This window comes from Suncus etruscus, chromosome 6 (assembly GCF_024139225.1).
Source record: "Suncus etruscus isolate mSunEtr1 chromosome 6, mSunEtr1.pri.cur, whole genome shotgun sequence".
Taxonomy (NCBI): Eukaryota; Metazoa; Chordata; class Mammalia; order Eulipotyphla; family Soricidae; genus Suncus; species Suncus etruscus.
The window spans coordinates 14,633,205-14,746,215 of record NC_064853.1 but is presented as its reverse complement, the minus strand read 5'-3'; the positions used below and the strand labels follow the sequence as shown (position 1 = coordinate 14,746,215).

Genomic DNA, 113,011 nt, shown 5'->3' with positions numbered 1-113,011 from the left:
AATACATTTGATAAGAGATAAGGCACTTGGCTTGCATAGGACCAACATGGTTTGATCCCTACTATCTGGCCAGTTGTGATTCCTACATACAGAAGCAGGAGTAAACCCTGAGCACCACTGGATGTGGCTCAACCCTCTTCCTCCGATAACTAAAAATGAAATAGAAATTCAAAATTTCACTGATTAGCCTGCAGTTTTAAATGAAAAAATGTGATGTCCCTTCTTTCCTACTCTTAAGATTTCTTCATTCTAAAAAATATATTTCTTCATTCTGATATTTGCAAGGCCAATTAGTATTTTGCAAATGAAGTGATAGACATAACCATAAGCAATTCTTGTATTTAATAATTGAGCTTGTTTCTCATTAGGAATTAGTTGACTTGTTTTCTTTTTTTTGGGGGGGGTCACACCCATTTGATGCTCAGGGGCTACTCCTGGCTAAGCGCTCAGAAATCGCCCCTGGCTTGAGGGGACCATATGGGACACCGGGGGATCGAATCTCGGTCGCGATCTTTCCTTGGCTAGTGCTTGCAAGGCAGACACCTTACATCTAGCGCCACATTCCCGGCCCCAGTTGACTTGTTTTCTAACACAAAAAGTCAGTGGCCTCTGTTAGATCTATTTTGGTGCAGAGACCTGAAACTTGATATTGCCACACAATGTATTTTGGATATGATCCAGGAAAATGGAATTGTATTTCTAATTTTGGCCACCAGAGGGTGAAGCTAGCTCTCTCTCTCTCTCTCTCTCTCTCTCTCTCTCTCTCTCTCTCTCTCTCTCTCTCTCTCTCTCTCTCTCTCTCTCTCTCTCTCTCTCTCTCTCTCTCTCTCTCTTTCTCTCTCTCTCTTTCATGAAGATATCTCTCTCAGAACTTCACCAAAGGGTTAAGATCTCTCAAGAGAAGGAGAGAGAATAGACCAATTGATCATATATCTCAGCCCTAGGTTAGACTTTTATGTTTTCTAAGAGGATTTTAGTAAAATATACTGTATATATGATTATATCCACACATGAGCACATGCACATATTCTTTATGGTGGGGAGGGCTCACATTTGATACTGCTCAGGGGTTACTACTGGCTCTTTGCTCAGGGATCACTTCTGGTGGTGCTCAGGAGGACTGTAGGTGATGCTGAAAATAAAATTTGGGTCAGCTGCATACAAGGCAAGTGCTCTACTCACTGTATTATCTCTCTGGCCCCTATCTATGCATTTTTATTAGAGAAGAAATGATTTCTTCTTGGATGAGGGAGGTTGGGCTACACTGGTGGCATTCAGGTGTTACTGTTGGCTCTGTGCTCAGAAATCACTTCTAGCAGGCTCAGAAAACTATATGGGATGCTGGGGATTGAACCCAGGTTGGTTGAGTGCAAGGCAAATGTCCTACTCATTGTGTTATCACTGCAGCCCCTAGAAATGATTTTCAACTTGTAAAGTAGACATCAGGTCTTCCATTCTTATATAGGTCTCACTATAAGGCCCCCAAAACACTCTGAGAGTGACCATTAAGCACAGAGCTAGAGGAAACTCTGAGCACAACCAGTTGTGCTCCCTTAAAAAAGGAAAAGTACATTGATAAAATGAAGTAATGAAATACAATGATTGTTTTATTTATTTATTTTTGCTTACTGAATAATTTTTTGAATAATATCTTTAAGCACCATGATTATAAGCATGATTATAGTTGGGTTTCAGTCATAAAAAGAGCACTCCCCCCTTCACCAGTGCAACCTTCCCACCACCAATGCACCCCATCTCCCTTCTCTCCCACCCCGTCTTTATTAAAACAAGCATTTTACTTCTCTCACTAACATTGAAAGACAATGATTCTATTTAAACTGTCCATAATTATATTTTAAAACATTTTTGTGCCATTTAACAAATTAATTTGAATGGGTTTACTTTATAGAAGTTTCCAAATAACATGTAAGAAATAAAACTTAGAGGGGAAAAATAGCCTGTCTCATCCATCAAACTCCAAAAGAAAAGAATGACCACCAGTAGCCCAGGTGGCCTTGTCCCAGGCTCAACCTCTGTGGTATTCTCAGGGTCGGTGACAGGATCCCCTTTCTGTATGAGCTATAGTAGTCTAACATCACACCTTATGCCCTCCATTGGAAACAGCCCACTCTGTAACATAACATTATCAAACTTCCAAGCCACCGAACGTATTTCAGATCTATAAATCCTGGACACCTTACTATGTTATAGTAGTGTCAACTCAGTATTATCACAGGTAACCTGATGGGGGAAGTTACATAGTAATTTATCAACTTCAGTGAGCCAAAAGAATAACACAGAAGGTTTAGCTAGCACCAACCAAAGCCCAGTAAATCCTTAGACATTGACTTTACTAATACCATAAAGAGATAAAATAATCACTTCAAACTGACCCACGTTGAATCTAAGTCTTTTTTTTTTGGGGGGGGGGCACACCCAACAGTGCTCCTGGCTCTGCACTATTGCTCCTGGCAGGCTCAGGGGACTATATGGGATGCTGGGAGTCAAACCTGGTTTGGTCCCGGGTTGGTCACTTACAAGGTAAATGTCTACCCACTGTGCTCTCACTTTGCTCTTGCTCTGGCCCCTGACCTAAGCTTTGATAATTTCATTTGCCTTTGCGTTGCACCAAGCAATATGAAGTTAAAAAATAATTTAACACATGTCAATCTTTTTCACATACTTTATATTTATCACATGCTTTATATTTAATCAACTTTTATTATTATTTTGGCACACAGGTACAGACTTGATTTCAGCATCACAGACTCCAGATATTCATGAACTTTTTTTTAAAGGACCATTTTATTTACTTATTTATGTATTTTTGCCACACCCAGAAGTGCTCAGGGGTGACTCCTGGCCCTGCACACAGGAATCATTTCTGGCAAGCTCGGGAGATCATAGGGGATGCCAGGAATCTCACTCAGGCTGGCTGCATGCAAGGCAAATGACCTACCTTCTGTGCTATCGATCCAGCCTCACTCATGAATTTTCACTTAAATAGAAGCTTTAATCATCTGAGTAATTTATGAGTACAAGATAAACATTAAACAGTCACATATTGCTTCCATGTGTAGGAGCCACTCATTTCAGCAAATTATGAATAGATCAAAATGGACCATGGTGAACCACATCTGCAGTCAGGAAGATTCTATGTTTTAGATTTTGCAAATGAAATAAAGTGACATTTACATGTATTGTTCACATTCATTCATATGGGTTCATATGAGATCATCATTTGCTAGCTACATAATTAATTGACATGTCTTGTAACTCTGTAGTTTACCTATTTCATCAGAATCCATAAGAGATATGACTTGAACTGGGCCCGGAGAGATAGCACAGCGGTTTGCCTTGCAAGCAACCGATCCAGGACCAAAGGTGGTTGGTTCAAATCCCGGTGTCCCATATGGTCCCCTGTGCCTGCCAGGAGCTATTTCTGAGCAGACAGCCAGGAGTAACCCCTGAGCACCACCGGGTGTGGCCCAAAAACCAAAAAAAAAAAAAAAATAGAGAGAGAGAGAGAGATGAACTATTGGGAGAAGAGATAATTGAATGCCTGAACTGACTACTAGGACAGGACTCTTCAATAGACAATTCCATCACTACCTGATGCTACCAATAAGAAGTCAAGTGTGCACACAATTGACTAATTTCGCTTAGAACAATGTAATATGTGTAATACCAGCTCCTATTAAGTGTTGTCTAGTGTTTATAGACTATAAGTTAATGACTTACTTTAAATTATTAAAAATTTTCCAGGCCGGAGCAGTTTGCACTAGCAGTAAGGCATCTGCCTTAGCAAGCGCTAACCTAGGATGAACCACGGTTTGATCCCCCAGCATCCATATGGTCCCCCAAGTCAGGAGCAATTTCTGAGCACATAGCCACCGGGTGTGGCCCAAAATCCAAAAAAAAAAAATTATTTAAATTTTTCATTATAATCCTCTATTATAATATACATATAACATAGCATTAATGACATTCAAAAGTGTTTTTGTTTGTTTGTTTGTTTGTTTTTTGTGGGGAGGTGAGGTGACACCCAGAGCTGCTCAGGGCTTTCCAAGCATATTTCGGTGCCAGAGATTGAACTCAGGACAGCTACATATAAGGCAAGTGTCTTTTCTGTTTGCTGTACTATCTACCTCTCGGGCCCTGAAGTTAACTAAATTTGGATGTATTTTTATACTTTTATCACCATATTCTTTGCGTGTGGCGATGGGGAATGAACCCAGGTCTTTCACATAAAACGCAGGCACTCTAGTCAACTCTTCAATCCTAGTTTAGACTTAAAATTTGTTTCTTGGTTCATTAAAACTATTTTCTCCCCTGTGTCTGTTTTTATTTTCCCCAGAAATCTATTTTACATAGATTATCCTACAAAATTAACCTGGCGTTACTTCTTTTTCTATTCTGAACATTTATATAAGGCATTTACTTCAGTTGGTGGGATCTAAATTCCTGCCATTTAGCCAGGAGTCTTTTCTAAGCCCCAAATACTATGTCTAGCAAATCTCTGAACTTCTTTAGGCAGCCTGATAGCTATTTCAGACCTCATATACATGTCCAAAATAGAATCCATGACCACCCTTATCACTCCCACAGAGCTATCTCTCAGAACAGAAGTTCTTTCAACACAAATGACAGACCTACAGCACACAAACGCAGGCTAACCTTATCTTTGCGCCTTCACTTGAGCAAAGATTCAATATATCTTTACCACCCTTGCTTTCCAGCCAGATCCTCCTCCTAGGGTTTGTCTCCATGACCTTGACAAAATATTTGATTCTTTGACCTCAGTTTTGCAACCAACAGAACAAACCCTGCCCTTTAGCAAGCTTTGGAGGCCTTATATAAATATTAGATCATGCCAGTGATTAGAAAGCCTGTCCAACCAATGGAAGCCAGATCTGCTGTCCATCCCAAATACTCGGTAAGGAGGTCAAAGCAGACTTTTGGAGTGGACTCCAATTTCTCTTTTTTTTCCCTTTCTTTCTTTGTCATTCTTTTTCTTTCTCCCTTTCTTCTGTCTTTCGTCCTTTCTTTTTCCTTCTCCCTTTCTCTCTTTCTCTCTTTCTCTCTTTCTTTCTTTCTTTCTTTCATTCTGTTCTTTCCTTCCTTTTCTTCCTTCCTTCCTTCCTTCCTTTCTTCTTTCTTTCTTTCTTTCTTTCTTTCTTTCTTTCTTTCTTTCTTTCTTTCTTTCTTTCTTTCTTTCTTTCTTTCTTTCTTTCTTTCTTTCTTTTCTTTCTTTTCTTTCTTTTCTTTCTTTTTCTTCACTATGACTACAAACATGTTTGTAGTTGGGTTTCAGTTATAAAAAAGAACACCCCCAGACCCGGAGAGATAGCACAGTGGCGTTTGCCTTGCAAGCAGCTGATCCAGGACCCAAGGTGGTTGGTGGTTGGTTCAAATCCCAGCGTCCCATATGGTCCCCCGTGCCTGCCAGGAGCTATTTCTGAGCAGACAGCCAGGAGTAATCCCTGAGCACCTCCGGGTGTGGCCCAAAAACCAAAAAAAAAAAAAAAAAAAGAACACCCTCATTTACCAGTGCAACCTTCCCACCACCAATTCCCCCCCCCCCATCTCCCTCCTCTCCAACCCCCTGCCTCTATTCCAGACTTGCATTCTACTTCTCTCACTCACTACCATTGTCATGCTAGTTGTCAGTGTAGTTATTTCTCATATACCGCACACACCACTCTCGTGGTAACCTTCATATCCTGGGCCTGTCCTTCCAGTCCTCATCTCTATTGTCTGTGGCCTCCAGTTTCTAACACACAAACCCTCCAGTTTGGAGAGAGAGACACTGGGAGAAATAGTGAGTTAGTGCAAGCTAAAGCTGACCCGTCAACACACAAACAGATCATTATACTTTGCATTTTCTCTTTCTCTGCAGTTAAGTCCTAGCCCTCAAGCCTAACTTCCTCCAGCCCTGCTCTACACTAAGGTGCAGCCGGGCGGGCGGTTTTCACTTAGGGTGTCCACTTCCTACGGGGCGGGCCAGGGGAGAGACTCCGCCCGCCGGCCCGCCTTCCCCATCGGCCCTGCCTGCAGAGGGTGGGCCGGGCCAGCGTCTCCGGCCGTTTAAGGAGACGCTGGACCGAGTAGTTCCCTGTGCGGGGTCGGGCCTGGAGGTGAGCAGCGGCCACTCCTGGCACTGCGGCGGGTGGCCACCATGGTGCAGATCGTGACGGTGAAGACGCAGGCCTACCCGGACCAGAAGCCGGGCACCAGCGGGCTGCGGAAGCGCGTCCGGGTGTTCCAGGGCAATGCCAACTACGCGGAGAATTTCATCCAGAGCATCGTGGCCACCGTGGAGCCGGCGCAAAGGCAGGAGGCCACGCTGGTGGTGGGCGGGGACGGCCGCTTCTACATGCGGGAAGCCATCCAGCTCATCGTGCGCATCGCCGCTGCCAACGGGGTGAGCGAGGAAGGGACGTGCGGGCCGCCTCCGGGCCTAGCCGGGCCTGGCCTAGCTGCAGGTCTCCAGGGGGTGGCGAGCTGGTGGTGAGGTTGGGGAGTCGGCCTTGACCTTGGGAGGCCACCCCCACTCCGCCCTGGCTCCCCCTTTCCAAGCCTACCCGCTCCACCTCCTTTCCCAGGCCTCTGACCTTTGCATTTAACCTTTGCAGCTATGATGACAGTGGCCTGGTCCGAGAGAGGCTGGACAATGGCTACCCCCCCTGGCACTGACCCCCCTCGATTTGCACCTATGCTGGGGCCCCAGGCTATGTAGAAGGGGCTGTGGATCCTGGGGCCAGGTTGATGAGGTGAGGGGGCCTGCTGTTCGTCTCTCCAATTTGGAGCTCACGTAGGATCCAAGAGACCTGGGGTGCAGGCTTTGGAAAAGGCTGGTGGTCTTTGCCTTAAGGGTGCATCTGGGCCTCCCTCATCCCTGTCCCCTATCCCCTTAGTTCCGTGCTCTTGGAGGAACTCATCCACCAAGAGCTGTGTTCACTTGACTCAGTTGGGCAAATCTTCCAGGATCCAGGAAACTTTGACAGACTTCAGAGCAAAGCTGACAGAGGAAATTGGGCATGGATTAGTCACCCTGTCTTTGGTTTGGTTTGGTTTATTGGCTGTGCTCAGGACTTAGTCCTGGCTCAGGGATCACTCCTGGTGTGTTCAGGGATGTGGTGCCTGGGATGGAACCAGGTGGGCTTCGTGCAAGGCTGCGTGCAAGTGCTTTCCCAGCTGTGCTTTTATTGCTCTGGCCCTACAGAATGCTCTGACCCTCACTTAAGATTTGACTTTTCCAGAACTCATTCCCTAATATTTGTATTTCTATTAAAAGTACTTTTATCAGGGGCCATGCATTGGTGCAAGAGGTAGGGTATTTGCCTTGCTCGCACTAACCTAGAACGGACGGCAGTTCGATCCCCTGTTGTCCCATATGGTCCCCCAAGCCAGGAGTGATTTATGAACGCATAGCCAGGAGTAACCCCTGAGCGTCACCAGTGTGTCCCAAAAACAAAAAACAAAACAAACAAAAAGTACTGTTATCTTATTAAGGCCAAAGGTGCCATTTCCCCCAAGCACCTTGGAAACATTTTATTTGCGAACCTCTCTCCATCTTGCTTGGAATGAGATCAGAGCTATTATGGGCATCTGCTAGGTGCCAACAAGAAAGAACTCCAGAGTTGGGCAAGTTAAACAGGACGGCTGATGGCCTGGCCGAGACCCACCAGTTCCAGATTTATGTAACTTCCAGGAAGGAGAGAACCTAGAACTAAGGGTCTGACTTTCCATCTTCTCCCAAATCCTCCTACAGTGGGCCCTGGTCAGCCTTGGACAGACTTCTGTAAGAGCAGACGAGGTTTGTTTTCCCCATGTTCCTGGATCTGCACAGATAGCCTAGGATTGGCTCAATGGTAGGTAGGGCACTTTTCTTGCCTGTGTGACCCCTTGAGTCCAAACTTGGGCAAAAACAATAATGACAACCACAAACCAAGCCCAGATTCCCTTGAACGATGAACAGACAAACAAAACCAGTCAGTCTCAGCACAACCTTTGGTTTTTGCAGCCTCTGGTGCTGAATTTGTGTTTTGTTCACTTACTTAACAACTGTCCATTTACCGTGCATAGTTTTAGCTGGGTGGAATGAAAACATGATGTGGACACAGGCATTTCCTTCAGGAGCTGACAGCAGTGGAATTTGCAGGATCTAAATGAAAACAGCCATTTGGGAGTTGGGCTGGGGAAGAAAGAACTAGGTAAGCTGAAAGTGTGCACTGTAGGAGTTACTTTCCGACAGCCCATGTCACCCTGTGGAAGTGCCAGTTTCAAGGAGACCTTTCATCCATTTATTTTTGGGTCACACCTGGCTCTGTGCTCAGAAATTGCTCCAGACAGGCTCGGGGGACCATATGGGATGCCGGGATTCAAACCACTGTCTATCCTGGATTGGTTGCGTGCAAGGCAAACTCCCTACCGCTGTGTTAAATCTCCGGCCCAGGGACCTTTCATCCTGCCCTTACAGATGCCCCTTCCCATTTCTATACTCTCCCACCTCTTCCACTGCTCCTCTGGCATTGCTCTTCCCCCATGTCAAGTCTCCAAAGTTCTAATGTGAGATCTGACCACTATATATAAGGGGGTGCTACTTTGCTGGTTTCTTAAAGTGCCTCATGGGCCAATTCATCATAAAGTCCCCAAGTAAGTCTCATGGGTTGATGAGGGCTGGAGTCTGACCCAAGGGTCCCTAGTACGGGTAGGAGGAGTTCTGCGGTCTTTCTTAAGTCAGGCATTTTTTCTTCTGAGGAGGTTAAGTTTCAGTGAGTTCCCTGAGTTGATCTCAGCTTTCCAGTCCTGCTTCCTAACAGTTGGCCTTTCATTTGCTTTTGTCTCATCCCGTTGTTGGTTGTTGTTCTTTCCCCCTTCTTCCTTCACCTTGGCTGCTTCTCTGGGTTAGTCTGTTCCTCCTTGGATCTCCTGACTTGCTTACATTAGCTGGTATTTCCTTCTCTCCTCACCAGGGACTTAAATCTGCTGCTTCTTGTCTTCTGTTGGGATTCACTTCCGAGGGCATTTTCAGGGCGTCTTTCCCAACATCTGTCTGTCTGTCTGCTACTCCCTGAAACCCTCTGAATGTCATCCCGCTTACCCTTGGGGAAATGGATCATTTTCATTTCAGACAACTGTATACAGGGCACAGGACAGTGGAGTTCTTAAGGACACTTCCATGAGTGCTTATTTTGTGGGGTACAGCCTCCAAAATTGGCATACAGGGGGCCCTCTTCTTCCACTCTTCTCATGAGACACTTATATAAGCTCATTCTGCCTGGGAAAACATTATCCTGCAGGGGAACTAGGCCAGAGTTCCTAGCTGGGCATGGGAACTTGGAATAGGAGTGCTGGGGAGGAAGGTGAGGGGGATTTCCCCCAGGTTGGGGGCTCAGGTGAAGCACTGAAGATGACCTCAGATTACTAAAGTGAATTGTCAGAAGTGGAATGAATGAAAATCAGAGAAGTTAGGGATTGTTCTCTTGGGCAGGATACTTGATTCTGACCCTGACCCCCCACCCCCCAATTTGGGGCTATTAGTTACTGGTCCAGACCCAAGGCTGGAGCACTTGGCTCATAAGCAAGAAGCTCTGAGTTAAGTCCTGAGGACTGCAGGCCCCGAGCACCCCACAACCCCTGGCCCCTACCGTCATGGCCCCGAGCTCTACAAATCTTGTAGACCCTGTAGTCCTACAGCCCCCTCCCCAGCAGTGCCTGGCCTCAGCCCTGAATTCAGCCAGGACTACAGGGACTGGCCCCATGTGTCTTCCACCCTGCTTGAGTGCCTCTGGCCACCCCCTACCAGCATCTCAACACCCCCTTGATCTGTGGGATCCTTTTACTGGACACTGGGAGAACTTCAGACTGAGCTGGGGCAAGACTTGATAACGTTGTGATGTTTGGTCACATCATGTCTGTCCAGGGATGGTAATGCCCCCACTTCTCCCCATCACTGACTTTAGCATTGCCCCCTCTCTCTCCCTCTCTCTCTCCCTCCTTCACTCTCTCTCTCTCTCTCCCCCTTTCTCTCCCTCTCTCTCTCCCTCCCTCTCTTTCTCTTTCTCTCTCTCTCTCTGTCTCTCTCTTTCTCTCTTTCTCTCTCTCCCCAAACTTGCAAGTACCTTGGCAAGAATTCATAATTTAGTTTTAGGCATAATTTTTTTTGTTTGTTTTTTGTTTTGGGGGTCATGCTCCCGGAAGCACTCAGGGGTTACTCCTGGCTTTGTACTCAGAAATTACTCCTGGCAGGCTCAGGGACCATATGGGATGCTGGGAATTGAACCCTGGTCAGCCACTGGCAAGGCAAATGTCCTATCCATTGTGCTATCATTCTGGCCCCACAAGCATACAGTGTTTTATAACCAATCCCTTCACCAGTATCCACTTTCCTTCCCAATCCCCACCTCCCAATGCCCACTTTTTACCTCCTTTCAGCATCCCGTCCTTCCTCACAGTGACCACTTCCTCCACTCTTGTCATAGTGGTCCCTTCCCTGGCCTGTCCACCCCACTCCACCACCACCAGTCACAAGCTTCCTACTAAGGACCAGCCCTTCTGTCTTCATTTCTCTTGCCTTCAGGTTTTTGTTATCCCTCATCTATGTTTCTTTATATTCTGCATATGAGAGCGATCATTCTGGTCTGTTCCTCTCTGGCTGCATCACCCCAACCACCTAAGGCCTTCTGTGCCAGTCACAGCCCAACTTGACTGTGGTTGACAAAACTAGCCCAGGAGGTGGTGACACTGAGCTGGTGAAAGCTGACACCCAGGCCGAGGGTGTGGTACTGGAAATGTTTTCTGCTCAGAATCCTGCTGTTAACTTTGGAAATCACAGTGCCTAAAATTAAAAAAAAAAAAAATAGAGCATTTGATTATTTTTTTTCCTTTAAGAACCCTGTTTTGGGACCAGAAAAAAACAGTATCCCCATTTTTGTTCAATTTTGTAATGTTTAGTTTTTTGTTTGTGTGTGTGAGGGCACACCCAGAGATGCTCAGGGGTTACTCCTGGCTCCACATTCAGAAATCACTCCTGGCTATGTTCAGGGGACGATTTATTACCTGGGATTGAACCGAGTTCAGCCTTGTGTAAGGCAAGCACCTTTCCCTTTGGACGATCTCTCTGGCCCCTGTACTTTCTTTTCTTATGTTTATTATATTGAGGCAAAAATACCAGCCCACAATAAGCAAGAGTTTAAGGACTCACATTCCCAAGATGTCCCAAGGCAGCCCAGCACCAAAATACAAATATTGTTCCTGTTTTGGCCCAAATTCGACAGTGACAAGGGCGGAATCAGACTTGCATACAAATATACACCAGAACAAATGTCTTCTTTTCAGGGAGTCAGAACTTCTGAGCACCAGATGGTCTTCCATCAGTTCACAGGGATTCTCGTTTTGCAGATTCCATCTTAGAATCATTTTTAAGGTATACATATAGAGTAGATATAAAAGAAATATTTGTTGCATTAATTATTAAATCCTAGTGGTACATGGATGGATGGTGAGGTCTTTCTCGGCCCGGCCCAGTGCCTGCAGCCCCTTTGGCCTTAGGTCTATAGGTGTCAGGGTGACAGCAAAGAAATGATCCACAGGCAGTCAGATGAAGTTTCAGAAGACATCAGCTTTATTACAAGGCCCTAACCACCATGTGCATATTTTTCACATGGACTCTAAGCTAAGCTTTTTAAGCAGCCTTCATCAGCTGCTCCCCATCCATTTTGCTGTCACTGCCTCTCACCCTTTGCTGCATCTCTCTTCCCCCTCCCCCAGGCCACTCTTAATTACCAACCATTGAACCCTCCCAGTTATGGAAGAGTCTCACCATCAAGGTAAGTTAGGCAGGAAGTTGGAGGAGTAACAATATTCATGATCAAAATTGGAAGCAAGCTCAGACACTGTTTTATTGACAAGGGACCCCATGCAGAAAGCCTGATCCTCCCCTTCTCTATAGTGAAAATGATCTCCCGAGATAGCTGCAATTTCAATATTTTGGGCAACAGTCATGTAAGAAATGATCCGATATTTTGGGATAAAGTTCCATGAAGAAATTATAAGTTTTGTTTGGTTTTTTGAGTTTTGAGTTACTCCTGGTGATGCTCAGGGGTTACTCCTGACTCTGCTCTCAGAAATTGCTCCTGACAGGTTCAGGGGACCATATGGGATGCTGGGGATCAAACCTGGGTCCATTCCAGGTAGTCCATGTGCAAGGCAGATGCCCTACCTCTGTGCTATCACTCCAGCCCCTAAGTATTCCAATTCTGAAGTTGGTTGCTGATTCTCATGACAAAAGGAAATACTAAATTTACTTTCAGGTTAGTGTATATGAAACTTTACCTCTTTTCTGTTCTTTACACCCAGGGATCCCATCAAAGTCATCTAGTGTGCCTCTGCAAAGAGCAGATCTTAGAATTTGGAGCTAAGAACCTTTGCACTGAACAACCCCTCCTTTTCATGTCAGGTCTGTCTGCTTCCAAAATGGGCCACAGGTACATGCTCCAAAGATTGAGAGTCTCAGTTTTCAAAGGTTGAGTGGTTGTACAGTGGATAAGGCACTTGCCTCGAATGTACTCAACCAGAGTTAGATTCCCAGAATCCCATGTAGTCCCCGGGGCTCTGCCAGGAATGATCTCAGAACACAGAACCAAGAATAAGCCTGAGAACAGCCAGGTGTAATCCCCCTGCAAAAAATGGATATCTGGGGCCAGGCGGTGGCGCTAAAGGTAAGGTGCCTGCCTTGCCTGCGCTAGCCTTGGATGGACCGATCCCCCGGTGTCCCATATGGTCCCCTGAGCCAGGAGCAACTTCTGAGCACATAGCCAGGAGTAACCCCTGAGCGTTACCGGGTGTGGCCCAAAAACCAAAAAAAACAAAACTGGATATCTAGCTTTCAAACAAGAGACACTTAGGAGACTCCATCAGATTTGTGGAGATCTCCACTGTGTCTATTTAGGATGGATTTATTCTTTCTTGAATGTTCTAAAGTCCACGCTGCAGACACTGATAAGGGCACATCTCTGGGTCCAGTTCTGAGAAAGCAGAGGTGGTGTTTGGAGACTGCGGGGTGACAGGTGTTTGGAAGCATATGTTGCCCTTATCTACAACCTGATACTCTTGGGGCAGGCATGAGCTGGCAGAGAAGCATCCTCTTGATCTGCAATTCCTGCCTGATTTGAAACTCCTGCTTGAAAACAATCCTTTCTGGAAGATGGGCTTCGCAGTATTTACCTAATGCTTCTTGGTCTTGAGTGAGCATTTCAAAGTCATGATGAGCAAAATCCTTTTTTATCTGTGTGTGTGTGTGTGTGTGTGTGTGTGTGTGTGTGTGTGTGTGTGTGTTGTGGAGGGGGAGATAGGACACAAGAAATATAGAGAAGGAAGAGCCGGAGAGATAGCACAGTGTAGGGTGTTTGCCTTGCATGTAGAAGGATGGTGATTCCAATCCCAGCATCCCATATGGTCCCCCGAGCCTGCCGGGGCTGATTTCTGAGCGTAGGGCCAGGAGTAATCCCTGAGTGCTGTTGGGTGTGACCCAAAAACCAAAAAGAAAAAAAATGAAATATAGAGAAGTGTCAGAATGATAGCACAGTGGTAGGGCATCAGCCTTGCACTCAGCTAAACCAGGATAGACCTTGGTTTGATTACTGGCATCCCATATAGTCACCTGAGCCTGCCAGGGGTGATTTCTGAGAACAGAGCCAGGAATAACCTCTGTGTGCTGCTGGGTATAACCCAAAAACAAACAAACAAAAGAAATATAAAGAAAAGAACAGATAGAAAAAGTCATGAGTTCAGAAAAGGCAGAGAACAGATGGAATTGGGGAAACAAGGGAAGGAACTGAAATCTTGTCTTGCAGATTGACTGGTATTTAAACAGTAGATTGTGTTTGGGGGCCAGAATGGCACAGTCTGTTTTTTTCAGAGCCCACCATTAGCCAGTTTATTATATGAACTGTGTAGACCAAATGGTTCCAGAGCCTCTTGTTCTCAGCTTTACTAGCGCTCTTGCCAAACCAATCACCACAAACTCTTCCCTCACTTTTGCACCCAAATCTAATGCCCACAGAATGTTAAGAGGCCAAGAAGAAAAGCATTCTCCCTTTCCACAAGAAAGGGCCTTTGACTAAATGAGTTTGGACAGGGAAGTGTGAATTCAAATAAGCCTCTCTTTGGAGAGTGTGTTTGTTTAGCAAGAAATTTGGTTAATTCAGTGAGTATTTTCCCCTCCCCCAGTGAGTATTTTTTGAGCACCTACTATGTGTGGTGCTCATGGCAGTAGTAGTACCACCTTCAGGTACAGTGAGACAGTAGTGAGCTGAATAAATTTCTGCCATCATTGAACTTGAGGGTCTAATGGGGAGGGAGACAAGTGCTACATAAATGTGAGTGCCCCAAAGTGAGGGAAAAGCAGCCATGAAAAAGGGAAAGGAATGGCCATGGAAGCTGATGTTGGTTATGGCAAGCCAGACCCCTGTGTGAGCAGAGACCTCACTGAAGGGAAGGAAGGGAGATTAGGGGTGCACTGAGGAAAAGAGTTGCAAGCAAAGAGTGAACTCGGATGTAGGTATGCATCCTCTTCTGTGACAGGGGCAACTCTTACAAAAAGAGGTTTAATCAGTGTGGGTCACAAAAATATTTTCTTATAGACTTAGACTGGGGGGGTGTCTCTGAGTCAAACCAACAAAAGACAGATAAAAAAGAAGAGAGATGGGGCTGGAGAGTTAGCACAGTGCGAGGGCCTTTGTCCTGCATGCAGCCAACCCAGGACAGACAGTGGTTCGAATCCCAGCATCCCATCTGGTCCCTCGAGCTTGTGTGTGTGTGTGTGTGTGGGGGGGGGCGATTTCTGAGTGAAGAGCCAGGAGTAACCCTTGAGTGCCACCAAGTGTGACCCACAAAACAAACAAAAAAAGACAGAAAGGGGAGACAAGACTGTGAGCGCAGCCAAGTCTGTATAATTACAGCTACACAGTGCCTCACTGTGCCAAGCCAGCCCTGGTGTCCCAGGCGTCCCAGCACCACCATCAGCCGCTCCATTTTGGGAGCCTTTTCTTTGCTCGTCTGCCCTCCTGAGCACCCCTGGAGTGTTTCTGGCTACAGGCGGATTTGGTCAACCTGTCCAGCGTGCTGAGGGGTAGAGTTGCAATCAGCACTCTGCACTTCTGATATTTCATCCACTTGATCTTTGCCATAAATAAGTGCAGTACGATCTAGGGGTTCTGGGGTTGTCACTTTATCCTGGTTAAAGTATGAGAAGACTGGACTGGGCACTGTGAAGTGGGGCTTTCAGAGCTTTTACTATGCAATCAAGCCCTGTGAGTTTGCACAAAGGCTCTCCCGGCTGGTTGAAGAATTCCCTTCCAGAGATTTTTGTTTTTGTTTATTTGCGGGGGCACATTCAACTGTGCTCAAGACTTAATCTTGCCTCTGCATGCAGAGATTACTTCTGGTGGATTTAGAGAATCCTATGAGGTGTTGGGTATCAAACCCAAGTCAACTGCCTGCAAGGCAATTGCCCTACCCACTATATGAACTCTCAGGCCCCCTGGGATGACATCTAAGCAGTACAGTGATTTTGGGTGTGGAGAAGTGTAAAGACTTCAGAGTTCAAGCCCTGCACATTCCTTTAGGAGGGCATTGAAGCCCACTTAGAGAATCAAGAAGTAAAACCAAATGTAAAAGAGTGGCCAAGAGATAGCACAGCCGTGGGGCGTTTGTCTTGCACACAGTGGATCCAGGACGGATGGTGGTTTGAATCCTGACATCCCAAATGGTCCCCAGTGCCTGCTAGGAGCAATTTCTGAGCTGAGCCAGGAGTAACCCCTGAGCGCCACCAGGTATAAACCAAAAAGAAAATGTAAAAGAAGCAACTCTACAACAGGACAGAATCATTTGTTTGTTTGGTTAGTTGGTTTTGTCCTTTGGTAATTTGCATGGATTTACCATGAAGACTCAGCCAATAAGATTGATCTTTAGGATCTGTTCACCTCCTGGGTTCCATATGGGCAAATTATTATGATCCACTGGAATAGAGTGTCCTTTTACTAGGGCTGGTTCTGGGTGGAGCTTGGAAGGGGAAACTTGAGTAGAGGCAAAATTATACCTGACATCCCTTGGGCAAATACCAACTGGAAAACCAACTGTGTAATGAAATATGTATGTCTTTGGAGACCAGAGTAGTAGTAGCACAAGAACTCATCCTTGGGGAAGCAGGTGAGGCTAAGACAGACCAAGGACATATATGGTCCTTGAATGAGAAGAGCAGGTATGTGTTTATTTTCTGGGGAAAACAGTCTTCCCTGTGACTTTTCATCTGTCTTCTTAGATGGAGTGGATGAGGGGGCCACTCCTGACAGTGCTTCGGGCCTAACTCCTAGCTCTGTGCCTCGGGTCTCTCCTGGTGGTATTCATGGAACTTTATGCAGTGCTGGGATTCAAACCAGGATTGGTCATGTATAAGACCAATGCCTCAACCCCAGTCCTTCTGGCCCCTAGACCTGCATCTTTTGCAAATCTCTTTTGTTCAAGGCCTGCCCCCTTGGGAATTGTGTCTTTTCTGAAGATAGCATGTGATGCCATCTGGAAGATGGCACTGTCCATACAGTCACACCTCTTGGTATAGTCACAGCATACTTGGTATTTCCAGCCACAGAATCTATACAGTGTCATAGGTTCATCTGCTGTAGCAGAGATTCCAAATAGCTGTGGGCTGAGCAATCCGGGGAGGAGGGGCTGTCTTCCCTCTCTTGGGGTTAATCTAGGTGTTGGCAGATCAAAGCAGTCAGGCAGGTCCCAGGGTTTGGAGGTCCCTTCCTTCCACCTGTGACTTTACTGTCTTGAAGGTGTGACCTTGCCCACTGAGTAGCAGGTGCTATCCCATCACCATGCCCACCTTTTAGCCAGCGGGCACAGGGAATAGATGGAACAGAAAGATAGTCCACTCCTGCTCACAGTTCGTTGATCAGATCTTTCATGAAGGCCTGAAAGAAAGACTCTGGGAGGGGCCAGAGAAACAGCATGGAAGTAGGGCATTTGCCTTGCATGCAGAAGGACAGTGATTCGAATCCCAGCATCCCATATGGTCCCCCGAGCCTGCCACGAGTGATTTCTGAGTGTAGAGCCAGGAGTAACCCCTGAGTGCTGTTGGGTGTGACCCAAAAACCAAAAAAAGAAAAAAAAAAGACTGGGCAGTGTAGTTTATATGGGGAGGCATGTAGACAGCCAAAACAAAAACACAGTGACTGGGCTCCTTTAAGAAAGGGACAAGGGGCTGGAGCAATAGCACAGTGGTAGGGCATTTGCCTTGCATACAGCCAACCTGAAACAGACCCAAGTTTGATCCCTATCATCCCATATGGTCCACTACGCCTGCCAGGAGGCAGGCAATGAGCCACATTCCCATCTTGTCCCCTTTCTTTTTTTTTTGGGGGGGGGGGCACACCTGGCAGTGCTCAGGGATTACTCTTGACTCTGTGCTCAGAAATCACTCCTGGCCAGCTTGAGGGACAAAATGGGATGCCAGGGATCAAACTCGGGTCTTTCCAGGGTTGGTAGCATGCAAGGCAAAAGCCCTACTGCTATGCTATCACTCAGGCCCCTGGATAACGTCTTTTTTTTTTTTTTTTTTGGGAGAGATGGTGGGGACCACACCCAGCAGTGCTCATGGGACAGTGCAGAGCTGAGGCCTGCACTGTGAGGGCCCCCCCCCCCACAAAGTATGTACTGCTGCCTTGGTGATATTTCCCTAGACCCCACCAGGGGGACTCAGTGGTCCTCAGGTTCCTTGTCCTGTGCAGCCAAGATGGTCAGAGGAGGAGTCATTTCTCTTGAGAGCAGGTTCTTTATTTTCACAAGTATCTGTGATGATCGGATTTTTTTTTATTTCCCCCACTAACTCATTTGAATCTGCAGATCCATATGAGCATCAGGTCCTGCCAAATTTGTACCCTGGGAACTGTTCTTGCTCCAGCCAGGCATTCAGCAGATCCAAGCATTTGGAAGCTCATTTCCAATGAGTGATTGTCCATACAGTCAGTTAATGGGTCACTTAGGAAAAGCGGGCCACATTATTTTATGGTCATGCCTCATTTTTCTCTAAAACTATGGAACAAGGAAGATCGCCCACTTCACTCATTAGATATGGCTCCCACCCTCATTCTCGCCTCTCTCCAAAGTTCAGCTCCAGTCTTGGAGGTCAGCACCGCTTCTGACCAAAGCCTTTCAAAGGAAAGTGCCACAGACCTACAGTTGAAAAGGTGTTCCCGGAAACATCAGTGCCGGGAGCTGGTTTGGATGCACACATGACACCTGAGGGGTCTGTGTGGATGGGGCTTCGCACTTACTGGGATGAAAATGCAGGCACACACATATTCACACAAAAAAAAATTTAATTATTTTCTTTGGCATAAATGATACTGAGCAATGTGATGCTAAATTTCTCAAAACTTTATGAAACCCAAGAACTGAGTTAATAGGACCCAGGAATATGACTTAGACCTTAGAACTTGGTATTTAACCACTTCATGGCTGTAGATAAAAATGGGTTTCCTGGGGCCGGAGAGATAGCACAGTGGTGTTTGCCTTGCAAGCAGCCGATCCAGGATCTAAGGTGGTTGGTTCGAATGCCAGCATCCCATATGGTCCCCCATGCCTGTCAGGAGCTATTTCAGAGCAGATAGCCAGGAGTAACCCCTGAGCACTGCTGGGTGTGGCCCAAAAACCAAAAAAAAAAAAAAAAAATAGAGTTTCCTTATCATCAGGTGTGTTTGCATTTCTATAAGCATATTAAAACATTTTGGTGTTAAAAAAATTAAACAGGCTGGGGCCGGAGCGGTGGCGTTTGCCTTGCCTGTGCTAACCTAGGACAGACTGTGGTTCAATTCCCTGGCGTCTTATATGGTCTCCCAAGCCAGGAACGATTTTTGAGCACATTCCCAGGAGTAATCCCTGAACATCACTGGGTGTGGCCCAAAAAGAGCAAAAACTAAAAAATAAAAAAATGAAAACAGGGGCACACTGGTTTAAAACAAGTCACTGCAGGCCAGAGAGAGAGAATCCAGTGGGAGAAGCGTTGACCTTAAACACAGCTGGTTTGAGCCCTGGCATCCCTAGTTTGGACCTGAGCCCAGAATCAGGAGTAAATAAACAGAAATGCTATTGAATGTACCCCCAAACCAAAACCCAATTGCATGGGTTCAAGCTGTCCTGTATGTGGGATCTTATGCCCTCTTGGGACCTAGTTCTTCACTGGACCTGGTTCCTCTCTGCAGCTTATGGCAGTGACCAGATCTGTGTGCTCCTGTGAGGGGGGAACACGGGAATGGGCTGTAGCTTAGCCTCTGGGTGATGTGAAGTTTGCCCAGTCCAGCCTGGCTCCCTGGGGATTGCTGGGAGTCTGGTTTACAGCTGCCCAGAATCCCCCAAACTAACCCGACCTGAGCCGGAAGCTGCAGGAAGCAAGTGTCTTGGTTCAATCTGGACCACCCTGACTCTGAACTGCTAGCAGCCCTGGATTAGAGAATTTGGGGAGGTCCTAGGACACCCCGTATTGGGGCAGGAGGAGCAGGAACTTCCTTTAGCTTTAGCAATAGGACCACAGGGCTGCCCCGCCTTGCCTGGCTTGTGCTGGTGAAGAAGTAAAAAGCCTTTGATAGTGAAGCAAGAGGAGGCCCGAGGTGCTAGAAGGGCCACGGTACCAGGGGGTGTTTTAGGAAGCCTTGGACCATATATCTAAATGTATAAATGCCGCTGGTAAAGTCAGATCCCGAAGTTGCTGGTGAGGTCAGATCATCCAGCAGTCACTTGGGGAGAGTAACTTCGTTATTGTAGGTGGGAAATGGATATTTATATTAGTGGAGAGTAGAGTATGGACTCTGTGTCAGCTAGTCTATAGGATGTGAGAGAGGGGATATTAAAACCATGTGTGCTTCTGTGTTTAGGGAAGACAGGGGAAGGGGATTAGGGAAGGCAGTGGGTGTGCTCTGGGTGCTTAAACAAGGGGTGTGCTTTAAGTGATTAAGTATACCCAAGCAGTGCCCAGAGCTGACGCCCCCTGCCTCCTAGCACAGAGCTGGGAGTAGCCCCCAACCACCCACCTGCAAGTATGCTGCTGTCCCCATTTAAGGTGAAGCAAAAGGGAACATAGTGCCAGGCCCTCTATGGGAAGTGCCCTTGGGCACCCAGGCTGTGTCTGTGCTGGGTGGATGCTGCCTGGTGGGCTCCAAGCCTTCTTGCCTCTCAGGTACCAGGAACCATTTCCTCAAACCCTGTTCCTCCCACTGTGGGTTTGGCATCAAAAACTGAACAGTCTCATCTGCCTTCGAGTCTAGAGCAGGTGAACTCCTGGCCCAGAGCCTGCATTATTTCTACAGTGAACAGGAGCTTCTTATGAGCCTTTCTCATAGGGCAGTGCTTTCCCAAACATGTCACAGGAGATCTCAGGGGCCCCTGGTCATTCTCAGCCACCCAACCAGTGGTGCAGTAGTGGGGACCGCGGGTGCTCTGCTGTTTGGTTCTCTGCATATTGGGGGCTTTCCTGGGCCCTGGAGGTACCTGTGCATCTCCAGGACTACCGTATTTTCTGGCGTATAAGATGACTTTTGAAACGAAAAAAAGTCAACCGAAAACCGGGGGTCATCTTATACGCCGAGTATATCCCGGAAAACTTTTCGATATGCAGCTAAACGAAAATCGTCTGGATATTGCCATGCCCTGCACCAATCACTGCAAAGCTGCTCGGACCGACTCTCTAACTCAGCCAATAAGCAGGCTTTTGATGCATGCAAATTAGACAATGTTCTGGACCCGAATCTACACTATCAAAAGCCTGCTCAGCTTGGCCAGAATCAGAGAGGAAGTCTATTACAGTAGAACCTTTGAACCTTTGCTTATTGTGATTGGCTCACTGTGGTACATACAGTTGCAGCACAGGAACGTTCTGTCTTACACAGCGAATATAAGCCTAAACCTGTGTTTTAACTGTAAAATTAGGGGGTCATCTTATATGCTGGAAAATATGGTACACCTATTCCTGCTTAGGGAAGTCCCTGTGGAAAACCAGGGTCAGCTGCCTCTGAAATGCTACCGTCTCCTCAATGCTTCTGTTGATGACCCCCAAATCTAAAGGACAGTGGCCCACCTCAGGCCCCTTGATCACCCCTTATAAGATGGAATTAGCGCCAACTTCTCTCTGTTATTTGGGCACTGAACCATGGTACACGAAAGTTCTGGGAAAGCCCTGGTATAGCTCAAAGGAAGAGTCTCCTTGGCTTTGTCACTCCACAGGGACCCACAGCTTGGCCTCCTGCACACATGGGTTCCAGCTGGATCTCAGAGTCTATGGCCCAGACACACTTGGAAAAGCCAAAGGGAAGCAGTAACCAAACTGCCAGGCCATTCCTGATGAGAACCCATTGTTTGATCCCCTAAATCCCATGGGATTGTCATCAACCCTGGCCCGCCCTGTGTGTCTGTTGCTGCGGTCATGGTGGAGATCTTACATACTGAACTGTTGTGCTCACACAGCAGACTGTGCTCCTCCTTGTGTGGTACTCTCATACTGGGTTGTGCTCTACCATGAGTGGTGCTCACACACAGGACCTGGTGCTGGGACAGATGCACACTTTGGTGACTGTGCTTACAGAGGACGGTGCTCTTGGTTGCAGAGTGCTAGAGCCCACATTTTGGAAGGCTCTGGGGATCACATCTGCAGTGCTGGGATGTCATGGAGTGGGGTGAAGGTGAAGGCTCCAGCCTCCGGCTTATGACAACATCCCACTGCTGGGCCCCAGCTGGGTGTTCCCGGGAGCCTGTGTTGTAATATTTGTTTTTTTTTTGTTTGTTTGTTTTTTGGTGGTGCTCAGGGGTTACTCCTGGCTGTCTGCTCAGAAATAGCTCCTGGCAGGCACGGGGAACCATATGGGACACCGGGATTCGAACCAACCACCTTTGGTCCTGGATCGGCTGCTTGCAAGGCAAACGTCACTGTGCTATCTCTCCGGGCGGGCCCGTAATATTTGAAGGTAAACAGATTTCAGTCAATTCCTGGCTATGCTGCTTTTGTTGTTGTTATGCTGCTTTTGTTGTTGTTATTGTTATTTGTTTGTTTGTTCATACCCAGCAATGCTCAGTGCTTACTCCTGGCTCTGTACTCAGGGATCACTCCTGTTGGGCTCAAGAGTGCTGGCCCATATCAGGTGCTGAGGACCCATCCCAGATCAGCCAAGTGCCAGTCATCCTCCCCCCACCCCCCCACCCCCGCTGTTCTATCTCTGCAACCACATCCTGTTAAGTTGCTATCTCATCTTGGGCAAACTCTGCTTGAAGAACTTCCCCCTCTGCCTTTTTTCTCATTTATAAAACTAAAATAATATACCTGGGTTTAGTTGGCAAATAGTAAAGTCATGCCCAGGAAGTGACTTTGCATAAAACTTCACCCATTGTTGTCATAAGACACCTTACCCAATGGGCTGTTGGGGTTTCTGAGGGAAAATGAAACCCATAAAACTCGTTACTAAAGACCCACAAGCTTGCACTCCTCTGGTCACATATCTTCCCCCTGCTGAGCCAGTGGCCTAAGATGTTCCTCAGCCAGTAGCTTGTACCTACTGGGAAGTCTATTGAGAGACTTGACTTTCGTATGTAGAGTTCAGTACCCCAGAGTGGGATACACATTCCTGGTACATGGCATACACATTGCAGGTTTAATATTTTCTTTTTGGGAACACACTCATTGATGTTTAGGGGTTACTTTTGGCTCTGTGCTCAGGGATTATTCAGGAATTACATCCTATATGGGGAACCATATAGGATGCTGGCATTGAACCCAGATTGGTCGTGCACAAGGCAAATGTCCCATCCACTGTGCTATCGCTCCGACCCCACATTGTTGGTTTTCTGTAAGACATTGGCCTGCTGCTTCATCATCGCATCCCAAAAGCCAAATTGTCCTTTAAGTTCTTAATAGAGGGGCAGGAGCGGTGACACAGGTGGCCATTTGCCTTGCATGCGCCAACCTAGGACCGATCCCCCGGCGTCCCATATGGTCCCTCAAGACCATATGGAGTGATTTCTGAGTGCATAGCTCATGACCCCTGAGCATCACCGGGTGTGGCCAAAAACCAAAAACCAAACAAAACTAAAAAATTTTTAAAAAATTCTTAATAGAACCTAATCGGTACCTAGCAAATACTTAGTGAGTACCTAGCAAGTACTTAATAAGTTCTTGGGAACTTTGATCCTAGTCACAATGTTTGACAGCTGTTAAGGTGTTAGGGTCGAGCTTCTGGCACTTGATGGCAGCCATTTTTTCACTGTCCCCCATCCTAATCCCTCCCTGCTTGGCACTACCCAGCTCCCCCAGCACTGGGGGTATATCTTGCACCCCATGATGCCCAGGTCCAGGAGACATTGTTAGGGCCTGGAGTCGAAGGATGAGACCACACAATTGAAATAAAGCAAAGCAAAGCTTTATTCCATCTACCAACAAGCTACAGACTGATTGATCAGGGCCACCTCCCACAGGAAGTGATGATGCCAGGGGTGGGTGGGCTGGGAGGGTGGGAGGGTCACAAGCTAGGTTATATAGGGCTAGGAGCAGGAAGTCTTGACTTTTAAGTTGATTGGCTGTTTTCTAGAGTGTTTCTAGGGTGTTTCATCATGTTGTTTTATGACTATATGTCTAGGACCGTATACTGTGGTTTATAGGACTTTGGGGTCTACGTCATTAGTGTTGGGATAGAAACTTAGTCCTTAGATGGGAACTTAACTTTAGGTTGACAAAATGGCGTTCCTTCTGCTTCAGGCTTCACAACATCACAGCAGCCTGACTCCTCTTGTGGAGTGTCAGGGAGCCCTGGGAGATGGGGTCATGGGAGGCAGTTCAGAGGAAGATTCATGGAGGGCTGCAAGACAGAGAAAGGGGAACACGACTGTGGAGACTGGAAGGGGTTGGAATGATGACCTCATGGAACTGCAGGCTCTGTCCCTCCCTTCTGGGGACTGACGCTCTGGTCCCAGCAATGAGTCATGACCTGCCAGGCCAGCCTGAGCGGTGGGGGTGGGGCTCGGGGTCCAGTTCTGGTGACCATGGGTGTGGCTATAGCTGGCTGAATTGGTCTGATCTGCAGGAGACCTGATCTGAAGACAGTCATTGGGGTAGGATGTGCATATCTCAAGGCCAAGGCCAGTCCACTGTTGGGCTTGGTTGCCTTCAAGTTTTGTGAGTAAGACTCAATGAAGCCACACCCAGAAACCAACATCTACAGCAGAATGGGCAAATTGTGGGGGACTGCCTTGTTGATTACATGATTGATCACAGGCTTTGTTGATCACATGGTATTCTGTCTTTATCTCTGTCTCTCTGTCTCTGTCTCTGCCTCTCTCTCTCTCTCTTTCTCTCTCTCTCTTTCTTTTTCTCGTCCACTTTGTAAGAAAGAGCGCAGGAGGCCTCCCTGTATGCCAGTTTCAGCCCTGCCCTAGGGTTATGGCCCTTGCTTGTTCTATTCTCATTCACTCTATGCTGTTCCGAGCTCTCTGTCCCCGAAACACCCCAAAGGCCTCTTCCCAGGCAGACTGTGCTCTCCAGGTGCCTGTGCAGTCCATGGAGAGTGATTTCAGAGTTGAGAGTGCACTCTAGAGAGGATCCTGACCTGGAATCACAGTATGTCTCCATTTACTGCATTCCCTGAGCAGTCTGTGTGGTCTGACCCCAGGAGGAAGGTGGGGGAGCCTGTTTTCTGGTTCCACCCAGCAGTTGTTACCTACAGCAGTTCTTAACCTGCATGGCTTTGAAACAAGAATCATACACTGGAGGCAAAGCAAAATGACATGTGGGTGGTAGGAAGCAGGGAAGTGATTCAGAGTCCTCCTCTCAGCCCAGTCACCTGCTGCAAATGGACCGCTGGGTCTGGAGTTGGGGGCTCCTCCTTTTTGGGCTTTTAGTGCTGCCAAACCATGCCAAACAATAATAGCAACCCCCCCTCCCCCGACCTATAAAGGGTCACTGCTTCCACTCTTCATCTCAGCCAGGCCCTGCACCAGCGCCTTCTTCCATCTCTTACTTTTCTGTTTGTTTTGGGGGGCCACATCCCCGTGCTCAGGGTTTACTCTTAGTTCTGTGCTCAGAAATTACACCTGGCAGGCTTGGGGGATCATATCAGATGCCAGGGATTGAACCTGGGTCAGCATCTGATATTTTCAACAGCTCTTGGAAACACCATTATAACTGTTATTTTTATAAAATCTTTAAGTGGTTTAATAAGATCTTTATGTAAGACACTATTATAACTATTGTGGAAACTATAATAAAAATAATTAATGACCAATAAAAATGTTTGCTACTTAGACTCTTGAGTTCTGGAGAGGACACAGGTTTAACTAGAAGCCCAACATCTGGACACTGAGATGCTGGAGCACTCAGGGGTTACTCCTGGCTCTACACTCAGAAATCGTTCCTGGTAGGCTCGGGGACCATATGGGATGCCGGGATTCGAACCACCATCCTTCTGCATGCAAGGCAAACGCCTTACCTCCATGCTATCTCTCCAGCCCCTGCACTGAAGTCTTGTTCTTTGTGGGAAACACCTATCGGCACATGAAGATCCACTTGATGCTGCTGATGAGAACAATGAACCTTACACGCTCTGCCACTTATGCCATGTCTCTTCCCTGGTCTTGGTAGCTGCTGTTATCATGACTGGTAGTCGCACAGACTTGTCTGTTTGTATCCTCACTTGGAGCATTTGTACACTCAACCGTATTGGCCGTGCACATGCACATTCCATGCAGTGTTGTTCTTTGGCAAGTGTGACATTACCATAAGTGTGTGTGCATGGGAGGTGGGGTACGGCGAGGGGCAGCGTGGGCCCCAGCAGGCAGGTTCCTCTTTGCAGCTGCTGCTTTCCACATGTGTCTGTTGTAAACCTTTTAGATGCTGCAGGAAGGACTTTTTTTTTTTTTTTTTTACCTTGTGTCATGTAGTTCCAGAACAGTTCAGTGGGGATTTTACTGTTCATGTCTTACAGAAAATCAAGTTTGCAGAAATAGTCTGGAAAAGGACACTCTGCCCAGCTCCATTTTCTTCTTTCATAACTGGACAGGACAGTCCTGTTTGACCAGAATATGCAAATATTTTTTTTTCTGTCGTGCGTGCGTGCGTGCGTGCGTGCGTGTGTGTGTGTGTGTGTGTGTGTGTGTGTGTGTGTGTTTTAAAGGGGCCACACCTAATGGAGCTAAGGACTTACTTTTTTCTTTTCTCTCAGGGATCACTCCCGGAAGGCTCAGGGCACAATATGGGGTACTAAGGATTGAAGCCTGGCTGGTTGCATGTGAGGCAAGTTCCCAACCTGTTGTACTGTTGCTCCAGCCCCAACTGGGAATTATTTTTGTTTGTTTGTTTGGGGACGACATCAAGAAGTATTCAGTGGTTATTTCTACCTCTGCACTCAGGAATCACTCCTGGTGGGCTCAGGGGACTATATGAGACTTTAGAAATCAAACCCAGATTGGCAGCATGCAAACAAAGTGCTTTACTCGATCTAACACCCACCAGTTATTTCCACTGGAGCGTCTTAGCGCGCCCCCTTGTGAAATCGCAGAGAATTGCATTTGTTTTCCTGTTTTCTGCCGCTAGAGGGAAACATGCAGCCGTGGATTATGGGAAACTGGAAGCTGGTCCTTTTAGGAGCATCTTTCCCCTGCTACCTCTTGGGGAGGACTGGAACAGGAGAAATGATTCAGATGAGCTAAGAATATTCCAAGTGAATGTTCTCAAGGGATTTAAATGTGCGATTTCTCGAAATGGCTCCTAATAAAGAATAAGGTAATCTTCATCAAATAATTTTCTAGAAGCCATTTAAATGGCTGTTTATATAGGTCAAACTGGTCCAGTCTTGTAATTTCTAATAAAACAGGAGCCCCCTCTGTAGGTGCTGCTTGTCTGGAGGCACTTCCTAAGACCGTTTTCAGTTTTCCATTGGGGAGACTGTTCATATTATTAATGGTATTAATATGCCAGCTCCCAGTTGAGCACTTTGGGTCTCAATTTTAATAAATCAATTTGTTGGGCCAGAAAGATAATACAGAGGGTAAGGTGTTACCACCAGCATCCCACACAGTCCCCTGAGCACCTCTAAGAGTGACTTCTGAGCAGTGCCCGGTGTGACTCAAAAGATCATAAAATATAATAACACCCACTTCACGAGCCATTTCCTTATCCCAACCATGAAACATCATTTTGCCATTGAATTGGGGTGATGATGTTGGCTGTCTGAGGTGGGGCCACACTGGAAGTGCCCCATTTCCAGGCTCATGCTTATGGACACCACAACCTCACAGCCTTGGAAGCCTCACATGATGGAAGAAGCTTTGTCTACCCTGTTCCATGCCTGCTTATCTTGGGTGCTTTCCATACTACATTCTTGGCACAGCAGAATCAAAGCTGAATCCTGTATCCTACATCCTGTGGCCCTCAGTCTGGGGGTTCCTGAGGGTTGGTTCCACTCTCCCATCCCTGCCTGCAGCTCAGTGTGCACCCATCTTCCTGGCTCCAAAACCAGCTGAATCCAACTAGTGTGGTTCTAGATTCTTTTGTTTGTTTGTTTTGGGGCCAACCCCAGCTGTGCTCAGGGGTCACTCCTGGCTCTATGCTCAGAAATTGATATTGGCAAGTTCAGGGACCATATAGGATGGGATGCCTGGGATTGACCCGGATCAGCCACATGCAAGGCAAATGCCCTACCCTCTGTGATATCGCTTTAGCCATTGGTTCTAGGTTCTTGGAAGGAATATGACAGTTCCAGCTAGCTATCCTGACCTGCCTTCAGGCCCCCTCACCACCAAAGTCACTCTTGATCGCTGACTGATGCTTGGGGAAGTTCTCAGCAAGAAGGAGCAAGAGGGAAGTGGCACCATTTGGAGACAGGATTAGGGGGAAATGGGGTTCAGGTTATGTTTTTATGAGGGGAAAAACCTGCATCAGAGCTCATACTGGCCCAGGATTCAGTTTTGAGTGGGAATAACAGCTTTGGCCCCAATTTACTCTGCCCAGGGGTTTGGAAGGTCAACACCCTCTTCCTTCCCCCAAGGCAAGTTTTACTAAGTCTTGCTGTATAGACAAAAGTTTAAACAATAGTCCAAACATCATATTTTAACTCCCTCCTGATGCATTTCTGCAACTCCCTGTTCTCACCAAGCAAGTCTCCTGTAGGTTCTTTGCAACTCTGTCTCCTTGCCCTTCTCTCTCTCTCTCTTTTTTTTTTTTTTGTTTTGGGGTCATACCCGGTGGTGCTCAGGGGTGCTCAGGGATTACTTCTGGCTCTGTGCTCAGAAGTCAATCCTGGCAGGCTTGGGGGACCATATGGGATGCTGGGATTCGAACTGGGGTCCATCCTGTGTTGGCCGCATGTAAATGCAAATGCCTTACTGCTGTGCTATTGCTCCAGCCCCTCTCCTCTCTTTTGTTTCACCCCAAGACCCAGAGCTCTGAGATCACAAGATCTCCCCAAATATGGGGCCCATCACCATTTCTTTTATCGCCGCTATCCACCTGGCATATGAAAGCAGGAAGCCCATCCATCTTACACCATCACTCAGTCTGTCACAGTGAACCACCTTTTCCTCAGGGGAGGATGTTCCAAGAAGGGAAACCCAATACCCCATTGGTGCTGAAGAGATGGAAGAGGAGAAGGTTGAGAGGCTGGACATGTCCTGAGAGTCTGCCACTTGCCAGATGCAGAGCTCTGTGTGGTCACGCACATTTGCTGATCCACTTATGGGGCCCTGCATGCTGGCTCCATTTCCCAGGCTCAGCGAGTTTCCCCTGTGTCTGAGATTTGAGCCCAGAGTCTTTTGCTTGGCTCATGAATAGCCCTTTGCCTGTCTCTGGCCATTGCTACGCCTGACAGTTGTTTGCAGAAATGTCAGAAATGTTACCCTTTCCTCATCCATGTTTCCAGCCATGAGAGTTCAGTTCCCACAGTGTAAAAACACCCCATGAGCCATATCTCCAACCCCAGGTGAACAAGTCAGAATCAGGGTTGAGCATGAAATAATTCAAATCGGTTGAGGGTGAAACATGGATAGTCTGGCAGTCTTTTACCTCATATCCCCCTAGCTGCCTGCCAGAACTGGTTTTTATTTAACTTTATTTATTTACTGATTGATTGGTTTTGGGCCACACTTGGTGATGTTCAGGGGTTACTCCTGGCCCTGCACTTACAAATCACCCCTGGCAGGCTGGGGTACCATGTGGGATGCCAGGAATCTAACTGGGTCCCTCCCAGTTCATTCACATGCAAGGCAAACACCCTACTGCTGTGTTAACTCTCAGGCCCCATCCAGAACTGTTTTTATTGAGTACAGAATCCACCCCAGGTGGTGCAGAAAGAACATAGTAAGGGCAAATAGCTCGGGCTATCCTGAGCCTGTCCCGCTCAGGTTTACATATAAGACAATCTTTGTGGGCCCGGAGAGATAGCACAGCGGCGTTTGCCTTGCAAGCAGCCGATCCAGGACCAAAGGTGTTTGGTTCGAATCCCGGTGTCCCATATGGTCCCCCGTGCCTGCCAGGAACTATTTCTGAGCAGACAGCCAGGAGTAAGCCCTGGGCAATGCCGGGTGTGGCCCAAAACCCCCCCCAAAAAAAAAAAAGACAATCTTTGTTTTGGGTGAAACCAAGTTGTAAACAAACATACAAAAAAAAACAAACAAACAGGGATGATCTTTATTTTGGGTAAAATAAGATGTAACATAACTTGGAGCCAGCAGGAACTCACAACCACCTCCTAATATTTTATAGGTCTCAGCCAGAGGCTTTTTACATTGATGTCTTTCTATTCAGTGTTCATGCCTGAATCCACATGAGCTGTGGAACCATCTAGAGAACATACATACATTAGCTTCTGGGTCAGTCTGCTGTGGGAAAGGAAGAGAGATGGACCAGAGCATCCACATCCACCTATGGTTCCTGCTGGAGTGATGAGAATCAGTACAGAGTTCTCTGAAAAGATGGGAGTAGAATGGGGTGCTTCCATGTGCCTGGGTGAAATTGATGGGTCCCTCAAGCCAGCATGAAAGTTTCTGGTGTGAAGGGGATAATGACCCAGAGCCTCCAGTCCTGGTTTAAGTGTAATTTGTGTCATGGGGAGGGAGTGCTGACAAAGTTGGTGGATTCATTAGGACAAGTCAAGTTCACTGTTTTTGACAGTACAGATTGTCAAGATGAAGTAGGGGAAGACGAGTTTCTGTTTTGTTTTGTTTTGTTTTGGGGGGCGCACACCCAGTGACACTCAGGGGTTACTCCTGGCCATGTGCTCAGAAATTGCAACTGGCTTGGGGGACCATATGGGATGCTGGAGGATCAAACTGTGGTCCAGTCTGTTCTAGGCTAGTACATGCAAGGCAAATGCCATATCACTTGTGCCACTTCTCTGGCCCCAAGAATGAGTTTCTTAATCAAGGCCGTACTTAGTCTGAGTAGCTTCATGTGGTTAAAGCTTCTTCTTGGTCTGTCTGTCCTTCACAGTTCATCTAATATGGCTGCTCCAGGTAATATTTTTCTATGAGATTGAATACTATCATTCCACTCAATTATGACACAGACCCACATTTTACAGTTGAAGCTTTTCTAGGGAATGATAATGTCTGGGGAGCCAAGGAGTGGGGGAATTGTTTTCTAGACAGTGACTGGAGAGGTTCCGTTCTATTGGGGGGTAGAGAAAACTTTTCCCTGGAGCTGCAGATGATGCACTCGGTTTACATAGCTGGAGATTCCTGGATGTGCACCCCGGCCTAGGGAGAGCACCTTAGTTTGTGCCTTGGGCCATACTGGCAGCTCCCTAGGCTTGAACCATGAAGCAACACTCAGGTGTTGATCCAGTCTTCTCCACCAAGGAATGCAAGATCTCCTTTTACTCCCAGGGCTGAGTACTTGTGAAGACATTTTTTCTTATTGTTGATCCAGTCAGGATTTTATAAACATAGGTGGTACTGCTGGGGATGTGGCTCTGAGGTAGAGCATTTTGCCTGGCATGGGTTCAGTTTCCACCACCACCACCACTGCACAAACATAAGTCATGATGTGATTTGTGGTAGGTTTTAAGAAATATTGACATTAAATATGGGTAGTATGACCCAATCTTATAGCGAAGGAAGGAAGGAAGGAGGGAGGGAAGGAGGGATGGAGGGAGGGAAGGAGGTAGGGAGGGAGGAAGGAAGGAAGGAAGGAAGGAAGGAAGGAAGGAAGGAAGGAAGGAAGGAAGGAAGGAAGGAAGGAAGGAGCGAGCTTTGGATCCATTTTGAATAAATATACTTGGGTTTTTTGGGCCACACTGCCACACTGGTGATGCTCAGGGGTTTCTCCTGGCTATGTGCTCAGAAATCGCTCCTGGCTTGAGGGACCATATGGGACACCAGGGATCGAACCGCGGTCCATCCTGGGTCAGCCACATGTAAGGCAAATGCCCCACCGCTGCACTCTTGCACCAACCCCATTAATGTTCATGTTTATTGATTTATCATTGGATAATATTTTAAATTTGTTATAAGACATAAATACAGTTGTTTTTTTGTTTGTTTGTTTGTTTTGGGGCCATACCCAGCAGTAGTCAGGAAGTTACTCCTGATTACTCAGGGGTCATTCTTTACAGTTCTCAAGGACCATATGGGATCCTGGGATCAAACCTGGGTTGGCCATGTTCAAGACAAATGCCCCAGAATACAGTTTCTGTTTAAAAAATTTTTACAAGAATTCATTGTGTTACAAGACATAATATAACTTGTTTTGTGTAAGGTGAGACTAACTACCTAAACAAAGGTGTTCCCCCAACTTCCTCTTCCCCTAGTAACCTAAAAGTCCATTGGATAGTTACTTTTTTTTTTTTTTTTGGTTTTCAGCAACACCTGGTGATGTTCAGGCGTTATTCCTGGCTATGCGCCCAGAAATCGCTCCTGGCTTGGGGGACCATATGGGATGCCAGGGAATTGAGCTGCAGTCTGTCCTAGGCTAGCATGTGCAAGGCAGATGCCTTATCGCCTGCACACCTGCACCACTGCTCCGGCCCCGGATAGTTAACTTTTGTATCTGACTGGACATTCCCCCTCCTGGTATTGACACTTGGTTTGAATAAAAAGAGCAGTTCTGGCTTTGGGTAAGGTAGAGAGAGCACAAGGCAAAGGCCACAAACACACCGTGTCTATCCTTTCCTGACTGCTTGGTATGATCTACACCACTACCCTTCTTCATCAAACCCATCTGCTTAAGAGTTTAGAAACACGCTGTTTGGGGTAATCTAACAACTTGTGGGTTTTTATTTTACAATTTTGAAATTGTTTTGGTTTTTGTTTCAGACCTGGCGGTGCTCAGGCCTTACTCCTTTTTTTTGGGGGGGGGGCACACCCAGGGGTGCTCAGGGGTTACTCCTGGCTGTCTGCTCAGATATAGCTCCTGGCAGGCTCGGGGGACCATATGGGACACCAGGATTCGAACCAACCTACCACCTTTGGTCCTGGATCGGCTGCTTGCAAGGCAAATGCCACTGTGCTATCTCTCCGGGCCCACAGGCCTTACTCCTGACTCTGCACTCAGAGATCACTCCTGGCAGGGTAAACAGGACCGTCTGGGGTGCTGGGAATCCAATCTGGGTCAGCAAATTGCCAGGCCAACTCCCTATTACTGTCCTATCTCTTTGGCCCAAAGCATTATTTTTGGAAACAAATCTGTTTCCCATGAAGCCACACATATAAACTCAGCATCTGGTGTGGTACCTGCAGGCATAGTGCGTGTTACCAGTGGCTCCACAATTGTGCTGGTGTGTGGTGTGTTGAGTATATTCCTAATTTGTATAACACCATCTTGATTCTCCATCATTCTTCATCCCACACCATTGATTTGCTTTGACTATAAATGGTAACTACAGGTTTGCAGGGGAAAACTGCAACAAAACGTTTTGCTTCATCCCCCATCTCAGCTGTAGAGTTTCCTGGGGAAAAGGCTATGGCCAAGAACATGCTGGAAAGTGGGGACTGTGGACCTTCAGCTGGGGATAAGGAGTCCCTTGTAACAAGGGGCCCTGTGTTTCAAGAAAACTACCAATGAGGGGCCAGAGCTATATCACAGCAGTAGGGCATTTGCCTTGCAAGCAGTGGATGTAGGATGGACCTTGGTTTGATCCTGGTGTCTCATATAGTCCCTGAACCAGTAGTGATTTCTGAGCATGTAGCCAGGAGTAACCCCTTAGCATCACAGGGTGTGCCCCAAAAAAACAAAGAAGGAAGGAAGGAGGAAGGAAGGAAGGAAGGAAAGAAGAAAGGAAGGAAGGAAGGAAGGAAGGAAGGAAGGAAGGGAGGGAGGGAGGGAGGGAGGGAGGGAGGGAGGGAGGAAGGAAGGAAGGAAGGAGGAAGGGAGGGAGGGAGGGAGGGAGGGAGGGAGGGAGGAAGAAGGAAGGAAGGAAGGAAGGAAGGAAGGAAGGAAGGAAGGAAGGAAGGAAGGAAGGAAGGAAGGAAGGAAGGAAGGAAGGAAGGAAGGAAGGTCTCCTGAGCATTGCCAGGATTGATACCTAAACACATAGCTGGGAGTACCCCACTATACTTTTTCTTGCTTTTTAATTTTTTAAATTTTTTTGTGAGGGGAACATCCAGCAGTGCTCAACAGTTGGTTACTCTTGACTCTGAACCCAGAACTCCTGACAGACTTGGGGGACCATATGGGATGCCAAGGATCAAACCCAAGTCAACCTCATGCAAGGCAAACAGCCTACCTGCTGTGCTATTGTTCTGGCCCTACCTTTAAAAAAAATATTTTTTAATTTTTGGGCCATACCTTGCAGCACTCAGGGGTTACTCCTGACACTCTATGCTCAGAAATCCCTCCTGGCAGGTTTGGGGAGACCCTATGAGAATGCTGGGAATCAATCAAGGGTCCATCCAGGGACGTCTGCAAGGCAAAACCCTACTGCTGTGCTATCACTTGGGACTCCCATTTCTTTAAAGGTACTTTTTCTCCTATTTGAACTTAATGATTTCTTTCTTTTCATTTTTTTCTTTTTGGTTTTTGGGCCATACCTGGTATTGCTCAGGGCTTTCTTCTGGCTTTGAAATCAGAACTACTCCTGGTGGTACTCAGGGGACCATATGGATGCTGGGGATTGATCCGGGGTCTGCCACGTGCAAGGCAAACTTCCTACTTGTGCTATTGCTCCAGCCAGATCATTCATCTTTACTTTCTCTCCCCCTCTCCTGTGTTCTGTCGTTGTTATGATGGGTGGGGGAGGGACATAATCCCTGTTTTTTTTTTTTTTTTTTTTTTTTTTGAGTAACAAGTTTTCATTCTATTCAGGATAATTCTTCTTTGCTAGAAGTACTTCTGGATTGGTTCCTTACCCTACCTGTTCTCCACTGTTAGGGGGTGGTCTTTTGTTTCCCAATAAAGAACTCAGGTCTCAGGGAGAAACTGCTTGTGGTTTCGGTTTTCCACAGCTGGGCTCTCTGCCTGCTGATATCTTTGCCTGCTGGCAGACAGCTTGTGGTGGAACTTTCCTGAACCTGTTTTATTCCTTTCAACCTGTGTGAATTATTTCCTGCGTCAGTCTTTGCTTCCAGACCCACATGTCCCCAATCTCTTGGGATTGAGGCATGAGGCTTCCGCTTCACTGTCTATGGTGCTCAGAGCTTCACCTTTCTTGGCTATTATATTCTTGGCTTCCCCCTGTGAGGGGGTGGGTTGCACAATGAGCTGAGACCCACAAATTGTCTGTAGTACTTATGGGTTGCCAGGGCTGACATAGAGCAGAGCTGCCTGGGTGGTGCTCAGGGCATACCGTATAGCAGAATCTGAACTTGGGACTGACTGTAGTTGGCAGGCAGATTCTCATGTGTTTGGCATGACCCCTGTGAGTTCCCTGGTTTGCTTTTGCAGCGTCTTTAATACGTTCACTGCAAACTTTATCACGGAGCGAAGCTTGGCATTATGTGTTGAGTCAGATAAAGTACACACAGAGACACTCACACACAAACACCTAAATATATTCATGCTCACACACAGACATACAGATATACACTGATATACACACCTCACACGTAGACACACATTCTCATATCATACAAACACATCGGAAATTTAAACAAATCTGGAGTCTCAGACCGCCAACAGAATTAGCTATGGAATCTATATAGGTTTCCTGTCTTGGCTCCCTCCCATGCAAGGGCCATGGACAGCTCATTGAAAGGACTTTTCTACAAGTCAAATCTCAACCTGGAGAAATCCCAGAGGGTTTGGAGGCCTGGCCCCAATCCCTGGCACCCTGTGATCCGGCAGATCACCCTCTCCTCCTGCCCTACTGGATGTGGCCCCCAAGCCTAAACCACCACAAAACCTTCTCAAGTCTCTAAAAAAAAAAAACCAACAAGAGCATAAAACATATCCAATCATTCCTGTTCCTTTTTAGAAGGCTCACTTTATCAAACCTTATCCCCCTCCCTCCTATCTGATTGAGGGGTTCACACTCACCCCAGCTGCCCAGGAACTGAAGGTAATCTCTGAGCCCCCGGTCTTGGCGTGTTGGTGGGAATCCTGGGTAGTTGCCAGTTCCAGACACTCTTTGGTTGAGCCGCGGTGCCAGTGGTAACATTCAACGGATCAGTCTTTTTCCCCCACAACTCTGGCCCGGGCTGGCAAGTGGGTAGCTGGCCCAGCTCAGCCAGTGCATAGGGAGCCAAGCTTCCATCTTCCCTGATTCCATGGCCTAGAACCGCCACCTGCTCCACAGCCAGCCTTGTGGGCATCTCAGAGCACCCAGGAGAGAGACTCTGGTTTAAGGGGCATCAGGGGGGCAACAGCGGGCACTCCAGGGTGTCTGGTTCACGAAGCCAATTTCTGCAGGCGGCGCCTGGCAGGCACCTGGTGTTTGTAACTGAAGAGCTGCTGCCCTCCGCCCCCTCGGGGGAAGAGGCAAAAATAATCGAAGGGCGTCCTCATGCGAACAGCCCTGAAGACTATCTCCTAGGGGTGCGGGTGCATGCACTGTACCTCCCCAAGGAAGGTGATGACAAGGCAGAATCCCCACTTCTTTGTGGGCAAAGCACGCTTAGCTCCGACAGCAACACACTGGCTGTCTCCAGCTGAGCAGACTTGATTTGGAGGTGTAGGGGTAGGTGAGGGCTTTCCCCAGGCTGCTTTGGGGGATACCACCGTGGATCCCCTGAACCAACGAGGCCAAAGGCACCATGAGCCGTTTGGCAGACTGGATTTCGGGAAGCTACAAGCAGCTGGGAGAAGGGCCGGTTCCACTGCTGACCTGTTCCACTGCTCCTTACCAAGACCAGCGTGCAGGAGCCGGAGGGCTACGAAAACCCACAGCCCATTTCGAGGACCAGCCGTGCTACTTGGAGAATTTCATCCAGAGCCTCTTCTTCTCCATCGACCTCAAAGACCGCCAGGGAGCATCCTTGGTGGCTGGAGGAGACGGGCGCTATTGGAATAAACCGGCTCTGGAAACCATCGTGCAGATGGCAGCGGCCAACGGGGTTGGTGTTGGCTTTCTGGCTCGCCTGGGAGCCTCTACGCTTGGGGATAAATGGACTAACTTAATGGTCAGCACTTGGTCTGTTGCAAAGGCTTTGGTTTGACTAACCATCAGTTGAAGAATGGTTTTATGGTTTTGGTGTTTGAGCCACTGGTTCTGGCTATGCTATGCTCTTGGCTCTGTACTCCCCCTCAGGGGACCATATGTGTGGGATGCTGGTGACTGATCTGGCTAGCAGTTGCCTTAAGTCCTGTACTGCCTGGACGACTAGTTTAGTTTTTCTCCAGGTTGCAGCGATCCGTATGTACCTTGTGGAAAGGCTCTGGAAATGATAAGGGGTGTGTCATTCTCTTGCGCCATTTGCTTTTACTGTGACTACAACCAATCCCTGCTGCTTTGCAGACATTGAAAGTGCAGCATCAGCCTTACTTTGACCTGCCTACATTTTGGGGGGGGGGGATATTGGGGGAGGGTGGGGGTGGCTCAGTGGTTACTCCTAGCTCTGCACACAGGAATCATTCTTGTGTCCAGCCTACATTTTACCCAGTTTCCAGGGTAGGCAGAAAGGGCGGTTTATTTTTTCTACCTAGTTTTCAGGATGGGAAGGAAGGTTTTCTTTTTTTTCTCTTTCAATGACTTACTTGGAGCTCAGCCCTTTTTCAAACCAAAGCCAGGATTTGCTGTTGTTTCTGGATCCTGGCAGTGAGGCAGGAATATTGGGGATGGAGGAGGACAAGGGTGTGTAGAAAACATGAAGTGGGAATCTAGGAGGACCAGTCATGGAAAACCTTTTTATAATGACCCACAGCAGAGAAGCCCCATGTGCAGCTGTATTGTGGTAACTTCAGTGTGTTTTGTTTTTGTTTTGGGGTTATACCCAGTGGCGCTCGGGATTACTCCCAGCTCTGCTCAGAAATCGCTCCTGGCAGATTTGGGGAACCATATGGGATGCCAGGAATCGAACCAGGGTTTGTCCAGGTTTGGCCCGCCTGCAAGGCATATGCCCTACTGTTGTGCTATTGCTCTGGTCCCTATAACTCCAATGTTAAAAAAGGCATCTCTGCTGAGATTCAGCAGAGGCAAGAATTGATTGAATAAGCTCATCAGAGAGACTCCGGCCCCAGAAAGCATTGATTGATCTTGACTGTCTGACAATTTGCACCATTTTACCAAGAGGCAGACGTGGGACGTTGCCAGTTTTGCTCTGCAAATTCCTATGTGAAGCCAGAAATATATTTTTAGTGCTTCAGATGATCCTTAGCCATAGTCTGAAACATGCACTCCTTTAACACTCAAAAATGAAAACAAAACAAGAACAGGCATAAAACTAAAACAAACAAACCCCAGACTCCCAAATAAACAAGCAAACAAAACAAAACAAAAACACCCAAAAAACAGAAACCCCAGCTGGAATTTCTTTCTGGACACCATTCTGGCTCTGAAAAGAAAAATTAGCATTGCAACCGAGCCCACTGGCTAGTCCTGTCTGGCTGGTGTTAGTAATACACTGAACAGGTGTAATCGCCAAAGCCAAGTTTAAAACACATGCACTGCCAAATTAAATGGGATAGTGTTTTTAGATCCCGATGTTTATAACACACAGATTTCTTTCCTTTCAGAACTGAAATACCTCATTTAAAAGAAATGCTAAAAGCTGTTCAAGCACTCAACTAGCGAATGATTATGAAGCTTCCTCCTTTCTGAGATAAAATGTGACGTGCCTTGAATTTCACCCTGGCAGAGAGCAGCAGCAGGAATGATATTAAGATGCTCTGAATTGGGGCTGGAGAGATAGCATGGAGGTAAAGCGTTTGCCTTTCATGCAAGAGGTCATCGGTTCGAATCCCAGCGTCCCATATGGTCCCCTGTGCCTGCCAGGAGCAATTTCTGAGCATGGAGCCAGGAGTAACCCCTGAGCACTGCCGGGTGTGACCCAAAAACCACAAAAAAAAAAAAAAAAAAAAAAAAAAAAAAGATGCTCTGAATTTTTGGAGAGAGGGTGGGTGGGACATCATTTTTCTGCACCGTGGAGAGGCTCTGGCGCGTCCTCTGGGCCGTAATCTGTTTGGCTTCTTGTGTGTGTGTGTGTGTGTGTGTGTGTGTGTGTGTGTGTGTGTGTGTGTGTGTGTGTGTGTGTGTGGAGTTGGAAGGATATGTGTGATGTGGTAGGAATGTGTAATTTGGGAAAGCCCCCATAGACTTTCTCAGATTTATGATGGGAAAATTTGTTAAATAATATATGTAGGGGCCAGAGTGGTGGCGGAAGTGGTAGAGCATTTGCCTTGCACGTGCTAACCTAGGACAGACTATGGTTCAATCTCCTGGTATCCTATAGGGTCCCCCAAGCCAGGAGCAATTTCTGAGCACATAGCCAGGAGTAACCCCTGAGCATTACTGGGTGTGGTCCAAAAACCAATATATATATATATGAATATATGTATGTAAAAATATGTGTATGTATATATGTAAGTAGTAATCATTGACTATGGTCTCTGCCTATGTGTTAGAGCTGGGGCAGGCAAAGCAACATTTAATTTCAAGCCTTTCCCAGGACAGTCCTTAACTAAAAATCTTGTTAAAATCCTCTTTTCCAGGGCCCGGAGAGATAGCACAGCGGTGTTTGCCTTGCAAGCAGCCGATCCAGGACCAAAGGTGGTTGGTTCGAATCCCGATGTCCCATATGGTCCCTCGTGCCTGCCAGGAGCTATTTCTGAGCAGACAGCCAGGAGTAACCCCTGAGCACTGCCGGGTGTGGCCCAAAAACCAAAAAATAAATAAAAAAAAAAAAAGATGTCTCATGATACTACAAAACTTTCATCTGCTAAGACTGACCAGATCCTCTGTCATTTGAACATTTCTTTTTTTTTTTTTTTTTTTGGGTCACACCCGACTGTGCTCAGGGGTTACTCCTTGCCCCATGCTCAGAAGTTGCTCCTGGCAGGCTCAGGGGACCTTATGGGATGCCGGGGTTCAAACCACCAACCTTCTGCATGCAAGGCAAACGGCTTACCTCCTTGCTATCTCTCTGGCCCTGAAATTTCTTTTTTTAAGATGCCTTGAGTTCTTGGAGGGCAGGATCCAAGGGTGGAAGTGAAGTGTCGGATTATGCCCAGTAGTGCTCAGTACTTTCTCCTGGCTCTATGCTCAGGGATCACTCCTGGCAGGGCTCAGAAGACCTTCTGTAGTGCTGGGGATCAGATGAAATGGATCAATTGTGGGCAAGGCTAGAGCATTAAAACGCCATGTTCAATCTTTCTCCATGCCTGTACCCTCTTTTCTGACTTCTTCAGCATTGCATGTGTCAATGGAGATCTGTTGAGATTTCTCCTGTATATTTATATATGTATATGTATACATATGTATATGTATATATACATATATACATATATATACATATATACATATATACATATATATATAACATATGCTCTAGCCCTTTAAGCCATCCTGGTTCCTTGGTGTCTCTATTTTTTCAGGGTTTGTATGGATCATAGTGCAAGTTAGCTTTTGTTGAAAGTTTTTTTGTTTTGGTTTTATGCTTGGGGGTGCTCCGGGATTACTTCTGGCTTTGTACTCGAAAATCATTCCTGGTGGTTTTGGGGGATCATGTAGACTATGTGGAATGCTAGAGATTGAACTCGAGTCTGCTGATTGCAAGACTAGTACCTTACATGCTGTAAGTTCTCTCTGACCCTGAATAGATCTGATTCAGTCATCAGAGCTTTTTCAAATGCAGAGATAAATTCTATGTCTGTGTACCCACTGGCAAGACAAAGACTGTGGAACATGGTTTCTTTTGGACACAAGAAAACTTAAGGTGACTTTGGGTGAAGCATTATTGAGTCATTCCCTGCCATGTTTGACCCTAAAATTTATTTAGTTAGTTAGGTTTGGGGCCACACCCAGTAGGGCTCAAGGGTTACTCCTGGCTCTGCACTTAGGAATAACACTCGGTGGGCTCAGGGGACCATATAGGATGCCGCAGATCAAACCTGAGTTAACCAGGTTTGTGCAAGGCAAAAGTCCTTCCCACTGTGCTATCATTCCAACCCCTGACTCTAAATTCTTGGGGGGGCCACGGGATAGTGTGCTCTAAGTTGGCAGACACATTTGGGAGCCCAGTAAGGGTTTCATTTTGTGTGTGTATTTTTTTTTAATTTTGCATATTTGTGGTAAAGTGTGTAGAGACACGGACCTGTGGTCTCTGAACATGGAATTGGTGGTAGAGCTTCAGCTGGAATGTGCTGAGGTCACCCTGATAACCATCCAGTCCCAGGAGCATTGCATCACTCTCTGGAAACCCTACCCACGCCTGACACCCTACAGCTGCTGCTTTACCTCCTGCCCTGCAGAGACTGTGGCCACAGACCTCCAACAAATGGGACCTGGGGGCCCAGCTCACTTCCAGGTGCACTCACTGCAGCCTGTATGAGGGGCTAAGGCCCACCCTGGGATGTGCAACTACTGGGTGCCTGTGACTCATGGGTGGGGTCTCATCAGCTCTTACAAATGGTCCTGGCATGCACTTGGTGGCCCTGGGGCCCAATCAGGCCTTGATTACTTTGGCCTCTGTCAGAGTGAGGTTCACAGACCCTAGGGCCAAAGGAAATTCTTTGAGGAGAGGAAGGGTGCAGAGAGGCTGGGGAGACTTGAGTCAGGAGCTATTAGGGTACCCTTAAGTCTCTCAAAGAAAGAAGGTAGCCTATACCAGTCATGCCCCTATATCCGGTCAAGGGCTGATATTCCTGGTGGTGACTCATGAGAAAGTGTTCCTCGAAGGGGCATGTCTACCACTGCCCCTCTTCTCTGCATTACAAGAGGAGACATCTACAAGAGCCTCAGTGGTGTTCCCATTGTGCTTCTTTGGTTGTGGTGCTCACATACATGTACACACATGCATATATAAATATACACACACAAACACATACACACTTCAGGTCCCCTTAGTTGGCTAGGGTTAGTGTTAGGGTTAGGGCTAGGGCTAGAGCTAGGGTTAGGGTTAGGATTAGATTTAGATCACAAACATTCTGGTTGTGATGTGTGTGTGGGTGCTGCTGCAGTGTTCATACACAGCCTTATTAGGCCATGCACCCCTTTGTTTGGAGCTCACACATGCCTGGTTGTAGTATAGCTGGACACTCTGTTGGCTTTGGAGTTGCCTGGGACACTGCTCGGTTCATGCGGGACACTGGGGATTTGAACTCATGGCTACACACTCGCAAGCACTGGATCGCTGGATTCAGTGTACACTGTGACAACTTCTTCCCAGTGATCCCAATTTTCCCTGAGAGGCAGAAGAGACACAGAACCCCCCAGAATGTTCACCCTGGAAGAGTTGAGAGCAGCTAGGGATGAACCTGCTGCCTCTGGGAGGGGTGACAGACATTCAGGAAAGTAATAGGGATCATTTCCTGAAGGACTTTCCCTGGGAGTGCAGGGCCTCTTGTTGGCCTGTTAGAACCTGACAGTAGCATGTCTTTTCCCTTGGGCTCTTCTGAAACATGGTCTGTTGTGGGGGCTCGTAGCTGCCTTCTCCCAGCAGGGGCTGGAGCACCCCTCCTTAGCTGCTGTTCCATAAGCCCTGGGGTAACTGTCTACTCCCCAAGTAGGTCAGAGGGAACCCCAGGCCTGGTTTTTCTTTCCTAACTTGGTTCATATTGGAATGAATCCATGTCACATCTGTTTATCTCAGAAGGATGAGCTGAACGACAGATCCAGTGTGGTAAACTTGGGTCCTTTTCCACAGGTGGCTCTGACCTGTTTCCTCAATAATAATCCCCAGCACACCCTGTCTTGGACTCAGAGGGAGCCCAGGTATACCCCAATAAGTGCACCTTCCTTTGGGAAACCCCTTCTAGCAAATGCCACCCTTGACTGGAAACACACATATATGAGAATCATTTTATAATACTTTTTATGTGAACTTTGCCCTGTGTGCATTTCCCCAAACATTTCTGTTGACAAGCTTCTTCTCTTTGGGGAGTCCATTAGCAGGAGGCCTGGAGGTGGCTCCTGAAGCACATGCTTGGCAAGCTGGAGTTCCTCACCCATTGTCAGGAGCGAACCCTAAATTAACCAGCAGGATTAGCATCTGTGCTCTGAAGCGCTGCCTTTTGTGGTCCAAAAGACAAACTTTGATTTATTTGTTTGAGGGCCACCATCACCTGTACTCATGGCTTACTCCTGGCTCTGCTCTCAGGGATCACTCCTGGCAGACTCGGGGTACCATTTGGGATGCCAGTGATTGAACCCAGGTCAGCCACAGTGATTGAACCCAGGTCAGCCACATGCAAAGAAATTGCTCTATCTGCTGTGCTATTGCTCTGTTCTCCACAACTTTTTTTTTAAAAGAGAAGAAACTCTTTAGCTAAGCTTATGTCTTCCTTCCTGGTGTCTCAGTAATATGACTGAATAGGTTAGAGGTGAGTGTTCTCACCATTTCCAGTCTATTCCACATCTGGAATGATCAAGAAGAGAGTGTTTTCTTGCCAGAGTCTTCCTTGCACCCCATCACAGACTACCCTAAACAACAGGTTCAGTCATTACACTTGGATTATAATGTTTACTAATGATAGTCACATGATTCTACTGAAAAACAGCAGCAACCACCACCATTGCCCTCATACTTCAGCTGTAAATATTCTTTAAAGAGCAGCTTACTGGGCTAGAGATATAGAGGATAGCAGGTAGTGAGCTTGCTGGCTAAACCAGGTTGGATTCTCAGCATACAATATGGTCCTCTGTGCCCTGCCAGGAAAGATCCTTGAGAACAGAGCCAGGAGCAAGCTCTGAGAACTTTTGGTGTGTGGCCCAAAAAGGAGAGAAGGATGAAAGGGAGGGAAGGAAGTAAAGAAGGGAGGGTGGGAGGGAGGGAGAAAAAATAGGTAAGGAAGGGAGCAAAGGAAGAATGAAGGAAGGGAAGAAGGTGGGACTTGTCTGGTCCCAGGGTTCCAGTGTGTTTGTGTAGGCAGGGTCACTAATGATGACGTTTGTGTCTGCTCTTCTTCTCACAGATTGGGCGCCTAGTTATCGGACAGAACGGAATCTTGTCCACCCCAGCAGTGTCCTGCATCATCAGAAAGATCAACGCCATTGGGGGGATCATTCTGACAGCCAGTCACAACCCAGGGGGCCCCAATGGAGATTTTGGCATCAAGTTCAACATATCCAATGGCGGTGAGTCTGCTTGATCTTCAGGATCCTCCATTTCTGGTCTGGACTCTGATCCATGGCCCAGGTCTCCTTTCGGTGGGAAGGAAGCATTTTTCCTCTGCTATCTCTGTAGATGTGAAACCTTGTATGAATGGGTAGAGGTGTTATGTTCTTCCAAAGCTCTAGGCCTTTGCTGCCTGGCCATGAGCACAGCGGGAGACATGGGCAAGCTCTGTGCTCTTGGTACTTCAGTGCCCACCACATCACATGACTCACCCCTTGCTCTTTGACCTCCCAGGCCCTGCTCCGGAAGCCATTACGGATAAGATCTTCCAGATCAGCAAGACCATTGAGGAATATGCAATTTGTCCTGACCTGAAAGTGGACCTCGGGGTTCTGGGGAAGCAGCAGTTCGACCTGGAAAACAAGTTCAAACCTTTCACAGGTATGTTTCAAACCCCTCCAGCCCCCCTTTCTGGTTCTAGTGGGAACAATTTATGTTCTGAGTTTCTAACCAGTTTGTGAGGACAGGAAGATCCTTCCATACTGGGAAAAGGATTGTCATCTTGGCTGGGCATGAGTGCGTGCAGGAAATGAACAAGCCTAGAGTAGAGTCTGGGAGTCCTGTGACTCAGCCTCTCCGAGACTTGCCCATCATCCTTTATATGATCTTGGAGAGGTCATTCTAGATCCCTAGACCTCAGTTCCCACACCTGTAAAATGGGCAGCCTGGATCCATAGATCTGTAAGACCTCGTTTATGACAAAAGTTTATCGAGATGCTGTTATGTGCTAGGATTGTCCCCTGCTGCTTTCTTTGAATTTTCACAGTAGCCCCATCAGGGCAGGACTGGAATAACATTCACTTATTCCCAATGAGGCAGCAGAAGCTGAGAGGGCTCCACGAATATGATTCAAGTCCCATCTTGAGCAATTATGCTGGATACAGACTTTCCTTCCTGCCCTAATTTTGGTACAATTCAATCAGACTCTTTTTCAGGACTGAGTTGAAACCCCCGACTCAGGCCATGCTGATTGTCAATTTGTCATTGAATGTCTGGACATCATAGTCATTGAGGGAAGACCTCTGTCCAGCCATTCAGATTAGTAAAATGAGGATACAGGACTCTGTCCTCATGGGTTTTCTTCCCCCTGTACACAGCTCTTTTTATTGATTGATTGATTGTTTGTTTTGGGCGACACGCAGTAACGCTCAGGAATTACTCTTGGCTCTGTGCTCTGGAATCACTTCTAGCAGGCTCAAGGGGACCATATGTGATACCAGGGATCAAACCAGGGTCAGCCACATGCATGGCAAACACCCTCCACACTGCGCTATCTCGCTTTGGCCCCACAATTTTTTTTGTTTGGACCCACTGGATAGACTCCTGCCAGAGACAGGCACTCGGGCACATCTCGAAGATGTGCTTAGAAAATGCCTGGGAGAGTTTCCCAACTTCTCAATATTTCAGTAATGTTTAGACCCCTGGAAATTTCAACAATTAAAGCAACAACATTTGTTTGTCTGTTTGTTTATTCTGGGGCCATACCCAAACAGTGCTCAGGGCTAACTCATACCTCTGCACTCAGGGGTCACTCATGGTGATGCTCAGGAAACCATAAAGGGTGCTGGGAATTGAACTCAGGTTGGACTCCTCCATGATCAACACCCTACACGCTGTACTATTACTCTGGCTCCATTAACAAGATTTTTTTTAAAGAAAACATTTGCTTCCTTGGCTTGCCTAACTTTTTATTTTGGTTTTTGGGTCACACCGGTGGCAGCACTCAGGGGTTACTCCTGGCTCTGCGCTCAGAAATTGCTTCTGGCAGGCTCGAGGGACCATTAGGGATGCCAGGATTCAATCCACCACACGGCCTGGATTTGACTGCATGCAAGGCAAAGCCCTACCGCTGTGCTATTTCTCTGGCTCCTGCCTAATCTTTTTATTGAGGATTTTATATATCTCAAGACCGAGGGGGTAGCAGTGACTCCTAACGAGTATGTCTATTGGTTTGCACTTCCTGTGAAGTTAGCTTAGGCAGGAAACCTGGGCTAGCACAGGAAGGCAAGCACAGTAGCCAGTTAGTATGGAATGGGGGCGTATTCATTGCTCCTGCAACACTACTCTTCTGCTGAACTTCAAGAATCCACTGGCCGATGCTCAGATTTAGCAAATGCTCAAAGAAACGGCGCCAGATGGTCTCTGTGCAGCCCATGACAAACTGTGCAGTAATGCTGGGTAGGGTTTCAAAGTTGGAACTATAGACCTGAAAGAACAGAGTAAAACAAATTCGATTTAAAAATACTGAAAAAAAACTTTCTCCTAGTTTAAAAATATTAAGTAAGTTCCTATGTCACACACAAACTAAAGAAAAAGAAAATACACTCAACATTCAGGACAGCAATATACAGCTTGGGCTTTTTCCTTGAATGAGGTTAAGTGATTCATTTGATTCTGTTTAGGGGCCACTCTGGGTGTATGTATAAACATTAACATGTGGATACTGAGTGCTGCAATTCATGTTAAGTCAGATCCAAATGTGAGCCATTGTGGTACATTCCCACATCAATGTGTTTTTATTTCAGTTGAATTATACTTAGACCTTACTCCTGGCTGTGTGCTCAGAGTTCATTCCTGGCAGTACTCAGGGATTATGTGTGGTGCTGAGGATAAAACCAGTTTGGCTTCATGCAAGGTGTACAGTACCCTACTTACTGTATGATATCCCTGGCCATTCATGTGTTAAACTTTATTCCTTTCACCCCCGCAAGAAATTTTTGTAGGGGGAGGTGGTGTTTTTGAGTCACACCCAGCAATACTCAGAGATTATTCCAGGCTCTTTGCTCAGGAGTGACCCCTGGTGGTTCTCAAGGGATCATATATGGTGCCAGGGATTGAACTGGGTTGGCCATATGCAAGATAATACCTTATGTTGTGGTTTCTGTTTTGCTTGGTTAGTTTGTGTTTATGGACCATACCTGTTGACACTCAGGGCTTACTCCTGGCTCTGCAACGAGAAATCACTCCTGGCAGGCTAGGGGATCAAACCTGTATTGGTTTTGCGTCAGCTGCATGCAAGGTAAACACCCTACCTGCTGTGCTATTGCTTCAAACCAAGGTTGTTGTTTTTTTTTTTCCTGGTTTCCTTTTTAACCTTTAAAACTTGCTGGCAGTGGGCTTTGATAAAGAACAGGAAAGTATTATGTTTCCCATTACCATGACACCAAAACATGCTGCCATGACAACGGCTGACAGAGCCATGTGGTAACCAGACTTAGTCAACCCAAGCACACCTGTGTCCAGAGGCCCCCACTGCCCATTCCAGCTGTGTGGGCAGATTCCTTAACTGCTCTGACCCTGAGCTTCTCATCTGTGAAACAGGCCTTGTGAAGTGAAGTTGAGGGCTCGTTGGGTCCTAGGCCAGAAAGCCCAATACTGTCCACACTGGCTTGTGCAGGCAGGGGACACTTGACCACAGCTCTTCAAATCCTTGGGGATCAGGGTCCATTGACACTGATGGAACGAGGGGCTTGGAACAACCCTGTTGTCTGTTTTTGAAAACCAAGAAGTGGGTTTCAAGACAAATATAATGAAGATTCTTTTCTGTGTTGCTTTTTCTCTGAAAACACAACTTGTCTTAGTTTTGTTGTTATTGTTTTTTGACACACCTGGTGGTGCTCAGAGGTTACTCCTGGCTCTGTGCTCAGAAGTTGCTCCTGGTAATTTCTGGCTCAGGAGACCATATGGAATGCTGAGGATCGACCCCCAGTTGGCCACATGCAAAGCAAACGCCTTCCCCACTGTGCTATCACTCCAGCCCCTAGATTTGTTTTGTTTTGTTTTGTTTTTCTGTTTTAAAGCTCAAAACCCAGCCGAAACAGGTGCAGGAGTAGGAGTGAGTTTCTGCTTGTTTTCCCACAAGCAGTTGTGACCTACTATGCAAATAGTCACCAGAGAGAGAGAGAGAGAGAGAGAGAGAGAGAGAGAGAGAGAGAGAGAGAGAGAGAGAGAGAGAGAGAGAGAGAGAGGAGAGAGAGAGAGAGAGAGAGAGAGAGAGAGAGAGAGAGAGAGAGAGAGAGAGAGAGAGAGAGAGAGCTGCTTTATCTATATGGTAGATCTTTCTCTGGACATCCATGGTTTCCCTAAGCAACATTTCCCTATTGAAATATTTGGAGCTGCCACAAACTGTCCTTTTAGGCCTGCTATACTGGCAGGCTAGGGTGGTATGGGATGCATTCAGGGATCATTGGTGGAGGGAGGTAGACGCTGGTGGTGGGATGGCCCTAATCTTTGTATATCTGAAACACAACCAGAAGAACTTTGTAAATCACAATGGTTTCAATAACATTAAGAGAAAAATAAATAAGAAAGTGCTGTAGTTTACAGAGATGGAATATTCTGTGGGGCTTGTGCTTCTGCTGGCATCCAATTCTCACAACTTTTTTCACACTGTTTTCTCTCACAGTGGAGATCGTGGACTCAGTGGAAGCATATGCCGCCATGCTGAGAAACATCTTTGATTTCAATGCCCTCAAAGAGCTGCTCTCCGGCCCCAACCGCCTGAAGATCCGCATCGACGCCATGCATGGAGGTGAGCCCCCTTTTGGAGGCTGGGAGCCATATTTTTTTGAGGGGGCACATCCAGTGACGTTCAGGGGTTACTCTTGACTATGCGCTCAGAAATCACTCCTGGCTTGGGGACCATATGGGACGCCGGAGAATTGAACTGCAGTCCGTCCTAGGTTAGCCACGTGCAAGGCAGACACCCTACTGCTTGCGCCACTGCTCCATCCCAGGGAGCCACTTTTGCATCATGGGGGTCTGATGCAACAGGGGGATTCACACCCCCCATGAGGCTCTTGTCAAGAGCCTCTTCTCATGCTGCTTTGCCAGCGTTTACTTTACAGCCTTTCCCTAGCAGAGTTCACCCCAATAAAAATCTAATTTGTCCACAGCAGAAATAGCAGAGTTATTCCTCCCAACAAGGGGGTGTGAAGGTCGGTGTTTCCATTTTGAGCTCTGGGCTCAAGGTAACACACGGCTCCCCTGTTGCCCTCTTCACCCCCTCAGAGGATGCCTTCCATTCTTACTGTACACCCCCATCTTTCCTGGGGTGGCCAGGCCCTCACTGGCCGGACATGCTCTGCACATTCCCAACCCCCAATCTCATGCACCCCCACACATGTGCTTTTTCTCCATGAGGATAAGAGCAGGATGAAAATTAAGTCCAGAAATGACAGGAGATCTCTCTCTCTTTCTCTCTCTCTCTCTCTCTCTCTCTCTCTCTCTCTCTCTCTCTCTCTCTCTCTCTCTCTCTCTCTCCCTCTCCCTCTCCCTCTCCCTCTCTCTTGTTCTTCCTCTCTTTCTCTTCCTCTTTCTCTTCCTCTCTTTCTCTCCCCCCCCTTCTCCCTCTACCCTCCCATGAGTTATGTGCCTAGGTCAGTGAGATGCTGACACAGGGAACTGGACCTGGGAGGTTGGCTGTGGAGCTTAGGCCCCAAGGTCTGGCTCTCTCCCTTAACCTCCCTCTGTGCCCTGTCAACAGCCCCTTCAGCACATGGCCCCTAAGGGGAGACTCTGGCCTCACCCCAGCAGTGTATCTGGTGTCAGTATTTTTCTTAAGGAAACATCCACTCCTTTTTGTGTCCCTCAGGGAGGAATGTTCTAGGTGGTTATATTAAAAATTAGTGTCTGGTGGAATTTTTTTTCAATATTTTTTGTTTTATTTTGGGGCTATGCCTGGCCATGATCAGGGGTTACTACTGACTCTGCATTCAAGAATCTAGTGGGAGTAAGGGGCTGGCTCGGGCTGGCCATGTGCCAAGCAAGACCCTACCCACTGTGTTCTCTCTCTTTGGCTCCTCTGTGGGATTTTTTTCTCCCATCAGTTTGTCAGGTAGCCAAGGAGAAGGAAAATCTGGGCCCCCATCCCTCATAGTAACTTTGGGCACATTCAATGTTCTTCTCAGAACATGGCTTTTCCAATGCTGAGGTCCTTTTGCATTGTATCTGCTCTGAAGCCCTTCTCAGAGCTTCTGTGAGTTCCTTCACATCTTCTCTCCTTCATGAGGGCTCTCTTAAGCCTCACTTGGTGGTCATGGTGGATAGAGGTAGAAAGTTGGAAGAAGGTTTTCACAACCTGGAGACAGCAAGAGGCCAGAGTCTCAGAGAAGGTCCAACTGTGATGTAAGAGTCACAGGAGGGGTTTTGGAGGAGCCCCTGGCATGGGATAGGGGGAACCTCCACACTGTTGAGCCCCAGTACCCCCTTCTCACCTCACCTCATTATTCCTTTTCTGTTTGTTAGTGGTCATACCTATAGTGTTTAATGCTTACTCCTGGCTCTGCCTTCAGGGAATCAATACTGGCAGGCTCAGGGTCCCATATGGAATGCCAGGAATGAAACCCAGGTTGGCCATGTGCCAGGCAAAAGCCCTTCCTGTCCCTCATTATTCCTTCATGGGGAGATCCCAGAGACTTGTATCTTTATCACCCCGATCCCACTCCCTCCACAGCTCTTCCACTCCAGCCCCAGGTCCCCTTCACTGTCCCTCCCGCTTCCTCTCCACAGTCGTGGGGCCTTATGTGAAGAAGATTCTCTGTGAGGAACTTGGAGCGCCTGCCAATTCCGCAGTGAACTGTGTCCCCCTGGAGGACTTTGGAGGCCACCATCCTGACCCCAACCTCACCTATGCAGCTGACCTGGTGGAAACCATGAAGTCGGGAGAGCATGATTTTGGGGCGGCCTTTGATGGCGATGGGGTAGGTGCAGGTGCCTGGAATGGGGCTGGGGACTCCATTTGACCTGATCCTCTGAAAGGGGAGGAGAATGGGGGGCTGTTTCCACAGAGCCCCATGAGTCTGTGAGTGACTGTTGGGAGTCAAGATGTTTCCCCTCATGGCAGTCAACATGGCAGTTGACTTGTGCCAAGACCTGAGGTGGGAGTGGGAGCTCACACCAACTTTCTCATGCATTTGGCATGTTTACTGGGAGGGTTGGGTATTGGGGCCACAGATCCCCACAGATGGATGGGAGTTGCTTGCTGAGCTTAGTGGGGTCTCAAAGCCCCCTCACAAGGTCCTATGATCCTCTCAAGGGTTGGGCCTGTGCACTACCATTCATCTATATCTGCTGTATAAGAATGAATGAACCTTCTAGGCCTCCTATCTGGGCGCCATTGGCAGTTTTAGGCTATTTCATGACATAGGCGATAAGGACATGCCTGGTTTCTCTCCATGGAATCTCGGAGATGCTGTCTAGCAGTTGAACACTTCTTGGAAGGGTTGTAGGAAGTCTCCTAAGGGTTCTCAGAGGAACTGGGGGGCAGGCCCAGTGAATTCTCAGTCAATTGATGTTCAGAATACAATAGTCTGGGCTGGAGGTCCCAGGTACCCCCCAGGACCAATCTGGACAGTGCTCAGGGAACCTCATGGTGTCAGGATGGAACCAGAGTCATCCCACCCCCCTGTCTCCCCAGGACCGGAACATGATTTTGGGCAAGCACGGCTTCTTCGTGAACCCCTCAGACTCTGTGGCTGTGATCGCCGCCAACATCACCAGCATCCCTTACTTCCAGCGGACAGGCGTGCACGGCTTTGCCCGGAGCATGCCTACCAGTGGCGCCCTGGACCGGTATGTGCTGCCTCCTGGCCTTGGCTGGAGCTCGTTCCCATGGGGTTGGGGGTGGGGGGCTGTCAGAGCTTCTGTCCTGCAGTTCCTATTGATTCCATGAAGGCAGCAGCAGGGGGGGGAAGTGTCGCCTCCTCTCCCTGAGCGTCTCCTGAGTCTCTTCTCTCCTGGCCTGAATCTGTTTGTTTTGGGGGCACGTTCAAGTGATGATGTGCCCTGGGGGACTGTCATCTTCTACTGGAGAAAGACTGGGCTCTGCACCTCCAAACTCTGCCTCCCACTGTGTGCCTGATGCAGAATGCACACTTCATCTCCGCACACACCCACACATGCCCACCTTGATCTTAAACACACACATACCTTTCACACACACTCCATGTCCCATAAAAACCCACACACTCATATATCCCTATATATCCCCATACCCCAACACCTCCCACATCTTGCTTTCTCACATACTGTATTTTCTGGCATATAAAACGACCGGGCGTAGAATACGACTCCCTAATTTTAGACTTCCTCTCTGACTCTGGCCAAGCTGAGCAGGCTTTTTACAGCGTAGATTCGGGTCCAGAACATTGTCTAATTTGCATGCATCAGAAGCTTGCTTGGATTGGCTGAGCTAGAGAGGTGGCGGGTCCGAGCAGCCTTGCAGTGATTGCTGCAGGATCAAGTTGGAAAAATGGTTTTGTGGCAATATCCAGATGATTTTCGTTTAGCGGCATGTCAAAATGTTTTTCGGGAGATACTCGGCGTATAAGACGACCCCCGATTTTCGGTTGACTTTTTTTTCGTTTCAAAAGTCGTCTTATATGCCAGAAAAATGGTACTCCAAATGCACATTACACGTCCTGTCCTCCACACACCCACAAACACCCAACACATTCCGCCTTCCCATACCCACATATCACACACCTCACATACACACACACACACACACACACACACACACATCTCCACACATATATGCCACATTTCCAAACACTTCATACTCTTCCACTTACATTCACATCCCCCTCCCTGCTCCCACATATATACCCATACTCACCCCAAACGCACATCAGCTTTTAAAAGGGTAGGGCCAAAGCAATAGCACAGCATTTGCTTTGCATACAACTGACCTGGGTTCAATCTCCAGCATCCCATATGGTTCCCCATGCCTTCCAGGAGCCATTTCTGAGCACAGAGCCAGGAGTAACCCCTGAGCACTGCCGGGGATAGCCCAAAACCATAAAAAAAAAAAATAAGAAAGGAAGGATTAGGTAAAGAGTGAGGCACAAACATTGCATCTGACCCAGCTCAATCCCTGGCACCATACAGGCCCCTTAGCATAGCCCAGGGTAGCCCCGGAGTCTTCCCAAACATGAGCCAGTGTGACCCCCAATGAGGTAACCCCAGGTGTCCCTGGCACTGCAGGGTTTGACCAGTGCCTCATCCTCTGGCCCAGCTCAGGTTCTTAGAGATGCCTAGAAACCCAAGGTTGACTAAGAATCCAAGAGCCACTGGGAGTGGACCCCTTGCCACCCTCAGGCATTACTGGGGAATCTGTCTCAGTGGTGCCTGATATTGAACTGGGGTTGACCACGTGCAAGGCAAAAGCCTTAACCCCTGAACTATCTCCCCAGCCCCACACCAGGAAGGAAGGGAAGGAAGGAAAGATTGAAGGAAGGAAAGGGGGAAGGCAGGACAACAAAAAGGGAAGTTAGGAAGGTAGGCAGGAAGAATAGCAGGAGAGAGCTTTCTTACCCTTGACTAAAGAAGAGGAAGCAGAAGTCAGAAGTTTTTGGGGTTTTGTTTGTTTGTTTGTTTTGGGGGGTCGTACTCGGCAGCGCTCAGGAGTTACTCCTGGCTCTATGCTCAGAAGTCGCTCCTGGCAGGCTCAGGGGATCATATGAGATGCCGGGATTCGAACCACCATCCTTCTGCAGGCAAGGCAAATGCCTTATCTCCATGCTATCTAACCGGCCCCAGAAGTCAGAGTTTTGCTGTCTCCCAAGATCTTAGTTAAATCAGTGAGACTTATAATTAGAAGCTACAGACCAGAGACAGCACAAAGATTTGGGGTACATTCTTGCATATAGGAGACCCAGTTTAGATCCCCAGCACTACATGGTCCCCTAGTACAGCTGGAAGCTACTCCCAAGTTCCACCAGGTGTAGCCCAAAAGATCAAAAAGGAAAAAAATATCAGGTACCAGAGCAATAGTACAACTGGAAAGGCACTTGCCTTGCCTGTGTCTAACCCAGGTTTGATCCCTGCTAATTTTATGGTCCTCAAACCCTGCCAGGAGTGATCGTTGAGCACTGAGCTATGAGTAAGCCCTGAGCACTAGCTGGTATGACTCCAATCCACTCCCACACCACTACTACCCAAAATAAAAAGAATCAGAAGTTGATATTTTATGTTCCCAGACAGTCTCTGAGAACCCTTCTGTGCCTACAAGGAAAAGTCTTATTCCTCTTTGGGAACACAGAAATACTACATGGAAGCACAAAGATGAAGGAGTTTGAGGGGAGATAGGACTGTGGGCCCTAGAGAATTGAGATGGTAGAGTTGGGAGATCCTGATGGTCACTGACCTTGTGGCATTTCCTGGTAAAATTAAGGGGAATTGGGGCTGGATCGGTTGCTCAAGCAATAGGGCATTTGTCTTACGAGCACTAACCTAGGACGAACCGTGGTTCGATCCCCTGGCGTCCCATATGGTCCCCAAGCCAGGAGCTATTTCTGAGTGCATAGCCAGGAGTAACTCCTGTGCGTCACTGGGTGTGACCCCCCCAAAAAAAATTTAAAAATTTAAGGGGAATTAAGGGAAGCTAGGTGCTGGTTGTGCTGGCAATGTCAACCGTGTGACCTGGGGGCACATAACAAAGCATCTGGGTTCCGTCTCCCTGCCTGTAAAAAGCTGAGCTCAAAACTCACTAAACATAGCATCAAAACTTCATCCTTGGGGCTGGGAAGGTGGCGCTAGAGGTAAGGTGTCTGCCTTACAAGCGCTAGCGTAGGACGGACCGCGGTTCGATCCCCCGGCGTCCCATATGGTCTCCCCAAGCCAGGGGCGATTTCTGAGCTCATAGCCAGGAGTAACCCCTGAGCGTCAAACGGGTGTGGCCCAAAAACCAAAAAAAAAAAAAAAAAAAAAACTTCATCCTTTATGGAACAGGCCTCATTGCAAACTGGCATACAGCACCTCAAAACCAGTCCTGTCATTTTCCTTTTCTTTCCTTTTTATTTTTATTTTTTTTGCAACTGTTTGCTTCTTCTAAAATATGAAACCCAGTCATCAATATTCGTCCCTTTCTTCCTCTCCTATATACTCCCTCAGACTCCACACAGACTTACCCATTGTGTAGGAATTTCCACTGACAATTTTTCACCCATCTGAGACTCCTGTCTACCTCAGAACCATGCTCAGTGAGACCCTGGATGGCAATAACAGCTGCTGCTTTCCATGCCTCACACGTATGCTGCAACTTGGCTTTTGTGCTTTTACAGGGTGGCTCACGCCACAAAGGTTGCTTTGTATGAGACCCCAACAGGCTGGAAGTTCTTCGGGAATCTGATGGATGCCAGCAAACTGTCCCTATGTGGGGAGGAGAGCTTCGGGACAGGTAAGGGAGCACCCCCATCACTTCCTTGCTCAGAAGAGCATCTTACCCCAGGTCACCCTAAAGTAGCAACCCAATTCGCAAGATCTCAGCCAGGTTGCAGGTTATTTACAACCACCCACATGAAGTGGCATGTCTTCTGCCAAATGATCAGTCTTTCTTTTAGAGGACCAGGAGCTTTGAGACAGGAAATTGGGGGCCCCCCTCACCTCCACAGCTGCCTGGTCCTGGAGTCTGCAGGAATAAGCGTGAGAAACCTGGTTTTAGTACCCCTGTGGTCAAGGAAACCTTTGTCCATATTTCCATTTTGGGGAAGACACTAGATGGAACCAGTCAGCTTTTTGTTTGCATGTATAAAGAGGTTGGACGGCAGCATTAAATTTTTCCCTTTAATAAGCTCGTGTTTTCTGGAGCAATGAACTCTGCTTTATTGGGGTCCAATGAAAGAAGAACGTCAAGGAAAACGTGTTTTGCTAGGTGGACAGGAGATTTAAAAAATGTACACTGGATTGGAACAATAGTACAGTGGTGCTTGCCTTGCCTATGGTTGACCTGGGTTCGATGCCCGCATCCCAATATGGTTCTCCACGCCCAACAGGAGTGACTCCTGAGTATAAAGCCAGGACTAACCACTGTGCATCACCACTATGGCCAAAAGAACAAAACAAAACTGCACTCTATCAAAAGAGAAGTGTGTATGCCTCCTGTTTTGGGAAAAGGGTGTAAAATGGGGTGCTTTGGGTTGCCCTGAGAGCCTTAGCGTTTATATCCGAGGCCCTCCTGCCTCCTCCCTGCTTGTTTGGACATTAGCATGAAATTTTACCTTCTTCTTACCGTCCCCACTCCCCTGGGGTTGTAGAGTAGCCGTACTAATGTTCTTCACCAAAGAAGACATAGTCAGAGTCCTTCATAGTAGAATGCCAGTTTCTCTTGCTGTCCTACAAGTCTGGGAGGAGGGTGAGTCGAATGAACTGGTAAATTCAAAGTATCTATTTTTAAAAGTTGTAAGCAATTCGATATCCTGAAGGAGTGGCCAGACTGTTTGGTGATGAACTGACTGGACAGAACTTATTCTTGTAGGACTAATTCAAGTCATGCATTTTCACAAAGATTTGATGATTTCTTACGTCTGTGAAGCAATGGCCCATTGAGTCCTTTCTACTCAGCAACAGTCTTACAGCCATGGTGAATGTCCCCTCAATCCTTGACAAGTGTCCAATGAATGTCTGACATAGTCTTCTCCTATGAAACTCTGCCTAGGGTTACCTAGACCAGACTTGGTAGCAATCATTCTTATTGTTTTTTAATTAGAGAACTGAATTATTTAATCGAATCATGGAGATACATAGGTACAAAGTTGTTCATGATTGAGGTTCAGTTATACAATGTCCAGCACCCTTTACCAGTACACATTTCCCGCCACCAATGTCCCCAATTTTCCTCTTATCCTCTCCCTACCTATCTCTATGGCAGGTATTTTTCTTCTCTCTCTCTTTCTCTCCCTCTCCCTTTTTTTTTTTTAGACACTGTTATTTGCACTATTGTTAATGATGAAGGGGTATTATCTCCTTTCAGCACCCAGTTCTTTTTCAGGGTGATCATTTCCAACTATCATTTTCATAGCAGTTCCATCTCTGCCCTAACTGCACTTCCCCACTATTTGTTATTCTTTTTGTTTTGTTTTGTTTTTTTTGTTTGGTTTTTGGGTCACACCCATCAGCGCCCAGGGGTATTTCTGGTTCTGCATCAGAAATCGCCTCTGGCAGGTACGGGCGACCATAAGGGATGCCGGAATTCCAACCACCATCCTTCTGCATGCAAGGCAAACACCCTACCTCCATGCTATCTCTCTGGCCCTATATGTTATCCTTTTAAGAAATTAATCATGGGGCTGGATCACAGCAGTGTTTGCCTTGCAAGCAGCCGATCCAGGACCTAAGGTGGTTGGTTCGAATCCCAGTGTCCCATATGGTCCCCCATGCCTGCCAGGGGCTATTTCTGAGCAGATAGCCAGCAGTAACCTCTGAGCACCGCCGGGTGTGGCCCCCCCAAAAAATGAGTCAAATGAGGGGCCAGAGAGATAGCATGGAGGTAGGGCGTTTGCCTCGTATGCAGAAGGATGATGGTTCGATCCTGGCATCCCATATGGTCCCCCAAGCCTGCCAGGAGCGATTTCTGAGCATAGAGCCAGGAGTAACTCCTGAGAGCTGCCCCCCCCCCCAAAAAAAAAGAAGTTAATCAAATGAAAAATTTTTGGTATTGTCTTAGGGATAAAATCTAGAACCTCACACATGCAAGGCAAGTACTGTATCATCGAGATGTAAGCTATAAATTTGTTCCTCCTTCCCTTCCCTTGTTGCAGTGATTGGGGTGTGTGTCACACATGTGGTTGTGGGTGCTGGAGATCATACTGGAGCACTGAGGACCCCTAGTGGTTGTGTTTATGGTGTCACCCTTCATACAAGTGGATGGCACTGAGCTGGAATTTACAGCCTGTGGTAAGGCAGGCACGCAACCACTGAGCTCCCCAGCCCTAATTATCATTCTTTGTGGATGAAGATGTCTTAGAAAGAGGCACTGTGTCTGAGTACTTCCAAACTCCCTGTGTCCCTGTTAGGGTGTAGCGTCTTGGGAATCCAAAACTTCACATTTGGGTTTCCCAGGCATGTTTGTATACATAGAAGATCACCAGCTCTATGGAGAGGTCCTGGACTAATGATATTTGGAATACACCGCTCTTTCTTGGATCTGAAAGTGGTGCTGGGGCATTCTAGAACATTCTACAGTAAGAAATTCTCTTTGGGCCCGGAGAGATAGCACAGTGGCGTTTGCCTTGCAAGCAGCCAATCCAGGACCAAAGGTGGTTGGTTCGAATCCTGGTGTCCCATATGGTCCCCCGTGCCTGCCAGGAGCTATTTCTGAGCAGACAGCCAGGAGTAACCCCTGAGCACCGCCGGGTGTGGCCCAAAAACCAAAAAAAAAAAAGAAAAAGAAATTCTCTTTGCAGTTTCACCTGTATGGGTGAAATCCCAGCCCCTGGGATATTTTTGGGGAGAGAGTGCTCAGCTGCCCCTCATTCCCATAAAGAGCTCCAGGGTAGGACAGCTGCTCTCAAGTTCGCTCTTTTCCAGACCATCTTCTATGAGTGTCCCCAGCCTTCTTTTCTTTACATTGCTTATCTACCAATTTATCTATGTCAACTTCTAGAAGCTTCCAATTTTACCAGTGCCCTTCATAGAAAGCTTGTGTCCAAAATGGAGCCCAATTAAATCCTCCAGGGTTGAACTGACACTTTGATGATTATATGATGGCCGTGTCTAGAGCACTGTCCCTGTAGCCATATAAATTGCATTTATGTTGGTTTTGAGAGCATTTCACTACTTGTATCCTTTGACATTTTGCTCATGTAGTTCATCAAACCCCTCTGGGCGTTTTATTTTTCTCCCTTCTCCATTTGTTGTTTGGGTCATAGGACCAGGCTTTACATATTTGGTTGCAGCACTGGCTAGGGGTACACACTTGAATGCAGGCACCGAGTTAGTTAGCACTGCACCCCTTATCTCAGAGTGAACCGTGGTGTTTCTGGGAAGTTTGGAATATTGGAGTGCTTTAGTTTAATTGAGTTCAGGGACACAGTTCCTTGTCACCACCCCAATATTGCTGGGTGTGGTTCCTATTTGGAAAAAAAATTAGTGAACAGACAGGGACTGCTTCCTTCTTCCCTGGGGATGCTTGTCAAAAGAATCAGGGTGAGAGTAGTGGGAGGGGACCCCCTGCCAGGTTGAAAGATTAATGTGAAATGGAAGTTTCCAGTCAAAGAGAATAGGTGGTGCAGATGACAGAGGACAGACAGACAGAGATACAGACAGACAGACGCCAGTGTTTTTGATGACCTTGTGGCATTGGTTCTTTCATACTCCATGTCCCTCCCCAGGGGCCTGTCCTGCTAAATGCAACCAAATCCCCAAAGCACTGGCTCTTGCTACTCTCAGCCAAGGCATTTTTCTGGGCTGGGACCCAGGAGAGCCTGGGTTAGGCCAGGTTGGCTCAGTGCGGAGTGTGCAGAGTGGAGAGAAGGGTTTCTGGATGCTGAGTGGGCAGAATCACCTGTACCTATGCCGACCCTGTCTCCCTGAAAGGGTCAACTTACATCTTCCTGGTGCATTTGGGACAGAGGGCATTCCCCTATCTGATGACTGAGAAAGAACAGGGTCCCAGACAAGTTGATGACCAGAAACACTTTATTCCATTCCAACAATGTTTATGTAGGGCAAGAGGAACTGGAATATGCAGGGTGGTAGGACATAGCAGAAGCATAGCCAGGGGCAAGTGAGGTGTCAGGGAGAAGATAAGCATAAACATTGTGGTTTAGGAATGCCTCAGGAGCAACACGGTGTTGATAGGTTTGATCTATCAAAGTGTTGATCTCCTTTAAGCAGAGCCCTCAATGGCCCAGAGTAATTAGCAATCACTAATCAAGGGGAGATGGGACCCTCTTTGTGCTATTGTTCTGCATCTCTGAAGCAGTGCTTCTGAACCTTTCTCCTCAAGGAAACCCCTTATGGGGTTCCCCAGAACAGTTTCTCTATGGGGTTTCATCTGCCAGGCGGTTTGGGAACAGTGTCACATGGGGCATCCAACATACACCCATGGGAGAAGCTGGCCAGGATTGCAGGGACCCCAGGACCATCGAGCCTACTCTGGATCTGGCTGTGCCCAGTGGTGCTGGCAGCAAAGTTTCCTCTTCTTACAATGTACCAGAGCATGGTTAGCTGCTTTGCTTTACCTTTATTTTAATTAAACACACACACACACACACACACACACACACACACACACACACACACACACACGCAATGGCATGGTGAAAGTAATTCATACATCTGTTATGGAAGCAAACTGCTTATTGGGCTAGATCATATCTGCCCCCAGATATATAGTTAAGAAACATTGTTTTGTTGGGCCACACCCAGTGGTACTTGGGAGCTATTCCCTGCTCAGTATTCAGGGGTCACTCTTGGTGGGGTTTGGAAGACCATATAGTACAGGGAGCAAACCTGCACCTCCTACATGCAGAGCATAAGCTCAGCCCATTGACCTCTCTCTTCACCTCTGAAGAGTATTATTTTGAAAGTTCAATAAATGGAATGTGTTCATTTTATCTAGACATTCTCTGTTTCTCTTATGCATAGGAGTGGATAGATACTGGGTCTTACAGTTCTATATATATATACTTAACAATACCACTTACTTTCTCATTGTGTAGCCTTTTTTATGTGTGGGGGTTGTTGTTTGGCTGCACCTGGTGATTCCTGCTCTGAATTCTTCCTAACAGTGCTTGGGGAACCATATGGGATGCTGCCATCAAACCTGGGTTGGCAGCAAACAAAGAAAATACCTTCCCCGCTGTAGTATCATTTCAGACCTCTTCACCATGTAGTCTTTTGGTGATAGGAAGTCGGCATTAGCCCCATTTTGCAGTTGAGGAAATGGAGGCTCAGAAAAGCCTCTGGATTTTCCCAAATGGGGACGACTGTCACCAAGTCTTAGACCTGTCACCGTCTTATATTTTTTTAATGCGGAAGTTACCAAGCATTTGTAATGGACTTGACTTGACAAAGTTATAGCTGCAATATCAATAGCTCCAGAAACACACACACACACACACACACACACACACACACACACACACACACACGTGAACTGTGAAACAGATGAAATTTCCCCAGAGCCCAGAATCTTTTTTTTTTTTTTTTTTTTTTTTTGGCTTTTTTGGGTCACACTCGGCAGTGCTCAGGGGTTATTTCTGGCTCCATGCTCAGAAATTGCTCCTGGCAGGCACGGGGGACCATATGGGATGCCGGGATTTGAACCGATGACCTTCTGCATGAAAGGCAAACGCCCTACCTCCATGCTATCTCTCCGGCCCCAGAGCCCCAGAATCTTACCTCACATATTGATACATCCAAAGTGATGAGAGTTTCCAAAGAAGGCAGATTTTCTTGTGTGCAAATGGAATAAAATCTTTATATTATCCAAAATAGTGTTGATGATATGGGGGGAGTGATTTTTAGTCTTCTTCTTTTGGGAGTATTGGGCCATACCTGGTGGTGCTCAGGAGTTACTCCTGGCAGGCTAGGAGGACCATATGGAATGCTGGGGATCAAGCCCGAGTTTGTTCCATTTCAGCTGCCTGCAAGGCAACTGCCATAGTGCTGAGCTATTGCTCCAGCCCAATTTTTAATATTATAAATAACTTGGTTCAGGTTGGGTTGGATGTTTAGATTTTGTTTTCCTGCATGATAGAAGATAGCCAGATTCTACTTGAGCAGAAAAAGCACAACGGAAACACTGTCTTTTTTTTTTTTTTTTTTTTGGTTTTTGGACCACACCCGTTTGACGCTCAGGGGTTACTCCTGGCTATGAGCTCAGAAATCGCCCCTGGCTTGGGGAGACCATATGGGACGCCGGGGGATCGAACCGCGGTCCGTCCTACACTAGCGCTTGTAAGGCAGACACCTTACCTCTAGCGCCACCTTCCCGGCCCCGGAAACACTGTCTTTTTGCAATAATTCTAGCACTCTCCTTTTCATCCTAGTAAATAAAAATAAGAGAAAAAAAGAGGGGATTAAGGTAGGGGTGCCAGACTTATAGCTACAAGCTCATAGCTATGTCTTCAGTTTCCATTGCTTTGGCAAAGGCGCCAGAATCACAGGTAAACTGTTGCCAAAACACTGCATCATTTGTGCAAGGTTCAAGCACCAGCGAGTCGACTTTCTGTTGCTTGAAATCATAGTCAAGACCAAAAAAAGCAGTCAGAAGATGATAAAACTTGGCAAACATTTTCCAAATTTCTCGAGGGGCTGAAAATACTCCCTAATAGCTCATGTTTTGCCAACATCCAGCTTGTGAGAGTTGTTACTCCTAAAAGTTATTTATTTTGGAGGAGAAAAATCTTTGGAAGGCAGTGGTGGTGTGTTTTCATGAACCCAAAAGGAAGAGAGAACATGGGGGGAGGGTTTGATGAATTCATTGAGTCATTCATTCATGCGTGTCTCTGCAATCAGTTCTTTACCATATCCCATGCGCTTTGCTCATTATCTGACCAATTACAAGGATTTCTGAGAAAATTTGTGGCTCATGGGAGGAGTGGCTCATCCATGGATGATGAAGAGACAGGGCAGTCATCATGCCAGATGTTTTGAGTTGGTTGGTTGCTATAGGAGAAGAAAGAAAAGTGACACATAACTGTTGGGGAAGTTGGAGCTTGACTCAAGAGTTGAGGGCACTTGAAATGGCTCTAAAAGGATGAATGAAAAGGGCAGAGTGATAGTACAGTGGATAAGACATTTTTGGCCTGCAAGCAGCCAATCTGAGTTCGATCCCCAGCATCCCATATGGTTCCTCTAGCACAGGGGTCTTCAAACTTTTTAAAGTGGGGGCCGGATTACGGTCCCTTAGAGAGCTGGAGGGCCGGACTATATGAGTTACTAATTCCTACTCACACTGCACATATCTTATATAAATAAAATGAAAACCGTTTATAAATAAACAGATCATGCGCCAGTATTTCAATGGGAACTGTGGGCCTGCTTTTGGCTAATGAGATGGTCAATGTCCGGTTCCATATTTGTCACTGCCAGCTGTAACAAGTGATGCAAGTGGGCATCAGTTAATCTTGATCTGGTTGGAGATTTCAGATGTTTCATTCTTGAAAAAGTTTGTTCACAGGCATAAGTGCTACCAAAGATGGTTACCATTTTGAGTGCATGGTTCCTGATATTTGGATATACACTGAGTGTATATGCTGGCAGGTGTCTTGGCAACCAAACAGCGCTCACTGCTGGCGGGCCGGATCAGACTCCTCTGCGGGCCACATGTGGCCCGCGGGCCGTAGTTTGAAGACCCCTGCTCTAGCACCTCCAGGAGTAATTCCTGATGACAGAACCAGGATTAAGTACCCTGAGTACTTCCAGGTGTTGCCCAAACATCAAATAAAAGTATCAAGTGGAGAGGAAGCGTGCTTACCTCATAGCTACTTGTCTCATTACCAGCACTGAACTAGAAACTCTGACAGCTCTGAGAAAAGCAGTGGGAAGAAGAGGGGAGAAGCATGAGGAGTTTGAGCAGGACAACATACATACCACTCTTAGAAACAAAGTATATTGGCTGGAGTGATATAGAACATCTGGGTAGTATAGTACAGCACATAGCAGGTAGGATAGCAAAGCACACAGCTGACCCAGGTTCAATCCCCAGCTTCTGACTTGTACCCAAGCACCACTAGGAATGTTTCCCTGATCACAGAGCCAGAAGTAAGCCCTGAGCATAATAAAGCATAGAAAGGAATGGTGTAGAGTTGTTTAAAAAGCAGAACATAGCAATAGAATTTAGTATATAATCTGGCTTCCCCAAGCCCCGGTTCTCCAGATAAGTAGTTTCAAGGCAGCCAGTGAGGTTGGCTTCACACTGGGCTCTGGGAAAGAGTCTCCTCTGTGTGTAGAAGCACATGCAGAGGAGCTAGCTTGTATTTGGTAAATATTTTGGCAGAAACATCAGCATGAGACAGATATGCTAAACCTGCCTTGGTTAAAGAAAGATGGCTGAAATTTAGTCACTGGATCAGCAAGAGGTTCCATTTTTTTTTAAAGGTTTGATACTTGAACCTTTCTAAATTGCTTTCCATTAAAAAAAGTGTTTAAAAAAAAAGTGTTATCTCTCCCCCATCACAGCCCTTCAGTGTCTTTTTTTCCCTTACACCTCCCCTGACGCTAGGTGCTCTTATTAAATCTGAGGCCATTTGTCAAATAGCAGAATCTTACTCTGGTTTTAATTTTAACTTGTCTTCTTAAATTTAATTTGTCTTCTTTAATTTAACTTGTCTTCTTAAAAAATAATGCTAGCAGGCTGTGGAAAGGTTCAAAGGGCTCAAACACGTGCTTTCCATTTGGGAGTCCAGGTTCTCAGCCCCAGCATTGCAGGGTTCCCTGAGCACTGTGCAAGGAATAGTTTCTGAGTGCCACCAGGTGTGGTATCCCCAAAGAAAAATCATTATGCCAGCTTTTTATTCTGTTCATCAATTATATTTATTCTTTGGTGAATTGCCTATTTAGATCCTTGGCTTATTTTTCACTTGAGGTCTTGCTTTTTCTGCTTACTAGTTATTAAGGAGTACTGGAGGGGATACAGTAAGGGTTCAATCCCTGGCATCCTATGGTCTTTCTAAGCCCTATCAAGGGTGATTCCTGAGCACAGAGCCATAAGTAAGCATTGAACACCGTTGGGAGTGGCATCCCAAAAGTATATATATGGCTTCCCCCTGTATGAGGTATATCAACTGCTTACTGCAAAAAAATTTCCTCACATATTCTAATTGCCTTTTCATTTAATCTCTAACTGTGCTAGAAGTGTTCATTTTTGGGTCACACCCGGCAGTGCTCAGGGGTTACTCGTGACTCTACACTCAGAAATCGTTCCTGGCAGGCTCGGGGGACCATATGGGATGCTGGGATTCGAACCACCATCCTTCTGCATGCAAGGCAAATGCCCTAACCTCTATGCTATCTCTCCGGCCCCAGAAGTGTTCATTTTTAAGTAGCCAAACACCTCATTCTCTTGGTAAATTCTGAATTTACATAAAGTTACTAACATCTCCAAAATTGGAAAATGTTTTTCTATATCTTTTGTATTTAAAGATCTTAATGCTTCCAAGCAATCATGGACCTGGGGCCCACTCCTGGTGCTACTCTCCCAACCCCAGTGGTGCTAGAGTCCACCAGGCCTAGCATATCTAGTAGTGCTCAGAGGCCAGTAGGCCTACCTCTTGCAGTGCTCAAAAGATCATATACAGGGGCCAGAGAGACAGCATGGAGGTAAGGCATTTGCCTTGAGTGCAGAAGGTCAGTGGTTTGAATCCCGGCATCCCATATGGTCCCCTGAGCCTGCCAGGAGCAATTTCTGAGTTTAGAGCCAGGAGTAATCCCTGAGCGCTGCTGGGTGTGACCCACAAACAAACAAACAAACAAACAAAAAAAGAAAAGAAGACGAAGAAGATCATATACAGTGGCATTTGAACTCAGGGACTTTCAAACAAGCTCCAACCCTTTGAATATTGTCCTAGCCCCAAGTTTTCAGATACTCATATTTGTATATGTGACCCATCTACATATCTTTGTGGTAAGGTGTTGCCACATTCAAGTCTCTTTTTTCTTTGGATGTCTTTCTGGATGTTCTCTTTTGTTCTACAAAACTGCCAGACTATTTCAGTTAGAAAAATGTACAGCCCTCATACTCTTCTGCTCATCTATTTTGTTGATTTTTTTCTCCTCTGTCTCATGAATACACTACTAAAGGATGCCCTGACATTTTTTTGTATTCTTAAGGCATTTAATGTAAATATTTATAGATTTGGAAATTTCTTCCCCCCTTCTTTTTCTTCTTTATTTTCGCTATAACTTAATTGGGTTTTTTTTTTTGCACTATACAGAGTATTGAAATTAGTGGTAAATGAAATTTTATTCAAATTAAATTATTCAGAACATGATTCTGTAAATTTAGTCTTTTTTAACATTTTACTAAAATTTTTATTTAGGCACAATGGTTTATAAAGCTTCCACTAGGGCATATCCCAAAACTAATGCCAGCACTAGTGTTATATCCCTCCCACCCCCCAATGGTCCCAGGTTCCCACCCCTCCCCTGCCCACCTACATAAGGATAATTTTTAAGTTTCATCATATTTTGGTTCCCATGCTAAAAAGACTGGTATCGACTTGTAACCCATCCCCCCATTCTTCCTGTGTAACTTGATCTTACCTGCAAGACCCATTCCTGGGAGGGGTCTTGCTACCTGTAACTTTACCTGCTAGTCCCTCCCATTCCTGGGAGGGGTCTTGGAAGGTTATAAAAGGTTTTGCCTAAGGGGCAAAAAGGGGATGAAGGACTTTGCCAGCATGGAGAGGTAACAGGAGACATGGCTGGAAAAGGCTAAGACACAGGGCAAACTAAGGATAGCATGCGTAGATAGACCACAAATGTGGTGGATAGGGCATGAATAAAGCTGGTACTTTCTGAAGCCTGCTTGTGAGTGAGATTTCTACCCACCGCTCTCCTGGACCCAGATACCTGCCTGCTGAAGAGGGTTGAGAGCCACGTGGCCTGGGATGGCAGAGAAAGGTCCCTCCATCACCATCCACCACTATCCAAGCCCATCCTAAGGGCTGATTTACTACATCGACTCACCACAACACCATGTGCTCCAAGTCCCTACTACTAGCCTCTATGTTGTGTTACCTCCTGCCTGCTTTTTCTTATGCCTCACCTTCATTTCTCTCCTTTCCTGGTCATTCATTTCAGGAATCTGGGCCAGAGGTTTGCCCACCTTGAGACCTTCCATTCCCTTGTCATGCTATTCTAAATACCACAAATAAATGAGAGCAATTGTTGCTAAGCTTGTCTTTCACAGTTAATACCACTAGATGGCCAAGGGGTCTGCTGTTGGATAAGGAAGAATAAAAGGATGAAGCCATGGCCATGAGTAAGGCTGAGGTCATACAAAGCACAGATGTGCTTCCTCCTCTTTTCCAACCCTCTACCCAGTGTACTCACCTATCCTACAAGGCCAGGGTCAGCCTTGCCTGATAACTAAATGTTTTCCAACTGTAGTCACAAAAAAACTAACGGACTGTATATCTCAATACCCATTTCATACAAGAATCACTTCTGAAGTAGAGATATAAAACCGAGATCCAATCAGAGCATGTGGAAAAGATTCACCCCAAAAAGGGATGCTGGGCTTTGTTGGCACAATATCTGTGCCCCTTTCACTCTTCTGTGTTTCTGGGGTTTCTTTTATATTACTGTTGTTCCTAATGCTAAGGCTTTTGTGTACCTCCTGCTCTGCCTCGCCTTTAACCACTGGGTACACCAGTGGTACCCTGCCATTTTTGTTGGTATTCAACTAATGAATCTAAATGCCTTTGAGACAGATCAATTTCTGCACAGTAGTAAATGACTTGATTCAGTCTGTAGTTTTTGCATCTCATCCCATTCTTCTATGAAGTCTCCTGGCTTCTTTGGTATGGCTGAGATGTATGCAACTGAGTGAACTCTCTGGAATTTTGGAAAAATTGCTTTTCTCACCTGGAAAACTCTGTGTCTGCAGGTTCTGACCACATCCGTGAGAAAGATGGACTCTGGGCAGTGCTCGCCTGGCTATCCATCCTAGCCACCCGCAAGCAGAGTGTGGAGGACATTCTCAAAGATCACTGGCAGAAGTATGGCCGCAACTTCTTCACCAGGTAAGTCACTGCATGGTTGGGTCCAAGGTAGTGAAGATAGGTGTCAGAGAGACTTGACAGGCATGCAGGTTCTTGTCTTTTTTTTTTTAATTAAAAAATATTTTTTGGAGTATTGTCCACACTCAGCAGCACTCGGGTTACTCCTGGCTCTGTGCTCAGTAATCACTCCTGGCAGGCTCAGGGTACTATATGGGATGCCAGGAATTGAACTCAAGCCTGTCCTGGGTCTGCTACATACAAGGCAAACACCCTACCACTGTGCTATCACTTCGGCCCCTTTATTTTGTTTTGTTTTGGGACCACACTCAGTGGTTTTCAGGGCTTTTTTCTGGCTCTGTGCTCAGAGATCACTCTTTTTTTTTTAACTTCTTTTTGTTTTTTGGGTCAAAGCAGTGTCAGGGGTTACTCCTGGTTCTGCACTCAGGAATCACTCCTGGCAAGCTCAAGGAACCATCAAGGATGCCAGAGATAAAACCAGGGTTGTTTGCCTGCAAGGCAAATGTCCTACCTGCTGTGCTCCAACCCCAGTGATCACTCTCAGCAGGCTCAGAGGACCATATATGGCACCAGGAATTGAACCCATGTTGACTGTGTGCCAGGCAAACATAGTATCCTATCTATTGTACTATCACTGTAGCTCCAACTTGTCTTTTTCTTTCTTTTTTTTTTAACCTTTATTATATTTTCTGCATTTGAGATTCAAACCAGCCACTCTTGTATACTCCACAAAATACATCCATTCTTGTGATTCTAATTGCATTTCCCTTTAAACTTTGTGTACAAAAATTATATTTTTCCCCCAAAAATCTATGGAAATTGCTTTTTTGTTTTTGTGTTTGGGCCACACCCAGTGACACTCAGGGGTTACTCCTGGCTATGTGCTCAGAAATCGATCCTGGCAAGGGGGACCATATGGGATGCCGGGGTTCGAACCCAGGTCCATCCTGGGTCAGCCGCGTGCAAAGCAAACGCCCTACCGCTGTGCTATCACTCTGGTCCCTGGAAAGTTCTTGACAGTGCACTTATAGTCATTGAAGGAAAATGAGTTTTAAATTCTACATTCATGTGGAAGTAAATCGAGACCTCATCACCACAGCAAACCTGATGGAAACATTCACCTTATACCCTGAGCTGAACACTTTAAAACTGTCCCACAAATAACTGCCCCTAACCACAGGGATCCTGCCCCACCCCAGGTGTCTTCCATGCTAGGAAGTGAAGATAGGTTTTCAGCTTGTGGTTCCCTTCATGTCCTCCCCTACAGGATCCAGTAACTCCATTGCATGTATAGCTTCTTATGCTCAATTTTCCTGATACTTGAGGGCTGGATTGATAGTACAAAGGCTAAGGTGCTTGACTTAAATGTGGCCTACATGGGTTCAATCTCTGGCATCCCATATGTTCTCCCAAGTGCTGCCAGGAGTAACCCCTGAGCATCACTGGGTGTGACCTCCAAACAAAACAAAACAAAATCAATTTTTGTGATACAATCAAGGGGCCATCTTGTCTTAAAGAACAATAAAACTCCTTTTTCTAGCATTGCCAATGGAAAAGTTAATAGAATGGTCCAGGCCACAGTGAAGTCAGCTTTTATATTAGCCATAAAGAACTAGCTTTAAAAAGTAACTTGTTAGAACTAGGGTGATAGTAGTTGCCTTGCATGCTGCTCATGCATTTTATCACCGACACTGCTTATAGTACCCTGAGCCCTGCCAGGAGTAATCCCCGAGCACAAAACAGTTATAAGCTCTAAGTACCACCAGGTATTGCTCCCCAAAACCGTTTGATACATGTTTTTAACGTCTTTTATCTTTTAATTTTAATATTTTAAAATAACTCTTGGCTCTCTATTGCAAATTAAGTCATCTGAATCTGAGTCTCTGGTTAGTTGGGAGTCCATTGTACCTGTCATTGAGTTAACCAAGGTGCCAAGCTCCTTTGCAAGCATTATTCACTTAGATGCACCTACAGGGATTAGTAAAGATTCTGGAATTCCCAGCCAGCTGGAGAGAGAAAACAGTGGGTAAGGCACTTGCTTTATAGGCAGCAGACTCTGATTTAGTCTTTGGTACTGCCTATGGTCCTTTGAGCCCCTTAGCCCTGAGCATTGCCAGGTATGACCCCAAAAATAAAAAAGTGAAAGAGGAAGAAAAGAAGGAAGGGATGGAAGAAGGAAGTCGAGGGAGGGAGAGAGGGAAGAAGGAAGGAAGGAAGGAAGGACGGGAGGGAGGAAGGAAGGAAAAGGAAACAAAACAAAAAGGAAGAAAGGAAGGAAAGAAAAAAGAGAAGGAAGAAAGGAAGGAAAGAAAAAAGAGAAGGAAGGAAGAAAGGAAGGAGGGAAGGAGAGATTGAAAACTCTGAGAAATGTAATAATTTCCCATAGTCACTGAGTCAGTTACCCATTGAAGCCAGTTTCATCCCTTTTACTTTTTTTGTTTTTGTTTTTTTGTTTGTTTGATTGTTTTTGGGTCACACCCGGCATCCTCAGGGGTTACTCCTGGATTTATGCTCAGAAATCACTCCTGGCAGGCTAAGGGGACCATATGGGATGCCGGGATTTGAACCACTGACCTTCTGCATGAAAGGCAAATGCTATCTCTCTGGCCCCTTTATCCCCCCGCCTTTTTTTTTTGTGGTTGACAAGCCCAGGATCTTTTTATTACACCCCCTTTGTGCCTCAGATTTATGAGGCAGATTTCCTTATACACCTAAAGGCTACACATGTCATTCCTTGCTTCCCATCCTTCTTGCTGGAGAATGACTCGCCAACATTAAGAAAGGATTTGATCCTAGACACCGCCTTCTAGAGCTGGTCTAGGCCGGCTTTCATCCCCTGGGATCTTTCCCATCTCAGAAGTGTCCTCTTCCCCATGGTATATTTGTTTTATTATTGCAAATACATAGAGTCTCTGCTATCTTGGACCTCAAAAAATTAACTCCCATGGGCTCATGTGACCCTAGGTCAAGAGAAGTCATCTTCGAGGACCTTATGCCCATGACGAAAGAAGCCAAAAGTGGTTCCGGTCAGAGGATTCACTATCAGAGAATTTCATTGGGGGCCCCCTTTTATTTCCTTGGCCCCTTTTTTATCTATGAGCATCACAGATCCCATTTTGTTTCTTTACTTCAAAATAAGATATATGCATTGTGCATAGGAATTTGTTCATAGTTTTTATTTTTACTATAGTCCAGCCCTCCAACGGTCTGAGGGACAGTGAACTGGCCCCTCGTTTAAAAAATTTGAGGACCACTGGTATAAAGAGTTTGGGGAGAACTGGGCTTGACTTCAAGTAACCTCCAGGCAGGCCCTAGACAAGGGGGGAACAACAGCACTGAGAGTGTACCCCAAAAGAGCTCCAGAAGTTTGGAGAAAGTTTTGAATCCTGGTCTGCTTTCCCATCCAGGTCTAGAGGAAGTATCTGAGGGGATTCCTCAAAAGTTTGTAGCTCCTGAGAACTTGATTCTGCCAGGAAGCCAAGATGAGCATTAAGTGCTTTACCAGCCCTTTAGATGTTCAGACCCCCAAGGACTTTCATCCCAGGCCCACCCATCCCCAGGTCTCTTACACTCCTCCTAAGTTTGGCCCTGACTCCAAAATCCTTTGGTTGCAGAAGGGCCCAATAAAGCATTGACTGAGGTCAGTGCTGGAAGCCAATGGAGTGTCTGACCTTAGTTCATGGGCTGTGTCTTGATGGCTTCTTACAGGTACGATTATGAGGAAGTGGAAGCCGAGGGTGCAAATAAAATGATGAAGGACCTGGAGGCCCTGATTGCTGACCGCTCCTTTGTGGGAAAACAATTCCCAGTGGGGGACAAAGTGTACACCGTGGAGAAAATTGACAACTTTGAGTACAACGATCCTGTGGACGGCAGTGTCTCGAAAAACCAGGTGGGAAGGGATTAGTGCCATGGGAAAGGGGCCCAAGCCACATTGAGGGAGCAGGACATTTCCAAGGATGTTACCCCTTGGCTGCCCTAGGCTGAGTTGCCTGTGACAAATCCAGCCTAGAGTTATGTGAATTTAGTGGCTAGCCTTTTGAGAGAAAGGTGACATTTTCCTGGGGTGTATGGCATTGCCCATCTTAAGCCCTGAGTTTTCAGGGTGTGTTCTGACCAGCAAGGACCACATATTGTAAGCAGTAAGTGCATGAAAAATGTTTGTTGGATATTTGGGGTGTTCACAGTCCTTTAATGGAAGGTCTGTAACAGGATGTAGGTGGAGAACATTAACTTTTACTTTTACTAACAGTTGTTAGCCTTGGGTGAAGTTAGTTTTTGTTATATATTGTTTTTCAAGAATCTCTGGACAATAGTAAATGCTTCTTGGGAAATGTGGTTTGCCCTGGTCCTCTTCACCCTCCCTGTATGTACCCTTATTCTGGGTGTCTCAGCTGAGATTCCAGAGGGATTTGCATGAATGCACTCCCTGCCACATTCTAGAATCTATGCAAGATGACAAGTTTTGTGCTGAAAGCAATCCCAGAATTTCAAAACCTAGAGAGGGGCCAGACAGACAGAACAGTAGGGAAGGCACTTGCCTTGCTCATGAGCAGCCTGGGTTCAAACCCCAGCATCCTACATGGTTCCCCGAACCTGCCAAGTGTGACTTCTGAACACAGAGCCAGGAGTAACCCCTGAGCATTGCTGGGTGTGGCCCAAAATCTAAAAAAGAAAGGAAAAGAAAAGGGGATTGTTTTTTAAAATAAGAGATGAGGGCATGCATGCTGAGGTTCTCTAAGGCAGGGTACATTCCAGGCTACCCTTGCATCACACCTAAAGGAATTATGGGATGTGGGGTCATGGGGCTTGGTCAGTGCTGTGCTCCACACAGCCACCTCTTTTCCTTGTTGAGTAAGTCTGAGTACCAGGGGGTAGGATACGGTGGCCAGGAGAAGACAGCAAATGCCCCATGGAGTGGAAAGATTAGGGAGTTTTGCTTGAAAGACAAACTTGAATTATGGAAAACAGCAAGTGGGAGCCTGGGGTAAGCTATCTGTCTACCCTCCATGTGCCCCCAGGCATCTCGTGGGCAGTGTTCATACCTCCTGTCTCTTATGACTGGGTTCACAAACCTGGTGCTCTTCCATGCCATTGGTTGTTATTGACTGGAGCATGGATTCCTGGTGAAGGTCTGAAGGATATGGCACCTGAGTCCTTTTACCTGGGTCCCTGCTTCTCTATCCCTCAGAGTTGCTTGGAGAGAGGGGAAAGGGGAAGGGTGAGCTGCAGAGAGGGGCTCCCCTCTGGCCTGCAGAGCTCAGGTGTGAAGAAGTGGGGACAGATCTATGGCTGTTTCTCTTTTCCTTCCCTTGTTTGTGGGTTCCTTCCTCTTGGTCTCCCCAAATCTCTTCTGCTTCCATTTCACCCCCTGTTGGAGCTGGGGAGAGGATCTCTGCATCTCTTCGCTCATTTATTTGTCTTAAACTTATTTATGGAGATTTAATGTAGATCTGGTAGTTCTAGTATTACAGGGAGGCAGAAAGAGGAGGAGAAGGGGTGGAAAGTGTTTTCCACCCCAACCTAGATCCACCTTCCCAAGACCCAGAGGTGAGCTCAGTCCCATTGGGACTGGGAGATTGGGGAACTCATATGCTGCCATTTGTCCTGGGCCCAGCCCTCTGATGGCTGAATGGGGTGAATCACATCTCTGAAGGGGCCCCCATGTGATCTGCCAGCATCTGGTTTCCTTTCACATGTATCAGCAGGATACATCTCTGCTTCCTTGGCAGGGCCTGCGGCTCATTTTCACGGATGGTTCTCGCATCATCTTCCGTCTGAGTGGCACGGGAAGTGCCGGGGCCACCATCCGACTCTATATCGACAGCTATGAGAAGGACATGGCCAAGATCTACCAGGATCCCCAGGTAACACTTGAGGGGTTTGGTTCTGATTTCTGCCACCCCACTGAGACAATGGACCAGGAACTGGAGGGCTCGGACATTCACCTGCCCCAGAGAAATCCTCCCCTGGGGTTCTGTCTGTCTGTCTCTCATTATCTCATTATTAACCACTTTACTTCTGCTGTGTGTGTGTGTGTGTGTGTGTGTGTGTGTGTGTGTGTGCCCAGAATAAACCATCCACTGATTCCTATAGAGCAGTATGTTGGACTCCTGGCCCCATCTGAGGGGTCTGTCCCGCAGTGATCAGCCATCCAAATTTGGGGACCACAAGCAAGAATTGACATGCTAGGAGACCCCACTGTGTGTGCTCCTCACTTTCCTCACCCTTAAGCAAAATTGGCAGAATTAAGGTTAATTAATTAAGAATTAGTTAAGAGTTAAAAATGGCAGTTTATTGGGGCCAGATTGATAGCACAGTGGGTAGGGTTAATACTTGCACAGGGCAGTGCTGGGTTCACTCCTTGGCTCCTCATTTAGTCTTCTGAGCCTCACCAGGAGTGAATCCTGAGTAGAGTCAGGAGTAAGCCCTGAATACAGTGGGTGTGGCCCAGAAAACAGAAACAAAAAGTTCAAGCTATTAGTGGCTCTTAGAGATAGTAGGGTGGGTAAGACTCTTGCCTTTTTATTTATTTATTTATTTATTTATTTATTTATTTATTTATTTATTTATTTGGCCATGCCTGGTGGGCTCAGAGGTTACTCCTAGCTTTATACTCAGAAATGATTCCTGGCAGGCATGGGGGACCATATAGGATACCAGAGAGCAAACCTAGGTCAGCTGTATGCAAGGCAAATGCCTTACCCGATGTGCTATTGCTCCACCTTGATTTTTGCCTTTTAAACAGCACACCTGGGTTCAATCCTCAGCATCCCATATGGTCCTCCAAACACCACCAGAGTGATCACAGAGCACAGAGCCAGGAGTGAGTCCTGAGTACTGCCAGATTTGGCTTCAACCACCCCCCCGCCCGCTCCCCAAAAAAAGAGAAAAGAAAAATTAGTTTAGGTAATTACAGCACACACAACGCCTTAGAGCAGGGGTGGCGAACAAGTTCGACACAAAGAGCCAAAATTTTAAACTGTGAGAATCAGAGAGCCACACCACGCAGTGACCTGCCAAAACAGACAAACACTCACACAAAGCATATAATTTTAACAATAATATATTAAACACATATTGCATTTTGCTATTTTGAGTGAAGGTAAAAATCTTGTTCGCCACCCCTGCCTGAGAGGCTCTGAGAAACTGCAGTAAATTTAGTTGCTTGAGGGGCCGGGAAGGTGGTGCTAGACGTAAGTTGTCTGCCTTGCAAGCGGATGGACTGCGGTTCGATCCCCCAGTGTCCCATATGGTTCCCCCAAGCCAGGGGCGATTTCTGAGCGCATAGCCAGGAGTAACCCCTGAGCGTCAAATGGGTGCGGCCCAAAAACCAAAAAAAAAAAAAAAGAAAAAAAAAGATATATATAAAAAAAAATTTAGTTGCTTGGAGTCAGGATGGAAGATGGCTGAGGACTGGAGTCCAGGTCTTGCATGTAGAACCCCAGGCTCCTAATATTGGTGCTGCATAGTCTCCTGAGTACTGCAGGGAGGACCCCCCCCCCAAGATTTTTGGGCATAGCATCAACATCAAACCAGACAAACAGCAGCCATCTGTTTTGATACCTTCACTAGGCATATTCCTCCACAAAGAGAAATTTCTTTTCCTTTTGACATCTAATTAAAAGCCTGTGACACTAACTCGACTCAGGTCAGAATTCCCGGAAGTGGTTTAGGGTGCTGGCTTCAGAGTCAGCCTTGTTTTCCATTCACTTCCTGCCAGTTTTCATTCTGTCTCCCACTGGGAGAGTCGTTCCAGTGCCCTGATCCTCTTCTGCAGCATGACAGCATATGCCCACTCCTGGAGGGGAGCACTGAGGCTAAATTCCACGCACTGCCTGCTGTTTTGAATTAACTCCTGAGAGTGTTTTTATTTTATTTATTTATTATGTTGTGGGGCCACACCTGGCAGTGCTCAAGGGTTATTCCTGGCTCTGCACTCAGGAATTGGTCCTGGCAGTGTTTGGGAGACCGTATGGAATGCCGGGGATCAAACGTGGGTCAGTTGTTTTCAAGGCAAATCTTCCCTTTGCCCCTCTGTCCTACCTCCCTGGACCCTGGTCATTTATGGGTCCACTTTACAGAGAGGCTGTGGTGTCCATTTGCTGAGTCTAAGATGCTGGAACTGGAGCTCAGGGCCCAGAATTCAGGACCCCAGAATCAGCAGTCTAAAAGGGGGGTGGAGCTGGTGCTGGTACTTGGGGCTGTGTGTCCATGTGAGGATCTGGAACAGACGAGGGCCCCCTATGTCTCTTCAGGTCATGCTGGCTCCCCTGATCTCCATCGCCTTGAAGGTGTCACAGCTGCAAGAGAGGACAGGCCGCACCGCCCCCACCGTCATCACCTAAAGGAGCCAGATGAGGGGGCTGTATCTCCCCCAGAACCACCACCGCCGGGGCCTGGATTGAAGCTGTGCCTGCACCCAGCCTCAAAGGCTAATGCAAGAACTGCCGCAGGCTCTGCTGCCTAAGACCCGTGTGCCCTCTTGTCCCTTCTGCCCTTCCATGGCTGCTGTGACGTCTCTCCTGCTCCAGATTCATGTTACACTACAATGTCAGGCGGAGCCTTCAGTACCACCCAGGGCCCCAAGTTTTCGTCCTTTTGTGCCAGTGAGACGTGTCGGTGTGTTAGTTCCCTTCTCTGTGGCGGACCTTCTCCCCCCCCCCCCCCCATTACACTGTTTACACATGAGCCAACAGAACTTTCCAGTGCCTTCTTCACCCAGTGCTTTCCTCGAATGAGATGTCCTTGTTTGCAGGTTCCCGCCTTGTTTTACCACGTAGTCTTGTTCGCCCAGATATTTGAGGTAAATTAAAGGAAAATAAGCAGCTCTTGTGATGCTTTTCTTTCTTTTTAATTTTCCTTTCCTTAACTACAAAATGTTTTTGATTTCAAGCAAAAAGATATTGGGGTGACAAGGGGTTGAGCCACACCTGGTGATGCCTTGCCAGGAGAGATCCCTGAGCCCAGCTGTGTGTACCTTCCCAACCCTAAGGAAATCCACAATGAAATAAAAATTCCAATGTTAGGGATGGGGCCGGAGTGATAGAACAGCAGTAGGGCATTTGCCTTGCATGCAGCTGACCCAGGACAGACCTCAGTTCAATCCCTGGCATCCCATATGGTACCTCAAGCCAAGAGCGATTTCTGAGCATAGAACCAGGAATAACCCCTGAGTGTCACCAGGTGTGGCCCAATGTTGGGACATCGCTCAAGGTCATGGAAGTAATAAGTAGTGGGTCCTGGACAGCACAGGAAACTCGCACTCTATTTTCCACCTCTCAGATTTGTCTCTCTTGTCACATTCCTATCAGTGACCTTGTGCTCTGAGTCTCTGACTCCTACCCATGACAGCTGACCTGTTTCTTTAGTGCTTCCTTCCTTCAGACCTAGCGATGTATGCTCATTGTGGACAGAGAATTTCGCACAGTCTCAACAGTCATAGAGCACACAGAGGGCTTGCCTCATGTTGGGTAATGTTTTAGGCTAAGCAGAGAAAAATGAAAGAAGAACAGCTAATAATGACCTACTTAGAATATTCATCAAGGGGCCGGAGAGATAGCATGGTGGTAGGGTGTTTGCCTTACATGCATAAGGACGAGGATTTGAATCCCGGTATCCCACATGGTCCTGAGCCTGCCTAGAGCAATTTCTGAAATTTCTGAGCATAGAGCCAGGAGTAATCCCTGAGCGCTGCCGGGTGTGACCCCCCCACCCCCAAAAAAGAAGAATATTCATCAAATGGGGCCTGAGCAATAAGGAGGGCTCTTGTCTTGTAAGCTGAGTTCGATCCACAGCATGCATGTTTCCTGCGCCTGCCAGAAATGATTCATGAATTCAGTGCTAGGAAAATCGCTGAGTACCACTGGGTACTCAATCCTATACCCCCAAAATAAAATTTCATCAATGCTCTGTTCCTTCAAAAATGATTTTTTTTAAAGCCTATCTTCTTTCCTCCTTTTGAAAAGTTCCATTTCAGCCTAAGATTTTCCAGCTCTAGTTAAATCCTGGCTTGCTTTCACATGGAGGTTACAGCTTCAGTGTGGCCTGGTGGACATACCAAATAATCTGGAGACTTTCTGTAAAATAGAGTGTGACAAAACTGCGGCACCAAGGTCCTAATTTTTTTTTTTTTTTGATTCTTACTCTTTTTAGATTTTGCCCTGTGGTTTGAAATTATTTAGTGCTGTTGCAAATTCCAGTCACACGGATAAAGTCAGCATGGAGAGAGGTTATTATTCTCCGAATTCTGTGATTATTGTTGAGCAGACGGAGACGCCAAGGCCAGGGAAGAAGTGTCTTACAAGACAGAGTGTCTTGTTTAGTCGCTGCAGAAGGACATAATCAGTAGAAGCCAACTGAAATACATTTTTGGGGGGGTTTGGGGGCCACCCTCATTGGTGTCCAGGGCTCCCTCCTGGCTCTGCATTCAGGGATCACTCCTGGCAGACTCAGGGGACAACATATGGTTCTGGGGATCCAACTTGGATCAGCCACATGCAGGACAAATGCCTTACCTGCTGTACTGTTGCTCCAGTACCATCCCACCCCATAAATGCTAAAATAGGGACGTGGGAGAGAGCTTATTGGATTGGAGTACGTGCTTGGTATGTAGGTGTTAGATGTCAGATTGAACGTTCTACAGTCCCCAGTGAGGAAAGGGGAATCCCATACCCCCTATCCAGGCAGGAGAGGAGAAGCTGGTCTGCTAGTAATTCCCCGCAATAAATAATCCACACAGAGATGAAGGTTTAAGCAGGCGAGAAAACTCACACTGCAAGTTGTTCATCACAAGCCAGTAACTCCACTACATGGAACCACACGCCTAGATGGCAGCTCCCAGGCCCAGGCCTCCTGAGTAGCCTCTATTGAGATCAAAACAAAGCTCACTCCCAAAAGGAGGGGGAAAAGCCAGATACAAAGGCAATGGGGAAACAAAACCAAAGGAAACCAATTAAGATACATATGAGGACAAGTTCAAAGGCCTCTATTTATATGTAGGGGCTCCAAGTTTGATCCCTATAAATGTGTGGTCCCCTCAACACTGCAGGGAGCAGTCCCCTAGTATGAAGTCTGAGTAGCTTCTGAGCACTGCTGGAGTGTGTTCCATAAAACAACAAAAATGGAAACAAATTAAGATCCAATAGGTTGGGGTGGTAAGTCAACAAAAAGGTATTTGGTTTGCATGTCTGAGGTCCTGGATTCTATCCTTGCTATTGCAAAACAAGGGGGAAGAAATGACACCTGACTTACATACTGTGAAACTCACCCTCTCCAAAGATACAGTCTATTGGTTTCTCATTTGCTCACAGGATAAATGGTAGTACCTTTACCATCTCTAGTGGTAAAGGTTACCCCAAATCTACTTTCTGCCTCAATGTATTCATTTGCTCTGGATATCTGGGTTTGTCCCTCATGAAAACAGGCCCCCCCAGGCTTCCTTCCGGCTCCAACAGGGTGGTCTGCCTGAGTCTCACTGAGCGTTCCTGGCCTGTTCAGGGTTCTCACACCAGTCTCACACCACAGGGCCTGGTGTGTTGACTCTACTACTCTGAGTCTGATTGCTCTTTGATTTTTCGCTTCAGAACTTGATGCTAGCGCTCCCTGGGCCACAGTGGGAGAAAGAATTTGACTTCCTGAAGTGCTTCTCAGGAGTGTAGGTTCAGCAGGGTTTTTCTACACTCACCCACTGTCCCAATGCTGGACATGGGCTTGGGTAGCAGGGTAGAGGAGAGGCCTCTGGAATGAGATGAACCAGGCCTGTGAAGCCATGCCCACTCCATGAGCTGCATGGGCAGAAATGCAGATCAGGTTGAAGCCAGTCCCCAGATTTCTTCTTTCCAGCACAAGATCAGAACCAGCTGACATGGTGGGCTGGGGGATGCATCAGCATGTGGCCGCTCACCAGTTTTAAGAACTCAAACTCAGGCTGGGCCTAGAGAAGATAAGTCTTTGGGGACTGCTAAACCCCAAAGGGAGGCAGAGATCCTAAGTCAAAGATGATGCAGATAGGGCTGTAGTGCTAGCACAGCAGTAGTGCATTTGCCTTGCACATGGATGACCCAGGATGGACCTCAGTTCGATCCCCGGTGTCCCATATGTTCACCCGATCCAGGAGCAGTTTCTGAGTGCATAATCAGGAGTAACCCCTGAGCATCACTGGGTGTGACTCAAAACTCCCAAAAAAGGAGATGATGCAGAGATAGAAGGAAGGATCCTGAGGACAGAACGTGGGATGATCAAAGTCTGGAGTACTAGCACAGGGGGGAGGCACTTGCCTTGCACATGGCTGACCTGAGTTTGACCCCTAGCACTCCATAGGATCCACCAAATCCCTTCTGGAGTGAGCCCTGAGTACCACTGGATATGCTGAAGTACCCCTGTTCAAAAAAGCTGTGAAGGTAAGAAGTGAAGTGGGAATGAGCCAGAGAGATAGCACAGCGATAGGGCATTTGCCTTGCATGTGGCTGACCCAGGAGGGACCTGGTTCAATCCCGGGCATCCCATATGATCCCCTTACCTGACAGAAGTGATTTCTGAGTGCAGAGCCAGGAGTAACCCCTGAGCATCGCTGGGTATGACCCCAACACCATTCAATCAATCAATCAATCAAACAATCAATAAAGCTTAAATAAAAAAAAAAGAGGTTAAGTGGGAAGGTGCCTAGCATGCTTGTCCACAGAGCCAGTGGTCAGGCAAAGGTCCATCTGGCCATCACAAAGGCAAGAGGGGCCTTGTAAAAGCCCCACAGTAAGTCTTTCTGGGGTGTAGCCTAAGTTTCAGGAAAGAAGTATTTATTTCCTGAGGAACCCTGAAACTTAAAGTCTGGGGCCTATGGTTGGTGGGGGCTAACCGACAGTGGTTATTCTGAGGGGTCTTTCTCAGAAATACTGGCCTTATCCTGTAGGTTTGAAGGTTCAGTGCTGTGGCCCACAATGCTAGGGACCACCAGGGCCTATCAGGCCACTCAGAGCCAGAAATGAAACTTGAGAAACTCAATCTCCCTGGCCCTCGAATTATCTTTGTCAGCCTGAAAACTTCAATCTGTAAATGTCCCAATATAAACCAACAGATTTGTTTTGTTTTAGATCTGGTTTACATGTAACAAAGAGACTTGGTCAACTCTTAACATAATGGTGATGTGTGAAGGGCCATTCAGAAGCCCTGTGCAGTCGCTCACTCCACCCTCACCTCATACCATGGCCTTGATGGTCCATCAACATGGAACTTCTCCCTATTTGTTCTTCGACAGCCAGCAACCTTCAGCCTCAGGACCTTCACACTTCCTGTTGGCCTTGACTAATTCCCACATGTCTTCCAGTTGTCTGCTAAAGATCACCTCCTCAGGGAAGGCTTGCTTGTCCTACTACCCAGCTAGTCTCTCCTATTCTGTTCCTTTCATGTCCTTCTATGAGACCTGTTTTTGTTTGCTTTTTTATTTTGGAGGCCGCACTCAGTAATGCTCAGAATTCCTGGCTCTGCACTCAGAAATTACTCCTGGTGATGTGGGAGACAATACAATGTTGTGGATTGAACCCAGGTTGGGCAAATGCAAGGCAAGCACCCTATCCTCGGTATTATTGCTCCAACCCTAAAAACTCCATTCTTGTCCTTCTGATCCTTGGTTCCAGCATTAGGAAGAAAGTCCTTGTTGGTACTGAGATAGCAAAGACAATGCTTTGAGACAGGCTGAAAGCAGCATGGAGTCAGGAAGATCCACACTGCTGCTTGGTGTAGATCACGGTGCTGGGCAGAGAACAGAGCTCAGGATATGGGTGTAGAAAGAAGAAAAAATAGATTAGCTGTTTGTGTGTGTGTGTGTGTGTGTGTGTGTGTGTGTGTGTGTGTGTGTGTGTGTGTGTGTGTGTGTGTGTGAGGGTTGGGTGGGTCATACCTAGTGGTGCTCAAAACTTATTACTAGTTCTGTGCTCAAGAATCAGTCCTGGCCAGGGTTCAGTGTTTCACATGACGTACCAGAGATCAAACCATGGTCAGTCATGTGCAAAGCAAGCTCTACCCTCTGTAATATCTCTTCATCCCTTAGTGTCTTACCAGAAGCTTGTGTGTGCAAAAGCTTGTGTGTTTGCTCCCCAGGGGTTTTGCTAAAGAGCAAACAAGGGTCTGTAGTCTTGAGTCACTCATGAGATTGGGGATAGGACAATGACAGAGAGACCTTATGGAGAATGGAATTGCCTCCCAAGACCATAACCCCATCAGCCTCAAAGTCTAGCCAAAGCTGCTAACAGCTTTGTTTCAGTCTCTGCAAGTCTTCAGTCTGCAAATCCCCCAAATCCTCAGTCTGGGAACCCCATTCTTCTGAGGGTGATTCAAAGGATTCTTTCCCAGGGAAAAGCTTCAGACCCAGGGTTGGTACTGTCTGGGACTCTGGAAGATTTTCCTTGTAATCTTGCTCTCATATTCAGAGGCATTTGGGGCTAGCCCAGAGGGTAGGGCTATATCCACTAGATATACCCATATCCACTAGAGCTGGGTCAGTACAACACCTTGTCTCTCCTCACTTCAGAACATAGATCTGGGGAAATGATAACTGGGCTGGAGTGTCCAGCCATTCTGGGGCCAAGGTCAGGGGAGAGGGACATGGAAAAAATATTTTGAACAGGTATTTTGGAGAGCACACCTAGTGATGTCAGGACTAATTCCTTTTCTGTTCTTAGGAGTCACTTGTGGTTCAGGAGATCAGAGGCAGGACCAGAAATCAAACCTGAGTCAGTTGAATGCAAGGCAAACCTTAACTGCCTGCACTATAGCTGGCTTCTACTGGGCAGGTTTTTACAACAAATACTGTAAAGTAACAACCTGCACCCCCCCACCCCCAAGTATCTTCTCAAAAGGATTGTGACCTAAATTAGATCTGGGTTAGAACATCACCACATTCCCTGGTGAGATGGGCCTAACCCTGACCTTCAACCTGTCCTGCTATTCCCAATGGTAGGGAACTGGCTACCCTGCCAGAAATCCTGAGACTCATCTGGCCAGAGGCCTGGTGCTCTTCCCCTGCCTTCATTTTGTGGTGGAGTGTGAAACTAGGCTGCTGGGAGGATTTGGGGCCTGGAGCTGAGCCCTTATCTCTGTGCTGTGTTAGTAGCCTCTGCCCCATCAGAGGCCACTGCTGAGGCCTTGGAAGGAATTTGTGGAACAGTTTAGAACAGCCTGTGGAGGGAAGGCACTGTGCCAAGCCAGGTCAGGAGGATGCAGGAAGGGAGGCCTTAGATTCATCTCACTTGGCTCTTTTATTTTCCAGTCAGAAGGTTCAACCCAAGAGCTTGACAATCTCAGACAAATTAGATGTGTCAGCATCAAAGCTTGATTTTTCATCTAAGCCAGAATACTCTCTCTTCCCCCTCTCTTTCCCTCTCTCCCCTCTCTCCTTCTCTCTCTCTCTCTCTCTCTCTCTCTCTCTCTCTCACTCTCTCTTTCTCTCACAAATAGAAGGTACCTATGAAAAGATGTGACAGTGATGCCTCGTGGTAACTAGGCTTCTCGCCAGCCATACAATGTATTACAGCGCACAGGGGTCTGGGTCACACTCGATTCTGTAGCATCTTAACCCACCAGCCTGCAACATCCTTCTGTCCCTGTTTTACAGGTTAGGGAGCCCCAGTTCCAGGGGTTCAGGAACTCCTGGCTCATGATTACACAATTTGGTAAATCATGGAGCCAGGATTCAAATGTTCTTCTGACCACCATCAACTCTTTCTTCTTCAGAACGTTGATCTTGATTCATGTCTCTACCCAAGAATATAAGCCAAGAATACATTTGTCCATCGAAAACTCTGTCACTGTTAAATGAAGTAGGACACGTTTATGGGCTCTTTCCCAGGGTTAAACTCCCCCTGAAGTCTTGGACTATGAGCAAGGGTTAGGATGTGGGCGTTGTAAACTCTAGAAATGCTATAAAACCTAGGACTTTGGGACAGATGGTGACCAACATCCTGTGATTAACATAATTTGGGAACCCCTAGATGGACTTGACCCCCTGAAATCACAAGGCCTATGAACAAGCCAAAAATCCCATAGATAGGAAACAGATGAACTTTGTTTCACTCATTCTCCAAATTATCTGACCCATTTAAGGTTTTTTTTTTTTTTTTTTTTTTTGCTTGTTTGTTTGGGATGGGATGTCAAACATCCAGCAGTGCTCAGCGAATATTCAATGCTCAGGAGACATTTCTGATTTGGTGGCTAGAATTGAACTGGGGTCAACCATGTGCTGGGCAAGCACCTTATCAGTTGTGTTCTCTCTTTGGCCTCAAAAACTTAAAAGAAAAGAAAAGGAAGAGCCAGGACAGGGACCAGAGCAATAGCATAGTGGATAGAGAGCATTTGCCTAGCATATGGCTCATCTGAGTTCAATTCCCAGTATCCCATATGGTACCCTGAGACTGCCAGGAATGATTTTTGATTTTTGAGTGCAAAGACAGGAATAACTCCTGAGTGATGCTAAGTGTGATCCCTACGCCTCCCACCCCATAGAGCCGGGACTACCAAGATCATCTGCTTGAGGGTGTGGAGAACTGAGAAGAGTCTCCAGGATCCCGAGAATGGGGACAAGTGCCAGCCTCTCCTAGCCCAAACCCTCCTTTTCTTGTCTTTTCTTTTCTTTTCTTTTCTTTTTTTTTTTTTTGGTTTTTGGGCCACACCCAGTGGTGCTCAGGGGTTACTCCTGGCTGTCTGCTCAGAAATAGCTCCTGGCAGGCTCGGGGGACCATATGGGACAACGGGATTCGAACCAACCACCTTGGTCCTGGATCAGCTGCTTGCAAGGCAAATGCCGCTGTGCTATCTCTACGGGCCCTTTTCTTTTCTTTTTTAAATAAATCTTTAAGCACCATGATTACAAGCATGTTTGTAGTTGGGTTCAGTCATAAACAGAATATTCCCTTTACCAGTGCAACATTCCCACCACCAATTCCCCCACTCCCCACCCCTTCACTCTTTGTGGTGAACCCTCCTTTTCCATCATGGTCTTTAGTGGAATGAATCCAACCAGAATCCTGGCAATAAAAGAGCCTCAGAGGCCTTCTGCTTAGAATCCTTCAGTTCTCTTCATGTCCTAGGGTTCCCTCCCTCACCAATACTTCAGCCCAATATTCCTGCCATAGGGTCTTGGAAAAAGAAGGGGTCAGTAGAGGTGATAGTACCCAGAGAATCTGAGCTAAGGTCACCTGAGTAGCCCTTACTGATAGTTTCTTCAGAGAAACATTCTAGAAGCCAAAATATAGTCCAGGGGTTAAGGCACACAGTCAAACCTGGTTTAAATCCCAGCACCACAGAGGATTCCCTGAACCTCTTCAGGAATGACCCTGAACACTTCTGGGTGTAGTCCAGAATCCACCCCCCAAATTAAAGTGCCTCTTTAAGAAGAACACTAGGCTCTGGACATAGGAGGTTCAGGTTCAATACTCAGCATCTCATGATCTCATGAGCACCACTGGATTAGAGCCCTGAGCACAGATTTGGGAGTAGCCCCTATGCCCACTAGACATGAGGCTCAAGCCAAGCCCAAACCAAACCAAACCAAAACCCAAATTTCCAGGCAAGGAGGTGGAGATGTAAAGTGTCTATGGAGCCTTGTCAAAGGGAATGAGGACTGAGGCACAGAGATGGTTTATGCAGAGGTGACACAGCCTCCCGCATCTGGGATCTGTCCATTGAAGGCAGAATCCACAACTGCAGCTGACTGGGCCTCCTGCAGTTCATCATATTCATTCTGATCCTGGTAATCCAGGTAAGCAGCAAGGATGCTGCACAAGAAACAGATTCACAGGAGAAAGAGCATAGGGCCAGGGGGTTGAGCAGCCTCTTAGATCCAACTGAGACAGTTCCTCCAGTTCCTTCCTAATACCTTTTATCAGCAAAGTTAACAGAACAAAGGTAATTCAACTAAAGGATGGAGTTAAAGTTGTTAAGGGCACTTATGTTCATTAAAGCTAGGTGGGTCCCCAACCAAGCTTGGGTGGGTATTTACAATTCAAAAAAGGTGGATGGAGGAAAGGAAAGGGAAAGAAGGGAGTGATCCAAGAGTCAGTTGTCTACATGCAGCCATGGTGAGAAGGCCTCAGAGAGGCTGAAACCATACATGCAGACTTTCAGAGGCCAAGCTAAGACAGCTTTAGGGGGGGTCTCCTGATACTTTCGTGCTATATGTGAGTAAAGAACAGAAGCACAAAACTAGCACAACTAAGATTGAGAGGTTCCTGGAGCAGAGCCTGTGTCTAGGGTTCCAAGACCCTTGGTACACATTCCAGCACAGCATGCCCCTGAAGGGACCAGAAAAAAAATTTTTTAAAAGAAATTCCCAAAAGTCTAAAACCAGATGAAGCTGGAGAAGACAAAACTAATAGTGCCTTCCCAGGACACAACACTTTCCAGACCGCCAGGAAATGCTACCAGAATGATGCTGTTTGCATGTGAGTTTGCATGTTTGCATACTGAATTCCAAGTAGCCTCTGCTAAAAGAACACGGCCACCAGGCATGAGGAGGATGCTCCTCAAATTAGACTTGGATGGTGAGAGCCAAGAGGAGGGGCGAATGACTAGGAACAGCTCAGGGTTGAGACGGATGAAGAACTCAGGTCCTTTGAAAGATTTTCCTTTGTGGGTGGCACTTGTAGGCAGTTGAGTGCAGAATTTAGCTGCCTTCATTACATTTAGGCTCTTCAGTTGCTTGTTGCTAGACTTGGATCTGGCAAAACTCTCAGCCTTTGTGTGTGTGTGTGTGTGTGTGTGTGTGTGTGTGTGTGTGGATAGGTGGAGCCAATTCCTATGGTGTAAGAATGAGAAAATGAAAGGAGAATGTGCAAATGACTCTCCCATGTCTGCATCTTACAGTGTGGAATGCACAAGGGATGTCATTCCCCCTGTCTGCTGAGATCTCTCCCAAGCAGCCCCAGAATGTAGGAGAGGAATTGGCAGGTGTCTGAACAAGGGTGAGTGAATGATGTCTTTGCTGTCCATGTCCCTATAAGTATCTCCAGCTAGTGAAGGAGCATTTCAATAGAAAAAAATCTGTTGCCTCATGTCAGATTCATGGCCAGCATATTTTTTCTGGGTAATTCTATCTCATTCTCAGGCTAAGTATTAGGTGGAACCACCTAGAAGCATCATTTCTATGACCTAGATAAATGGTTTAACATGGGCTGGTGTGGTGGCACAAGCGGTAGGATGTTTGCCTTGTATGCACTAATCTAGAACAGACTATGGTTCAACCCCTTGGCATCCCATATGGTCCCCCAAGTCAGGAGTGATTTATGAGCGCATAGCCAGGAGTAACCCCTGAGAGTCACCAGGTGTGGACCCCCCCGCCAAAAAAAAAAGGTTTAACATAAGCACTTGGGAGTCTTCTATTCTTTCCATGCATTTGGTTTGTATTATTATTGCTCATGTCACTGGAGAGATGAACAATATAAGACTTGAAAGGGTAAAGAATTTAATGCTGGTCTCTAAGCTCCTTCTCAAACTCATTGACTCATATCGGTCACTGAGGACCCATGAAAGTGCAGATTCTGGTGCAGTGAATCTAGGTAGGAGCTGTGATTCTCAAAGTTTCTGGGTAGTTCCTACTGGTCTATAGACCACATATTTGGGTTACCGAATGGATTGGATTTACCTGACATTGAGTATCAGCAGAGCTGAGATGAACATTGGGTAGGCAGTTAAACATGCATCTTGCAATGGCATGAATTTTGATCAAAGGACTTCCCTTGCATCATCATGATGCAATGCTTCCCCAAAGCAAGCATTTAGGGGTCTATTGCCAAGCAGAATACCCCTCCTTCCTACAGTGCTCTCTATCTCTACTTTCCTATTTCTATTTATTTCTCTCATTGACTGTGTTCTAGTTTTCAGGGTTTAATCCTGACTCTAGGCTCAGGGAACATATTTGGTGCCATGGATAAAATTAGGGTCAACTGTATGCAAAGGCAAATGTATTAAGTCTTGTACTATCTCTCCAACCCTCTCCTTGCTTTTTAAATTCGTTATACTTCCTTTTTTTGCTATTGAATTACTTTTGGGTCTCTTTTTTCACAATATGCAATTATCAGAAATGGACTCTATGACAGTGCATCAAGGGCATTGATTAGGAACTGATTGGATCACAGAACTCCAGTAAATCTAGACAAAGACTAGAACCAAGACAGCTTTTGAGGTTCGAGAAGCTAAGGCTATGACCCCATCTTAAAGAGGGAACTCTGGCTGCTGTAGATAGGACCATTCCAGCCTAAGGGAGCCCCTGGAAGCTCCACGTTAGTTTTTTCTTAAGAAGAACTTTCCACTTCCCACCTTGACCTCTGTAGGAGCCAAATCCAGGGCAAGCCAATTCTGTGAGTAGATATTAGGTTTGGTGACAGGGCCCCCAGTTGCCAGGGTTCCTGGGTCAGAGGGGCAGAGCATTGTTGTTCCCACCACAGGGTTTTTCATGTAGAGGGCATTGAACCTGGATGGTCAGAACAAACACCATTCACTGCACCCAAGCAGGGCTGGTCTCTGACTTCCAGAAAAGGTTTGCACTGCCCTGCAATTACCAAGAAACTCAAGTTACAAAGGAAAAAGCTCGTGACCATAGTTCAAACAAAGCCCCACTTTTTTCTGTTCAGCTATGGGAGCAAAAGAAGGAAAGACAACACAGGCTTTGCCCCAGTTTTAGAACTTCTGACAAAAACCCAGAAGCAGTGGCTGCTGACAAAATATCTCTGTAAGGTTGGGGGTGTGGGGGTGTACCTCAGAGTCAGCTCCATGAATTCTACTCTGTCCCATATTTTTTCTCCCCTTCTTTTCTTATATTTTGGGGCCACACTCAGTAATTCTCAAGAGTTCTCTGCACTCAGGAATTACTCCTGGAGGTGCCCAGGGGACTATATGGGATGCTGGGGATCGAACCAGGGTCTGCTGTAAAAGATAAATGCCCAGTCCGCTATTTTTTCTTTGCCACCTACCCTTCTTTCTTCCATTCATGCCCACTCTAAGTCATTTATGCACACTCATACACCAAAAGGTTTTTCAGGTCTTGATGCATATTGGATGGTATGGAAAGAAAGATTAAGAAAATAATCCCTGGGGCCGGGTGGTGGCGCTAGAGGTAAGGTGCCTGCCTTGCCTGCGCTAGCCTAGGACGGACCTCGGTTCGATCCCCTGGCGTCCCATATGGTCCCCCAAGCCAGGAGCGACTTCTGAGCGCATAGCCAGGAGTAACCCCTGAGCGTCAAATGGGTGTGACCCAAAAACCAAAAAAAAAAAAAAAAAAAAGAAAAGAATCCCTGGAAGGAGGGAGAAAAGGGGGAGAGGAAGAAAGGGAAAAGGTGAGGGAGGGACAGAGAGAGACAGAGACAGAGAGGAAAATATTATAGGAGATAGTTATGATCAAATGAAACACGAAATTCAGAATGATTGTCCAGTGTGTCCATGGAATGCTGAGAATTGGGGAAAGCTATTTATTTGGGTGAATAAATCATGTCTGCCTCTTGCTGGGAAGACAGATTCTTGCAAACAAAATGTTCTTAGCTGAGAAGGGACCTGATATTTTCAAGGTAATAAATCCGACAGAGCCAGGCTCTGGCTATTTGTCACCAGTAGGAGGCGACAAGACGACGGAAGACAGCAGGGAAAGAAGCCATGAAGGAAGCCTCTGCCTCCTCTAGGAGAACTGCAAAAAGGAAGTAAGCAATGGAGGTTCCATACTTGACTTACAGAAAGCAGTTTCCAAAACTCAGCCTTCTCTCAGCGAATGGGTGCTTAGGCGAGGGCTGTAGGAAATGCATGTCAAGAAATCAGGTCTCGTGTCAAATCAATGGAATTTAGGTTAAAATAACAAGATCCTGAGTAGACATAAGAAAAAATTTAACAAATCTGTTCCTCTGTGTTAAGATAGAATGAATCTTTAGGGAGCAATTGATCAGCAAATTTTATAGAGCAGTTACTTGTTGGTGGAAAAATAGAAATGTCAAAGGTTTTTCCATTTGTTTGGGGGTGTGTGTGAATCTCCCAAGCAGTACTCACATGACCCAATTGAGTTATCCATGGCTCTTGACTAACTGGGTGGGCTGAGGGATGGATTTAATGCTATGTGGGTCTTGGATCTTGCAGGACTGAAGTCCCCCCAAAGTCTCCCCAGTCCCCAGTGATGAGTGGGGGGTTGTATAACGTGGGGAGTTGAACCAGGGTGTTCACATGCAAAACATGAACCTTAACCCCTTGTACTATTTCTCTAGCCCCCCCCCCCCCCCCCGCTGTTTTTTGTTTTTATTTTGTTTTGGGGGATTTAGTGATTACCCCCTAGTGGGGTTAGTTAAGGTAGGGAAGTGGAAGCAAAGAATTAGTGTGTGTTTTTGCTTTTGTTTTGTTCTGCAACAAGGTGGCTTTTATTACAACTTACTTAGAAAAATGTGAGAGGAGAAGGAAAGTCCGTGTTCAGGGGAGAAACACAGGCTTCTCCGGAGTGAAAAACATAAACGAGCAAAGAACCAGAGACCAGAAGGTGAGCTCATGCCTTCAAACATGGCTTGAAGAGGAAGCCGAATGCGCCTGTTTTGTTTTTGTTATGTTTTGTTTATTCTGTTTCATTTGTTTTATTGTGCCCTGGATTGAACCCAGGGCCTCATGTATGCATAGCTGAGCTACATCTCTGACTGCATTCTTTCTTCCCCAAGTGAGCACCTGACAATAAGCTTAGCATGTTTGTTCTAGGATCTGCTTTATTTATTTGAGATGATGCTGTGTATATTTAGGAGTAGAGTTTCAGACCGCTTCAAATGTCTGTGGCCAGACCTCGCCCACCACTGAAGTAAGGTCCCAATATTCCTCTATCACAGTCCATTGGCTATCCCCATTTTGCTCTCAACCGCCACTTCCTTAAGCTTCAGCTCTGCAGTCAGAATGGAAGGGCTTGTTCTGATTTGATCTTGCCCCTTCCTTCCTTCCTTCCTTCCTTCCTTCCTTCCTTCCTTCCTTCCTTCCTTCCTTCCTTCCTTCCTTCCTTCCTTCCTTCCTTCCTTCCTTCCTTCCTTCCTTCCTTCCTTCCTTCCTTCCTCCCACCCATTCTCCCTTATTTGGGTTATACCCAGCAGTGTTCAGGACCTACCTACCTCAAGTGTGGGCCCCACTCCCCCTTGACAGGGGCTATGTGGTGCCAGGGATTGAACCCAGGCTTCCTGTAGACAAAGCCTATGTTCCAGCCCTTTGGGCATCCCGCTGGCTCTGCTTTGCTTTTCTATACCCTACATATCAGTGAAACTATCTGGTATTTGTCTTTTACCTTCTGACATGTTTTGCTTTGTATAATCTCTTCCAGTCCCATCAGTGTTGCAAGTAGCAAGATTTTATCTTTTCTTCTTCTTCCTTTTTTAGGCCATACCCAGTTATGCTCAGGGGTTATTCCTGGTTCTGCACTCAGGAATTAATGCTGGTGGACTCAAGAGACCATACAGGATGCTGGGAATCGAATTTAGACTGGGCATGTGCAAAGCAAATGCTCTGCCCACTCTTCTATCTCTCTAGCTCAATATTTTATCTCTATATAAACATATATGTATATATGCATATATATACATATATATGTATGTCTAGTGCATGTATATCTGATCACTATTCCTTTGAGTTCATGTACCACATTTTCTTTCTTCTAAGCTCTTTTGGAAACATTCCTTTGGTGGCTTCAAGGACACAGCAGACCCAACCCTTTTCAGCTTCTCCTCAACTCTCCTAGGAAACAATTTATCCCTCACAATGACAGGCTGCCTTGGGGGAATATCACAGGCAACCCCTCTGTGCCTCAGTGATGGGGCAGCTCCAGTTTTTGGGTTTTAGTTTTTAAATTTTTGTTTTGTTTGTTTTTGGACCACACCTGGCAGTAGCTCAGGGGTTACTCCTGGCTCTACACTCAGGAATCCTGGCATGCTTGGGGGACCATGTGGAATACCAGGGATAGAACCTGGGTTGGCCGCCTGCAAAGCAAATGCCCTATCTTCTGTGCTATTGCTCCTCTCCCCATTTTTCTTTTCTTTCTTCTTTTTTTTATGTCACCATGATACAGAGTTCCAAAATTGTTGCCATTTGAATGTCACTCATCCAGTGTCCCAGCACCCATCCCGTCACCAGTGTCATTTCCAGTCTTGCTTTGGGCAGCGTCTTCTGTGACTGCTCAGGGCCAGGGTCACCACTGACCAAGGTGGACAGTTGGGAAGCGGCTCTTCCGCGTCCTCTGAACCTCGCCTTAGACTGGCCTCAGGAATAGCTCTTCACGGGGCCAATTCTAGCTTCTGCCCAAGACTCAGTTCCCTCAGTAGTGGCCTGTGCTTGGTGCCAGAACTTTCTTTCTCACACTGACCTCTGACCATGCCCCAGGCTGCTGGAACACCTTCTACCACGTCCCACCCACTGCCAGGACTACCTCGATTCCAGCTTGATCTGATGCTCCTGGGACTCCCTTCCTCCATGAAGTCTGCTCTGGCATCTCTGTCCCTCTGTCCCAGGCCTGCCACATTCAGTTTGTCCTTCTGTTCTTGACTCTGGGGACACCTTCTGCTATCATGTCTCAGGAGTGCATCATGGGTGCGGCTTTCTCTCCAGTTCTGAGGGACAGGACCACTGCAACGTCACCTTTGCAAGCTCATTGGGTTGGCTCAGGGCCAGGTACAGTGGATAAATTGCCAGTTGAAACTTCACAATCTGATGAGATTGGTGATGTGCGCTTGAGAGGCAAGGACCAGAATGCAAAGTTTTCTGCCTGCAGGGCTCAGGGCCATTTTTGGGGGGCAGAGGGAGGTTTGCTCTTGCCCTAGTGGGGCTCAGAGGACTGGTGGGAATAAATCTTGGTCAGAGCAGGCTCTGAGTTTTGGCCTCCTTTTTCTCTCCAGGTGTTTGACGAGAGGAGCATAGGGTAAAGCTGCCCTTGCTTGCTGGCCAAGCCCTCTGGTGTTTCTCTCTGCCCAGAGTAAAAAGGGGTGCCTTTTACAAATGGGCAAGTGACCCCTGTGCATTCTCTGGCTGTTCTCTCTCTTTTTTTTTTTTTTTTTGGTTTTTGGGCCACACCCGGCGGTGCTCAGGGGTTACTCCTGTCTCTCTGCTCAGAAATAGCTCCTGGCAGGCACGGGGGACCATATGGGACACCGGAATTCGAACCAACCACCTTTGGTCCTGGATCAGCTGCTTGCAAGGCAAACACCACTGTGCTATCTCTCCGGGCCCTCTCTGGCTGTTCTAAGTGGAGTCTTGTCAAAGTTCCTTCACTCTGATGTACCTCGACTTGCTCATCTGCGGAACTGGATTCCAGCACCATTACACTGGGTTCCAGCACCACTAAACTCAAGGGGTCTTGCTAGGGTGAGGTATGCGATCATACATGGAATCTGCTTGGCACTGGTTGAAGGATGCCCCCCAATACTATTATTTACTGCTAGCAGTAGGAGTGGGAGAATTGCTAGAACCAGAGGAGGAGTATTGCTAGTAATGAAGCAACAATCCTGGTAGTAGTAATAGTGGGAGTTTGAGTAGCTCAGTCATAGTAGCAGCATTAAGAGGAACAGTCGTGCCAATAATCGTAGCAACAGTAGTAACAATAGTAGTGGTAATAGCACGAGTGGTTGCCACAACAGCAGTAACACCAATAGTAGAAGTCATACTCACAGTAGTAGTGGTAGTAATAGTAGTAGGCAGAGCAGGAGCCATAGACATAGCACAGAGTAATTGAAATTATATGGTAGTAGCAATAATAGTGCTAGAAGGGCAGTAATAATAGTAGCAGCAGTAATAGCAGTCATAGTTGCAATGGCATTAGCAGTAATGGTAACAGCAGCAATGCTGATAGTAATAGTAGCAGAAGTAACAGCACAGCAGTAGTAGAAGTGGCAATAAGAATAGGCATAGGTATAGCAATAGCAGCAATAGTGGCACTTGTGACAGTAACAGCAGTAATAGCAGCAGTAGCAGCAGGATTTATAGTCATAGTTATAAAATAGTCATAATAATATTTCTGTAATTATAATGTAGTCACAGTAGCCATAGGTATTAGTAACCACAGGCACAGCTGTCACAGTGATCATAGCTAGGGGAGCAGTGACAGCAGCAGCCACCCTGGTGATAGTGGCAGTCGTAGAAGTTATAGCATTAAATCTGCCACACAAGGGAGTTTCAGAAGAGTCAGCAGAGAGCAGGGCATGAAGGCAGACTGCAGAAGGCTCCTGCAGAGGAAAACTGAAACCAGAGAGTGAAAGTACATTCTATGGGAGCTGGGTGATGCCAATGTTTCTGAGAGAAAGAGCTGGGAGAAAAGCTCTGGGCGTGGCAGTGGGGTCCCTGGTGAGCCAGGCTGCATTCAAGGAAGAGCAGAAGCTTATTGCTGCACTGAAGGTCAGTGAAGGTCAATAAGGTACCCAGAGTAACCCTGGGATATTCTTCAGAAACTGTGTGACTGAACAGCCAGGGATTCCCAGGCCTGCAGCCTTTGGGGGTATAGGATGGACAAGTAGCCCTTGCCTCCAGTTTTTCTTTAAGGAGACGAGTATCTCCATAAAGGGTCAAGTCAGTAGGCTTTGGGGAGCATGGCCACCCCCATTTTCTCTGACACCTGGCACACAACTGGCCAGCTTCTAGGGGGGAACTCACGTTCATGTAAGAAAGCAGACAGGGCAGCCTCCAGGCACAAGTGCAAGCCAGAGAGGGGGAAGGCTCAGCACAAGGGCAAAATCAAGGCTATGTGCAGAGGAAGCAGACTCAGAACAGGAGACAGCCTCAGGACTTGGCCAAGTCTTGGCCCATCTTGCTTGGAGCTCAAAGAGGCAATTTGGTAGAGAGCCATGAGGGCAAGGTCAAGTTCTGGCACCAGCCAGGCTTAGCTTAATGCTTGCAACAGTTCCTGAGTTTTGGGGGGGCCCAACACAGTGGCACTCACACACATTTTCTGGCGACAGAGAGTCTTCTATATCAGCTACAAACTCACACTTTTGATTACAAACTCACACTTCTGGCCAGCCAGTCCCCGGTTCCATGCATTGGGGTTGAAGGTTCTTTCCTTTCAGGGCTGCCAGGGTTTCTGCAAACCTTTCTGGACTTTCTTGTCTCTACCCAGATAGAAAGGAAAAGACCAGGGAGGAGATGGCAAAAGCCATTCCCCAAGGGTCCAACCAACCAGAGGACTCACACAGGAGCTAAGAGCACATGGGGCACGAGTTCAAGCCCTGGTACTACCACCTGTGCAAAGTGTAATCCTGGGAACCTCTGCTCTTGTAGATGTGCGCAAACATTGCAGCTAAAGCCTGCAGCCAAGTCTCTGCAACTAAAAATAAATGTGTGAACGCCACAGCTGGGTAGAGAGACCCCAAGTGAGCTCTTGGATTCAGCCCAGTCACTCCACAACCTCTCCAGGAACACCACCGTGAATTGTGCACCACAGCAAGTATGTTGCAGCTATCCTTGAGCACCACAGAAAAGTGTGAGAGCACCACACCAGATGACAAATCTCCCTGTGAGCGCCACAACCAGGGGTGTGTATTCCCTCTGGTCATCACAAGAACAGAATAACCCTAAAGATATGGAGAGGGAGCAGCAATAAAAACAAGAAAAGGAACACGCTCAATTTGCTCCCTTCCCATTGGCCAAAGTCCTGTCATGTGATCTTAACCCTAGCAGGGCGATAGGAACTCTTGCCTAGGATTGCTGATGCTCTATGTCAGCAGCTTTACAGCATCTACCTGGAAGCTTCTGGACCAGTGCAGAAACCAGCAAACATTATTTTGGTGGGGAAGGGGACACCCGTCAGCTCTCAGAGGTTACCCCTGGCTCTGTGCTCAGAAATTGCTCCTAGCAGGCTCGGGGGACCTTATGGGATGCCGGGAATCGAACCAGGCTCCGTCAGGGATTGGCCTCGACAAGGCAAACGTCCTACTGCTGTGCTATGGCTCTGGCCCTCAGCAAACATTCCTTTTTTTTCTTTTTAAAACATTATTTTACTTTAAAAATGCCTTCTGTACACCTATATTCATTGCAGCACTATTTACAATAGTCAGAATCTGGAAACAACCCAGATTCCACACACCAGATGAGTGGCTAAAGAAGCTGTGGCACAAATATATATAGTGGAATACTATGCAGCCATCAGGAAAATGGAGTCATGAAATTTTCCTATACATGGATGGACATGGAAACTATTGTGCTGAGTGAAATGAATCAGAGGGAGAGAGATAGACACAGAATAGTCTCACTCATCTCTCATCTATAGGATTTAAGAAAAATAAAATCAAACCTTTTTTTTTTTTTTTTTTTGGTTTTTGGGCCATACCCTGGCAGGCACGTGGTACCATATGGGATGCTGGGATTCGAGCCACTGTTAGTCCTCAGTCGACTGCTTTTAAGGCAAACCCTACCACTGTGCTATCTTTCTGGCCCCAGCAAACATTCTTAATAAAAGTTAGGGACAAGAGAGACAGTACAGGAGGTCTGGCACTTGCTTTGTATCCTTAAATTTTTGTTTGTTTGTTTTTGGCCACATCCAGCAGTGCTCTGGGGTTACTCATGGCTCTGCACACATAAAATACTCCTGTCAGGGGCTGTCTGGGCCAGAGTGATTACACAGCAGTAGGGCATTTTGCCTTGCACATAGCTGACCCAGGACAAACCTGGGTTTGATCCCTGGAGTCCCATATGGTTCCCCAAGACAGGAGCAATTTCTAATTTCTGAGCACATATCCAGGAGTAATCCCTGAGAGTCACCAGGTGGGGCCCAAACTGCCCCCCCAAAAAAAGGTAAGAAAAAATAAATTACTCCTGGCAAGCTCTGGGGGGACCATATGGGATGGCAGGGATCATACCCCAGGTAAGCCCCATGCAAGGCAAAAGTCCTACTGACTGTGTTTGTATCATTTGACCCCTGTTTGATCCTTGGCACTGCATATTGTCTCTGAGCCCTACCAAGGGTCACCCCTGAGCACAGAACCAGGAACAGCTCCTGTACATTTAATGCAACCCCAAAACATCCCACCCCCCCAAAAATGGAATGAATGTCCAGGCACTTAGGGCCTTGCCAGTTTCATTCTGCAGTTCTCCTAGTGCCCTACTCCAGGGTCCAAAGTAGCACAGGCCTGATGTTCTACCTGTGAAGCCAAGGCCACCAGGTTTGTACCCCCAATGTACTGGCAATGAAAGAGGGGCATGCAATGCCAGAATTACCCAGGGCGACATATGCTCAAGCTTATGCTCCCCTACTTGAGCTATCTCCCCCCTTGCCATGACTTTTCTTGGACAGCACAAGCCCAAGAAGGGCAGGCGGGCAGGCGGGTGACTCACAGGGCACGTCAGGGGCTGCTTATCAGGCTGGCAAATTTGGCCCACAACGGGCCAGGCTGGGCGCCACATCGGGCAGGGAATGTAGAAGATATTTTTATAAGCTGTGCAGAGATATCAACAAGGCAGGCGGCGGGAGCCATGCCCATATTTGCAGATGCAGCTTCATCACTCTGGGTGCTCAGGAAGGAAAGTGAGAGGCAACAGGCCCGAGAAAGATGCAGAAAGCAAGGGCGGGAGGTTGGGAATTTAGATTCCAACATGGCTGCGCCCATATGTCAGCAGATTCAGAGACAAGTCTAGGAGGTGGGTGCTGGGTCAATGTAAAGGGGTGTCAGTGCAAAGGGCACCCAGGGTCAAATGGGGACATCAATGGATTCCCATTCCATTGACTCCACCCCCTAAGATGAAGATGAAGAGTAAAAGACTGTCTTTTTTGTTTTGGTGTTTGGGCCACATCCATTGACTATCAGGGGTTGCTCCTGGCTATGAGCTCAGAAATCGCTCCTGGCTTGGGGGACCATATGGGACGCTGGGGATCAAACCCAGATCCGCCCTGGGACAGTCAGATGCAAGCCTACCACTGTGCTAAAATTCCCCCCCCCCTTTATTGGTTTTTGGTTTTGGGGTCATACCCAGTGATGCTTAGGGGTTACTCCAGGCAGGCTCTGGGGACCATATGAGATGCCAGAAATTGAACCACTGTTGGTCTTGAGTTGGCTGAGTGCAAGGCAAATGCCCCACTGTTGTGCTGTCTCTCCAGCCCACAAAAGACTGTCTTAATTAGATCAATAACTCATTTCTAAACTTGGGTTCTGGTGCATGGAAAGGAGCCTGGCTTGAAGTCAAAGGTGTGCAACTCCCATACCTTAGTCCATTGACCTCATAGCTGTGTGGCCTGGGCAGGTCAGTCAGTCTCTCTGAGCCTCCTCAGTTTCTTTGTCTTTCTTGCTTTGGAAGTTAGTGGGGATTTAAGACATTGTGCCAAAAGGCCTCTCACCTGGTGCCTAGAACAAATTGGGAACGTAAAATATACCCTTCCTTTACCCCAAGTCTTCCTTGAGACTCTGCAGGACTCAGGAACCCTTCCTACATTCCCACAGCACCAGGGCCAGCCCAAAGCATTAACATACCCACCCTACCCATCCCTGGCAGGCCTGGCCTGGCTCTCAGAGGCAGGTGGTTCACTCTAGCCATGCTGCCAGGGAGGGTCCAGCTTCCCCAAGACTGAACCCATCATTCTGAGTTTTTGTGTTTCGAAAAAGAGGCAAGATCCTGGCAGGCAAGGGTCAAGGTCGCCAACTCCAGCAGACTTCACTCCTGACTTAGGAGCTGTCCAATAGGAGCCAGGCATCCCGGTGCCCATGTCTCTACCAATCAATGCCCCTAGTAAGGTTAAAATTTATAAAAATATGGGGCCGGGCGGTGGCGCTGGAGGTAAGGTGCCTGCCTTACAAGCGCTAGCCAAGGAACGGACAGCGGTTCGATCCCCCGGCGTCCCATATGGTTCCCCCAAGCCAGGGGCGATTTCTGAGCACATAGCCAGGAGTAACCCCTGAGCGTCAAACGGGTGTGGCCCAAAAAAAAAAAATTTATAAAAATGTGGGTCCAAAACTCAAAGAGCTGCATGCCTCCACCCCAAAAATTTTGAAATAAAGACATATGTGTCCAGTGTTGCTGGACATATAGGAGGGCAAAAGCAAGGCCTGTTCCTCTCAGGTGATCTGCAGGCAGAGCTGCTGTGAGCGGGACATGCTCAGGAGAGCCAGTAAGTTTTCCAGGGGAACATGGTGGTGGCAGTCTAGAGAACCTTGATCATGCAAGACTGGAGGCTGCATCTTCTTGTTAAGAGGGTACTCAGGCCTCTGTGCTAGGGCCTCAGGAATGATCTTCACACTTTAAAAAGTGGGAACCTCAAAGGAACTGCAAAGGCCCAAGGTTGCCAGGACCCAGTGCTGTAAGGTTCATTGGGGCTCATGGGGCCCAGCTGCCAGGTGGGGCCAAGAGCCAGCCCAGGGATGCCAACATGTAGCAACCACCTGTGCCAATGAGAGAGAGAGAGAGAGAGAGAGAGAGAGAGAGAGAGAGAGAGAGAGAGAGAGAGAGAGAGAGAACAAGAACAAATGTCTTTTTTATTCCATCTGGAGTCTGAGGCCTGCCACTGTCACCCAGGGGTTTCAAAGAGAGGGAGAGAAGGTGGGGGGAATTCACCAGTCAGAAGTGGCAGGTGAGGGTCTAGGTTCAAAGAAGAAAGAGAGAAAGAAAGAGAAAGGAATAGATACAAGCAGGCAGCATCTCTCCCATGCTTTAGCTCTGGTCCCCTGGACCAACAGGTACTGCTTTGGTCACTATCCTAGGCCCTTACAACAGTCGAAGTTTTCCCTTTTCTACCCGCCATGACAAGGGGCCATGTCCATGCCATGTCCAAAGGGGCGTGTCCAGGGTGCATATCCAGATTCAACTGTCATTCAGTAGGTTTATCCAAATGGTGTGTCCAAGTCCAACTTTATACATCAACAGGGAACAGAGACGTGAGCCCAGCTAATAGGCACAAAAGTAAACCCTTAGATTCTGTCAACAAAACAAGGTTTTGTCAGAGGGAAGAGTGAAAGGCAGATCCCTGGGGGTACAGAGGGAAGGACAATAAATGATGGATGCAAAAAGGGTACTGGGGCTTTGATGTGAGCATGTCATGCTAAATGGGTCCAACCCTGAAGATCTTGTATGCATCATTAAGTCATTAAGTCATCATTAAATCACCTCTTTAGCTGTGCTCAAGGGTTATTCCTGGTGTTGATCTGTGAGCACTGAGCCAAGAGTGACTCCTGATCATACTTGGAGTGCTAGGGATATGTGGCATATATATGTGGTATTGGGGACCCAAATGGGGTCAGTAGGATGCAAGGTACATACCTTAAACCCTATGCTGCCTCTCCAGCCCTGACCATAGATTGTTTTGGGGGCCATGTCTAATAGTGTTCAAGAGTAACTCCTGGCTCTGTGATCAAGAATTAATCCTGGCAAGGCTTGGGGGGACCATTGGTGCCAAAACACAAACCAGTGCTGGCTTATTCATTTTACTGGCTCTAATATCTCTCTAACCTAATAAAGAGATTTTAAAGATATAAATCTGTAAGGAACCAGAGCAGGAAATGAGAGCACAGAAAAAATTTCAATAAAATTGGGACCTCATGTTCCCTCTTGGTCCTGCCCTCCACCCCCTCTCTGCTTCGATCTCTCTGGCCTTCCGACTTGGACCCTCCAAGCCTCATGCCACTCTTTCCCCAGCCCATCCCTAAAGATTCTTTTTTATCAGGGACCCTGTCATCCACCACCCTCTGTTAGCTGGCAGCCTGCCCTCTCTTCCTGATGACTCTCCTGGGAACTGAGCCTCAGGCCTAATGCTTGTTTATTATTTTCCATCTGTCTGCTTCTCACCGAAATGTCAGCTCCCCAAACACCCGATTACCCTTGCTCACTCTTGTTTTCTTGCCGCCCAAGAACTCCAAACACCAGTTCCTCCTAAGCCTCCAATATATTTGTGAAAACTAGTCTTGGTCTGTTGTCCAGAAAATGAATAAAGTGGATGGATTGACTTAAATTGGATTGGGGGACTGTATGTTTGCCTGGCCTGGGTTTGATCCCCATCACATGGCCTCCAGAACACTACCAGGTAGAACATCTTCGAGTGCACCCAGCAATGCCTGCCACCCTGGGTCCTGAGCCACCTCCTCGCATCCTCAGTCTTGTACATAGAAGCCCCAATCAGGTTGTTCAGTATTGCAGAGAGGCCCCATCCCCAAACTGATATAGGTGAAGTAAACTGTTGAGAGATGGGGTGAGAGCCAAGCCAGCACCCGTAGATCTTGAGTTTTCCCTGATGAGCTCCTGTTGAATTTTTGTTTGGTTGTTTTGTTTTTGGGTCACACCCAGTGACAGATATTCAGAGGTTACTCCTGGCTCCTCCCTCAGGAATTGTAATTAATCGCCTTAAGTATACAACCCTCTTTTAATACCCAAAGCACATACAGTATTTTCCGGCGACTTTTGAAACAAAAAAATGTCAACCGAAAATCGGGGGTCGTCTTATACACCGAGTATATCCCAAAAAATGTTTCCATACGCCGCTAAACGAAACAAACAAACAAATCAGGCTGCAGAGTTTCCAAATCTCTTTCTTGGGGGCTCCCAAACAGTACTCAGGAGATCTGGGGGCCACTTCTGGCAAAACCCAGCTAACCGTGTTGGTGGTTCAGTGCTAGGGTCTGAGGATGGGGTGTTGTTTGGTTCATGTAGTGGGGGAGATTAACTGACGCCACCAGGGAATTGCCAGAAAAGGTGCCTATGATAAGGGACCAATCACTGCAGGGCTGCTCGGACCGCCTCTCTAACTCAGCCAATCCAAGCAGGCTTTTTAGGTATGCAAATTAGACAATGTTCTGTACCGAATCTACACTGTCAAAAGCCTGCTCAGATTAGCCAGAGTCAGAGAGGAAGTCTATCACAGTAGAACCTTTGAACCTTTGCTTGCTGTGATTGGCTCACTGTGGTACATACAGTTGCAGCACAGGAACGTTCTGTCTGATACAGCGAATATAGGCCTAAACCTATGTTTTAACTGCAAAATTAGGGGGTCGTCTTAATATGCCCAGTCGTTTTATACGCCAGAAAATATGGTACTCTGCTTTTCCTAACCTTCTCCTTACTCTGTCTTCCCAACACTCAGAAGCATACACCCTAGTTTAATCCTCTCTCACACCCTACCTGATTGGCTGGCACAGAGTTCACACCCTACTCTCCCCTAATATAAATATCCATTTACAATAAAATAAAATAAATAATAAAATTTACTACAATGAAATTTACTCTCCCAATGTGGCTGGTGGATGCTTCTTTGTGTGTGCTCTATTTGACTGGGATCCAATCTCACCTTCTGACCTCCCCAAAGACTTCTACGTCTTGGAACTGAGTTCACCAGCGTCACTCCCGGCAGGCTCAGGGGACCATAAGGGATGCTGAGGATCAAACTTGGTCGGCTGCATACAAGGCAAAAGCCCGCCCCACTGTGATACACTTCATCCCCTGTGCTCTTGTCTTAACTCTTTCTTCTTCAGCCTATTAGCCTGCCCTGTCGAGCAACTCTTCTACTCTCAAAACCAGAATGAATTTGTTCATGGCCTGATCAGAATCTGGACCATGGAGGTGATCTGCAGGCAACAGGAGATGTTAGTTTAAAAATGCTGCAGTTCTCCCAGCCTCTCCTCTGAACTCTGTTTATTCCAGGCCTAATGCAGAAAATAAACACACTCAAAAACAAATTAAAACTAAACGATAAGTGAGTTAGAAACTGCCCAGGGCTGTCAGGAATTTATGCACCATGCTATGTGGGTTCCGAGTAAATATTTGTTTTGCAAGCCAAGAAGCCTTATGGACCTACCCTGGCCGTCTGTGGCTGAGAGGCCTGAGAGCCATAGCTGGGACTTGGCTCCATTTTGCCAACAAAATGCATGCATAAGCCCATGCCCCATAGTGTTCTGGGAAGGGAAATAACTTGAAGGGGTCAGGGGTCGGGGGGTTGGGTTGTCACGTGAATTTTGCCTGTCTTGTGGGGAATTGCAGCAACTCATGCCTCTCTTTGGATTCCTTGGCTCCTAGCTGCGTGCTATGGCTTCAAGAGGAAGCATCAGTCCTTTGCTGATCAGCAAATGATTCCGATGAGAGTAGTGTGGGGAAGGAGCTTATAAGGAGAAAAGGATAAGGGATAGTTCAGTGGTTAGAGTACATATCCAGCATGCACCAGACCTAGGTTCAATTCCAGAACCACATGGTCTCATAAGCCCTAGTACGGCCCAGATAAACCGCATCATCAGGTCTTTGTGCTGATCTAGTGGCCCAGTTGGAAAAGAATCTCTGTTAGGGGTCCCTGGACCTCCTGAACATGGCTTTGGAGTCCTCCCTCCACAGAAGAAAAAAAATGCAAAAAAGAGAGACAGACAGAAACAGAGACTTTCTTGGAGCCTATCAGTCCCAGGAAAGAGTTAAGGTTCTGTATTAGAAGAGCAGGAATGTCATCCAGGTTCAGGTCTGCATCATGAATCCCTGTCCCTGAACCACCCCTTGCCCTCTACAAAGGGTTCCCTCAGGAGGGAGCCCCTGTGGGAGGAGGAACTGAGAGACCTTAGTACCAGGACACCTTGAGAAGGATGGGCTGGGTCTTTTGACAGCAAAGAACAGGTCCAGGCTTTGAAACTCAAATCTCACACTTTGGATGCTGTCTATTCTCAGACACCCACTTTCATCCCTTCAGGTATCACTGCACCCTCAAATTGACTTCCAATCAGACCCTGGCTTTTTGCCCGATGAAAACCATAGGGGACCCTCTGGAATAGGCGGAGTCACCCACCTGCACACACGCATACCTGCACACATGTTGTTGACTGTACTTTTCCTCTCTTCCTCTGTTGTTTGAGAAATGAGCCACAATGAAACTTGCAGTAGCTACTCATGAGCTCATGCCAATGTGGGATCCAGGATGCAACCTGTCTGGGAACATGGGTGTTGTCACACATGGGGGATCCCCAGAGCCATCTGAAAGAGGTCTGTGTCCCTACGCCTTGGGGTTTTCTGGAACATCTTGTTTTTTTTTGTTTGTTTGTTTGTTTTTGTTTTTGGGCCACACCCAGTGACACTCAGGGGTTACTCCTAGCTCTGCACTAAGAAATCGATCTTGGCTTGGGGGACCATATGGGACACCGGGGAATCAAACAGCAATCCATCCTAGGTCAGCCGCATGCAAGGCAAACACCCTACTGCTTGCACCACCACTCCAGCCCCTGGACATGTGTCCCCGAAGTGTCCTGCATGGCTACCTTCTCCGCAAACCATGGGGGACCATAAATTTAGCTGGTTCTCATCATGCAGGACACGTCATATTGCCACCCGATGAAACATCAATGGTTATTTATTTGTGTTTGTGACAAACAGGGTTGATTAGACCATTTAAAACTATACAGGCTGCTTCAAGCAGGCAGGCATTAGTGATTTCAGCTGTGCTCCCCAAAGTCTTCAGCACCCCCAACCCTTGGCCTCCCTCTGAGAATGTAAACTTGAGGCCGGGCACTATCATGATTTCTGGTTCATCTGGACTGTCCTAAGCTACTACCATCGAAAAAGCAGCCGCGGAAAAGGTTGTGTTTTCTTTTTTTTTCTTCCCCAATTTCATTCTGAGGCTTGGAAAAATCACAAAATAAAAATAGCCCTGAGAGTGGAAAGTTTAGGGGAGTTTGTTTAGTTTTCTTTGAAATGCGCTTGGTACAGGGCAAAGTTTGGCACAAACGCCCTGGTGGAGTGTTTCACTGTTGACGTCAATTCTTCACATCTTTCTTCTCCCTTTGGGTCCTCATGAGGTGCTGTGGGTGCTTATTCTTCTTGGGCGAAGGAGCCAGAAACTCGGAAGAGATGCATAAACAAGGCCTGGCCCAGCTCAAGGACCAGGTGACGCCATCACTCCAGGTCCACCTTCAACCCCGATTCTGGCCTCCCCTGCATGCCTGCCATTGCCAATTTCTGGGGAGTAAGACCTGGCCTGGTCTGTCTCTGTGGTCTGCAGAACACATGCTCAGCTGATGCTCCCAGATTAGGACATCAGCGAATAGGAAAGTGGTTTCTTCTCCCCATCCTTATGTCTTATTTCATTTCAGTCCTGGATATGAATTGGTCTTTGAGAGACCACTTCGAGTCTGGAGTTGTGGACGGGAGCCAAAGGAAGGTGGTGGAAGGATTTCAAAACACTCTTGGAGGGAAAGGTGGGGAAGGAGAAAGTGTTCAAGGCTTAGGTGCCAAGAGTACAGGTTGGGAAGTGTGTTCAGTAGAGTATTCTGTGATTATAAAATAACTTCATTTCTACTGTACAATATATCTCAATTGAAACTGATTTGAATAGGGCCAGAGAACTAGTACAGCACTTGACTTGCCTTTGCATACAACTGACCTATGTTTGAGCCTTGGCACCCCATATGGTCCCTAGAGCTTGCTAAGAGTGACCCCTGTGCATAAAGCACAGGTGGACATAAGAATCACCAGGTGTGCCCCTAAAAGCTTTGGAGGTGATTTTCTGGCTTATTTTGTCCCAAGCTGTATTTTGAGAAGTACTCTGAGGCATGGCAATATATTCCAGGAAAAATAAAAAGTTCCACAGCCACTTATAATAATTAAAGACATGGAAGCATGGGGCCAGAGAGGTGGCACTAGTGGTAAAGCGCTAGCCTAGGACAGACTGTGGTTTGATCCCCCGGTGTCCCATATGGTCCCCCCAAGCCAGGGGTGATTTCTGAGCGCATAGCCAGGAGTAATCCCTGAGCGTCAAACGTCAAATCCCTGGCCCAAACAAACAAAAACAAACAAAAAAATAAAAGATATGAAAACAACTGATGGATGATTGGGTAAAGAAGTTATGGTATGGGGCCCGGAGAGATAGCACAGTGGTGTTTGCCTTGCAAGCAGCCAATCCAGGACCAGAGGTGGTTGGTTTGAATCCCAGTGTCCCATATGGTCCCCTGTGCCTGCCAGGAGCTATTTCTGAGCAGACAGCCAGGAGTAATCCCTGAGCAATGCCGGGTGTGGCCCAAAAAACAAAAAAGAGAGAGAAAAAAAAAAAGAAGTTATGGTATGCCAACCTGTGGTCTGTCTATCTCTTACCTATTTTGCACCTTATTTTCAACCCCAGGTGAAGGAGTCTAAATAGAGTCACTGCACGAAATGATTCAGACCAGGCTTAGGGTAAAGCATATAGTCGGGCAACCTTCTACCTCATAAGGGGAGCCAGCTGCCTGCCAGAACTGTCGTTTTTACTGAGTATAGAGACCTCTCCCAGGTGGGGGGAGTAAGGACAGAGTAAGAACAGATATCTCAGGCTATCCTGAGTCTGTCCTGCTCAGATTTATATATAAGACAATCTGTTTTGAGTGAAACTAAGTTGTAAACAGATGGATACAAAGAAACCAGGGATGATCTTTGTTTTGGGTTAAAACAAGGCATAATCTAACATGTACAGTGGAGTATTTCCCAGCCGAACAAACAAAAGTAAAAACCCAAAAGCAAGGAAATCCTACTATTTGCAGAAGCTGTCATAGTGAGATAAGTGAAATAACTGCCTAGGTAAAATAAGTCAAATACTGCTTGATTATATATATATATATATATAAACAAACATAGTAACAAGTAATTCAGATCTGTGGTTACTACTAGAGATGGGGTGGAAAGGGAGTCTGGAGTGGTCCAGTTTTATGGTAAAAAGTGTTAGGTTGGGCCAGATTGATAGCACACATGGCTGACTAGATTGAATTTCCAGCATCCCATATGATCCCTAAACCAGCCAGGAGTAATTCCTGAGTGCAGAACCAGGAGTAACCCCTGAGCACTGCCTAGTGTGGCCTAAAAAAGTGTTAGGTCTTTACTGTCCAACTTGGTGGCTTGCAGCTAACACTGGTGGGTCATACAGGGAAGCTGAGGGAACAGTAAGTCCCAAGAGTCCTCACCAGAAGGAGGAGAGTGTCTTCCTTCTTTTCTGAAGGATCCTCACAGGGAGACTTGTAGGTCTGCTGTGCTAAGCATGCCATAATGTAGGAAAATATCCCACTGTCGGCCTTAGGAACACTGGTGTTTGCCAATGACTTTTCAATGAAGCTGGGTTATGTAGCCACAGATGTTTGAGAAATGTAGATTTGAAAGTGCGGCTCAGTTTTTTCATTCTCTGTTTACTCAGAGCAAAGGTTCTCCTCTGGTCTGCATCTTACTGCATGATTACCCAGAGTGCCTCTCTCTCTCCATTCTTTCACTAGATGGCCCCATGCATAGCAAACACCATCCCTTCCTTTGCTATCGCTATGGCCCTTCCCTGTCTTCATTTTTACTGGTTTCTAAACCCTTGTGTCCAGGACTGACTTTCAATCCATTACAGTGAGGAAGCTGCTCTGCTACCTAATAGTGACCGAAAGGTCAGATTGTCTATGAATGGTTCAGTATCAGGGTCCTCATGAATGTGAAGTGTGTGATGGGTGAGGGGTGACACCGTCCACCCTAGAGAATATGCCTTGTATGCTCAAGGCACCAAGTTCAATCCTAGGCAACATATGTCCCCTATGGACCACCTCGTATATCCTTGGTGGTTTCCAGCTGGAAGAAGAGATTGAGGTGTTCAGAGAACTACTCAAACTTGAATGAGCATATGATGTAAGGCTGAGATCCAGAAAAATCTCCCAATTCGGAGAAAAGAAGGAATACATTGTGAGAAAGATCTTGGCTTTGAAGCTCTAGCTGTTCTCTCTAGACTAGGGGCCTGTGAGGCAGGGCTGGGTTTTCTAACAAGAGGAGAAAGTGCTCCCCACAATAGAGGTCAGAGTTCAACCCACTGTGGTCAGAACCAAAACAGTTGTAAGATCCCTGGAGTGGATTGGTGGAATATGTATGTGGGTTTGAAGGTCAAGGGTTATGGGTCAGAGTAATCCCTGAACACGGCCCCAATTTCCACTTGGGTGAGATTTGTGCTTCATCCACATTTACAAAAAGGAACATTTCTTCTGCCAGGCTCAGGGAAAGAATTTGGTTCTAATTTCAGCCACATCTTCGTTCTCTGGTCTTTGCAGGCCTCTGGCAGGAGTAATCAATGCTTATCACCAGGAATAAATGGAACTAATATTACCCAAGTGGGCTGGAAGCAATGTGCTTGGCACCTGGGCCATTCCATTGACTGTGTCTCCTCGGTACTTCTTTACCCAAACATGTAGGTAGATAGACGTGAGCAGAAGTCACTGTGGAGAGTGAGGATTGAGTTGGAGCACAGAAGATCCTAACATGCAAAGCTGAGGCCTTCTCTAGGTCAGCCACCAAAACCTCTGGAGGGACATTGATGGTGGGAAAGGAGAGGGGACTCTGTGTCCACTGAAATGGGATGTGGTTGTTTATACCTCTCAACTCTCTCAGGAAAAGAGGCTCACTTATCTTGAAGGCTCATTTCAAGGACAAATACCTATGACCAGGCAAGCAGAGAAGCAAAGGGGCCTCTCAGGCATGTGTGGCATGTCAGCCCCATTATGTTCCCGTTTATCTCAGGACCAAAGTGTATGGAAATTAAGAGTGTTAAAAGTAATGGGTCATGAAGGACAGAAGTTGCCTTCGCTAACATTTTTTTAATTATTACAATGAGAAGGCTTTATATTTTTTATTATGTTGTTTTGTTTCAAACACTTATTAATTTTTTATTTTGTAATTACTTTATTTACGCACTGTGGTTACAAAATTGTTCACGGTTGAGTTCCAGTCACAGAATGTACAACACCCTATACCAGGGCACTTTTTCTGCCCCCACTGTCCCCAGTTTCCCTTCCACTCAACCTCTCCTACTTTCCTCTGAAACAGGCATTTTACCCCCTCTTTTTTTTTTCCTGACACTTTGTTTTTCACTATTGTTAATGAGAGGGTACCATGCAGATCACTTTATCCCCTTTTAGGACCCAGATGCCTTAGCTAACTTTGCCTCAGCCCTTCACATCTTTCCTGAGGGCAGCCCACATCCTGATGAGTCCCTGTTGTGAGGGGCTAAACACTCAGCTCCGTCCTCTTTATTTGGAGCAATGCTTCAGGCCCATCTGAGCATCAGGTCCCCAGAGGATGGACAGAGTATTTTTTGTTGTTGTCATTGGTTTTGGGGGGTGACCCTTGGTTATTCTCAGAGCCCTTATGTGGTAAGGGGTATTTGAACTGGAGTTTGTTACATGCAAGCACTTTGTCTTCTCTACTCTTCAGCCCAGAGTCATTTTTTTGAGGCACTGAGGCAGTAAACATTCCAGTCTGCTTCCTGGGGCTATGCACCCCATCTCATGGAATCCTGTGCAAGGAAGAAGTCAGATCTTCCATCTTTCTGCATCCCAAGATCAAATTCCAGGGCTGGAGTGATAGATAGGGCAGAGGTAAGGTACTTGTCTTGCACACTGCTGACCCCGGTCCAACCCCCGGCACCCCATAAAGTCTGCCAGGATTAAATCCTGAGCACAGACAGATGTGCCTCCCTACCCCCACCTCAAATAGACTTTGAGAAAAAAAACTTTAGAAAAGATAAAGAGGATCTATGGGTCATGGGAAGAGGTTCAGTTTATCAGTACTTCATTTTAACCATTGAAAGCTGTGTTTGCTAAAATCATAACTTCAAAATACACAGACTATTATATTTAGGAAACGACATGGACAAATTATTCGTGGCTTTATACAGCTTTCTTGGTGAGTAGAACAAACAAAACTAGTATTGGCAAAGGTATTGGAGATTTGAGCAGCATAGTTTGAAAGCCTTTAGGAATTGGCTTCTCTGCACATCTGTCCACATTACTCTTGTACTGGTCTGGCTTTTGTGTTTAGGAAGCTCGTGACTTACAGGTATATTCTGTGCCTCAGTTAAATCATTGGCCTCTCATTGGTGGCTCTTCTGGCAGCTTTCGTTTGCTTTCCCAATTTATTTTTTAAATTAATTGAAAATTTTTTATTTAAAGCATTGTGATTTACAAAGTTACTCACAGTTGAGTTTTAGACAAGGTTTCAGCACTAATTCCACCACCAGGGTCAACCTCCCTCCACCAATGTTCCCTGAGTCCTTCCTATCCCTCCCCATTTACCCACTTCCCAGTGTGCCATTATAAATTAAAAATTAAATTTTGGCCTTGCACATGGCTGACCCAGGATGGACTTCGGTTCGATCCCAGGTGTCCCATATGGTCCCCCGAGCCAAGTGCAATTTCTGAGCACATAGCCAGGAATAACCCCTGGGCATCACCAGGTGTGGCCCAGAAACCAATAAATAAATGAATAAATAAATAAATAAATAAAATTTGGCCATTAAAGTTTGGGTCTCATGACTTAAGTGCCATCTTCTTCATCAAGACCTCCCTCTCTCTTCCACTACCTTGAGTCCAAGAGAAGACTCTCATTCCAGCACCTTTCATTCCCTTTTTCTTCCCTTCTTTTAGTCCTTATTATCTACCCATAGTGACAGGCACAGGACGAGAAGTAGGGAATGTTCTTTAATGAGGTGTTGTAAGAGAACAAGCAACACCAGACAAAAATTACCCAGAATCTCTTTCCACCATACAGGGCTCATCCAGCTGACATTCTCCTAGAACGTGAGAACTCTTCTGGCAATACATACCAAGAGCTCCAGGGCTGAGCCTGCTTTGCAGTCCAGTAATTCTACTCCTGAGAATTTTCTCTCAGGACATAGCTGATGGGGTGGGGAAGTCATCTGTTGAAAGATAGTCAGAGCTATCCAACTCTTAGGAAAGATAAACAGACAACAATCCAAATTCCCACTCCTGGGGAAAAGGCAAAGAAAAGCCTGACAGAATCCCAGTGAAATACTCTAGAGTCTAGAAGGTGTCACAAAAGACAGGGTACAGTGCTTGGAAATGGACCTGGGAATTCATAGTGAGAAGCGCAGCTGATTCTGCAAATACTTGTCTCTGCCAATTGCATGGAAAGGTGGCAGGACCACCTGGCTCTAAAGAAGAAAAGACTGAAGCTTCATGGGATCAAAGGTTCGGCCTTGGGAAGAACTTGAATTCCTCTGAGTCTCAGATTCTGAAGTCCCGGAACCTTCCTGACCAGGCAACTCCAGCTGTGTCTAATTTTCCAGCACAGATACAAGGAAGCCAAGTGAGCCAGGGAGATCAGAGTTTATTTCTAATTGTTTTAATAAAGAAAAATGGTTTCAATCGAAGCCAGAGGAGGAAAAAAAAAACCCAACTAGGAATAAAATGTGATTGTCCCACAAAGCACTGGCCAGACCCTATAGCAGGAACAGCTTCCCCCTAAGATCCATTTTGGAAGAGACCCGAACAATGGTCACTCCAGGGGTAGATCCAAATTATGTGTCATGTGTGTAAGTGTCTCCTCTGCCCCCCACTCTTCACCCTCATCCCCCATTGTCTATGCTACTGTTCCTGTTTGAGGCATGCATATTTATGTTGGGCTTGATGAAGCCAGAAATAGAAGCTGAAAATCATCAGATAAAAACTAGCTTCAAAAGATTCCTATGCAATCTCAGGAACTCATATCTCAGATGGGAAGAACAAGGATTTCCTGTTTCAAGCATATCACTAAGTCTGCATATCACTCTTGCCCAATTAGGTAAATAGCTATTACAAAAGGCAACAAAAGGTGAGGAGATTTTTTTCCTGCCATTTGCATATTTATTATTGGGGAGGTGGAGGAGGCTTTGGATTGCACTCAGTTCTGAATTTTGCTCAGTTCTTCTGGCTTTTTGTTCAGGGATCACTTCCTGAGGGAAATCATATATGGTACAGGGAATCAAACCCAAGTCAGCTTGAGCAAGATAAGTGCCATACCCAGTGGGCTACCTCTCTCGCTCCTCATTTGGGTATTTGTGGTATAATTTGGTGGACTGTACATACAGAATAGACAGGTGGGCCTACAGCCTGATCAGTCATATACCAGGGTCAGACTACAGGATTTTGCAGGCCATGTGTAGCCCATGGGCTGGATATCTCTACTGGTAATAAATAAATGATACGTGATGATTGTAGGGTTGTTGTAGGGAGAGTACTTTGGGTCAAAGTCTTTGTATAATTGGAACAATTGGAACTATAAGTAAGAGTGATCTTAAGCACAGACAAGTACATGCAAGCACACACAGAGCTTACAATTTTTAGAATAGTGTCTTTATATTGTCCTGTATTCTAATGAAGTTGAATTTTGCAAGCAAGGAAATGTCTTGGTCCTGGGATTAAGGAGGTCTCAGCAAAGATACAGATTAGAAATGCTTTGTTTCTCAAATGTTACAGTTTATTTCTATTTCTTTAAAATTCTTCAGCTAGATAAACCAAAAAGTCAAACACCTCAACAAAAAGGTAAGGCACAAAGATGATCAGAGACTTCCCCAAGAAGTCTCTAATAGGCATCCTCACTTATTATCAGGAAAATGCATATAAAAAAAGCAATGAGGTATTATCTCATACCAGTGAGACTGGCATAAGTCAAAGAAAATAAAAAAAAAAGACTATTGCTGGTGGGGATGTGAAAAGAGGGAACCCTTCATTGTTGGTGGGAATGTCATAAAGTTCAACTTCTATGGAAAGCAATATGAAAATGGTGGGGGAGCAGAAATATAGAGCTACACCATGACCAGCAACAGAAACACCTGTGTTCATTGCAATACTATGGACACAATATGTAAATAACCCAAATGTCCACAGATGATGAATGGATAAAGAAGTTGTGGTCTATATGCACCATGAAATATTTGGTCTACAAACATGATCAAGTAGTGCACAGCTATAAAAAAAAAAGATAGAACCATACAGTGTAGTTTGGTGTGACTTGGCTGGAACTGGAAGACATCATATTAAATAAAATAAATCAAAGGATTAAAAACCAATATTAGACCATCACATTTATCTGTGGGACACAGAGCAACAAAACTAGTGAATAGTAAGAAACAAAGACAAAGCCTTGTCTTTAGTGAGCAAAACAAATTACCAAAAGGGAAGTCAGGGGGAGATTAGAAGTGAGAGAAGGACAGTGACGGAGAGTTCTGGGCATTTTGATAGTGCAGTAATTGTATCCATCAAAACTATAAATATTGACATGATTATAACACTTGTATAAACTTTAATATGCAATAAAAAGGCAAATAAACTAAAATTTCTTCTGTTGAGACATAATCCTCAGTAAAATAGTATTAGGAGGTGGATTGTGGGGAGTTGCTTAGTCATAAGGTAAGGCTCTCAGGAAAGAGAACAGCATCCTGAGAAAAAGACTCCAGACAGCTGCCTTCTCTCCTTTAGTCACATGAGGGGACAGCCGGGAGACACAGGACTGCACCAGGAAGTGGGCACTCTCCTGATCCTTGATCTGGGTGTCGCAGTCTCAGGGACTCTAGAGAACAAGATCAGTTCTAGAATCTACCAGACTGTAGTATTCTGTGGTGGATGCCTCAGGGGTCTGAGACAGTGGCTGAGACTGTTCTTACTCATTGTCTTTCCCTAATGGCCTCTTAGAGAAGTTCCAATGGCAGCTGTCTCCTGACCCCTTCAGGGCCCCCTGCTGGCAGATGTCACCACCTCCTTCTTACACACTCCTGACTAGACTATCAGTTAGATCACATGCTTGAATTGACCAGTGACTAAAGGGCAAGGTGCCATTTTGAAGCAGAAACTGACCAGTCCTAAAATGTCTGAACTCTATCCTGGAAGAAAAATGGGGAAGTTCTCCAGATTCAGGGACAGTAGACCCAGAAGACCTCTGGCCATTATCTTTCTTGGCTGCTCTTTGAAGTCAGAAACTTCCCTCACAGGCTTCCATTACAGGTAGCAAGATGAGGTTGGCAGGAGAGGATGAGGGATGTGGATTTATGAGACATGCCATGAGTTGATTTTCCAGCCCTGCCCATTCCTGGCTACCATGACTGATCCTGTTAGTACAATTTAATCCTTTCCCTCTTATTCCATGGCAGG

At 46.7% G+C, this 113,011-nt stretch overlaps 1 protein-coding gene across 1 annotated transcript; it reads left to right on the top strand.

Moving 5' to 3' along the window:
• Positions 1-6,047: 6,047 nt before the first annotated feature.
• Positions 6,048-75,590, top strand: PGM1 (phosphoglucomutase 1). Its single transcript, XM_049774398.1, has 11 exons — positions 6,048-6,424; positions 43,532-43,694; positions 43,969-44,115; positions 48,140-48,265; positions 50,245-50,435; positions 51,152-51,306; positions 54,798-54,913; positions 67,073-67,208; positions 70,914-71,097; positions 72,938-73,072; positions 75,464-75,590. The coding sequence occupies exons 1-11, from the start codon at positions 6,179-6,181 to the stop codon at positions 75,551-75,553; spliced, it is 1,689 nt and encodes a 562-aa protein (XP_049630355.1). The 5' UTR covers positions 6,048-6,178; the 3' UTR covers positions 75,554-75,590.
• Positions 75,591-113,011: the final 37,421 nt, after the last annotated feature.

Excerpts from the sequence above, each read along its gene's own strand:
- PGM1 (XM_049774398.1), top strand. The coding sequence starts at position 6,179 with ATGGTGCAGATCGTGACGGTGAAGACGCAGGCCTACCCGGACCAGAAG. Across the intron at positions 43,695-43,968 it reads GTTCAACATATCCAATGGCG|GCCCTGCTCCGGAAGCCATT; the intron begins GTGAGTCTGCTT and ends TTGACCTCCCAG. Across the intron at positions 71,098-72,937 it reads GCAGTGTCTCGAAAAACCAG|GGCCTGCGGCTCATTTTCAC; the intron begins GTGGGAAGGGAT and ends CTTCCTTGGCAG.